This window comes from Buteo buteo, chromosome 11 (assembly GCF_964188355.1).
Source record: "Buteo buteo chromosome 11, bButBut1.hap1.1, whole genome shotgun sequence".
NCBI classification, from domain to species: domain Eukaryota; kingdom Metazoa; phylum Chordata; class Aves; order Accipitriformes; family Accipitridae; genus Buteo; species Buteo buteo.
In genome coordinates, this window is record NC_134181.1 from 37540362 (window position 1) to 37684540 (window position 144179).

The 144179-nt window shown below is 41.8% G+C and overlaps 2 protein-coding genes across 5 annotated transcripts; one reads left to right on the top strand and one right to left on the bottom strand.

The window, feature by feature from the left end:
• The first annotated feature begins 2065 nt into the window (after positions 1-2065).
• Positions 2066-76373, top strand: PPIL2 (peptidylprolyl isomerase like 2). Of its 2 annotated transcripts, none has more exons than XM_075041582.1 (20): positions 2066-2204; positions 2320-2369; positions 2914-2959; positions 3895-3957; positions 4118-4169; positions 18436-18487; positions 20719-20810; positions 22353-22442; positions 31645-31720; positions 33154-33314; positions 34842-34917; positions 36128-36234; positions 48803-48904; positions 50286-50319; positions 59328-59445; positions 62090-62146; positions 72341-72413; positions 72574-72636; positions 73122-73261; positions 74993-76373. In XM_075041582.1, the coding sequence occupies exons 1-20, from the start codon at positions 2173-2175 to the stop codon at positions 75084-75086; spliced, it is 1578 nt and encodes a 525-aa protein (XP_074897683.1). In that variant the 5' UTR covers positions 2066-2172; the 3' UTR covers positions 75087-76373. The 2 variants fall into 2 exon arrangements, with proteins under 2 accessions (XP_074897683.1, XP_074897684.1); XM_075041583.1 differs by having other exon boundaries at positions 48815-48904.
• Positions 76374-99271: 22898 nt separating this feature from the next.
• On the bottom strand, positions 99272-122348 carry YPEL1 (yippee like 1). 3 transcript variants are annotated; one of them, XM_075041584.1, is made up of 5 exons: positions 121988-122348; positions 117603-117885; positions 106187-106230; positions 104698-104806; positions 99272-103737 (listed from the first exon to the last, which is right to left on the bottom strand). In XM_075041584.1, exons 2-5 carry the CDS (start codon positions 117717-117719, stop codon positions 103648-103650), a joined length of 360 nt encoding a protein of 119 aa, XP_074897685.1. In that variant the 5' UTR covers positions 117720-117885; positions 121988-122348; the 3' UTR covers positions 99272-103647. The 3 variants fall into 3 exon arrangements, with proteins under 3 accessions (XP_074897685.1, XP_074897687.1, XP_074897686.1); XM_075041586.1 differs by lacking the exon at positions 121988-122348 and adding an exon at positions 121314-121882; XM_075041585.1 differs by lacking the exon at positions 121988-122348 and adding an exon at positions 120439-120660.
• Positions 122349-144179: the final 21831 nt, after the last annotated feature.

The following is a 144179-nucleotide window of genomic DNA, read 5'->3' on the forward strand; positions in this document are numbered from 1 at the left end:
GTAACAAAATAGTGCTGGTGGCCAGCCAGCAGTTCACTTGTGGAGTGGCTTTGGAATTCCACTGAAACCAAGTCAATCAACTTGTTTTCTTCCCCAAGGTATGCCTGGTGCTGGGAAAGAAAAAAGCATGTGTGTTGTTTCTTTCCAGGACCTAATTCAGGTGTGCCTCAATTTATTGCTTTTGAGATCTTTTTGAGTAAGAAAGTTAGTATTGAAATGAGTAAGTGTATTTACACCCTTGTAAAAGGGCAGTTTCTTCCCTAAACTTCTAGTAGAAACAAGCAATAGCCTTTGCCCTCAGCCAGGACAAGGACTAGCCGTGCTACTGTGGACTTTGGCTGCAGGGGACTGACCGTCTTCAGAGAGGCAGCTCTGCAGTTACATGGTTGTCTGGATCCTAGAGGGAGGGATGTGTTCTTTAAGGCAACAAAACCCCTCATTTGGAGGGTTTTGTTGCCTCCTGTATGCACCTGCCAGACCTCATGGACACCATATTACTTTGTATGGCAATCTCCTGTGCACGCTGGCTGAAGTGTCTTGAAGAGCAATAAAAACAACTGATTCAGCAGCTATTCCTCCGTATGGCATCAGGGAGTTTTCAACAAGCAGTGGGAAATGTAGTGACAGCACAGCTTGATTCTGTGTATACCTGGTGGGGAAAGTGAACGTGTTCCAAGTTCCCTTGACCTCTAGTCCAAACAGTTTAATAGTACTGTGACAACCAGTCATAGTAGTGCTGCAAGTGATTCATATGCTACTGCCCATTAGTCAGTACTCCTGGGAGCAGGCATTATATTCCTCATAGAGTAGAATGCACTCATAGAATGTTTGTTTGGGTTAAAGGTCATCTATTCCAACCCCAGTGAGCAGGGACATCTGCAACTAGAGCAGGTTCTGCTCATTTTGTGCTCATGTATGCAGGCAAGCAACCCACTGAAATCATTAAAACAGGAGATAGACACCATGTTCTGGGGAAAAGGTAGGTCCAGTCCAAAGCCTGGTGCAGTCCATGGGAGTCTGGCTATCAGCTTCCGTGGATTTTGACTCTTGACTGTTCTGTGTAGGCAGCTGCCAGGCTGATGGTTTACTGAGGAAAGAACAAATGACCATGGATGGTTTTGGAGGTCTTTGATAAGTGAAAGCTCTGAGAGAGATGGCTGATTCCTCCTGCTAAAGGCAAGATGTTTGGATTCTGGCCATCCTCTGTTCAGCCTTGTGCTCTTAATACCAGTCTTGTAATGAATGCTGTTTAATATGATTTAAAGGTAATTAGCTAAGGGAAAGTACATTCTTTGTCATTAAATCTCTGAAGAGATGCTGAAATACTTTTTATGAAGAGCTGTCTCCATATTAGACACGATGTAGGTTTTTCTACCCATTTTTTCTTGGGAGGTTCTGTTCACTGCCTGACAGTCCAGGAATAATACGATTTCAAATTCCAGGCAACAAAATATATTTAAATGAATGTGAACATTTCTCTTAAACTGGGTATTTTAGCTTTTTCTGCTTACATTCAGCATTTTCTTTTTTAGGATGAGGGCTATGAAAAACTCTGTTTAAGGCTGTATTATGTTATGAAAGGAAGCTGGCAGCTAAATCAAGGAGGAACGCTTTTAGTGCGGGAGCAGGGGCACGTTGTTTTGAACAACCAAGGAACTTCTATTAATTAATGGTTTGGACGGAGAAATGGGGAAGGCCACAGGGAGGACTCGACGTTCTGGCTAGGTGACCTGGGCAGAAAACACCCGCCAAAACTCCCTCAGGGCTTCCCCGGCGTCCCTGCCCCGGCGCCGGTGAGGGAGGACCCAACCGGAGCTACCGCCAAACCCGAAATAAAACCAGATTTAGCTGGGCGCCAAGTACTGGGGACCAGGCTCGTCCTCAGACAGTGGAAAGGCCACGCGTACGTTTGACCCGTACGCTTCATCCCGCCGGCGGGCAGCGGCTGGGCACCCACCGCCCTCCTCCTCCTCCTCCTCTCAGCGTTTCCCGCCCACCGCAGGCCGGCCCGGCCCCGGAACGCCGCCCGCCGCCCCTGTTTCCGCACCGCGGCCTTTCGCCGCCGCACCCGCACCGGAAGGGAGCAGCGGCCGCAGCCGTCCGGGTGCAAGGCGGCTCGGCGGGGCCCGGGGAGAGTGGCGTCCCTGAGGGCCCGAGGGCTGAGCCGCCGCCATGGGGAAGAGGCAGCACCAGAAGGACAAGATGTGAGCGGGGACGGGGACGGGGAGGGCGGCGCGGGGCCTCGCGGTGGTGCGCGGGGTGTGGGGAGGCCGTGGGTGTGCTGCGGATTGCCTGTGAGTGACCCCGCTGTCTCGGCAGGTACATTACGTGCGCGGAGTACACGCAGTTCTACGGGGGCAAGAAAGCAGGTAAAGGGGGGAAGGGTGTCGTGTCCCCCCCCATTCACTCGGGGAGGGGGGCTGCTGAAGTGACCTCCCCGAGCGGGGCATCCTCTGGGTCCAGCAGGGGAGCTCCTGCCGAGCCCCGGCCTCTGAACCGCTGGGCTGTGGGGCTGGGGATCCCCAAATCCGGGGTGCTGGTCGGCGTGAAAACGGCAGAAATTCGAGGTTTAACGCCCAGGTGAGCTGTCCATGCCTTCAGCAAGTTCTGGGAGGGCAGGGCTTGAAGGTAGTTGCAGCGTTCATCATCCGGTTTAAACTGAGTGCTGTCTGTCTGTTAGAGCTCTGTTTTGATTTTTTTTTCTGATTGTGAAATTTCAGTTGAGGAGTGTACTTGCGCTGTGCAGGAGAGGCCCAGTTTTAGTTACAGCTTTGCAAGGTTTAGCGTATTTATCCTTGTCATCAGTAAATTGCCACCATGTACATAGCAAAATGTAACTTTCAAATGTTTCTTTGTTACTTAGAATACTATGCGTTTATTAAAATTCTGTTGTGGTTTTTGTTCCATAAACAGACCTTCCACGGACTAATTTTAGACGTTTATCATTTGATCACTGCAGGTAAGACAAATTTACATTATTATTATTAAATGTACTCATGTTTTTGTCAGGCTGTTCACGTTGAACCATTACTGAAGCCATGTTTTTCCGAGGCAGTTATTTTCATTGACTTGTGCCTGCTATGATAGTAATGCAGCAAGAAAAAATTCAATAAGAACAGAAACAATATCTATACTTTCCATGATTAGTGTCTGCAGAGATTGGAGCTGATAGCTAAAAGAATAGTGATAAAATAATTCAGAACAATTATCGTGTACATTCCAGTCTTTCAAATCTGTGTAATCGGGGCTTGGATCTACTTTTCCCTGCTCAAAATATCCTTGGTCAATCACTCGTCTTTCTGAGGCAGTGATTAGGTAAATTGAAGGAATATTTATGCTAATTTTCTTGTGTTTAGAGTTTACTGCCTGAAGTGCTGGAGTGAAAGAGGGGAGTTAGTAGAGGTGGGTTAGAAATCCTCTTGTAAATTGAGTAGTTCAAGAAGTTACCATCTACATCTACGAACTATTGCTGCTTGGCTAAAAGCTGGCTGGATTATGGAAGCATCCCTAACAGGGGATGCTGAATGTGATTGCCAGTTAGTCCCTAGCCCATCTCAGTGCAAAGACAGTGAGTGTTCCTGCTTGAACCATCTTCTGTGCTGGTGTGGCCCAACATGGCAATGGGAGCAGGCTGGGGAGTATTACAGCATCCTGTAGCTCTATGGCTGTGAGTGCTGGCGGCTACACATTATTGAACTGCACCGGTTCTTTTCATGGATTTTGTTATTAACCTAATTCATGTAGCATCAGGTAGTGGGTATTGGCAGCCACTCAGTATTTTCATTGGTATAAGCCTTGCTTTAATGTGCAAGTGAATCAGCAAAATGTTATTTACTTCTGTCATCATGATTTCTGGCTGATTTTGCTAAAAAGAATGTGTACTTTTTTTCCTAGTTTGTCTCTGCAGCCATTTGAATACCCAGTTTGCACACCAGATGGGACAGTCTTTGACATACTGTAAGTTACCGTCTGTACTTGCTTTACTTTTGTGTTGCTGAAGTGGTTACAGCAGTGTAATCATCATTTCGTCTTAGCAAGTTGGCAAAAATAATCATGCCCATCAGTAGAGATTTCTGATGGTGCTTGTCGCTTATTACTTGATTCTTTCTCTTCTCAGGAGCATTGTTCCTTGGATAAAGAAATATGGAACCAACCCAATCACAGGAGAAGTAAGTAATGATGGGTGTATTCACATGATGTCTTTGCTTTCCTTATGCTCAGTTTCCTATTTAATGTGTGGGAGAAACAAAAATGCCTTTACAAGAGCAAAAGAAGTAGAATGGGAGTGCTATTTTGAAGTACGATATTTGTGAGATCAGCTTTGCTGAAAATAATGTAGACATTTACTAGAGATCTCTTTTTAGCAAAAAAAAAAAGGGCGGGGGGGCTTCTGGATTTGAGACCTGATATCCCCTCACTGTCATCTTGCTAATGATTTTTGTAGTAGAAAATAATCAGCCTCGGACTGTGTGTGTGGAAGAAAGAGGAGAGCTTTTTTTTTTTTTTTTCCCCCCATTGGATTGTAAATAGTATGGCAGAGGAAACGTGCAGTTCATTTATATAAACTCCCAGGGTATCTTGCCTTTCTTACAGGTATGGCATAATTAAAATCTGCATAGATGGAAACACAAGCTCTTTTGTTACTGCTAGTGATGCCCAGAAAGCCTGATGGAAAAGACTCTGTACTGCTGCCTCATATAAGCAGAATTCTAGTCCGTACAGGGCAAGAGGCTGGCAAGCTCACCTCTGCATCTGTGATTAAACTTGCAGTGATGCTTCCTAACTAAAAAGATATTTGGCTTTATGCAGATTAAAGAGATTAATAGATGATATTATGAATGATAAGCTTAAGCTGCAAAATCTTTTGAGTTATCTTGACAATATATTTCAGAAAGCTGCTGACCTGCCTCTGTCGTGATAGTTCACTGTGAGACTGGGATTTCACACTATGCTCAGTGCCTTGGTGGTTTTTCTCCCCCCTTTTTCTGCATAAATTATAATTACAAAGGGATTGCTTTCTGTAGTAGCATGAAGTTGTAAAGCACCAGATAAATACGAAATACTGGAAATATTTCCTTGCTGGCTTTTTTTTTTTTTTTTGGTGTTTAAAAGAGAGTGCATTGTTTGTGAGGGCATAGAGGAAAATTTTAAACAGAAATTGTTGCTTGAGCTACTGGAACTTGTCTTTTCCTTCAGTAAGTGCAGTTACTTTCCCGAGCATTAGGTGGCAGCCATTGCACAAGATTGTTGTTGGTTTGCAGATGGCGGTGTGGCATGAGATTACCTTTGAAACATCTTGTGTTTGATTAAAGATTTTCCCAGCAGACAGATACGAGGAGAAGCTAAATACAGATGCAGCATTCCAAACTCTAAACATGAACAGGCTGCCTGAGACTCAATATCTTCAGTTATAGCAAACTGCAGGTGTGTTTGTGCGATGGAGAGATGATTGAAGGTCTTTCTTCACACATGAAGAGGCCAATGTATTGTTGAGAAGGAATAGAATTACAGCTATTTCTTTGTTTTCACCGGCCTCTCACTGCCTTGCTGCTCTGTGCATCAGTTGGGAGTTTTGGGGTGTTGCCAGATCAATTTTTTTTTTGCTTGGAGCAGCTCCATGACACATGTTCTCATTTCAGACTGTGAGCCGTGATGTGGTTTAAAATTACTTTGGGTAAATGCTAAGCAAGAGGTGTAATGTGTCCAGTGGTTTTGTGTAATATCGAGAAAGGGAGATTGTGCAGAATATACTTGGTGAACCATAAATGCTCAAATGAAGTCGGACTTTGACATCTGCTAGTTTACCCAGACTTGTGCTTCTGTAGTTGATCTGCAGTGCACCTCCAGCTCTCCTCAACATTTGTGCCCTTTTCCTATGTATCACTCTGTTTGGGGACCCCTTTCTTCTTCCCTTTTATTCAGTGGTGGACTTGTGCTGTACAGCTCTGTCCTCCACAGGACCAAGGTGTTCCAGACCACTTTGAAGAAAAAGGAAGTGCACACAGCCCTGCTGAATCCAGCCCTGCGGAGCTATAAGTTGAAGAGTGGGATCGAAGGAAGTGTTGTAATTTAGCCTTTGTTTCCCAAAGGGCCAGCTCTGGTTTTCTGAAGGGGAGGATGGCTTTGGGCAGGAAGGGGATGGGGGTGCTGGGACAAGGCAGGGTCGGTGGCAGAGGAAGTCAGTGAGTTGAGCTTGTGCATCTCTAGACTGTATTCCCCTCTATTTACCACTGTGTGTGGAACTTCTTTTACTTGTACAGCTTGCTCATTGTGGAAACCAGAAAATATTTTCTGTAATGAGCTGACTTACAGAAACTCCAGACTCTGAGTTTGTTTAAAAAGGAATTGAGCCAGAATAGCTGCAATGCCATGTTTTGTACAGGGACTTAGGAAGTTACTTTGCACAGATTGATGATTCCATCATTGGTGATGAGGCTCTGGAGAATTTTTCCATTTTTTTTGTCCTGAAGTTAAAAATTATGATGAAATCCTTTGTGGCTTGTACTTCTGTTGTTATGGTTTGCTACAGGCCAAACATTTTGGGGAACTCAATAGGCTACTTGGAAACAGCATTGTTAATGGCATGTTCTTGGTACTCACTAATTCTGCCTAGCTGTCTTATTTCTGAAGTGGACCCCTCAATGGAGAATTGGAGAGCCTTGCAATCATTAATATATTTATCTTCACAGTGGTCCTAGGGTGTAGGACTGTGCTAGTCTTTTATTAATTGGATGTTTGTGAACTGATCTACAAGTGACTTCTCTGATTCTTCCAAGTCCTAAACTATTGGACCAGCCTTCCTTTCTAAAGAAATTTTGCAATGCCAAGATCACAGTTATTCTTTGATATGTTTAAAATATTTTACATTTTTTTGCTTTCCTTCCCTATATTTTCTCATGTTTTATGGTTTATTTCTTCTTGCTTTTCCGAACATTCTCCTGAGGTGCAGTGTGGACACCAATATCCGTTCAGGAGAAACAAATCACCATTGGCCTTTGTCTAAAGTTTCCCATGAGCTATTCCAGAAAGTGGATTTAGACTTTTTTTTCCCCCTTTTAAATAATGCATTGCAGTAAAAAGTACTTCTGTTACTACACCCATAGTTTTTGAAGAAACAGTGCATCTTTTGCAGCTGAACTACAGCCTGTCAGATGGGATTGACTCACTTGCTTTTTTTGTCAGCTTTGTCAGGACGCTGCCCTAGCTTATGTCTACACTACAATTGCATAAAATAAAGAGAAAAGTCATAGTTAGCTCATTCTTTTCTACTGAGATCAGCACTTGGCTTCTTGGGCTTGCAGATAGTTGCAAGCTTGCCAGAACGTTTCATGTAGCGGAGATATGACAGCAGTGACCAGCATGCCCACACAAGTCAGCCAGCTGGGCTCAGGAGTACCTTTTTCCAAGAAATGAGATTGGTCAGAGTGTGTCTGGTTTGTTGGAATCTCAAATACGAACAGGTGATAGATCTGCATGAAAGTAGCAGCATGCCTTTTGACAGGAATTTCAAGGAAATTGTTCTTTGTTGCATTGATATGTTATATGTGGGCTGAGCTATTTTTCTCCTTTGCATTGTAATGTTTCTGATATAAATACCTATTTTTCTCAGTCTGGTTCAATAACATTCTAACTGCATGTGGGCAGGCCAGATTACTGTGGTGTACTTCAGCTTCATTCAAGACTGGCTCTCTATCCTTGGGCTAATTTCTCTCTTCCCCTGTCTCAGAAATAGCTATGGTCTTTGTCCCTTGTTCTCCCTTTTCTGTGCGAATTCAGTTCTTTTGGACAGTTGAAAGTCAGTTCATCTCTGGTGTTTGCTTCTAAGGCTTTGATCCAAAGTCAATTTTGTGACTGTTTTAAGTGCATCTGCTTTTAAACTCATACAGAGGGCTCACTTGTGTGAATTGTTTCTGCACTGCTCAGAGCAAACTAAAATCCATGTGTCTGCTGATACTGCATAATGCAGAGAGGCAATCCTCATGTTAAGGGCCACGTGCAGCTGTGTGGTTGTTACCTATGTATGTCTTGAAGGGCAAACAGGATTCAGTCGAGTTAATTTATCTTGGGCTTAATATATGCCTAAGAATCAGGTTAAGAGACCCGAAGATGCTGTGTGGTGAATGTATGAGACTAGGAGTGACATTTCTGGTCCGAATGAGGCAAAGCGCAACTTGTATTGTGCCCTGTCTCATGCAAGGTTAGGATCCAGACCTACAGGCCAGAGAGAGCTTTTTCTTAAGTGTCACAAGATTTTAGCTTCTTACTAGGTTAAATAGGAAAATTTTTACAAATTCTGAGGATTTTTTTTAGGGTTGGGAAAGCCTTTTGCTTGGGCTGTCTCTGAATATAACAGTAAAAAGGAGTCTGGGGCATATAAGGAAGTAGTAGAAAGCAGAGCCACTGACATGGAAAATGAGGACTAACTTTGGAGTCAAAAGGCTGAAAATCTCTGATTTTTCCCAGCAGGACATCTGCTTTCTTAAAAGAGAGAGCTATACCCAAAGTTTTGCTCTGTGTACAAGATAAATATTTGCTATTTTTCTCCCACACTCTTAATCCTGTATTTACCAAACAAAAATGACTTGGGGTGAGATTATGACTAATATGATCAAATAATTGCGGCATTACAGGTGCCTGCCTCATGCAGTAAGCCTGTCTGATCCACTCTTTGAAAGCACTCAGAGATGCACATCTTGTACCTGCAATGCCCTGCAGCAATGACAGAGCCTGTAGCGGACACCTCCTCCCTCCAGCACTGCTCATGTAGGAATGTAAGCAGTGCCCTTTTTTTTTAATCATTTGTTTGAAATAAGGTTGGTAGGATGATGCTTGCCTGAATAATTACAGGCACTTTCAAAACCAGTAACTTCTTACCTTCAAAAGAAGAAATTGCAACCAAGTCTGTTATTTCAAAACTTTGGAAAGTCATTCTCAAATACATTCCTTAAATATGCTTATTAGCTAATTCCTCTCCCAAATGCTGGTGGCTATTGTTACTTCATTTTATTGTGAAAGCATCATTTCTTTTCAATTTGATCAACTAGATTTCAGTCAGTCTCATAGAAATCAGTTGCTGGTCTTGCAGTGAGAGAAGCTTGCTGACCAGGTTAATGGAGAGGCTATGGATAAAATTACTTTTTTACTGCTGAATTTATTAATCCCACTTTAAAGATGAGCAAACAACCTTACAGCACTTTTTTTTTATGCACTAAAAAAGTCTTTGGCTGCCTAAATAAGGGAAATCCTGCCTGAAAAGGATGCAGAAATTAGAGCAAAGGTAAAACTTCCTTAAACTTAAAAGTGTTTTTACTGTGTAAGTATTTTGAAAGCACAGAACAGAAATAGAAAGCACTGATAATTGTTTCTTCGCCTGAGAAGTGAATGTAATGACAAAGAGGGCTTAGGTATTTTTTTCTTCTTTTGCAATATTCTGAATAAACAAACTGCAACATGTCAGGAGTGTGGGAAGTAACAAATACTGTAGAAACAGGTGTTAAAGTACAGGTTAAGTTCCAGCCAAGGCTTTATAGTTCACTACAAATTGCTCTCCACCTCTATCAAATAATCAGCACAGGGCCTGTGTGTTTCAGGAATGGATTCTTGTAAGTGGGTTGCATGAGCTTCACACATTGCTGAGTCAGTGGTGTCAAGATCAAGATCACAAACAAAACTCATCCAGCGCTGAGCTGAGTGGGACAGGTTTGCAGCCTGAATGGAGGAGAGGACAAGTTCAAGTTTCACGTGACCCATATTGCCTAAATCAACAGTGACTATGGCTTTTAACTTGGTTCAGACGGTCTGTGTGGTAATTTGCTGCAGATTACTGCTTTAATTGTGTTATTCCAGGTGTGTTTCTAGATAACGAGCAGCCAATAATGGATGTCATCAGACAAGGATCTGTGGTTTGAAGGTGACCTCTTTCATGCCAGCATAGCAGTCGCTGCAGTTGGAATACATTGTCAGGAAAATGTAATAGCTGTAGATAATGTTCAATGTGATGCATTTTCAGAGTGCTTGTCTAGACCTTTCTGCAACATAGTGGTAATACTACCTTAGGATTTTGAGGTCTTCTAAAGATGGCACACTGCAGCAGGAGTCAGATTTTCCTTGTGACTTTTCATCTTTTTCTCTTGGAAAGTTTTCTTCGTTCTTACTATTTCCAAAGAGATTATGCTTACTCTGAGCATTTTCATTCTTTGTCTAGATACAAATATGAGAGGAAAATGCTGTGCAGCCCTCCATAGGCAGGCCATCTCCACATCCTTTTTCCATATCTTAGAGTGCTGGGACTATCTAATTAAGAGCAAATTAGTTTGACCAATTGAGATATTTTTCATTATGTAGAAAAATTCAGGAGTGAGACATATCCCCTTTCACTGTTTTTTTTCCTCAACATCAGAGCACAGCACCTGAAATCCAAGTAGTCTGCTATGTTTTCTCCTTGGGGCTTTGGAAATGAGTGATCATTTAGGTGGATCAGTAACTTCAGGTCTCATTTGGCTGTAGCATAATTGATGTATAAATGAGAATTCTAATTCCTCTCTAAAGAACGCTTTTCACATGTCAGAAGTCGGCACATCTTCATCTTTGAAATTCAATTTATATTTCTTAATTTGTCTGATGCAACTCAGTCAAGTCTTCAGATATTGCATAGGTTTAAATGCAGATTACCACCTTTTTTTCTCTTTTGTTAAACTTAACCATATTTTTTCCTGTACATTTGAAGTGAAGGAGGGAGGTTTTTTTCTTGTTTATTTGTAAGAAAAGTTTCAGTGGGAGGTGGGAATACAGTTTTGTTCTGGGTGAATAATAGCTTATTACAGAGCAGAGAACAAAGCTTACAGAAATAAAACCAAGGGAAGCTTTGTTGTTGAAAAATGATTCAGACAAATCCAGCTTAGTTGGTTTTTCATGTGTTGCAGAAAGAAGGGTGAAATGATGAGGAACAGAAAACTGGAAGACTCTCTGAGGTCCTCGGCTCTCTCACAGTCTGCTTTGCAAACTGCGTGCTCTGTCTTGAACCAGTGTTTGCTTTCTTCCTGCTGTGACTGCCGAGAGGTTCTTCTGATGGTTTTTCATCTGATAGATATCTTCTGTAAATTTTGGGTTTGACCAGCTTAGTCTCGTTTGTATTTGTGCCAAAACTGTGCTTGTCTCTGTTAGTGTTTACAGCTGTGTATTTGGTACAGAGGAGTTTAATGCTTTCTTGACATTTTCTTGTTGAGACTTGTATTTTCCTGTTAGATGTTCTTCTTGCCTTTAAGTTGTCTATACCCTAAATGGTCACAGTTGTCCTTCTCCGCATCTGTTTAATTTATCTTCTTTGAACAGAGTTAATCTTAATTGTACGCAGTAAATGCTGGGTGAATGCCTGCTACAGTGGTGGGAATATTTTCTAATCTCTTCCTGAAATACTTTTCTAATACTTTGATATATTACACATGATAGTCTAAGACAGAAAACAGTTTCAGTGTATGTGTTGAGACACGAAAGGTGCTTTCAGAATATGATAATTTGTTGCATTTTCTCTTGATAGCTTGGGTTATTTCAGAAGCAGATACTTATTTATAAATAAGTGTTAGCCAGGATGAGCAGTGGTTCTTCCTTTTCTCCTTTTTGTTGTTGTTGTTGCTGTTTTGTTTCCAGTTGAATGTTGCTGCCTATATTTTTGTGGCCTGTAGCAGTCTTTCAGGCACAGGTAGTTACAGCCATCATCATTCAGCATCTCTCTCTAGGTGCATTTTTGTCTGGGGGCAGCAGGCACAAGCTGCTGCTCAAATGCCTAGAATCTACTTTGAACAAGATGAACTCTTCAATATGCAGCAACTGAACCATGTCGTCTTACCTCATTTGCTTCAGAAATTATTAGCTTTTAGTCAACAGTCTAAATGAGTTAATATTTGACTAGTGACCGTAAATTTTCAAGGCCCCTGGATAGAAACATATGAGGACATGATTCCTGCCTAGAGGAATGACCAGAAAGTCATGTGTCATAGCTGGCAATAGTCATAAAACACAGAGGGGTCAAAGGGATGAAGGTCCCGGTGAGGCTGATGACCTGGAAGATGACTCCTTTTTGTTGCATTTTCTGAAACTTTCCCACTCTCCTTTGTTAGTGGCAAACACATGGATAGTTGGTTGTTCCTTTTCCAAAGTTGTATCGGTGTGTTTTACAGTAGTGCACCTAGCACCACCAAGAGATAGCCTTTATCTGTCCTAAAAGGGGGATTTATTTTTCAATTCCCTGTATCTTTGGGCAACAGTGAGGGCAAAGAAGATGAGATTTGCCTAGACTTACGGTTCAAGTGCTTTATCAAAAGGAGATGTTTAAAACCCTCCAGTGTCATGAGTCACTGGCCAAGCTGCTGTGCCTCCTTCACACCTTGCTGATGGGGATTGTGGTGGTGGTGATGGGCAGTGTTTTATCCAGTAAGCCAGCTCTGGACGCAAGCAGATAATGTGTCTAGCATTATTCCTAATGCATTATTTCCCTTACAGCAAAAAAGTATTTACATCGAGGTTTTACAGACTGGACAGATGGTCTCTTTTTTTTCCTTTTCTGTGTTTTGTGGAAGAGTGCACATTGGATGGGGTTTTGTGATTGTGACACTGAAAAACTAGCAGCTATGAAATGCTCTAGCCTTAAATGAGATGCAGCATGAGGTTTCCTACAGATCCTTACTTGCCTGTTTTTCACTAAAATTGGAGACTAGCTTTTTGATGCTTCTGCAAAGCTTTATTTTCCATGAACCATGTTGTATCTGGCTGTGGGTCTCTGGATTGATAGACTTCTGACTGCATTAAGACTACAGGTTTAATCTTGTAGATGAAACTACACATCTTTTTCTCATGGTAATTTCTGTTAACGTGCTCTTTGATAGAGCAACATTACTGCTAGTATCTGTAAGCCATGTGTGTGTTATCAAGCATATCGTTATGATTCTCTGGACAAGGCTTTGGTGACCATATGGTGTCAGTTTAATTAAAATCTAAATATGGAAATACAGTGGTCTGGAAATGCGTAATGAAGGATCTTTTGTGTCCATTTCCATACCAGTTCAGTAGTAGATGAAAGCTGCAGTTGAACAGCAGCTTCATCCAAGAATGTGCATTGAGGGTATCTTTTTAGCATTTGGTAGACCATTGCCCACATGATAAATATCTAGCATTTTTGCTATTGAACTGAACATATAAACAATACCTTGAATCATGAGACTATTCTGGCCTCTTGGCTGCTGACCCCAAATTTTTCATGAAATACGAAACTACATGAAGATGGCTTATCTTGTTAAAACAGAGCTGCTTTTTCCAATCGCGCTCCCATAATGTAGACTTCCTAAGGATTTCCAATGCCTTTTATCATCATTAAATCCATTTACAAGATCTGAAATAAGTAACATTATACATGGAGTTATTCCAATACTATTCATTCAATTCATATTCCCATATTTCTTGAAGGTTTTATAGCAGAGAAAATTGTAAGAGGACTTCTTAAAATATGAAGTTGTATGCAAAGAGCAACAGGTCTCATCTTTAAAGCAACCAAAGAAATTAATACAAAATTCATTTGTTGCTAAGCTAAATTTGGTACTTGGTAGGCAATGTTGTGTTTTAATATTAGTATTTGGTTTGACTTTCTCTTCTATTTGAGGTAGCTCTGTGTTGCTTGTTTTGGTGAGATGAGAACCTACCAAATGGCCATGGCAGCACTGGATGATTTTGTCCTTGTGTTGTCAACCAGTTCAGATGTGACACATGAATATTTCCCCACAATAGCTTCACTGGATTATTGTGCGTTCCTGCCAGAGGCCATTCAGATGTGTGTCCAATCCCCAAGTGTTGAATATTTTAATGCTAACTCAATTACTGTTGATAGAGCGGGAAAGTCTGTATTTACTAAATACAACTCTTGCCGCACATCACCAGCTCTACCCATGTGTGGGTAGAAAATCAAATGAGCCCATTTTGATTGCTTTTCAGGCTGGTGCGTATCCAACAGGGTCAGAGCCTCATTAAAAAGAAGAACATGCAGCCACAGACCAAAGAGATTCAGAAAGTGTAACTAATTGATGCGCGGGGATTGTAGGTCATATCTTCATGAGACACACAGCGATGACAGAGAATGATTTAATTTGAAATAATCGGCATGCTTCATCTGTGAGCTGCCACAGTGCCCCACTAACCTACGCTTCATAATAACCTCTGCTTTGGGTATCAATAAAGGATGCTGCCCTTTGGGATCCCGCAGGAGCGAGTGCTGTCAGCTGACAGATGAGACCGCGCAGGGCGGTGGGGCTTCTTGCTGCTGCAAGAAAGTAGGTCATGGCCAAAAGTAGCCTTGGCTGCCTTTGTGGAAGTGTGCCTGTGAAAGAGGAGTCAGCTGAGAAAAGAGCTTGCATGGGTTTGCATTTGGTTTTTTTAGCCCTTCCTTGCTGTGGAGCAGCTGGCATTACGCGCCGTGAAATGTGTCTGCTTTCCAGTATTCTTGCATTAAATATTTTTAGAAGTGAATATGCAGCTCTTATTTCTGCTTAGGGGAAGTGGCGGATCCTTGTGGCCTTTCATTTTCGTTAAGAATTTAGAATTTTAATTAGATCACCGGAGATTGGCTGAAACTGGATGGTAGGTGTGTGTCAGGGAAACTCAGGTTGGAAATAGTTTTGAACTTGAGCTGTGTATGCAATATTTGAGCTCTCATGCTTTATTAATAATAAGAAATGCATGAAAACAAGTACTTTAACTCATTTTAGGACTCATTCACTCCTGGTGTCTCTTCCTGTGAAGGCTGGCACCTGTTTCTGGCATAATGGTCATTTCCATGGCAACAAACTGTGTGATGGTGCTTGGAAAGCTTTGACTTCTGATGGAGAATAAATAAAAGCAGATTCACCCACATGCAAGATAACCCAGTTTTCATGTGAAATGAAAAACTTGAGAGGGAAAAAAAAAATGATACAGGTTTCCTATGTCATGTCCTTTTGTAGTTTCCTGTGTAACATGTAGGTCTTTCAAAACTGGACCAACTGGAAGTCCTGGTGTGTGGGCTGGACTCCCTCCTCTGTGGCTGCTCCATGTGCAGTTGCCCAATCCTGCAGCCTGGTCTTGGGCACTGAGCTGCCTTTGTAGGCCATGGCAGTCCTTTGTAGCAGATCATCTCCTGGTTTTGCCATTCTGGTGCTCCAAAGATTTCCTTTGACAAAACACTAAATCCTCCTCTTGTCTTGACATGCATTAAGACATGTCAATCAACTTCTCAAAATATTTTTGAGGTGTTGCCCTAATTATATTTCCCCCACATATTTTCTCATATACAACTCTTGGTCCATTTCCATCCCTTTTCATAAATACATTGCACAAACAACATCCTTTATCAGTAGTGGGAAGTTCCCTCGTGATATGGCGTGGGAGTGCTTGGGCATGAAGCTGTTGCCAGCTCAGCTGAAGCGCAGAGCTGCTCCAAAGGGTGTGAGTTGACATGCCAAGGTCACTTCTTCAATGCAAGCTTGATAGGACGCTAGTCTGTGGCAATAGAAATTTATAATGTTCATACAGCACTTCAGGTTACAGTTCTTATCCTGGAAGAAGAATCCAGGCAGTGCATGTATTTCAACTCCTATATGAGAATCACTATTTTTTTATTTACTGTTGACATGCAAGACTGTATAAGTCTGGTCTCAGCGAGGAACAGATGCCAGCATGAACAGCTGATGCACCATGAGTAACTGATGCTGAAAACTACTTTTCCGTATTATAGAACAATGTGACCTGAAATACCATACTATTTCCCTGGGTACAGAGTAGGAGTCCGAGGATTTGGCAGCACTTCTAACAATACATAGAATCACAGAATGGTTTGGGTTGGAAGAGGCCTTAAAGCTCATCTAGTTCCAACTACCCTGCCATGGGCAGGGACACCTTCTGCTAGACCAGGGTGCTCAAAGCCCCATCCAACCTGGCCTTGAACACTGCCAGGGATGGGGCAGCCACAGCTTCTCTGAGCAACCTGTCCAGTGCCTCACCACCCTTACAGTAAAGAACTTCTTCCTAATATCTAATCTAAATCTACCCTCTTTCAGTTTAAAACCATTACCCCTTGCCCTATCCCTACACTCCCTTTTAAAGGGTCCCTCCCCATCTTTCCTGCAGGCCCCCTTTAGGTACTGGAAGACTGCTATAAGGTCTCCCTGGAGCCTTCTCTTCTCCAGGCTCAACAACCCCAACTGTCTCATCTTGTCCTCCTAGGGGATGTGCTCGAACCCCCTGATCATCATACGTTGACAGATGAAACAGTGTAGTGCAGCTTTTGCTACCTTTAAAGTCTGTATAGCAGTTTAGTCTGTCTTTTCCACTGAATTTCTGCAAGGTATAAATCTGAATCTTCAGTCATGCTAAACTGTTTCTTAGGGAACTGTTTCCATTTTTGTTTAAAGATGATCTGCTCATATGTTTAGGGGATAGCTCAAGTCTGCCAGGAAGATAATTTAAAGGCCTTCCTTCAAATTATCAATGTTTCCAGCGGTTGTATTTCTAAAGAAGCTTTTTCTGGAACATAATTTTTGGGCTGTTGCACAACATGTGCACAGATGGATGCTGCTTTGTGTTAATAAGTTGTTTAGGTTGATCAGATCTGTCCAGGATCATATGTTCATTTTGGCAACTCTGCTGTTGCCATACTACTTCTTTGACAATTTTGTAAGAAGATAAATAAATGAATAAAGCTCTGCATTCAGTTAGTCATTTCAGAAGCTGCTGTTGCCTTTGCTGTCTGTCTTTGTGCCCAGCAGTGTGCAGTTGTTGGGGTTTGGGGCTTTTTTTTGATAATCCACTTAAGGAAAAACAGCGGCACTGGTCTTTGATTGTCTAACTAAATATAACCTAACCTGTCCTCTTTTTTGTCTTCTCATCTTATTCCTACTAGCCCTCATTGTTCTTCTTGCTAATAAATTAGAGAGATGGCTACCTTTCCGGCAGCATATGAGCCTGCCAGTTGGCTGAAAAGAATTTGAGATGTGCCGTTCTATAAACGAATGAGTCCAGCTGTCATAATGTGTACTCTCTGAACCAAGAATATGAATTTTGATTAGCCAGAAAAAGCCCACTGACTTAGTTTCACATGATTTTGTTATTGCTCTTTGCCATAATGATTGAACTCACAGCATCGGCACCGCGGCTGGCAGATCTCCACTCGTAGCTGTTTATAAAGAGCTGTCTGGGTTATAAAAACCTCCCTAATCTGCTCAGGTGCATGTTTTGAGAAGAGAACCGATTGTTTCTTTTATAAAGGCCTGTGCTGTGTGTGCTTTTAACGATCAATTTGGCGGTGAAACTGTCTCTGGCAGCTGATAACAATCAAAAGGTTTGCTGGTTTTTTAATGTATCTGAGATTCTGAGTCAGCCTTGAAGCTTACTGGGCTGGACTTTGTCTCCAGCTGGGTGCCCCAGTTGAGCACTACCTGACCGTCCTGGTGGGGTGACCTCGGTCGTGGTATGCCCTGTCATGTCATGCCGGCGATACTGACCCTGTGAAATGACTGGCATATGTGGGCCTGCCCTGTCATGTTACTGAAGGCTCACTGTTATTTTGGGTGTGCTTGCAGCTTTCATGTCTTAGGGAAGGCTGTGGGAAGGGAGCAGCCTGATCGTCCAGAAGTGTTTGCCAGCTCTTCCCGCCCGATGTCAGAAAGCCCCTCCGGAGAGAGGGCAGCAGAAAAATGCCATAGACATTCTTCTGATGAAGGATGGGAGAGCAGGAACTAGCTTAGTTTGCAGTGTCCTCTCTGGAGTCAGAGAACATTACCCCAACCTCGGCTGCTATCTTGGTTCCCTCTTCTGTGGAATTGCTACCTGGGGATTAAGTAGCCGAAGATCCCTCCTAGGACTCCCTTCATCACCCGAAGTGCCTCTCTAGCGAATTTGTGCCTCCATTTCTCTTCATTATTGCTAGTTATCATGTGGACTCTGCTACACGTTTCCTGAAGTAAAAGAAAAATGACGGTTATTTCAGAAAAGGTAGCAAGCTTGATTGCCAAAAAGGTTTGCTGGCTTTATGACTTCCATCAGAGGTCCCTTCTGAATTGTCACTTCTGATCAGCAGCAATGATCTTTGCCTCTTAGCTTTTCATGCAAACTCCCCTTTCAGTTTGTGCTAAGACAATTGTGTGCAACTTCTTGAGCTTATTCACTCTGGTTAGCACTGTACTGTGTCAAACTACAACACTGTAAATAAATCTACCCCAGTTCTCAGCCTCAGTGAGCCTTGTTTTTGTGGGCTGTCTGTGACTTAAGTTCCCAGGCTTCTGATGATTCAGAAAACTTGCAATATATTATTAATAAATTATGTACTATTAAAATCCTAACACTGATGTTACACTTCCCTTTTATTTCCATGGTTAGGTTCTGTTGTGATTAATTTTTTTAATGCTTCATTTTCTTTAGAAACTAGATGCCAAATCACTTATAAAGCTGAATTTTGCTAAAAACAGTGAAGGTAAGTGTGGTAATTCTCTGTGGTTTGTGTTTTGGGTTTTTTTGTGTTGTTGTTGTTTTTTTTTTCCTTAATGAGTGCTTTAATAAATCCTGGTTTGTCTTACTCATGGTAAAGTTACATAGTTTGTGGTCTCTATCATGGTTTTTATTTTTTGAGTAGAGTAACTGCTTCTTGTGAGTGACATGTTTACCTTTAAAGTTCCATTTCTGTTTTTCTTTACACTGGGGAGCTGTAAATTATTCAGCAATTTCACTTTACTATAGCTGCTACTGCAGTAAGGTACTGTTTACTTTAAGGAGAAATTTAAGAAATGGCTAAATTTCTATGATATGTTATCTTTTTCTAACTTGCCTGGGGCAATATTTGCTGTTCACTTGATTTTGAACAACTTTTTGTTTATAAAATGAATTAGACTTTACATGTGGGATTTTATGAATAGCAGAACACAAGACAGCAGCCTCAAGCTTTATTTCTGCAGGGTTAAAGATATAAAATCTGCCATCTAAGAGAGGACGCTAAGAATAAAAGAGAAAAGCGGAGATTAATTCATCTTTTACAAGGCAGATAATGATTTCTTTGAAATGAGAGTGGCAGGGATTAGGTGGGAATAAAATTCTGGAGTGTCTGTCTCCTTACCAAAGTCCATGGACTACAAGGTCTTATCTCTAGCTGATGGATTTCTTCTGCATTTTGTGTTCCATCTGTCTCAAGAGCAGGGTGTTAAAAAATGATCAATAGTCACTGTGGCCAAGGTTTTTGAAAGGTACTGTGATATTGTGCTTTCCTTAAAGAAGTCTAGTTCATAGTGCTGGGTTGGAATGACGGCAGCCACACAGTCTTAGAAGCCTTTTCCTTAAAAAGGTGCATGCTATGTCATTAACTGATCAAAGGAAAATGCAACAAAAGGGGGAAATGTTGCATTTCTGTCTATCAGCAGACTTTTCTTCAAATCTTAACATGTAGAATGGTTGCTACATATGTAGGATCTTCTCAGTTCACACCTGTATGATAAAAAGGTCTTCAGATATTGCAGTTTATTCCATTTAATGATCCCTCCTTAGCTGAATTCCTTCTATCGAGATCAACAAGTGTGCTCACTCAGCAGCTCTGCTTTTGCTAGAACTGAAAACATGGGGATTGGCTCTTTTTTATGCAGCTGGAGTGAGGCCTCACATTTTACCAGCGTGTTTCTGTATCCATTAGTTGGGCCATACCCTGATACCTTTTCGAAAAATCCCTTTCTAAACTTCCTCTTGAATTCCAGTCCCTTGTGGCAATGGCTTTTCTTCAGCTCTAGTGGTATTAACAGAAATAGTCCTCAGCTTTTACTTGCATCCGTGTGCTGGAGGTCAGAGTTCTTCCTCTGGCTTATCAGTTAACAGTAAGTACTCTGTAGGTGCTTGCCCCTCCTGCCTTCGCAGGTGCTGTGAGCAGTCTCTGTTATGGTCTCCCTGCTGGTTTTGATTTTCAGATGGTAATTAGGAAAAAAAGAACCAAATAGGCCCAATCGATTTTAAAAATCTCACTCAAATCTCCAGGTCTAGCAAACTGATCAAGTATTAATAACCTTCTTCTAATTGCTTTCTGCTGAGATCATCCAGACATTTTTCTTTTTCCTCGTACATTGCCTTCCATCAGTTTGCTTGTTGTTGACATGCTTAATATTTATGCTGACCCTCCTGGGAAAATTCACAGCTTGATTAGAGCAGAAGCTGGGTTCCTTATTGAATAACGTGTTCAGATTTAATGGCATTCTGCTTGCCACATTTGAATACAAAATACTCTCCTCTCCTAAAAGCACAACAGCTGCTGTGAACTTTTTTGTAGGACATAAGCTAAACTTTTATTTCTGGGAACAACACTGAAAATAGGGTACTGGGCATATTACAAGGTACAGGCTCATGCTATCAATAGAGCTTTGATTACAACAATAACAATTGTATTGTGGTACTTCATAGATATCAAGCAAGTTGGACAAAGTTCTGTGTCGAGGGATTGAAGGCAGTAGACTTCAAAACTGCATTTTCATTGCTTGCTTTATAATTCTCGTGTTAGTTTTTCTGTTTGGCAATGAGAATCATACTGTAGTTAAAACACCATTAAATACACACTGAAGTTACATTTTGTGTTAAAAATTAATGTAAATATCCTTCACAGAGATAACAGAAATTAACTATTTCAAAACAGTTGCAGGACTTCATGCCAAATTTAAGCTTTTTCCCCTCCATCAGGTAAATACCACTGTCCAGTGCTGTTTACTGTATTCACCAATAACTCCCATATTGTGGCCATCAAGACAACTGGAAATGTGTTTGCCTATGAGGTAGGTTCTCTGTTGCATTTCATTATTAAAATTTTATACTTGATGCATTTCATTCAAGATCACAAAATGCTTTAACAAGATAGGTAAGTTTTATTCTTGTTTTACAGCCAGGGAAATTAAAGTATGAGGAGGAAAGAGTATTTTAACTGAAGCTGGGGAAAGAGCAGAGAGCCTGCCTTAATGGACACTTGAACTGCATTTTTATTTGTGTTTTGCGAACATTTGTGTGAACCCAGGTGGAATTTTAGTTGTGACTTGTTTGCATAATCCTTATTGCAAAAGCAAGGTTTATTTATTTTTCAGTAGCAAATAAATCCTTCAATTAATGGATCCATATCCAGAGTTGTAAAAAGTCTGAACACTGAAACATCTGCTTTTTGAAATCTGTTGATGGGAAATTTCAGTAGGACTTTCAGATACTGAGAGAGGGGTGAGCTGAAACCATTGCAATCAAGGAAAAGGCTGGATTCATCACATTTTTGAAAACTTGCTCTGTTGTAGTTGAACTGTCTTCATTCCAGCTGTGAAAGCAGTCAAGATTAAGTTAAAATAGAAAGTATTTTCTGTTCCTTCTAGAAGCATGATCCTCTGATTGCTGTGGTTAAAAGGCAAGAATGAGTTTAAGAGTAGTCTTTGTTAAATGCTTGTTGATATTGTAAAACTATTGCTCAGTTTACTACAAGTTATAATACTGGGCTTCCTAAACAAGCTGCGCCAAGAGGGTCTGTTTCTCGTGTGGTGTACCAGTTGAAGCAATAGCATTTATTGGTTTTTTTAAGTATGGAATTAATTTATGGACTCTTGGAGGTACTAGAAAAATATTACCACTTTCATCTAAGGAGAATAGAGGCCATTTGGGTGAATAAGACAGATTCAGTTTTTTTTCAGGTAGACCTCCATAGTCATCACTCTGTATGATGTATATGTTCGTAATGACAAAGCATTTATTCCACATTGATTCTCACTATGAAATGACACACTGCTGCTTTGTTGAGCATCATTTAATTTTCTCAGGTGAACAGAAGTGTTGCTGCAGGCTAGGTGCAGCAGTCAGGGTGGACAGAGTGTGAGGGGCTAATGCAACTCTGCCGTGGTATGAGCTGGCCTGGGACACGCATGTCTCTCTGAGGGGTGCTGATAGTGGGGGAGATACCGACCCCTTGTTAAAGCTGCCTGTCTTATACCATCTGTAAATACTTAACTTAGGAAACTGCAAGCAAGTTTTTTTATTTTGACAATATTTTTATGATGAATTTGGATAAAATTATATGCATAACTATGGAATGGAGACTGCAAGGTTTTTTCTTTTTAAAAAAAAGCAAACCACACAAAACTGTCGAGTTTTGTAGGGATGAAAGACAAAAGCTTCTCGTCTGTTAAAGCACACAATGAAAATACTGCAGCTGTGAGTTGAGAATGAAGGCTGAAATTGTTTTCTTTATAATTTGTACTTTAAGGTTTTATTGGTTTCACATATTTACTTGTACTATTTGCACATCAGAATCCAATTTTTAATATCTATGTCTTTTGCCTGGCTGTTAGGCAGTTGAGCAGCTGAACATAAAACCAAAGAGCTACAAGGATCTTTTGACAGATGAGCCCTTCACTCGGCAAGACATTGTGACACTGCAGGTAAACTTTTCTCTCTGTACATGTCTTACTATACAGCTTTTTTGCAGAGGATGAAATGTTGCTATGTACACTGTTATAGCAGGAATTTAGAATAATTGAACAGAGAAACATTGTCTGTATGTGTGTCTTGGAGGTGGGTAGAAAGGGAACTGCTGTATTTTCTTTGTTATCCAGATGAACCACAAAGATTTCATATAACTTAGAGCCTGACAAATCTCTAGAGTGATTATAGTGTGCCTTGTAGATAAGCAGATTGTTCAACTTTGTAAACTGAAGGAGGAAAAAAAAAAAAGTGCCCAGAAAAAGTCAAGGATGCCATGTAAAAATGTGAATTTTTACAAATATATTTGCAGTTGGTCACTATGTCACTGTATCTGACTAAATATAAGACCTTGTGCATAATTTTAAGTTTTAGATGTCAAACTACACATAAGATTTTGGGGTTTTTTTGGTTAATCTTACCTGAAAATTTACAGTGACACGCCTGATTTATTGTGAGACTTAAGAAGTGCATTGGGAAAAGACTGGGTAGAGGAAAGGTAAAGATATGTCCGGAATCGTCTTCAGCTCTAGACAGCCAACAGTACTTGGTCTATGTTATCAAAAGAAACATGTTTTAGAATGTAAAGTATATAAACTTTTAGGAAGTCAACATGTTACATTAAGACTGAAGTTGATTGTCCATCTTAATCTTTTGATGATGCCTAAAAAAGTCAAAGCTTCAGAAAAGCATTTTTTATAGAAAGTTTCTCTAAATGTAGAGTAAAATAAGCAGCAAAACAGAGGATTTTCTTTAAGTGCTTGCTTAGAATGGTTTTATTCTGAATAGATACCAATACTGGCCTTTTACTGATTTTAGCAGAATTAAAACCTAAATTAAAACAGCACTGTAAATTTCACAGTGTAAAAGATAATTATTTACAGATGATGTTTAGTATCAAAAGATCTAAAAATTTTGTTTAAAAGTAGACATTTTAAGCTTGCATGATTTCAAAACAGGGGAAAAAAGATTCAAAGATCATTGTTATTGGAGTCACGAGTTAGTGTGCATCTCATGAACAGTTAATTGCCACTAACCAAGACTAATACAGTCTAATTTGAATAGAAAAATATTTTTCATTTATGTCTAAATTTAAATGAAATACATCCCCTCTTTCCTACTCCCCAGTGCTGAACAGCATGTTTATAAATGTTTTTCCTCTATTCCTTTGGGCTTGTGGCGGTTCAAGCTAATGCAACAAAGTAAAATGTTTTTAATCCAATGGAAGCAAAAAACATAGCTTTTTCAGATTGAAAGCTCCCAACAGAATGTTATTTGAATGTAACTGCATGGTTGCTAATGGATTTGGAACGGTAAAAAAAGACAACATGAGTGACTAAAAATGTTTCTGTGCATCAGTGTGGAAAACCAAATTATTTTGAACAAATAATTGAAATGTACAGTCATTTAAAATTATTTCGATATTTTTTGTAGGTTTGGAATTGAATGTATGTATAAAGAGTGTGTTCCTGTTACATGCCTAGCTTTGATTTTTCATAAAAGCAAATGGATGCTATAGTCCCCTAAATCTAGCAATAGCTAGCAATTTAGATGTTCCCTATGTGGATTTTTATCAATATTTTTCATCTTCATTCTGTTCTTGACATGTTTGGTTTCTTTCTTGCTTGGATGAATATGTCTGGTAACAGAAACTAAGTAGATTATGATAGTTGTCCAGTCACTGGTACAGTCATCCTGCAAGCTACGTGAAGGTCACAGCCTTACATTGCCTGTACCTCTCTCACCTCCGTTTAGGATGATGTTGGTAATGCGTTGAGTAGATTTGTTCCTCTTAAGTAAACAACTCATTATGGATTGGTGTTAACTTCTGTAGTGTACAATCCTGAGGTATACTCTTCTCAAGTAAGTTTAGAAATAGCAAAGGTACTCTCATCTTGGGATTGGACTGGAAGAGATTTTGACCATCTGAATGCTGTTAACCAGCTGAAGTTTGACCCTTCACCCAATTAGCTTTTAAATATTTTTTTTCAAAAAAGGATTTTCAACAAACAGGCTAAAATGGCTTCAGGGTGTTGAATGAGAAGTAAGCCATTTAATATACTGCACAACACCCACTGCAAACTTGCACATATACCTTGATTTCTCCTAATCAAATGGTACCATACCCTGACTTGCTTTCTTGAGGCCAGAATGCAACCTAAAGTGGTATGACCAGCCTGGGTATTAAAATTGCTTATGTATATGTGGTATAGGAATCTGTCGTTATTTTCTCATCGTATTTTCTTCATGTAAATTGTTGAAAGGCAGACCAATGTCTCCTCTGCAAGCTCTCTTGTTGACAACACTGCAGGCAGCATGGTGGCTTCATACTGCCAAGCTCTACCACCTGTGGCTTTGTTTCTTAGCCAGAGTTCATGACTGCAATCTGTTGTGTTTCAATTTGTGGCTCTTGAGCTCTATCCCAAATCCCGCTTCTCTTAAAAACCTTTCAATTCTGTGTTGAAATTTATCACTTTGTTGCTTTCCCATTCCCCCATGTAAATTGAGTACTGTCGTATCTGAGAGAGCTGAAATAGAGTGAGTTGGTAAGACTGATCCTCCTGTTTGGCAAAAACGTAGATATAAAGGAAGTTGCTATAAAAAACATTCTTTGCTTTGCAAATAACAGCTGAATAGGACTGTCTGTAATAGCTGTGTTTATCAATAGGAAATAGCGTTTCCAGAGGCTGACTTTGAATGTCCTAGGAAGCAGATGGGGTACCTGTGTTTGCTAGTGAAATACAACATGATAAATGGAAAATTTGAATAATGTATGTTTACAGATTATTTGTATGATCTCTTTTTTCCTTGTTGATACATAAAGGGCAATCCTACAGCTGCTAGGGATGTTCTACCAGAATAGCTATTGACCTCAAACTTGACCTCTCTCTCCTAATGTATATAATTAAAAACAAAACCAGAAAATTTTGCTCTTTCCAGAAGAGAGAGAATTGCATAAAATTTTTTGTTCTGGTCTTGCTGCTAAACATTATTCAAACAGTAATCATAATCCATCCCTGTTATCTTTTCTGGTGAACACCATCTCAGCTGGTCGCTTTGCTTTTACTGATGGTTAATTGTGTCCTATTAAGTTTACTTGTTAAAAAGGACAAATTATTTTGGATCTGGAACTAAAAAAAGGAAAATCACGACTTTAGTTGTTAATAACACTATCTTAGATCTATGATGTACTTCTCTTTGTAAAGGAATCCACAGTGCTTCCTGCACTTACATATACAGAAATTGCTTTTTTCTCTGTTGAAATGCGAATGTCCTGGGGTAGAGCATGGCAGTTTTTCATCAACATATGGTGATATTATCCAGCCCCTCAGGGCAGGAGGTAAAGAATAATACCATATCCTGGTGTGCAAGATACATTACCAGAACTGGAATGTAGTTATTTAGGCAAAAGATGTCATGGATTCTGGTTTAATATCTTGCTGATAACAACAGAAATACACGTGACATTATTCCATATTAAACTCTTCCTAGACACTAGCAGTCTTAATATGACTGGATTTTTTAGACTGTAGCTCTCTACCCTCAAGTTGAAATTTCGTTTTCTTAGCTGTGAGGTCTTGCCACAAACTCAAGTCAAGCTTTCCATCTGTAGTGCTGGTGTTAACTTTTTTCCAAGTTTCTCTCTCCTTATGGTTTATTATTATTTCAGATAATTTTTCTCTCAGCTGTACTGGTTCGTATCTCTTCTAAATGGAATACTTCTGTTGTATTTTGTCTGTGTTTCCTATAACTCTAAACCCACTTGTATTCTTTTACCTTGAAAGATGATCAGCTCAGCCTAACTTAGCATCCCTTGCAAATGTCATGAATGTGCTACCAGCTGACAGACAGCTAAAGTACTTCAAGATTTATTAGTTACACTTAATGTGTAAGGTATGATGTAAAGCACTTAGAGACCTGTGGGGACAAGGTTATCTGTAATAGGAAGGCTGGTATTGTTGAAGCTTGTTTGCAGTGTTCTTATCCCCCTCTTCTGCTTCCCATTCTGGTACATTGCTGTTCATCATTTCACTTTGCAACTGTTTTAAAGGTAGGATTCAGTATAGCTTTGAAAGAGTTTTGACAAAATAAGATCGCATTAGACTGTGATTCAGAAGTAGGTGATTGTTTCAGTCCTGTGTTTTACAGGTTTTCAGCTAGTTTTCAATCTAAATGTTTAACCTAATTTGAAGTTATCTTCCAAAGTAAATTTTTTTGGTGGTATAATTCAGGGTTAGATCTCAAGGTCTGCTGTCCACCATTTAATCTTTGTGACAAAATCTAATCAACAGTCTGGTAGAAATTATTAATAATTACTGTTACTGTAAATTCTTTGTGTGTTTCAATCATATATTTTGCAAATTATTCTTTGTGTAATGATGTGGAACTTAATAGCAGGCACATAAATAAGTATAATCTGTATTCCCTTGTGTAAGAGTGGGCAGGCTGAAGCACGTGCTTGCCCCAGCTCAAGATGCACAGAGAGAAACAGCGTGAGCTAGTGCTTTGCTGGACACGGTGGTGGGCTCTGAGAGTCCTGTGGACTTCTTCCCATCACAACAAGTGTGAGAGGATCCTGAGGAGAGAAAACTTAAGAATGCTGCAATACCCTACTTTCACATCCCATTTGGTAGGAATTGTTCAGAACAACTTCCCCTTTAGCCCCCTGTCAATTCTTCATCCTCCACTGTGTCTCTGTTCACAAACCAGAAACCACGGCTCTCAAATTTGTGAAGATACAGCAGAAATTATTCCTGCTCTGGAAACTCTTAGAAGCTATAGCTGGGCTGTATGCTGGCAGGGGAGGGGAGTTGGTGAGAAGTGTGGTTTTGCTCAATGGCAGTCCTTTCAGGTAAAGCAGAAGCAGACGTGGTCTGTTCCTCTTCACAGGAAGAATTGCAGTAAACCCCCCCAACCCTGTTGTGCCAGTGGTAATAGGCACAGTCCTCTGATGACACCCTGCTGAGAGCCTTCCCTGATAGATGCACGCTCACAAATGCATCCATTTTGCACCACAGAAATGGAGGGGGGTTCCTGGGAGAAATAGGAAAAAAAAAAAAAAAAATCTGGGTAGAATGCAAACAAGTTTGCTGCCACTGAAGGAAAAAAAAGGCTCATACTGTTATGTGCTTCCTTATGTCAATTTTATTGTTTCTGTATAACCTAATCAGCAATGGATAAGACATGGTTCCCAACAAGCTGTTAAACACCGTTGGCATTTGTGGCAGGAAGCATAACTAATGAGCTAAGTTGGAGGTAGCTGAGCTGCACACTGTTAATTGATATTTCACTCCTCAGCTATTTCTCGTTTGCTCTTTGTGTGACAGGTCAGAGCAGATTTCCTCTTGGTTGTGGATGAGGGCTCTCTGAGAGTGAATCCTGCCCCAGTGCATGTGCAGAGTGGTTGGTAAAGAAGTGACGTGTTGGGACATGGTCAGCGTATGAAAGTAACAGTCCTGAAGATAATTAGGGATGCAGCATGGCCAAGCAAATAGTAAGAGAGGAATCAGGCCTCAAAGAAATCACACGGTCTAAAACTGCACTGGTTTTAACCTGCTTTTTTGGGGGGTTGTGTGTATGGTGCTTAAGATTAACAGAGTTTAAGCTGTTTCCCTAAGTAGGTGAAAGTGGAAAATGATAGGAAAAAAACAAGTGGAATAAAACTTGAGTTTACTTGTTTTCAGAGCTCAACTTTCATGAAAATGTCAAATATGAGATTTTTAATAGTCATGATAGTTAGCAACCCTTTGAAGTCTGTATCTGTGCTAGTAGTTTGCTAAACTAAAGTTTATGGTTTGTAACCTTAATAAGAAAAACCCTGAGACTGCTACACATAGTAATTTGAATACATATTTTTAAACATGCTAAGACAAACAAAAGTAGGCCAATTTACTCTTCATGGTTCATCTTCCTTTCTGGTTTCTGCACACTTACACAGAACTTATTTCTTTAGGCCTTTGGGCTCTAGGCCTTAATCTTAACAGGATTGGGAGCATCCCTGTGAGTCCAGCCTTTCTCTGACCAGGAGAGGCCATTAATTCATTAAAGCTCAAGGCTTTGACCATGTGGGTACGTCTGCCTGCCTGTTCCTGCGGTGTTTTGGTTGGACTGCTCTGAGTTTGTGCCCAGTAACTGTCATGGATGCAATGAGAGGAACTTGGCAGGCTAATTATTAGTGTTTAGACAGTTTTCTTCCTGAAGCGATATGTCTAAAGACCATGTGCACTTCTAAAATTTTCATAGACCTACATTTAAAAAATGTGTATCTTGTGTTGTAGGACTCTGTACCATCAGTAGGGAAATGGTTTGTGTCTTCTGTTGCACAGGTTGGACTGGTCAGATGTGTTTCTGCTCTTGGGGATGGTAGAAGCAAATGGTATCTTGTGTTTAACTTAATATTCATCACAGTACTGTCACACTTGGTATGCACATTTGTCTAATTCTAATCAAACTAATTCTAATCAAACTTCTAGTGTATCATGATGCTGTATTTTAGAGGGAGCAATCAATATGTCAACTACTTGTCCTAGGTGTCCTATGTAAGATGACACTCAAATTTCAACTTAAGGAACCATTTTTGAGGTTTTTTCCCACTGGCAGAGGGAAACTGGTTTTGGAGTAGGCGCGTGGGTTGTCTGCCTTCTCAATGCGTGTTGAGGCTCCTGCTGTGCAGAATCAGGAACACAAGGGACAATATTGTAAATCAAACATGTGTCGAGGTTTCCGTTTAACAAATGGCCCACCTGAATGTGATGAAGGACCTTGTGTGGAGGACCTTTGTCTCAGTTCTGGGGCTTGGGGTTGTCTTGGGTCTCTCAGAAAGCAGATGGATGGCTGTGGTCTGCAAGGAGAGGGAGCTGCCCTGTGGCCCCTGCTGTCCTTCATACCATAATGGATGCGTTGCCTATGGGGAGGTTAGCGGCGATTTGGAGAGCCCTGAGCAATCCCTTGCAGGGAAGGAGACGCTAAACATTTTTGCTGGAGTTAATGGCATTGCTCAACGCCTGCAATTAGGCTGGTTAAGCCAGGTAAACAATTGAATGAACTGTGGCTGTGAAACAGTTTGAACTAATCTGATTCTTGGTACCCTGAGCACAAAACACATGGTTTCATAAGGCACTGGCAGTTGTTATATCCTTTTATTTATTTTCAAACAATCAATAAATCAGTAAATCAAGAAGCTTTATTTAGAGGAATATAGTGAAGGTGTTTTCTGGTTCATCTTTACTGCTGTCTCCTGCCCTCCCTCCTCTCCATGAAAAGTCAGTTTCAGGAGTCAGTCTTGCCCTTCAGCTTTGCCATGAACGGCAGACATGTGGATTGCTATAAATCCATCTGTCTCTATTAATATTAATACACAGATATATATATATATATTTTATTTTTTTTCCTTTCCTGGAAAGGTAAGCAGTCTTACTTCCTTCACCTTTTGAGGTGGTACATTTATGTGCAAGGCAATGATTTCTGTCTGGGAAAGCTACAGCTCACGATTACTGAAGAGTATTTGGAAGGAGACAACCTGTGACTTCTGGAAACACACTGAGCCCTTTCTCCAGACTTTCTCCATGCATCTTGTTGACTGTCAGAGAGCAAGGCTGAAATTATCTCTATTCATACATACATAAATATGTATGCGAGGTAATAAATAATAAATACACCTAAGTGCTGGTGTCAGAGGATACAAAAATGGTTAAAAAACAGGTCCAAATTTCCTATTCCTTAGTAGTTTTATTTAAAGATTATCTGTTTCTAATGCAAGATCTTAAAGATAAAATATCTGGGGTTTTTGGCAGTCCATGTCTTGATGAAGATCTATTGGAAGGGTAGAGTGGGTCAGGAAACAACAGAAAATTATTATATAGTGGTTGGGAAAGAGGACAGCAGAAAGACAGGGGGTCATCTTTAGGGTACAGAATCACACAGCTTGATTTCATAAATGTGTTTTAGTTTTACTACCAGCAGTAAAACTAAAAATGCACTTTCTGGTGGAAGCGTACCATTTCAGGGATGAATAAAGAGCATAATTAGATCATTTAATAAGTGATGGAGCTACTAGCTCTGCTCGTATTAATCATTACTTTTACCAGAGATCGAATTGTTAGAACGTCTTACTAACAGTGGTGGTCCAAGAAGCTTTGTTAAATTAATTTAGGATAATAGTATTCATGTCAGTGTTATGGTTCTTTGCATAATAGGTTGTATTATTTTTATCCTGAACTTGAAACTATTGCATATTATTAAGATATTTTGGTATTTTAGATTTTGAATTGTTTCTGTAAGATAGAATTTCCAGAAATGACTGGGTGTCCTGGGCTGATGTTTTGACCTTTCAGTTCTGCAGAGGAGCTTGAGGAAAAAAACCTTGAAGTCATTGTAAGAAGAGGATTAAGGACTGTTTAATAATGGTATAATGTAACCTAGATCACCAGTAGGCATTCCTTGTCTCACTCTCTCTAACAAAACGTCAAAGTTATGCAGAAAGTTGCCTAGAGATAGTACAAAGACTTACAGTTAATGGACTGTATTTTTGCTGTTTTCCTTGAGTGGTCACTCAATAAAGTTTTCATAATGCCACTTTTTGTTGCTTTTTATTTTATTTTTTTTATTTTTACATGTAATTCTGTAAGCACAGGTTTCACTAGTAAAAAAAAACAATCAAACCAGTTCTGACTGCAAAGACTTACTTGCTCTGAGGTTTATTTGTATTTTGAAATGCATTACAAAAGTTCATAGAGCACGTGCAAATCAGGCACACTGTTATAAATAGGAGATAGCTAATGTGAATTTGCATAGATTTAGACCAAACCACAGAATGAAGCAAAGAATCAGGCAATTGCAGCTTCTCATTGTTTCTTCTCACTGGGAAAGGGTAGACTCAGCTTAGTTCTGTTAGTAACTTCTGTAGGCAAAATATGTGTAATATGTTTGGAACTAAATTCCAGATCCCTAAGGAGCCTACTGTGAACAGGCTCGTTGCTGGTGTCAGTTGGGGTTGATTGCTTTATATTTTTTTTGTCTTTCTGTGATTTGGGGAGTATGGAAGTTATTCTGTCTCTCCCTATTCATTTATTATGGTGGTGTCTGCCCTTCAAACTAGTCTGTAGCATGGAATGGGTGCATACCAAGCTCTCTGATATTTGGTTTTTTAATTATTATTTTCAGGATCCAACAAACCTGGATAAGTTCAATGTCTCAAACTTCTTTCATGTTAAGAACAACATAAAAGTAATTGATCCAGGTAAGGATGAACTGAAGGTAGGCTGAGAAAATACCAACCCAAATATGCAAATTCGAAAGACGTTATGGAATTGACATAGTTTTCTGGATGGACATCCCTCAGTAGCTAGTGGTAACTTTGAAAGCTTCTTGGAAACATGAATAGCTTGTTGAAACTGTCCTTTATACATCAAAAGGTGTTAAAAAATTTTGAAGCAAAGACATGATTCTTTGAGAAATCATTAACTGTCTCTATCAAGTGCTGTGCAAACACAGAAAGCATTCAATATCCTTTAAGAGTAGGTAGATGAGAGAGAAGTGAGAAGAGGAGGAAGAATAATTTGCCAAGAGGTCCCTTAGCCTTGTACCAGAACCAAGACAAGGAAACCTACATCTTCCATACCTGTCTGCTAGGCTCTCTTTCATGTGTATCAACAATGTATTACCCATCCTTCTGTCTGGATAATAATGGACATCTTCCAAGTTAAACATTGGTATAGATTTTTGTAAAATAGTATCAAAATAATTTTAATAATAAAAAATAAAATGTTCTTTTTTTCCTCTGTTCTAGATTTCTAAGAAGTTTACTTCTCAATTCTTTTGTGATTTTTGGATAGCTAAATGCTTAGTAATATCTGCTAATATTAAATTGCTGAAGGAAAAAAATTCTCCTTTGCCCTTGTGGTTTCCATTAGAACTGTTTCTAATGAGGTCTAATTGCTGATTCTAAGCATGGTGTGTTTTTCTGGGTCTTATTATGCTCATCTCATCTCATCTCTTTTTTTTTTTTTTTTTTAAAGATACTAATTCTGCAAGCAAGCATCTCTCTTTTTGTTTACCTGCTAAAAATAAGTGGGTATTATCTCAGAGATGGAATATTTAATATCCAGCAGATAGTAGGCATACCAAGACAGAGAACAAGTGAAACTTTTAAAAATAAAAAATTAAATAAATTTAAAAAATCAATTTCTACAGTCCAGTCCACCAGCCTTGTCCCCCTGGTACCACATTAAAGAACTGATCTTGGGATTTTTGCATCACAGGCCTGGCCATTCAGTGACAAGACAAAGGACAGAAGTTTATGTTGTACCCAACTATATCTTGTCTTTATTATTCTATAAAAATTTTACAAGACTTGCATGAACTTAGATACTTTCTAGTGGTTTCAAAGGAATTTTTGCAGTAGTTGATTTGAAATTGTTTTTTTCTTTTATTATACTTCATTGTATTGGCATTTATTGTGCTATATTTCAAGTTATACTGTCATTAGTGTTATGCATTGCTATTTGTTACTGTTTCTGCAGGAATAAATATAGTTACTAGACCTTTTTATTTAAAAAAAAAGTAGAGATAATATCTAGAATATTTTTGTGTAACTAGATATGTAATAAACTGAAGGAGAACAAAATAGAATTCTTCTTTTAACTCTGAATGATTTAACTTTGTCTTATCTAGATGAAGAAAAAGCAAAATTAGATCCATCTTACTATTTAAAAAATACAAATACAGAGACCCGAGAGACTTTACTTGAGCTTTATAAGGAATTCAAAGGTGATGATATTCTAGCAGCTACTATGAAGGCTCCTGAAAAGAAGAAAGTGGATAAACTGAATGCAGTAAGTTGACTTAATTTGTAGTTTGGCGCTGACTGACTTCTTCAGAAATGGTAATAGATGTTTTTCAGCTTACAGGCCATATTGCAGTATAAACAGACACTACTCCTTCTGGTTTCTGTTAATGGAAATTTGTCATAGATGAGAATATGAGAATCATTGGGATTCCTTAGAAATACGTTGTATGTGTCAGTGAGTTTCTCTTTGTTAAATCATTGTACATGACCAAACATTTTAGAAATGGAGCACAATAAGAAGGAAGAATCTTTATGATGTGGTTATGATGTATATGTTGGCAGAACCTTTTTTCCCAGGTTGTAATCTCTTGCTTTGAATTTGTGTTATCATTGCTTCCTGCAGTTATTGGCAGAGAGAACAGGCCTTAAGGGCTGTGCAAGTGAATCACTTCTGGTGTGGTCAAATATATAAATCATCCACAGCTGCTTCTCCATCTTTTTCCAATAGAATGCAGGATTTTTAGTGGAATATTTTAAAGGATGTTCTTCCAGGTGCATGTTACTGAGTGTTTGTGGCTGTCAAGAGAAACAATTCATCTGCATCTAGACTTCCTACATCAAAGGCTGTTTTTAATGGGCAAGACAGAGTATTCTTCTTTCCTTTAATAATTCTGGGATGTTTGTGTCTTCATGCTTTGATTACAGTTACACGAAAAGGAATAGCAATGCAGCATATGGCTTTTAATGAGAAGGCTTAGTGACAGATTAGGGAGTATATGTGACCATGGGATCACATTTGCCCCTTTTTCAGGGCATCTTAGTGTTATAAGAAAACAAAAGATGTAGGGAGAAAAAAAGAGGTGAGAGACAACGATGAGCTCTACACATGTTGGAGAGTCAGATTGTCAGGTAATGATGTGGATGGGCATAATTATAAACTTGCATAGGATGCAGTGTAACCTTATTGACAAAGCATTGGCCTGACCTGTATTCTTTACTAATTCTTTATTAGATCTTTGTAATTTACTACAAAATCCATGTGTGACATTCACATTTCCTTTCTGCAGGAGAATTGCAAAGCTCAAAATAGACATTGGGAACCATGGGACAGTGCCTCTGCATGCAGAAGGGCTGTGTGTGGGAGGGGGGGGTGGTTTGCTTTCCTCCACCATACCTCTGCGGTTCACTTGATTCTCCTTCCACTTACTCATCAATGTTGGAGAATTTTACAGATGTCTTGCCAGCAGTACTCCTTTCATATCTCCACCTGTGGACATACAAATAAATTCTGATAATGGAATCTTTGCATAATGATGTATTAAACTGTAGTGGAAGCAATAAGCCCCTTCAGCTCAGCACATGGGCAGCCTTAACTAGAGTTTCATCAGAGCAAATATTACGATAACAGATACAGAGTTATCACTGCATCATGCATTTGTTTGTTTCTATAGGAGCTAGAGCAGAAGTCTGCCTTCAGAAGGATGACATTTATGTGTTTCTAGTATACAGTATCTTTAGTAGATAAATTCTAAGATCTAATGTCTTTTTCTCCTGCTTTTTCTTCTGTGAACAGGCTCACTATTCCACTGGAGCAGTAAGTGCTTCCTTTACCTCCACTGCAATGGTGCCTGAAACTACCCACGAAGCAGGTACCAGAACTACCTAGCTACAAGTTATTTACTTTCCAGTTTTAAATGTGTTCCCTAGCACACATACATTTATGAGGACTGAAGGAATGCATTGATAATTGGTCAGTACTGATGCCATGGAAATGTACTCCCTGAGTAGATATATCCTTACTTTCCAGTGAGCTCATTCTGAAAATAATGGAGCAATTATAAATTAGCTTTGGCTTTGAATGGCAGTTACTCATGTTGGACTGAAATGAATGAGGTATTTTCTATGCCTGGGGACCACAAAATGGGATATCCACTTGTGTAAGTTAGGAATTAAGTATAATCTCTCCTCAAATAGCACACAAAATCTTTACCCCCTTCCTGGCCTAACCCAGTATTGGTTAGAATGGCAGCAAATTTTGTGGTGATAACTGTTGATTTACAGCTTTTCAAGGTTACACAAAAATGCACTTTAGTACAATAAAGTTTTTCTTTCATTCTCCAGCCTAAACACAAATGTATAGAATTTATTTAATTTGAATATTGATTACATAGCTGAGCAATTAGTATTCCCAGTTGAAAAGAAAGGTCTTGCTTTTGGCACTAAAATGCAGGAAGTATGTCATACACTTAGGCAAAGGTTGAATACATTGCTAAAACTACTTTTACCAAGTTCAGTTCCTTTACTTAGTGGATTACAGTGATTTGCAGGTGACTCTTTGAGTGTTGAAAATATCTGACTAACTGGACATTTTGACAAAATGGAAGTGCAAACTTCCTAGATTAATCCTTTGGTTTGACTTTCCAGTAATGTTTCCAGTAACAGCTTCATTTGTTTTCAGAACTGGGTAGGTCCTCATATGTCAGCAATTTGTGGTTGACTGATGACAACCTGCTTGGCTTCCAAGTTTGACAAGAAACAATTTGGTTTCAAAGTAACTTTTGTGATTGGTAGACATTACTTGAAAATTATAGTTTGTAATATTGAATGCTTCTGTGAATTAAAAATATAGATGATATTGTTGGGTCTCGAGGAGTTGGTGGTTTTCTATAATGGAAAGTGTTTTGCACAGAGATTAATATGAGGTTATCATAGATAAATTGCAGAGTACAATCCCTGAAGACCTAGTACCCCAGGGGAAGAGGTCAGACAGTAGAATCTAGCAATTCGTTTTCTCATGATTTCTAAAGATCAATGAGTAAGCTTCCAGAGAGCTAATTATTGTCTTTTGCTTTGATACAGCTGCTATTGAAGAAGATGTTGTAAGATACAAATATGTGAAGAAGAAGGGCTATGTGCGACTTCACACTAATAAAGGAGACCTAAACTTGGAGCTGCACTGTGATATGGTACTGTGTGCCCCATAAGATGAACGTCTCTAGATAATGAACAGAATGTGAGCTGGCAATGGAAATGTCCAAAGAAAGGAATAGTGTGTAGTTGTAATAGATATGGACAAATAACTAGCTTTCAGTTGTTTTGGTGTGTTTTCATACATACACAGAACTCCTTTGTAAAATGTATATACATTATTTTATATATTATACTACTATATGTATAAATGTTCTCTGTAAGTAGTCCCATACATTTTAGACTTACAACATGTCAAGGTACATGTTTAGAGCTTCAAAGGGTCAGGATTATAGTGACCCAAGCAATGACAAGGAAGGCAGATAGAAAAAAGAAGAGCACACAGAAGAGAGAATAACCCAAGGTTACACACCAGGTTACTGGCAGAACCAGGAAAAGAACTTCAGTGAAACTGAGAGCAGTCTGTCTGCCTGAGTACATGTAGTTAAGATCCCCAGAAATGGTTAGATTTACTTCTAAATCCTGAGCTTTATGGAACAAACCTAAATGAAAATCTTAGAATATGTTTTTTGCTTCCTGCTGTCTCAGTTTTGAAGGTCCCTGTTTTCAAACATCTTCTCTTTGCCATTAAGACGTAAACATTCATTTAAAAAAAAAAATGGACTAGAGTTTTTTTGCAGTCAATACAGTCTGCTTCTCGTGGAAATCTGCAGCTCTTAAAATAATAAACATGGCAAAACTTATGATAGACAGATGAGTTGTGGCGACAGTGATGTCTCAGACGTCACTGCTTGCTAGTGTGCTTGCTTATTTATGTGTACAACCACATCTATAAAAGGAAAAGAAGTTTTCAATGTAAAAAGCCCCAACCTTCCTTTGTTTACTGAGATTTTTATCTCAGGAGATTATAGGCCTGAAAATAGATGGTTTAGGAAGTTGAAGGATGTGACTAGGAGTTTAAATGGTAAAACTTCTGCTTGTTGTGACTCACAGAATTTAAGGACAGTGGTGCTGGCTAGGAGCTGGGGTGCCTGGTGTGAAATCCAGAGATGCACTGGGACAGTGCATCCTTTTTTGCCTGGGAGAAAGAAAAAGGACAAGCCTGCTAGCTTTCCCTTCTTTTCCTTGCTCTCATGTGAGTAAGGAGCAGGATAACGTGTAAACATCTCAAGCTGATCTATGGAAACAGTATGAGAATCTCCACAGCAGCCTATCATGCTAGTAATTCTGTAGGTCTCTGTCATCCTTACAGGTGTTTTCCATGCTCTTAAATAGTAACACTATGTAATAAGGCAAAAAGCAGAGGATGTTAGTACAGCAATATTTGGGGGAAGCAGCAGAATGAGCAGATTGCATTGAATCATTTGTTTTGCCATATGTTCTCAAACTGGCTCCTGGCTAATGCAGGCTGACAGCAGCTATTCATATCAGTGTGGGTTTTTTGGCCACATGTGTGACCAGTGTCACTCAGTCCTGAGGACCCAGTCTCAATTGCCCATTATAAACTTCCTGTATGATATCCATTGTGTTTCCTTTTTTCCAAATGAATTCCTATTCATCTCCCTTTCACACACACTGCTTCCTCATATACACATTGGAAGTGTGCACTGTTTTACACAAACAGACATGCTTGAACATTGGCCTCTACCCATCTGTTTCTTTCATTTCTTTGTGTCAATTAAATCTGTGTGAATTAAGCAGACCTTTGGCACTGCAGAGGGGAAAAAGGTATATATTTAGAATAAGTAGGAAAAACTTGCTGCTTTAAGGAGATTTTCACAACATCCACTTTAGGTCATCATCCTAGGTCTATTAAATCAGTTCTTCCGGGAGGCACTTGTTTTTCAACCTTTACTATATAAGGAGTTTGTGCTTCTAACTTTGGTTTTCCTGAATCACACTGAGGTTAGGCACGTAAGGTAGCTTAGTGCAGATAGCGCAGACATCTTACAAACATGTAACACATATATAGGTCACAAACATATACACAGATCAGCTACAATGGATCTATTGAGATTGCAAAGACAGACATAGAAAATGGGGAAATGCCAAAATCAAACCTTTCTAAACACATCCAGTTCACCCTGCTTGTGAATATGCATGGTAATATTCTTAATTAATCATATGCTGAGTTTTTTTATCAGCTCTCCTGGCTTATTCAGTGCACAAGCTGAACCAGTTCTGAGAGCTATTTGGAACTATGTAGTGAAATGGTTTATATGCAGGATTTGGTTTTCCTGCAAAAGTGTAGAATGTGGGTAAGGTCTTTGAATGCAGTCAGGGGGAACTGCATTGTATCATAATGCTTGCCCAAATTAATGTTGCACAGACTTTTTGGTGCCTGACTTTTCAGCCTTCATGATTTTTTAACGTAGTTGGCATGGGTAGTACCCCAGCTTTTCAGAAAGAAATGGAGGAAAAAATTCCAGCCCAGAGTAATGTATTAATACACACTGAGATCACCAGCAGATTTGAGACCCCTGGATTTGGCACACAGATCTGTGCTACTTGAGTGAGTGGGAGAGCCAATAACAGTATTAGGTTGTCATTGCTGTTTGAATTCAGATGAACTGTGTGTGATTTGGGGAATTCATACATCTACTCTCTCAAGCAGTACAATTGCAGGAGCAAGTATATGGTTTATAAGCCATATTACAGTGGTGCTTAGCTTTGCTTTTTAAAGAGTGAACACTGCCTGCCTGGTTGTTGTCTTGACCTGACCACAGGCTCCTTTTTTTAATTGCTGACTGATATCCTGTGTTCTAGTTATTATGGAAGCCACCCTAGCAGTGGTTGTATTTGCACAGTACTGCAAATACATGATCGTGATATGCTTTAGGAAGCTTGAGGATGAAGTTGCTATATAAATATCACAAATGAATACCTGTGTCCAGAGGTAGGACTTGCAAAATTCAAATTACATTTTAAAATAGTCTTACAGGTTAGATTTCAATATACACTTTGAGGTGAAGTCTTCTTGCTGAAATAGAGAACAGGAAGTGCCATACTTGGTGTCTTAAAGTTTATGTCAGCTGAGTCTTCGATTGTATTTTCATGCCTATGGGCTGCGTTTAAGCAAAATATTCTTGCAGTTGTGCTCTCAGCAGTCTGCACTGCTTCTGAAGTCTACCCAGTATCTCTTTGTCTTCAGTACGCTGCTTGGGTTCTTACTCTCTCTCCCTTCACAGCTGTTCTGTCTCCTGTTCTTTCTTTCCCCCATTTTTTGTGAGCTATCTGACAGTATGAATTGTTTGGAGTTCAGTCCATATGTACACGTGGAAGCTTTTGTTTAAAAATAAATCTAGGGATCTTCATATACTTGTACTTTAAGATGCCAATCAATAAGATTGATAGTGGTGGGATTCGTCCTAGCACCAAAAACCTAATCAAGAAATGTTTTGTATTGATCCAGGGGAGGAAATCAGTGCTGCAGTGTGATTGAAGTCATCAGTTACTTTGTGACAGGATTTAGAAAGAGAGCATGAAATAGGGCTAGAATCCAGATACTTTCTGTGTTTGAAATTACTTCTTCAGACCATCAGAAAACTTGACTTAGGTTCCAGAAAGGTGATCTGTGGTTTAAGTCATTGACCTGAGAAAAGGCAATAAAAACACTTTGGAAGATAAGCTGGATTTTTTTCCATCTTTTTGAATTTGTGCCTCAAATGAGCAAAGGTACACTACTGTTCTCTCTTTGCATTGTAGTGGTGTGCCTAGTACTCTTTGTTGCCATTTGTTTTTCTCTTAGTCTTCTTATTCAGATACAGTATGTTCCTCCTGATGGGGACTAATCAGATGGCCATTTGTTAGGGCCATTTTCCAGGAAGCCGAGTTCAGCTGGGCATAAGCAACATTTGTTGTATACACTAATTGGAAACAAATTTACAAAAATCGTACTTGCCAGAAGTAATTCTGGCAAGTACAGAAGATTTAACAGCATCCAACAAGTGTTATTCTTTCAGCTCTAGTCTCATGCATTGCCAGACAAATAAATGATGAAGAAATAACTGATGCAAGGCAATGAATGTTGCTGGATTTCTTGTATTTTATTTGCTGTGGTCCTTTTAGCTGTTTGAATCAGGATGCTGCTGGGAACAAACGTCTATATCATCCATGTGTATTCTGCTATATTAGTCACTATAGTGATGCAGTTATATCTTGTAGGTGGTGGAGCAGCCTCCTAAGGCAGGGTGGAGGCTTTACCCTGTGCAAAGTCAAATTGACTTGGATGAGGGAGTAGAAAAGTAGTGTGTTGTAATAGCTAGAGTGGAGAACTAGGAGCTGGTAAACCCTGAATTCTGTGCCTTTGCCACAGACTTGCTGCATGATGTGGCTATGTCATTTGGTTACGGATTTTTTTAAATCAGTGGCATCCCATTTTTTATTTCACAGTGAGCAATAAATATGGGCATAATTTTGAATCCCCGGGCAGTAACATGTATCACAGATGCCTGATTGCTGGAGTGGAGCTACACAAATAACCTGGGCTGCCTGTTGGAATCAGCAGCCCTGCATAAGAATAGACAGAGTAGCAGACTCCTAGTCTCTGCACCTGTGAAAGGGGATAAAAATTCCTGCCTTTCCCTCTAGGTTGCTTTGAGGCTTTCTTGTTCAGGGCTTGTACTTTTTTCTTTTCATTGCCATGGAAATATATATATGTAAAAAAATTTAACACTCCAGAAGACCCTGTCAAAATGATGAACAAGAGATTTGGTGTACTATCTCCCCTCTCTCCTTTTTGAGTTCTTCTCATACAAGTGGTCACTCTGGGATAATGATCTGGTGGTTAAACACAAGCCAACAGCAGTAATTGAATACTAATCCGTAACTGCCACAACAGTTTTTGTAAATTCGCCTGTCTCTCTCAGGCTTAATACTTTTAAGGGCAAGTTGGCATAACAAAGAAGAGCGCGAGATGGATTTCAAAGCTTCATGCAGCACTCCACAAATGCTTTTTGAGGTTTTAGGACCTGGCAAACTCTGCTTAATGATGATGTCTTGGCATAACTATCTGAAGAAGCCATTATTCTACAAACACTGATGTTTTAATCTTTTGAGGCCCTCTGACCTGTTAAATATGCCTGTGATCTATAAATGTGTAATCCAGCCCCTGTTCTTTGAAATCATCTCTCCTTTTGTGTGAGGGACTGCTCTGAAGATCAGAAGCCTGTGAACTTCTTATCCATTTCCAGTGGGAAACAAGCGAGTTGCTGAAAAAAACCTTTGACCTCCTGGCATGACGAGGTTCCTGTCTTCCCAAATATCTTATTTTCTTTCTGATTTAAACATCCATTCTACTCACTTTCTGTCAGCATCATCGTGGCACTGTCTGGCAAATAACTGGCTGATGTTTTACCAGTGTCTGTTCATTCAGTAATATGGTTATAGGGATGAAGTTCAGTGGTCTTGGCATGGTTGTAAATTACTTATTTCTTTTTTTTTTTCATCAAAACAGGTCATTGTAGGAAGAGCTGCAACTTCCAACTTTGAAAGTTCTTGTCAACAGAAACAAAAAACAAACAAAACTGTTCTTTTCCAGTAGGAGAACAGTTGGATAAAAATGTTTGTTAGAGAGAGAGGATGTTGTTATTTTTCCTCAAAGTGCTACAATGGCAGACAGTTCTATTGCTCTTCTGTGTGATTGTGAGTAGAATGGCTCTGCACAGCCATATTGATTAACAGGTTGCTTATAGGTTGTTCTTAAGTGACTAGAAGCTAATATTTTAAATATTTTTAACTTTGGGGGCATAACAGCCATGCTTGAGAAAGGAGAAACATTTTCATGTGAGATATTAGTAGGAAACGCCTTATCTGGCTGCTGCTATCGTGCGCTTGTCCTCAGTGCTGTTTTGCAGCAGTGAAGGGGCAGTGGGAGTCCCCGATGTCCGTCCCTGCCCATGCCTGAATGGGACGTTCAACATGGGGTTGAGGAAGGTGCTCAGCCACCTCCCTGTGAACCTTTGCCTGCACCGTGAGGCTCGCTGCCCTTGGCTGTCTCTGCTTAGTTTCCTGGCAGCCCTTGGTGTTGGGTAATCGGTGGGAAAGCATTTTGCACATTTGGACCTTTCTACCTCCCCAGCCCCCCTGACAAGCTGTATGTGGGGAGGGAATCGATTGTTATTGGATTCTGTTGCTTGTTTTTTGACATTTGACGGTGCAGGCATCCCATACCAGCTGTGTCTGCCACTTAGTGATCCCGAACCCGAGGATGAGGCGGGCGGTTTGGAGTTACACAGCTGCTGCTCTTCATCTTTCTCTGACATGTTTCTTGTTTGTACCTTCGCTCCTCTGATGAGAGCAGGGTGACCTTGGGAGGCTGACAGCTACCAGAGCTTCACTGTCTAGTGTGGAAGTGGTTACAGGTTACATCTTCTGAAAAGGTGGAATTTATGTGCAGTCAGTTGCAGACTGACGAAATGCCAAGGAGCTGCCACGGAACCTGCGATACTCCCAAGTTTTACAGCTGCTGGAGGTTGCTCAAGCAATTAAAATTGCATCCTCGTTTAGACTGTACCTATCAGTGCTATGTGATGCTTGCCAGCCCCATCCTTATCAGCACCCAGCCCTGCATCGCACTGTCTGACAAGCTCTTCAACCATCATGTGACTGACAAATTTAAGCAGGAGGAGAGGATTGTTTTCTTTTCTACCACTGCAATAAATAAAAGTTAGAGGAAAAGTAATGACCGTTGGCTAGGGATGATGACTGTGCCTCTGGAGAGCTGGTAGTTAACATTGACAAATCAGATGAGTGAATTAGATGCCTTGTTTAACTTGAGTTGTGCTCAGCTAAACCAATTGATTGTCCCTGTATTTGCAAAAAAGTGAAAAATAAAACTGGAGTATGTAATTTTTTTATTGGCATCTTGTCTAAGCTGAGCATCTTGCTCAGACTTTGAAAGTTTTCGGTAGCATCATTAATGTCAGTACTGTGGAAGAAATGCCTTTGAAAAGTGAAATTTAGCTATCTGCTGGAATCTTTGCTAAATAGCTAATTAAATTATAGTGGGTTTCTGTGTAATGAGAATGCAATAATTCTGCTCTTTGTTCTAAGCAAACTTTGAGGTTTTGAGGTAGCAAAATAGGCAAATATTTGCTATCACGTCAGCAATCTATTACCTGAGGCATAGTTTGCTTGTTCTGATTCTTTTTTAATATGAGTCTGGCCAGTTGTTTTACCCCACAATGCCCTAATGCTTTCATCTCTCCCAGTGCTCTCTCACTGGAACTGTCCTCTTCTTATCATAGACCACAAATTGACCCAAACACATTTGCTCACCGTATGACCAGATTGAGAATGGTGTCCCTTATATGAACTGTGTCTTTTTTGAACTGGACCACCGTAGGCAGCTGTTGTTTGCCACCATAACCTGTCACCGGCTCACCCCTCTCGCACGTAGGGGAACTGTTAGCAGGAAAGTGGAGCTGGCAGGGGGTGATGTTTAGGTCTATAGTAAATGTTCTCCTGCAGGAAATGTCATGGGCTTCCCACACTGAAATTCTCCCCATGCTTTTGCAATGGACTTTGTGGAGTTTTGGATTTTCTTGGCCCTCTTGCTCTGAAACAAATGGAGTGTGCTCCTAGTCCATTGGTGCAAAGCAGGGTAGCTTAAATTGCCTTCCAGTACAGTATTATGCATTGAAATGCACTGACAACATTTGTATGTCCAGTTTGTTTCCATGATTTAGTGGGAGGAAACAGGCACTTGCACCTGATAGATGGTGATTCCTGAAACTGCTTCATTACAGTTGCCTCTGACTAAGCCCTAAATAAAGCCAAGCTTTTATTAGGGTGAGTTCTTTCCTGTGGGATGGGTAGGCTGTGAGGATTGGCGATTGAAAGGGATAGGGAGAACTGAGTTTAAACCTTACCAAATCAGCTTTTTATGGGCTCATGCATTAGAAGAGTTGCTAGAATCAACAATTACAAGAGTGAAAATGCTCTATGTGAAAAAAAAAAAAAAAAGTGTGTAAATGGACTAATGCAAAACAAAATCCACCTTGCATTTTAAAGGAGATCTATGTTCAAAAAATTGCAGGCTTCGTTTGAAGCTTTAGAAATTTCCATCACTAGTTCATGCCTCTTAGTAGTGGGATTCTGGCATTTGTGTGATAAGATGAAGGCTGTAGAATGCAATTTTAATTCGTGAGGAATGAGCTTTTCATTATTTCAGATTATTTCTGCTTTGAAACATAGGGTTAATGAGCATATATCAAGGCTCTGTAGTTTAGTGAAAGTGCTACAGTTCATCCAATTTAGAGAGACAAAAAGAAATAAAAGGGGAGTGGAATTAGCACAGGGAAATTACACAGATGTGCAAATGACAGCTTCTGAATCCTTAGTGTGAAATTTCTCTTCAAGGTTCATGCAGATCCTCAAGGGATGAAGCATTTTGAAATTATTAGCTCTTCACATAGTAAAGCCTTCTTCCTTGCAGTCATGGCAACGACTCAGAAGCTCTTCTCTTTCCCATCTCCTGTACCTTGGCAACAGGAGCGCTGCAGGTTTTGAATCTACTTCTGGTTGGCTCTTTAGCTGCCCAATACAAATTCTGAGTTAAGGTAAATTTTACAAATGTAATGACCCATTTTAAGTGATGAGAAAGGACAGCTGCAAACTGAGAAATCAGATTGTGACCTGTCTTGGTTAGTCTTACCCCTCAGGTCTCAGGGTGCAGCAAGAGAGATGAATTTTGCCTGGATTGGAGCCACCCTTGCTGGCAAAAAGGAAACTAAAATTGGCTCGGTTAATACTTGAAAGTGGAACCATATTAAATCTGCACTTCTCCTGGAACTTTATAGTCAGGGTTTTTTTCTGTTTTTCTTTGGGTTTCTAAATTGTATATTCTTTTCGTCAGTGTTTCCCCAGTATCCGTGATCTCACAATCAGTCTCTTGTCACTGTTGTGCTTGCATGGTCATTCTTAGTAGCAGTCTGTCTTTAATTCTGAAATTTGTCTGGACCTAGTAACTGGTAGAGTGGTGGTATTTCCATGTAGAGTTACCTACTAAGTGTGTTAGCTACATGGAGACTTAAACTTAATTAGAAAACCATTGAGCTGTTGCCCCATTTAATATACATGTCTGTTAGCCAAGAAAAGCATTTGTGTCATCTTCTGGAATAAGTATTCTTCTGGATTTCTGTCTCAAACCGTTTATTAAAATTTTACCACTTGTCTTTGGTGTGAATTTTCAACAGTTGAAAGACAGTTATCTGGCATCTACAAAATAAATAAGGAGCATAGTTGGAGCAGGAGACTAATTTTTCGTATCAATAAGGGGTTTTTTCTTACTGTCATTTGGAGAGAGAAGTGTCTTTAAGTTGATGGACATCATACAGAGACACTGCATTCACTTACATGATCTCAACTTGACTGAAGTAAAGGAGGATTTCTCAGGGCTGTCCTGCCACACTTTTTGGAGAGAAAAGTCTTCCGCAATTTTTAAATTTGACTTCTTAGGACTGTCACTGCATCCTTCTGAGAAGATACTGCAGTAGATTTAAAACATAACCTTTTTTCTGTCAGTGGCTTTCAGATCAAAAGGTTAACAAATTAAGGTAGCATTTGTCCCTTGTCTTTCATACATATAAGCCTAAGTCATAGTCAGCAGATTAAAATAATTTAAATCATTTCCTGCTTAATGTAAAAGGAATGAAAGTTAGCTGCTGCTGTTGAGGTCAATTTGGGACAAGAACAGCCAGAAGTAAAAGGAGAACCTGGAGCCCATTGTCAATAATGAGGCAACAAGAAACCAGCATTGCCTCCTGCACTTCTGCATTTCCAGGTGCCTTGACCATCCCTTCCTCCTTCAGAAATGGTGTGAGGCAAGCAGTGTGGAGGAAGTTTCTGAAGAAGTAGGTAGTTTTGCATTCCAAGACTGCGAGTCTGACATCTTCTACAAGATCTTACACTCAAATAACAATGTCAGGTTTGTTTATATATATTTCTTATCAGTCTTTGTAGTTGGAACAAAGACTTCAAAGACTGGCCTTGTTTATATGGTCAATGCAGAACGCAACTTCATTACTGAGGATCTACACCTTCCCCATAAACCTCAAGCCTTCTCCTGCTTTGGACAGGACGCTGCATAAAAAAGTCCCTGAAATGTACTTGGCAGTGTGAGATTCGGCAAGAACATTAACTGTTTTGAATAAATCAGATAATCTGAGCCAGGTATTGTAGACCAACTGAAACTGGGATTTATTACTGATTGAATGCAAACCTTTTTATTTGTGTCTACTAAAAAGCACCATAGAAGGTAATGGTAACGTTGCTAAGGAACAGTTTACCTGCCAAATGTATCTGTATGATGCATGAGGTGACCATGGGAACCAATTTGGTGGCAATTATTTAAAGAAAACCTTGCAGTGAAATGATTATTGCATGTGTACTAAATATTTCTGCAGTTGCATTTGAAAAGCTTGTTTCTGGGAAAAGGTATAATAACTAGAAATCCATTCAGAGAGAAGGGTCAGCATAGGTCCTGCATAAAAAATACATTACTAGAGCCAGTTTTTCTGATGTATATTTTATAAATCATGTTTTGAAAATAAATAGGAAATGTGTATTGGGTTATCAACTTTGTGCAAATTTAAAACGGTTTGGTATGTATTCCTAGGGGACTCAGTCTTTTGCCTGATTTCATTTTTCTTAAAAAATTAATTACAGGTTGCTGTATTCCCCCTAGAGAACTTATTAACTATGTCTCTCCAAAGAGTGCTTGGTTCTCATGAGATAAAATGCCTTAGGCTAAAAGCTGCTGATTCCATTTCTGATTCATAAAGAAATTTTTAAACTTATTTTTATCCTCAGTGACAGTTTTCATGAGTTATAACTGTAGCACTGCATTAGGATCAAGGTTGTTATGATATTGTCTTATAAACGAAGCATAGACTGCACAAATGGTTCTTCAGGGGTTGAATTTTACTTGAAAGGTTATGTACAAAGATTATTTTCAAGCATATATGTCCAATTCAAAGAAAAAATTTCAAATGTGCTATAAACACTGAAACTGTAGGAAAACCTCCTATTGCTTGAAACAATTTTTATGGAATATGTTTACTTAGGAGTTGCCCTCTGGATGCTACTGAAATACATGTCCTAGTGGCATTCTACCATAAACTTATTATGGTACCATTATCATTTTAACCCACTAATGAATTATATAAGAAATCTGAGATAATAGCTGATGTAAGATTGCATTAGATTTTGTTCATTTTTCCAGTTATGGCCAAGCTGATAACTGTCATCTATATCTGTGTAGAGTAATTAAGAAGGAATCATTGTGAAGAATTTATAATGCAGGTAGAGTTTGTTTGGATAATTAAGAGACATCTCAGTGTCAATAAAGAGGGGTGAGAGTGATTGTGTTTCAGATGAGAAAATACAGAAAATTGAAGTTCTGTATGGTTCCAGATGAATACTTTTATGGATCTGCTTTTTAAAAGATAGAGATTATTTCATCCTTAAATGATTGTAATTGGGCTTGCCTTATTTTTTTGCTTTTAAGTCACTTCAGGTTGCATGGCTCAGTCTCACCCTGTCTCTCTGCAGCTCTCAGACCAAGAATGATGTAATACCAATGCCAAGTGAATCACTGTCTTTCAGAAAGAGGCTTCAAGTCTTGTGTGTGTTCATTTACAGAGATTGCAATTCATGCTGGGCCTTTACTTGCAAGCACATACAACAATAATGATATTTTCAAGGCCTGTAACAACTGAAAATTATTTAGATGTATTCTTTTGTAAAACTGGAATATATTTATGCACATAATCCACAGCGGGGCTGGAAAACATGTCCAAGTATAGAAAACAGGCTGTTTCTGTACTAGTATTTGTACATCTGAAAGTATTTTAGTATTGCAGAGGAAAGAATCCATACAATTACAGTGGAAGGATAATTAGGTAGACAGTAAAGGTTTTCCGAAGGTACTGTTTGTATGCCATGGCTCATAAATTCAAATAAATATCTTTAATTTGCACTGTAAAAGCAAATGAGAAGTTGGCAATATATTTAGCATCTTTTTTTTTTTTTTTTTTTTTTTTTTTTAGATTTTTGAAAACAAGTTGTCTGGTTTATTTTTCCTATGGTCCAGTGAGTTGTGGGTTCAGTCCCATTTTTAGTTCCAAATGGTGAAGAGGACCAAGTGCTTCTCTCCCAGTTAGCTTCAGTGTGCTCACTTTGAAACAGTGGCGCAGAAAAGTCAGATTCTTTCTTACTCTGGGAAATTAACTTTTTTCAGTGCTGGAAGTCCCCCTTTAGAACAGGAGTATGATACAATGCTGGAACTAAGTTACTTGAAAGTCTCTGACATTACCTACTTTCACCATCATTATGTCCACTGGGAGCTCATATTACCTGAGCTAGTATTCAACACTTCTTTGTGCTAATTGGAAGGTCTGGGTTTAATTTATTTAACACAGTGTGTGTCTCTCCAGTATACTTTAAAAGAGCATATATTACTTCTTTTTTTCTGTAGACATAGACTTACTCCTCTTCAAGTCCTGCATGATTGTTTCTTTGTATGGCATGAATGAAAAGTGATTCTTGTAAACAATGTAATGACCAATTTCATTGTCTAAAGGTATTACTTAATTAAAACTTAAGTTTGTCTTTCAGACACCTCGAACGTGTGAAAACTTTATCAAATTGTGCAAGAAGAACTATTATGATGGAACAATCTTTCACAGATCAATTCGTAATTTTGTGGTAAGTATTGAACAAATCCTGTGTAATGCACAATATGTGATGTCCTCAAAATATTTATTTAGCTTAATTAAGTTTTAGTTTCTTCCATGCATGACAACTTACAATAGATGTATATTAAATATACCATCAGAACTAGGATTGTCCTAACTTATTAAATTTGTACTTACTAGTCTAACAACTGTCTCTGACTAATACTGTCACTTGGAGCATCACTGCAGTAGTAGTGCTTTTGCTGACGTTCCAGACAAAGCCTTTGAGAGTCATTGCCTTGGCAAGGCTCTTGTTATCTTCCCCAAGCTGTGGGTGGATGGTTAATGAACAGAAGGAGAGAGAGGGAAATGCTAATTTGGATAAGTAATACTGTGGCCTGTTGAAATCCCATTCAGATGAAACTTTAGAAAGCAGCTGAATTTCTGTTTCAGGTTGTGGTACTTGGATACTGTCAGATCATCCTTTCCTGAGTGTGCTCCAGGACTAGGTGCCCAGCCTTTCTTTGTGAAGGAGTTAGATCACCTGGTGAACAAGAAAGTTGACTTTGGTAGTCAAAGATCTTTATTTACATAGGTACAGTCCAGGCAGCTTAGGATATTGTAGCTGTCCTGTAGCTTCCTTTCAGACAAAATAACAACCTGATCCTGAAGGTAGAGCACATCTTTCAGGGGACATCATTGAATGTCACATTCCATCCTGTCATCCTAAAAAAAGCTTTTTTTCTTTTGACAGCATTGTATATCTCAGTTCATAGTTAAACTCACAATTAAAATTGTGCTTGTGTGCTATTACTGTGAAACTAGTCATGTCACACTCCCTCTACTGGCATTATAATACATAGAATATTATTTCTGTAGATCCTGCACGTATATACAGTGATTAATTTTGTTGCTGAAAGATTGGTTTCACATGCGGATTTTCCCTACTGTAGATAGTGAGCGGGATACTGGGAAATACAGGTTCAGATACAGAAAATATTCCGTATTACCTCATTTCTTGCCTTCCCATCATGTAGAGGATTGGTAGCAAAATGCCTTTTCAGTTCCAAAAGCAATGCATCATCAGTTAAAAAGCAGGTTGTGACTCAGGACATAACAGAAAGGATGATCTGGTTAACCCATTTGAGACTGTTTATTTTCCCTATTTACCCACAAGAGACCTATTATTTTTATAAAACTGTCATTCTGCTCTTGGATAAGTAATGTAGGAGATGACAGCCAGCTGATAAAAGAAGCTCCAAATAAGTAGTAATGGTTTCCTTGTTGCTAACTTGTCAACATGACATGATACAGAAGGAAGAAAATGGAGCAGAATTGGTTTTTATGGCTTGTATTTAATGTCTTTCACACAGATATATATGTAACCTATTGATTTAATTTTAATTCTGCAGATCCAAGGAGGTGATCCAACTGGAACAGGAACAGGTAAGGCTGAGTTTGAATCAAGTAAACTGTTTTCACTTCATGCGCTGTTGTTACATTTATTTCCAGACACCTTGTAGATTAAAATTCTCTAAATGATGATATGTAGTACACTGTGAGTATTTCTACTTTAAAGCAGAGGTTTTATCGCTATATTTTATGACTATTTTAACTATGCTTAAAATTTCATCCAATATATTCTCAGTCTAAAACTTGGGCACTCTTCCATGCAGAATTCTTGTTGGGTCTTTGCTTCCTTTTTCTTCCAGAAAATAAATAAATGAAAATTGTAATGATTTTACAGCTGGCCTTCCAGGGCAAAGAACAAAGGAAGAAACACATTCATGCAAAGTTGCTTTCAAATTCAGCATTAATGAAATACTTGAGACCTGCCTTGGAATTGGTGAATAGCCAGATACCATCTGTTCTCCCAGCTAGCTGCCTTGTAAAGCCCAAGCTGCTCTTTTTCTAACTTTGAGGGGTCACTGTTACTAAATTCTTCTGCCTGTTCTTTCTCCCTTAGCTGGTTAGTTGGAGATCTGCCTTAACGCTCATATCAGAAATGGTGAGGAGACATAGCAGCTGAAGGGTCCTCAGAGCATTGCCCACCACAGTAGATATGTCATGTGATATCTCTAGATACTGCTGTAAATTTGCTCATTTTCCACCTGCACCCTTTATCTACCCACTTGTAGATGTCACCAGCCTCCACAGCTCCTCACCTGGTCCTGTGGGGTTCTGTGCATTTTTGTTCTAGTACATACATGTGTCGCCTGTATGTGCAAGCACTATAACCTTCTGTGTGTGCTCACAGGTCATCCAAAAAAGATGTCTTTGTAGTTGTTAAATACTTTAGCTCTATTTACTTTGTAAATGATGTTAGTGTGAGTTGCCCAACAGCTTTTCTTCTACTGCCTGCGATAATCAACAGTTGCATACTCTAAGATTTGAGACTAGTTAAAGGTTCTGTGTTTTGATGGCAAAAGCCCATTAACAAGATTTGTCACCATATATGCTTGGACTGTCAAAAGAAATGTGAATTGATTTTGTTATAAGGAAAGTTTCAGTTCAAATCCCAAAAGACATAATTAGGAACATCTTTTAAAATGAGAAATTAAAGAGGTGTCAGGAGACAGGAGAAATTTAATGGGTTGACTCAGACACCTTTCACCCTTGTAGGGTGGAGTTCAGATCCTGCAGTGGAATGAAAATTAACTTCCTGGTGTCATTCTTGTCTCTATTTGTGCAAATGGTAGAAGTATTGTAAGACAGCACAATTAATAGTTGGCAGCAGACTGGCAGTGCATCTGCATTGAAGGTCAAGACTCAGCTCTACTGGCAAAGCAAGTAGGAAGTAAAATGCAAATAAGTCCATAGGAGAAAAACACTCCTATGTATATTCTTTTATTTAACAAAAGGAGTCTAATGACCTCTAGTCTTTTCAGTGTTGTTTTCCTCCTTGTCATTCTTAATTAAATATGAATATATTGCAAGCGAAATGTCTTGCAAACATCTGTCAAGACTATTAAAGTTCTAATAAAAGGGACAGTGTACACTCAAATAGATATGAGTGTTGCAGATTTTGAGAGACTATTTGCAGTTATTGTAGAGTCCAAATGATACAACTATCTTCTTTGCAACTGAATGTTTTTTATTCTTGTGAAGACAGCTGCATTTTAGATATCCTTATTTAATCACTTATTGAATATGATAATATCACAAGAAAATGTTGTAAATGGACAGCCTGGTGGGCTACCAGATTCCTCTTGAACTGTCATGTCTGTGTGTTTAATACTTAGTTAAATGAAGCCACTTAGACTGTTCACAGAGGGCTAGTAGTCAGGATTTGTTCCTGACTACCTGATAGATCCCGGGCACTTGAATGTGAGGCAGAAATTTCACTTGCGTATCTCGAGCCACATGCTGCAAGAAGGTGGCCAGACCTAAGGTGTCTGCCTGGCTTTACATTCTCTCTGCAGCACCGTGGCCAGAGGAAGGTGCAGCTTGATAGCAGTGTAAGAACATGGCAAATGTAGTGATGCTCTCCTAGACTCCTGTGGTGTAAAAATTTTGGTCCATTGGTTTGCACCTTATTAATGTGATCACAAGCATTCATGTTAGGAAAGCTTTCGAGTAAAGCACTGGGATTCAGTACTTTGTACCTTTTTCACCTTGGTTTTGTATGTTATTTGCAGTATAAATTCCCTTTTTTATTTCTTCTGGCAGTTGGAAGGAATTTCAGCATTTCTTTGACTCCTGCTTCTTAGAAAAAAAAGAATATGCATCTTTGAAAGCTAAAAAGTCTGTAAGATTTAATGGTCCTTAGAGGTTTACTGGGGGAGTAAATGACTCGGCTTCTGTAATATCAGAGAAGCATATGAGAGTAGAACAGGGTTTTCTTCCCAGATATTCCAATTAGCAATAGGGAAGACTGTTTGGAAGCTACCTTTTAAACGTCAATATCTTAAACTGCCACAATTTTTTCTGTTAGAGCCTTTTGTAGGAAGACTTCAGAAAAAAAGAACATCCTTTGTTTCCTCTTCCAAATAGAACCTTCTGCTTTAAGTGAAATTTTCTGGCTAAGAGGTTTGGGATAGTTTTTTGCTTGCTTTTTTGTTTGTTTAAAAAAAGAAACTACCACCTTTTCCAAACTGATACATGGAAGGTGCATTAAGCCTGTATATATTTTTGTTTTGCTATATTTATTTAGTTATTCCTGTTGATCAGCTCAGGAACTAGAACAGACTTGTTCAAAAATCTTCCCGACATTTGGTTTCTGTCATCTGAATTCATCCTATGTTCAGCAACAGGTGTCAGGTTTATGGTTGCATCACCCAAATGCTTCGATGATCACCCACTCCATTGCTAACTAAGCCCAGGACTGTTTGGCTTCTGGGTGTATTTGGGCACATTCAGTACAACATGACATAAGGTTACATGTCATACGTACATAGACTGAAACTGTGCTCTCGGCTCACCTAGATAAATGTGCTTGTGTTTTGGAAACATTTCACAGATGTAAAATGCCAATCTGGTTGTCACTGACTGTCCACTTCCATGGCCACTCTGGCTGAACAGTCCTATCTGTAAGCAGCACTGATCCTTATTTCTTTTTCATTTGTTATTCAGCACCCGAATGTGTTCTTTTTGAGTCTCTCGTTAGGCTGTCGTAAAAGTAACTGTAACCCAGCAGACACATGAAGGACAGCTGATTCCTGGTACTCAGCAGTTAACCTTGAGATGGAGGAGGGTGGAAATTAGCATTATGGCATCTAGAAGTTGAGATACCACACTGGGAAAAGAGTGGGGAGTAGAGTTTTACCTTAGCTTAGCTGGCAGACTTGCATTGCCAAAGCAGTTAGATATAGTCCTGTAAGGTTGACACTGATTTAGAGGACCAAACTAATTTTCTACAGCCTTCAACTTAACGTTTCATAAGACTACTGGGAGAAATTTTGTTGTGCTGCAGCAGTTTATTTTTTTTCTAACAAAATAACCACCCATAGAGGCAGTATTCAGAGTAATAAGCCGAGTCATGGTCATTCTTTGTAATGATTAATTATTTGAATATGAATTTTAGATTTGTGATGTATCTTTTCCTGCTGTTCATAACAACTAAGTGGTTGAACGTTGTGAGTAATTCTGTCTAACTTACGCTAGTGCAAGTGGAGCAGCTGCTCTGTATTTTCAGTGTTCCAAATAATAGAAGAAAATTTGCATGTAGGAAAAACAGGTTTAATATCCTAAACCCTTTGTATGAAAAAGAGAAAACTATACACAAAGCATTAAATTTTCAAAGTGGCACAGGCATTTTTCAGCTACTCTTACTTGCAACCTGTTGGAAGGTCTCATGAATCGCCTTGTGTGTGCCTTTGTCCATTTATGAATGTAGGAGGGCGCAAAGTGGCATGTAATAGGTGTAAAAGTCCAAGATAAAATACCACTGGTAGATGGGAATTACATTTTGGATGGCAACAAGCAGAGCAAAGCACTTTTTTTTCCCCTCCTCCAAACTGGCAATAGCAAAGGGACTGTGGACAAACTTGGTCAGTTCTGCAATGTGATTTCCTAACAAGGCAAGTTCCTAAAATGTAACCAGTTTTAGAGGCCCTTTTCTTGCGTGATTCAAGCTCAGCAAAAGGACAAGAGTAAGTCCTTTTTATCTAGCAATATACTCCTTTTAGATTGCAGCTTCTCTGAAAATCCAGCCCTTGGTATGTGGGGTTAAAAGTACCGTGTCCTCTTATCTGAAGGGAGAGAAGCACTTACTGGCTGAGCTAAGGCTTTCATATTTGCAAAATGATTCAAGAATCTCACTTGGAAAGCTCTATAGAAGTGTCAGATGTTATTATGTACCTCGTTGTTCCAAATGACAAGAAGAAAATTACTGAAAGTAAGCCATCATTTTTGTGAATCAGAGCCCTCCCACTTCCTTACCACTGCTTAGCAATTTTTACACCAGAAAAAGGAAGGATTTCTTTAAAATCACAACTGTCATGAATGATGATTCCCAGCCCACACCTGGCTTTTGGAATGCTACATTTCTGAAGCTTTAGGTGCATCTTTCAGCTCTTTGCAAGAAGGTTGTACAACTTCTGTAATTTTACCCAAAAAATTACTTTCTGAAAAAAATGCCTTTAGAAGGAACAAAGACTACCAAAGAGTAACCTGTTCAAGTTCAAAAGACAATCTGAAAATGTGGCTTTTTTCTGTGTAGTTGCTAATGTGTCATTGCTTCAGGTGTCAGTTTAGCTCTATTAACCTTTTCACTATCAGCACAAGATGCAGATATGAGACTGAATAACTAACTGTGCTTCAGTTACAAGCTAAATATATCTTGCCACTCTGCATAGCCATGGAAATGATGAATACGCTCTAATTTTTTCTATGAGCTGTGAGGTCTGTTTGGTTTCATCTCTGTGTGAGAATTGGGTAAACACCTCTTTAATTTAAGAGAATTTTTATCTTTTATTAAAAATGTGGGGAAGTGGCTCCCAGCTGCCTTCAGCTTTGAATCTTGGGTGTCTGGGTAGGCATGTGATTTTTATTTTACAGAATTGTGCAAAAACTCTTTCTGGCTCCTGAAGGCTTTGATGTTGTACAGGTTAAATGCTGTTAGAAGACCAGTGTATTTCCGTGGCCGATCCCAAGTCCATTTCCAGCTTTGTGGAAACAGGAGACCCCCATATGCAGGTTTATAAGTACTGCTCCCTTTTGGACTCCCAGCACCAATCCAGGCAGCGGCAGCACCCGCATGGGGCCATGTCTGCTGCCATGCGAACCCCTCTGATTTTTAGCACAGAATTTTTTTCCAGCACATTTTCTAATAGGATCTCAGAAGCATTTGCAAGTCCAGTGGGCACACAGCTCTACTGTGACAGAAGATAATCTTATCAGGGAGTAAGCTGAGAGGAAGGTGAAGTGACAGGCAGTGCTGCCCGCTGTGAATCTAACACCCAGAGTCAATTCTTGTTTTCCATGGGCTTTGCTTGTAGGCTGGTACATCAGCTTCAGGGTGAGGTTTTTGCATCATCCTGACTCCATATATAGTCAGCGGTGATTTGTGTGCTCTCAGAGGACAATTCGTGGAATATAAGGAGGAGCCTGCTCTCTTTATGGCATATATGGGGAGTGTAACAAGAGAGGGCTAGAGCTAGACAGTGCAACAGTCCCACCTCCTCTGTCTGTCTGCATCCATTCTGCTTTTAGAAAATGAGAAAGGTGGCACAGCCACACCTCCCAACTGTGTCGAGAATAAACAAAGTAAAATCTGCTATGTACTTCCAAATGCCTCCTAATTATTGGCAGTAGGTTTGCAGCCTGTGAGTTATTTTTCCAAGTTTACAATGAGCTCTACCATAGAGAGCAAAATGTAAGGATCTAAAATCCCTGTTCCAGACCCCCCTGGCTGAGCATTGTGCTGTCATGGCAGTAGACTAACAAGGGATCTGTACTTAATCTTCAGAGAGAAGGTGATTCTGGTTTTCAGTAATTAAAAAAATGTATACATTTAACTCGCCATCTTCTGGCTTGCTCTGTCTGGTCCTGCTTCAAGCAGCTACTTGAAGCCTGGAATGATTCCAGGGGTTAGCAGGAGTTTGACAAACAGTATATTCAGTCTATTTTTAATTTAAGGAGAATACATTTGGGTGGTTTTTTTTCTTTTTTTCTAAAAGTATTCTTAAATTAAAAATCAGGGATTTTTTTCTTTAAAAAAAATGACAAACCCCCCCAAACTGTTTTTGTACTGCTGTCTTGCTGCCTTTGCAACGTCTTCACCACCCCTTGCCAGTCCGTGCTGCCAGGCCTCCGCAGACACTTCAGCTATGTCCTTTATAGGACGTCTGGCCTTTCAGGCGAATGTTGCACAGGGCATTCTCTGTTCTTGCTGCAGCTCCCGGGCAGACAGAATTAGCCTTGGAAACAGCTGTATGGCAGACAGAGAGGGAGGCAGGGACTGGATGTCATGCTGTAACTATCTACTATTTCCAGAGAACTGGAATGAACTGAAGTTAGCCTTCGTACATATGAGATTATTCTGACCTGCAGTGTAAGATCTGAAATGAAATCAAACAAAAATAAATATTCCAAAACCTAAAGACAATGGCTCATTGCTCCTGTCTGCAAGCTCTTGGGTCTGGTTGCTTGTGCCAGAAAGAGAGAGTCTTTCTGTCATTCACAGTTTTTCTCTTTCCTTTTGCATTATTTTTCTGACCAGCGAAGGCTTCAGGGTTGATTCCACCCTCCTTCAGCAGCCTGACAATGCTGTAATTCCAGCATCAGCTGAAAGCATGTGAAGGGTCTAACGGTCTCAAGGGTTTGGCCACTTGCTGCTGTGTACTATCTCAATAGGATGTGTTCATGTTTGCATATCATTGAAAATTTCTAGACAGCAAACAGTCCTCGAGGTTAGGACTCATAGCAAGTGCATCTGCTTTACAAATAATTAGGAGTTCCTTCAAGAGGTCCTTTGAAGCAAAATTATGTATTTCTCTAAGGGAAGTCCAAGTGAAGTTTGTTACTCCAGCCATGGCAGAGAACAGAAATGCAGGGCGTGAAGCAACGGCACCGCAGCAGCGTGGTGCTGCCGGCAGGCAGCCCGTCCCCGGTGCTGCCCTACCCGGCCAGATCAAAGTGGAAAGGTGAAAATTGTGAAAGGCAAAGAGAGAAAGAGAAGTAGTGCACAGACCATAGTGCTGTTGATGGGCAGTGGGTCTGCTGGCTTTGCAGGTGTGTTTCTAGTTTCAGGCAGCACCTGTTGGCGTGGAGCCTTGCTATATTCTGAGCGTAACTTGTTTATTTACTAACCTACAAGAACTTTGTTTTTCTGAACAAGGCAGGTAACTAAGGCACTGTACAAGTAACCTGTCTTAGCAAATAGGAACACACAGGGAGATTCATTAGCAAAGAAAATTGCTGGCTTCTGGTAAGACATTTTCTAATAGGTTGAACACTTTGGATTTGGCTAGAATAGCTGGGTTTTGGATCCATATTCAAGACAGTAGAGCTGGCTGCAGCTGTACCATATCCCTTTCACCCACTACTGGAAGAGATTGGCATATGGGATCATAGGATCAAGCTGATGTAATTTAGCTCATCTTAAAATATTCAATAGCCAAAGATTGCTGAAGTAATCACTCCTCTACTGATTACAGAAAATCTCTACAGGGTTTGTCCCCTTTTGCTGCCTCTTGTCAAACTGCAGAGCAGGCAACACTCAACTCTATTAATAGGTCTTTTGAACATGATTAATTGGGTTTTTATGTGGGTCAGTTTCTTCCAAAATTTCTCTCTTAGTTCCACTTGCACTTGCAGCCATCCACCTGTGATGCTTTGTTTTCGTGGTATCATCTGAAAGTCTTTTCTCATTTGATGCACTCTTCTGATTTTCTGCATAAGGTTTTCAGTAGGACATTGTTTTACTCTTCAATTTTATTTGCTGCTTGCCTGTGCAGCTGTATCATTAAATTGCTTTGCTGTATTAGATGTGCAAATAGCTGTTGAGCACTACAGATCCTTTACTGACCTCCTGCTTTGCAAGTGATACAGTTACTCTAGAGGATTCTTGAGGCAGTTCTGCAGATGGCCCAGTCTTGCTGCCTGTTTGGCTAGTCTTGTTTGGTTTATTTTTAATACTATCCTAAGGTGAAATATTTTTTTCATGGTTTGTCAAACAAGATTATGGATTTGACTGTAAAACTATGACTCATCTCAGCCTTCGTTTTTCTTATTAAGAATGATCCTGGAGGAAAAGTGCAAATGAAAATGTCAGATCTGTCATAAATAATGTAAAAATGACAGCCAGGAGGAGAGGTCTCCCAGACCCTCTTTCTATCCACAGAGGCAGAAAAGAAATCAGTTTTGGAGGGCTGGGTCTGCAGCTTGTGCAAAGTTTTATCATCCTTTCGACTTCATTGCATTTAAGTGTTTACGTCATCCAGGTATCTAGTCCAAATACCTAATTTTTGCCTTTTATTTTGCAGGAATGTATGTCATCATTATTCATTGTTTAGCCAGGAATTAAGCATTTGAGCTTATAACTCCTATTCTTGGTTGATTCTATGAACATATTTTATCTCCCTGATACTTTATTTCCAAAAGCAATGCTATATCCAGAGTGCAATTAAACTAGTAATTCTTTGCTCTCTGTTTTGTCAGGAAGCCACTTTTAAAGATTTAATGTCTCAAAAAAGAAAAATTACAGTGGGCCAGCAGTAAAAAATGAAATCCTTGACAGTTCTTCAGCACACAATATATAAGGCTGTTGATAAACAGTCTAGTCTGTTGTAGTTGATAGTGCGGGGGCACAGAATTGTGTTGCCAGTTACAAACATCTGATTTCAAGGGCATGCTCAAATACTAGCCTAGTGACAGGGATGAGGTAAAAATGTGTTATACACATAGTGATCAGAAGTGCCAGAAACCTTGAATTTAACGTCAGTGCCTGTTATAAAATGTAGTGGGAAACAAATGAAAACAAACATTTCTTCTATCATCTTTTCTCTTTTAAGGAGGAGAATCTTACTGGGGAAAACCTTTCAAAGATGAATTCAAGCCCAATTTGTCCCACACGGGACGTGGTGTTCTTAGCATGGCCAATTCGGGACCCAACACAAACAAATCGCAGTTGTAAGTAGTCACTTGCTTTTTGCGTTTTATTGTTTCCCTCTAGACATTGTGTCTTACTCTGTTAAGAAAACAAATGACATTTTACGAGCTACTCTTTAAAGTTCAGTCAAGTGAAATATTCCGTTGAGTGCTGCATATTGAAATCAGGGTAGCTACAGCTGCTGTTACCCAACCTAAGAGCAAAGTGAAGCATGGCAAGAAGACCTGTAGGTTTATTATATCATCATTAATTTGTCTTTTCTGTCTTTATGATTTGAAGTTTTTGTTAATTTTTGTCAGTGTCCCCCTAGTGTTATCCCTGTAAGAGCATTACACCTCTCCACTCTGTTTAAATTTAGTCCCGTATTGAACTTTTTGAAAGGGCTTAATGAAATTAAACATATACTCTCTGGAAATGTTGTTTCTTTTTACTCACCTGATTTTAAATAAAAGAGAACAGCGTTGAAATGTGTAGAACCCAGACATGGCAGAGTGCAGAATCTGGCATTCAGAATGACTTGTTTTTCAATGTACAAAAGCAAAATGAGGACTAACATGAAGAAAAAATGAATGAAGATGCAGGAAGAAAAATGAATGAAATTTAAAGATACTGAAGTTGTAATAACCTTCTTTATGTGTAACATTAATACAGGTATTTGCCTGCAGTCTTTTGAAAATGTTCTATGTCACTTTGAGCCAACTATTTCTTGGTTGCTCTCTACATACTGCAATAGAAAAAAGTTGTACTTTCATTGTGAGCCCCAGGAAAGACTCTGTGTGTGTGTGTGTGTGTGTGTGTGTGTACAGTACTGTGTGTTGGGACTGGGGAGGGAGGGAGGGGGTTCTTGGTGTTGGTCTTCATGATGCTAAGTATTATTATGGCTTGTAAACTATGCAGTAGTGTGGTTAGCTTTAATTAAACTCAAGTGCTTGTCTCGGGGCCTTTAATAGGCTTACTGACATATTTAAGACTAAGCACATGTTGGGCAGTTTGCAGGATCGAGTTGCTGTAGAGCTTATTTTGGATTTGAATGTTATTGCCAGCACTCAGGTGCTAAATTAGTGGAGAGTAGAGGCTTTTTTTTGGAAAAAAAAAAAAAAGGGTTTAGAAACAGACGTTATAGAGGCAGTTCATGAGTGATGTACCATATTGAGTCACATCATCTGCTGCTGTAAATGTGATCATATGTTTCCCTAAAGTTTGCAAATGAAATATGAAATTCCTTTATATGTGAAGTCCTTGAGAGATTCCAGCTGCCCATATTTATAAAGCTTCCTAGGCACTGTTTAGGCACTTCTGGCAACTGTTGTGACCTTAGGAACTGGGCGAATAGCTCTCCCCATAGGTGATAGGCAATGCAGTGCAGAGTGAGCTGGGTCCCCTGTGTAAAGTGATGCTCAAATAATGCTCAGGACGTCTCCTCTGGGATCATCCTAAGTTATGTTAATTCCATTGTCCTTAATTTTATTTTGACTGCAGTGATGGATGAGAAGCTTTGTCCGTATATTTGCTACTGCTCAGATTTTTTTTATTACAATGCTACATAACTGACCACTTGGTAATCTTAAGTATTGGATATCTGGGAATGAAGTGGTGGAAAGTACCCATGCACAAAGCTGAGTTGTAATGTTTGCCCTGTGTAGGAGTTTGCATTCTGCATAGCATCTCAAAACTTTCCTAGGGCAAGCTACGTCTTAATAGATTGTCTGGCAGATTGCAGCCCCTCCTATTTGCAATCATATAATTTCCTGAGGCAGTTGCTTATATGGAAAAGTGCTTTTGGAATGCTTATATATTTTTAGCTGTCTCTAATGTAGCGTAACAGATGGAGACAGGGAGGAGAGCCAGCACTGCATGTCCAGCCAAGATGGTCCATCGTAGTCTGCAGACCACAGTGTGGAAACCTCTGTCTCATATGCTTGTAGTCCAAGTCTTCTAAAGAAACATTAAGCTTTGGAGAAAAGTTTTAGTAGTAAAGGTTGCTTTGGATTTGGTATTTCAGTTCCCACGTTTAAGTTCAAAAAATACAACCCCCAAAATTAAGTCCAGTTAATTACAAATTAAAAATCCAAGTTTCACAGGTTTTAATTACTTTTGACACTTTGAAGTACTCTTCTGCCATGTTTGTATCTGAAGCACAAATTTGCTCTGTCCAGAGGAGAAATGGATCACCAACAGGCCAATTTAATGGAAGAGAAATGCAAAAAGTAAATATCCTAAAAGACAGAAGGTTACATTGGCAGAGACTGTTGTGTTATATAACTGTATATGCTGGATACAAGCTCCCAATCATGCACAAGAAATGTACTTCTCAAGCAGGATGCACGTCTCCCTGTCCTGCATGAGCTTCCCAGAGTCTGCATGGCCAAGGAGGCAGATGCTCAGATTAATTTTGGACTTTGTGCAAGTCACCGTCCTTGGAGTACTGTTTAGGGATGTTAGTAAGGTGTAAAAATGAGAAGGCAAAACTCCAGAAATCCAAGACAAAACAGAGGAGTTAAAGGATGTTTGGCCAGTGGGCCTCCCAGAGAGGAGCCAGAGAGGGAGAGGGGCTTGTCTTCTCTCAGAGAGCTTTTGCATACACTTTCTGTTTTTAAGTATAACTGGCTGTTGTTGAGTGTCAATGAGATAATATGCTAACTGTTATGTCTTTATTCCTTCCAGCTTCATCACATTCCGCTCTTGTGCATATCTGGACAAGAAGCATACAGTTTTTGGAAGGTAAGTGAAGGATATTATGGGCAGCAGTATAGCAGACATGCTCTCCTGTGTGTCTGAAGCCTAAAGAGAAGAATCTAGTGACTGTTGCAGTTGGACTGGAGCAAAATCCTGGCTCACAATCCAGTTCTCCTGGTCATGAGTAGGTGACCAACATCACATCAGTGTCAGTCATCAGGCTCTGCCTTTTTTTCTCCTTCCATCACTGTAAGTTGCCTTACTTCCTTTCTGTGGGTGGCCCTCCAGGGAGTCATGAACAAAGTAATCATCATCCTGTAACCAACCATGTTAATATTTGTGCATGCTAATTTCTGGGACACAAGAGATTACCTCTTCAACACTGTTTTCATCCTCTTACGAGCTGTCAACCTGGAAATTAGTCATGACAGGGCTGCTCTTCATCATGCCATGGAACATAGAGCTTGTGTACAGGTTAGGTCTTTTGGCCCTTTTATTCTTTTTTTATTATGTTCTTCTTTTCTTTTATTCCTGACAGTTATCATCGGTATAAAATCTGTATGTTTGTGTGCGCATGTGTGTGTACATACATACGTGTTTATGTGTGTATATATAAAGATATTACCAATGCCAAGACAGCAAGCAAACTTCTTTATAAAGAAGTCTATTCCAAAAGTCTTTTCCAGTCAAGCCCTCACATGATAAAGATCAAGGTATTTATTACAGAAGATATTACAAAATCTTTATGTTACGGTTTGTTCTTTGCTTTCTCTGCTGCAGGTACATGGTATTTACCAAGTCTTGCATAGCTGTTCTGACAAATGCCTCAGTGCAAATGGCAGGAAGGGCAATTTTACTAGCCTGCTTCATTGGTAGCTCCTGAGGATTTTACAGTCTTTTTTAAATGAAGATCTGTTTTTTATTCTTTTCATAGTTTTTTCTGTTTGAAAGGCAACAATTGAAAATAAATGCATGTGCTGTTTACTTTGATTGGATGTCATACAATTGTGCTGTACAATGAAAGTGATATATTTAATCCATCTTTTCCGCCTGTGAGTTCTTGAGGCAGAAACTGGCTTCATTTTAAACAATTATTTTAGTGCCGTTAGTTCCAGTACTGATTCTGCAATAATTGCACCCTTTGAAATATATTTCTTTTTCCTTTCTCAGGTTTGTCCTAGAAAAATTTAAAAGTTCCCTTGTCATTTGGTGAAAGCAGATAAATAAAGCAAATTCTAATACTGAAAGCTGAGAGCAAGTATATTCTTGGAGGAGTTACATTACCCATATCTTAAGACTATTTCACTTCAGCTGCAATTTGAGTCTTCCTTGCAAAAATCCCATTAAATCCCATACAGTAATACTGTTAACCTGAGCTTGCCACCTCATCAAATAGTATTTGGGTTAGGACAGCTCAGCTGAAAATGTGACTGTTCTTCAGTTCTGGATGCAACCTGGCTGCAGTGAGCATCCTGTATAGTCCTCTAGTGTCTTTACTGTGTTTCCCCAGTGTGTTCCAGTTTTACCATAATTCACCAGGAATTTAGAGAGTAGCTGAGCCTACTGCAGTGGAAGGAGTGTGCTCCGAAAAACCTTCACACCCTGTGTAATATCTCAAGTACCTTATGAGCAAAATAGCTCAAATGATGTTTTACAGTGTACCTTGCCCTTTAGAGAGGAATTATTTCAGTCCAAGTAAATCTGGTTAAGTGTATATAGCAGAGATTTATAGCAGTTTTAGCAAAGACTGTCTTAATTTTTGAATTGTTCCTGCTACTACAGAAATCTGAACTTAGTTGCCAGAGTAAAGAAGTGGTGCTGCTTTCTCAGCACTGCAAATATTCTTAGCTGAAATACAAAGGAAAAACTTTATTAAAAATGTTGGTTTAGAATCATATTTGGCTCACTGCATGAAAACTGTGTGACATCTTCATATGAACACAGAGCAGGTGAATTTTACTCTGGACTCTCTTGCATGTAAATGAAGATTAATTTAAAGAATGTAAAAAATGAAGATGCTGGGATAAATGCCTTCCAGTTACTCTATATTAATCTACAAATTGAATACCTGAATAATTGAATTAACCTACAAGTTTAATATAAAAGGCTGATGTGTGCAGCTCTTAAGATCTATATTCTCTCATCAAAATCCTTCAGCTGGTTTTACCTGCATTTGTTTTTAAAAGCCATAAAAGCCAAAAGATTCCAGACATTGTATCTCTAGTGAAACTCCAGCTTCAGTTTGATATTTTAGATCCTGGGTGTTTCCAGGATTTGGTGACTGTATCTGAACTCAAACTGTATAGCACAATAATATCTGGGAAGCATATCTAGTAATAATATCTAGGTTTAAGAATAGAATGAACTGATTAAATCAGAATTCTTTGTTTCCGTGAATGTTAAACTTGATTGTCTTAATTGGATGCTTACTGGCCTGTTGTGACTTTCATATAGATTTGAGGATTACTTATTTCAGTTAATATAAAAACCTAAATACTCTGATCTCAGCTGTACCCTCAGCTTTCTGTGTGGCTCTGGTTCATGTTAGTGAGTGTCACATATGTATCTTTGAGAGCAGAATTTGACCTGCTTGTAATTCGTATAGAACTTTTCAGCAGGCTTTCTGTACTTGGAGAACGAAAAAGAGTGAGAGCAATCATTCCCCACCCCTTTCTTTATTTTTGGTCCTGTGTGGGATGGAACATTGAAAAGTTCCTTCTCTGGAGCTGCATCTTATTCATGTCCTCACTGGTTTGAAACACAGTTTTTGCATAGTAGCAGCTATTAATGTTTGATGTTTGGCTGCTAAGTATGTTTGGAAAACACACCAGCTGCAGGCAGTGGGACTGTGAAGAACTGGCACGTGTCTGGCTTGGTGCACTGGAATTTTCAAGTCTCAGGAGAAGGCTGCGGCTGGAGGACAGGGAAGGCATCTTGTCATGATTGTGCTGCCCACCATGGCAATAATGAGGATGGATGTTACTGAAAATAAAGGAGATAATTTGGCATGGATGGGGAGCAAAAACAAAGGCAGAGAGTGAGAGAAGGATGCCTTCCCTTGGAGGTGTGTTACAGGCTGCATGGATTTCCTGCTCCAGCAGAGCTGCCTAGATTAAATTAGTAATTACCATTTCTAGTAATTGCCATTTCTCCAGACTTAGAGAATGCTGTAATTAATGTGAAAACTAACTGGTGGCTTTTGTTGGCTTCTAGCTTGCTGGTAAGATGTTTAATTTAGAAAAATAATGTAAACCAACCAACACGCATTTGCTCTGCATGGAGTGGATGAGAAGCATTTACAGGGCACTGCTGCATGGGGAAGGTCCAGTCTGCTGCTGTTGTGGGCTGTGTGCCTGGGGACTCCCTCTTACCCACACTAAAACTGGGAGTTCAACTGTTGTGTGAGCTGCATGAACTACAGGGATGTTACAGCCAAAACACAAGTATAGGTTTACATTCCTATCTGCTGCAGTGTATGAAATTTAGATGCAAGCACATCCCATCCATGTTGTTATTATATTTTCTGTTACTCCAATGGTTCACAGCTCCTGTGGATCAGAGACCTGGTATTTTTGCTTTTTATAAGCAGAAATAGAAACACAATCTCTGTCCCAGAGAGCTGTGTAAATAGAAAAGAGACTGCATATAGATACAGGAAAGTTGCGACAGTGACCCGTTTCAGCCTACCTTTCACCGACAGTTTGCACTTTCTTCAGAACCAAGGAAAAAGAAAGCCCCAGGAAAAAATTAAATGGCTTTGTGGATGTTTTTGGGGAGCCTGTTCTGAAGCTAAAGGGACACGTGAAAAAGTGCATGTTTAAAATGATAGTGGAAGGTGATCAAGCCATGCTGATCAACAGGAGAGAAATTCTGTCTTGGAATTTTGGGTAAGATTTAGGACAAGCAGAGCATGGTGGGTTTGAAAGTGGAGGCAGGTTGCAGGTATGTGATGTGATAAAAACAAGGGCAATAGAGGGAGCAGAGAGAAAACTGTTGTGGTCAGAGTGGCAAAGCTGGAAATGATCTGTGCAGCAGTTCTGTGTGTTTATTAGAGCATCACTTGTATTTGTCAAGAACTGAGAAAAAGATGTGGCAACTGAGACAGGAGATGAGTATATGGAGGACAGTTTTCCCTTTTGTATGTGGCTGTGCGTATCTGCTTATGCAGATAACTTTTAACTGTCTCTCGAGGTTTTTTGCTGCTCATTCTTCAATTCTCTTGTTCCTGGAAATAATGAACAAGGTGTTTTGGGAAACCTCAGAGTTGTTCAAATTGGAGGCACCGGTCAGTAGCTGACATGCACTCAGCTTAGTCTTCTCTTTTCTTCCCTCCTCCCCTTGCCAGATGCTTTTGTGGAAGAAAGTTTTCTTTCCTTGGATAAGTATCACGCTGTATTAAGTATTCCTTAACCTGTTTAATGCTTTCTACTGCAATTCTGTAGAATGGGGCAATGAAGGTAACTCTTGTCCTCTAAAGTAATTAGCTACGTAAAACAACTACCAGGCGTTATTCAGTTACCCAGGTACAGGTAAATAACGCACAGCGTCTGTTTCCACTTGCAGCATTTTCTGTATGATTTGAATCAGTGAACCCCAGTGGCTTCTAAGCTGGGAAACTCATGTTCTTGTTGCTCTTCTGCTTTAGTACATCTGAAGAACAGAATTGTGTGATAGCAGAAATGCTGATTCTGTTGTTGAATCTGTGTAGGGAGCCTGACCTAATTTTGCACTGCAGAATCTGCTCCCCAGACACCAGGATAGGAGTGAAGAGCAAGGTGGGAAAATAAATCAGGCCGCCCTGTGGAAGCCGTGGCTGTGGTATCCTGTAGCACATGAGGACTGGGCTGTCAGAGCTGCACGAGGGCTGCTATCATTTCCAAAACAGTTGTGTGATCTCTGAAGAGGAACCTGTGCCAAAGCAGAGAAGTCCTTACATGCCAGGTTCATCTGTTGAGTCTAGTTTCAAAATGCTTTTTTCCAAGTTGTTTTATTTTTTCAGCACCCTTCATTACTGCGTCTTGCCTGCTAGATTAAGCCCTTATGAGAGACTGAGATATTTCAACTACGTCCTTGTTGCAAGTTCAAATTGCTTGCTCCATTTCAGATGGGGTGTATACATAGAAAACATTTTGTTCTGAGTGTACGTGTTTGTGCATGTATATATTGTTCTCTCTGTGTGTGTATATAAATGTATGTACTCCTTTTTATAAAAATAACCTTGAGGGCAGAATGTGTTTACAAAACAACAAGTTTCTTTCTGGTTTCTGTTTCTAGTTTAAAGCATTTTTTTTAAAAAGTCCAGACATTGTTCTTGTATCATCTACTGACCAGGAAACTTATCGTCTTGGACCACTGCCATCCCCAGCATTACATAAGGCTTAATTCCTCTAATTCTTCTAAACAAAAATATGAGAAATAGGAAGTCCATGTGTGAATATCTGTGAGACTGCTAGGGAGCTGCAGTTTTCTTTGGGAGCAGCACTAGCTAATGTACAACGAGACTTTCATTGACATATCGCAAATGGATAGAGCTTGCTCCAGATATTTCACTTACACTTCATGCAAAGACATTGGCAGTGGAAGCAAGGTTACTAGTTTGCATAAAGGAGCCTTAACAGGAAGTAAGATTTTAAATAACATCTCTAAATTTGAAATGCAAAGATTTCCAGTGCTAACTTAGCTTAGTTTTCAAGAAAACAGAATTGCACGAGTAAGGGCACATTTTTGTTTTCATTACTATGCTAACAGAAAAAAACCTAAATGTACCTACCTTGTCGTCCATGCTTAAATGTAATGCAACATTTATCAAGCTCCTCTAAAAATACAACAAGCTGTCTCAGGAATGCTGAGCTAAATATATAGTTGAGATCATCATTTCTCTGTTCAATGTCTACTGGAAGTACACAGCAAACCCTTGGTTTCACTGGTTGTTCTAATGTAAATGGTGTCTTGAAAGTATCATCCTCTCCACTGTAGGATGTCAGCTGAACATCTGTTTAAAACTCACTTGGTCAATTTAGGACAAAGCATGCGTGGCACCTTATAAAAGGAATAGAGCCAGAAACAGTGGAAAAGGTTAAACTTGTTTCTGCCCTTCTCCCTTCCCTTCCCTGCTGTGCTCCCAACTTAGCACAAGTGAGATTGCATGAGAAAGGCTAACTTGTGTGCTCTGTCACTGTGTAATGTACTTAGCACACGTAAAGAGTATAAAGGGGTATTAGTCTGAACTTCTAGAGTTTGCATTTTGGTTTAATGAAAATGATGTAGAGTTCCTTATGCCGAGACTCATATTTATTCATAGAACAGATTTTATCTCTTTTTGTTCAAAGTTAGTGAATATTAGAATAATATTAGGTAGTAGCGCTTTCTTTAGAGGGGGGGTTTTTAATGCTTTAATGTACTGATCTGATGGTCTTTTCTACACATAACTTGTATGGGCTTTTTTCTTGGCAACATGTCTTTGAGCTTTTCTTCTTACATCCAGAATATGTGTTTTGGGCCAGGCAAAGAATCCCCAGAATTACTCTGGCGTGTTGGTTTCCTCATTCAGTGAGGAGCAATTGCTGTAATGGATGCCAGTGCATGGGCTAAGACACATTGTATCTCATCAAACTGATTTTAGTGCTGCAATGTAACATTGTGAGATTTGATGATAACAGCATGTAATGTTTCGAGAGCCTGCATGTACATCGTTTCTCTACTTAGACAAATCAGAGGGAAGTTTGCAAAATCCTTTATGGTTTGAGACCTTAAGTTGGAATATTCCATTTTTTAGCATCCAGCCATGACTGCCCTGATTAGTGTGTAGTTCAGTTTTTACTGGCTGGGTGATGTTTGCAATCGGATCTTGTCCTTTTTGGATTTTATTTTTCACTGATGAAGCACCAGCCTCAGCTGTGCCTGATCCTTGACAAAGCTTCCAAGTGCTCCCTGAACAAAAGTGACTAGTAAATTATTTCCAGTTCCTCTGGTCAAAGCTCTCTTCTTTGAGCTGCTGGTTTGTATTCAAATTCTTTTTTATTTTTTATTGGTATTATGGCAGTGTCTAAAGACATAAACCTCTATTGAGGGCTTACTGTGCTGACACTGTAATATGCATAGAGATACTCTCTGTGCAAAATGTTAGAGAATGCAGGGGTGTAAAAGAAAGCAATTTTCCATTTTAGAGACAAGAAGCTAAGAAGAAAAGAGAATTACATGCTCTGCAGGCATAACAACTCTATCATCTTCCCCCTTAGCCCTTTATAATCATGTCAAAATAGACTATTTGGGTCATTTACTGATGACCTGTGAATACTGTGTCTATCACAGCCTTTTAAAATGTACAAGTGACAAAGTATTCCCAATGAAGTTTAATTAGCATAGCAACTGAAGATTCGTGAGCATTGCCAAAATGCATTAGGGCTAATATTGTAGGAGGTCTAGCTATGGGCTAAGGGATTACTCAGTTGAGATTGCCAGTGCATAGCTGATCTGGCTATTTCAAATTATCAGAACCTAATTAAATGAAAACATACGAGCAGATAATGAGTGGAGCTGTTGGCTAGAAAATCCTCCAATATTAAATCAGAAGTTTCCTTTAGGGGTAATTAAAATACAGTGAATATATCTTAGGCTGTGTGTTAATCATCAGTATTATAAGTGAATCTGATACTGGCCTGGAGGAGGATTTTAAAATTGAGTTTTTCTTATGAACTTTCCAAAGTTCATGCAGGGTCTTCAAGCCCTCTGCAGCTTTCCCCAGTGTGCTACTTCCAGTTGCAAATGAATGAGGCTGTTCTAGCCTGCGTACATGTTTTTCATTTGTTCTTAAAAGTCACAGCCTGATTACAGAATATCGTCAGGCCCTTGGGCAGTAAAAGGGAGAAGTTTGGAGCAGTGCAGCAGCAATGAAATGTTAGCAAGGATGGCTCTGCTTGGGGCAGGTGCTGAGCAGCACCCTCTCTGACTTGCATCATTTTATTTTCTGTGATGGGGTCTGTCTTTTTGGTCGTGTTTAGTGTCTGTCCCAGCCCGTGGGGTGGCAGTGAGGGGCAGTGGTGCTGCACTAAGCTCAAGGGGTGTCGAATGAGAAGGACCCACTTGCTGCTCAAACCATGGTGGTCAGCCTGTTTCGCTTGGTTAACGTGGCTCTTGGGAGGAGTGCGTGAGGCGTGTAAATAGTGTGGTGCGGAGTGGTAGTGGACAGTGTATTTCTCCGTTGGATCAGCTGAGACCATTGCAGGTTATGGCCAGGGGCCTCTCCTGGTGCTGGCTGGGCAGACTGTCATGCCAGGACTGGAGAGGGCTGCCTGGCTGTGAAACACCTGCAAGAGTGCGATATCCTAGTAGAAGTATATAACGGTGAATGTGAATATGATGTGTGTTTTGGTTGAGGTATTGCTTATTTCTTTGATGTGAAAGCAGAGTTAGGTGATAAAACACTCCACCTATTCCCCAGTTTGATTTTTTTTTTTCCCCACCAGTTTCATTTAATTTGATTTTCCTCCATTTCATCTGTCCAGCCCTTGACAGCCTACTTGTGCTGGTACCAGAGTCCCAGTAATCCCAGCAATCAGGGGGATTCAGAAAGTTGCCACAGTTGCCATTCAAAGCAGTTGCCACCCATGAAGGCTGGAGGATTGCTGGCTCTCAGATTGCCCGGTCCTATGGGCTCCTCAATGGCTGGCTCCTGCCCTTGCTGCTGAGCTCCCAGCCCCAAACTCCTCTGGCTCCAGGAGCAGTGTTTTTGAGAATTATGGCTGCTTCTCATTGTCCCACAGCCATTAATATGGGCTGTATTTTTGGTTCCTGGCCACATGGCTTGGCTCTATTAAAACAGATGTTGTCCATCTACAGCCTGCTTTTCTAAGGGATCTGGATCGCTCGGCATCAACGGCCTGTCTTCATTTTTATTTACTGCTCTTCTAAGTATAGCTGTTTTCAAATTTAATTGGGGATGATGATGTGGATAAAAGTGTTAAATACCTTGGGACCAAGATCTGATCCCAGCGGGATCCTGCTGGAAACTCAGTGGTTCCTATTTAAAATTAGATTTTGACACCTGTCAGCCAATTTTTTATTTAATGTGTGCTGTGTTCACTTAATATCATTCTGGTTTCTCAATCAAAATATCAGCCGCCTTCCAGAAGTCTGTTCCACAGACACTGTTGTCCCTGTTAACCACATCTGTCGTCTCAAAGATAGAAGGCTGTTTGACAGACTCTGTTTTCCACAAAACCTTGTTGATTGCCGTTACTTATTTCCTTTCTTTCTTAATCATGTCCTGTCTCTGCTATTCCATTATTTTGCTGGGATAGATGCCAGGATGACAGTCTTATAATTATCTGGGTCACCCCATTAATCCTTTCTAAATATCCTTTTCTGGAACTTTCCCATTGTTCCACACTTTTTGAAAATGAACATGCAACAGTCCAGAAAGCCTTCAGCCTTTCTTAAACATTTTCAAGCAAGTATTTGGGTATGTTGACTTGAAAAATGAGAGGCCAAGGATCTAACATCCTCGTAAATAAAAACTGCAATGAAAAGTGTCCCAGTGTTATCTTGTGGCTGTGACTTGATGCTCTGCTGCTTTCCCAGAGCCCTCACAAGCTCACGGTTGTGCTGTGCTTTCGGAGCAGTCCTGCACTTTCTGCATTATTGGTGTTATTATGGACAACTCTGTCACTGCTCTCCAGTAGTGCTGTAGTTATGATTCCCTTTCTTCCTAATATTACTTTTTGGTCTGATATACAATTTAGAAAAAAAAAAAGTAAAAAATCAGGATTTAATTAAAACATTTGCTTTCTTGACCAAGTCTGTTAGGTTATTTTTCAAAGCTCATGGGAGTAACAGATGAGCTCCAGATTTATGGATGTAGCATTAGCAAGTGAAGCCATTTTGAAATGGGTTTGTGTCTTCTTGCACAGACGGCTGTCCACAATCGCTCATTCTCCATCTTGCTTATTTGTGTGGCTACTGAGTTTTTGGACAGCTTTGCTTTGCCTCTGAGTGTTTGACTTCTCCAGGTTCTGTTTAATTTTAAATTCAAATCCCAGACTTGAGAAAAAATTCTTACCTTCCACACTGAATGACATTATCTTAGGTATTCCAAATACAGTTGCTGATTCCCCTTCCCCAAACACAATGGTTTAAAAATCTGCTAGAGTAATGGCCATAAATTAGATATATTAGATGTAAGGGTGCAGGAATATTTTGAGTGTGTTGTGACAGCTGGAAATCGTGTCCTTCCTCTTTTAGGGTGGTTGGTGGCTTTGAGACTCTGACTGCTATGGAGAATGTGGAAAGTGACCCAAAAACAGACCGTCCCAAAGTACGTGTGAAGCACCTGGGGCTGTGCAGGAGGGAGCGAGCGCATATGGCCTCACATGGCACTGTGGTTCACCCCACTGACGCTTCTCTGAAAGCCAAACTTGGGGGAGATGGTGCATCTTAATCAGCAGATTGATTTGCTCTTCTTCTTCTGCTCCCAGGAGGAAATACGAATTCAGACAACAACCGTTTTTGTTGATCCATATGAAGAGGCAGATGCCCAGGTGAGCATAGGTGGTTGGTTGGTTGGTTTTTTTTGAAAGGCCAAAGCTCTTCTCTGGAGAACTTTGTAACTTAATGCCTTTTCTGTGAACATGGGCAGCCCCTGGCCCATGTGGTTGCAAGCTAAGATTAAACAGCTACCATTCAGCACTGCCTTGTGTGCCAGGATCATCGCCGCTCTTTCAGCGGAGAGATCTGGTAACTGAGTCTGGCACAGCTCCCAGTCCATCACACTTACAATGGCTTCCTTTCCAAATGCCCACAGTAGTTATGGATAGCTGCAGGTGGGAAGAGAGGAGTTTTGTTATAATGGCTGCAGAAAGCCTGTTTGTAGTGACCCTTGAGGTCTGTCTCCTAAAGCCTGCCCTGTAATCATAGTGGTGCTGATTGCTGTTTTAGAGTGCTTTAAAGCTTCAAACAATTGTATACATTTTCTCCTTACTCTGGACTAGCTCTTGCAACAGATTGCACTCTCTACTTCCCACAGGTTGCTGCAGAAAGAGAGAAGGTCCAGCTAGAAGAAGAAGCAGCCAAAACAAAAGCTGAGGCAGTCCCACCGAAGAAAGAGGTCCAGACTCCTAAAACTTACCGGCAGGGGATTGGAAAATACATTAACATGGCTGCAACGTGAGTTCCCTGCCCATCTGAACTTTGAGTGTTTTAGTTGCCTTTCCTGCTGGACACTGACCCTGTCCAGTGCCGTTGCTCAGGTGTTTGGTTTGTACCAGCAGACTTTGCAAAGACACCTTCATGCAGTCCTAGCAGTCAAGAGTTCCCTCTATTTCTGTAGTTTTTCAAGATTACAAGTTAACTGAGCTTTTCTTTCAGCACCTGAATGTGACCAAGTTGGTCTTTAACAGCGTGTGCTGACTTCAGAACTGTGGATACATTTCCACAACTTAGAAGTCCTTGAGGAACTGTATTGTGTCGCTTCCTACATCATCTTTCATTCTCTTCCTCTTCTGCAGCTATTTCTGAAGGCCACAGTCCCACAGATGTTTCTCTTTTAGCAGCTTCTCCCCTGCACAAAGTAGTTGCCTTAAGCCCTTATCAGTCTGCTGATCTGGTTCCCTGTTCAGCCACATGAACAGTTGTACCAGCACAACTGAAATGGCCGGAAAGGGGAGCAGGTTCCCAGGCTTGCCGTGGGAGCACAGGGTGTCTGGCGAGTAGCTCCAGGGTGCCTGGCTGGTTGTACAGGCTTGTCCTAAAGTATCCTCTCCCAGACACCCTTTGTACACCCATTGGGATTGGCAGCATCGCTTGCTTTCCTAAGGACAGTACAGAATCCCACCTGAGTGGCAGCTTTGCATGAGTTTTGGATAAATTAAAATAGATGCCTTCCACTTGATTTTTTTCAGACTTCTCTAAAAGCATTTGCAAAAATGCTGTTGTCTGTCTGCTGCATAAAGGCGTGTATTTATGCATCCACAGATCTGGACAGCTATTTAATCAGCTTGTATGTGCCTGCGTGACTTACAGGCATTTGCATAACTGTGAGAACAAAACTATGTTAGCCCATGTAGGTCAGTTTGGTGTGTCAGTTAAGTGTTTCAGTTACAAAATATTGCTTGTCCCTTAAAATACTATGTTTAGCTTAAAATTGCTGCCATTCTGCACTGTATTTAGAGAGGAAACCCAGGCAGAGTTTGCAGCTCTGTGGAAAGGGCCAAGTAGTACAGAAAGGACTTTTCTTTCCTAGTCCTTCACTCATTGCAGCCTGCCTTGAAACTGGGAGTTTGGGCTGTAGCAGCCCTTTGGCAGGTTCAGGGCTCTCCCTATCAGCTACTGATATCGGTCAATAAAACCACAGCACGTGAGCTGGCTGAGTAGTGTTTCCATGGGGTTGCAAACTCTGCTCAAGAGAGGCTGTGAATAGCAGCAGCGACTGCAACAGGCTGTGCTCAGGAAACAGGAAAGGATCTGAAAAACTTGCCCAGCTGCTTTACACCTAATTCCCCATAAATCCTTATGCTGCCACAAATACAGGTGAGGAGGCAGGGAGAGAACTTGTGGCTCACATTCTCATCGTGACTGCTAAAAATGTATAGCTGTTAAATCTTCAGCTCTGACCTGGAGAAATTGTTGGGTTTTGAACACGCTCCTGGAAGTGTTCAAAGCCTGACCCAAAGCATCCTCGCAGACTGACACACTCTCCCTCTTTTTGGGTATACCAAAGGCCCCCATCCCCACCCCCCCTGCAGTCCCCATGCTGGCATGGAGCTTGCACTCCTCTCTAATTGATAAGGGATGGGCTGGCTCCGATATAGCTGTTGCTGGGAGACGAAAGGCATCCAGCTGCCCTGGTCCCACCAAACAGTAAATAGTCCCTGAGAGTTGTTTTCATTTCGGCTCCAGGAAGCGCAGCGTGGAAGATGACGGGCCCTCAACCAGCACAGCTGCGAAGAAAGAGAAAAAGAGCACAGGCTTCGGGGACTTCAGCTCCTGGTAGCAGCATGGGGAGCCTAGCACTGGAGCAGCACAGCAAAAAAAGAAAAGGCGGCCTCCCACATGTCCCCGAAGAGCCCGAAAGACAGTCTGTTCTGGGGAGGGAAGGCACCAGCCTGCCCTTCCACTGGGAAAGAAAACTGTTGCTTTGTTAAGGCTGGTTAATGTGGCTTTGTTTTCTAGAGAGCTGTGTTCCCCCCACTGCATCTTCCTCGAAGGCCTTTTTGTTGTTGTTTTGCTAAGCGGGGAGCAGGCAGCCCAGCTCCACTGGGGATTAGCTGGAGCCTTTCTCTGCTTGGCTGGCAGCAGACCAGGCAGAGCCCAGCCTCACAGGACGCTACTTCAGTGAACAGCTACATTGGTGAAAGAGCTCCTTTTACAGGTAATCGTTTCCAGACAAGCCAACTCTGCCAAATGAAGGAATGAATTAATGTGCTGGGGAAGCGCCTGTGCTGCTGTAGCGCTTTCCGGAGGGGAGGAGAGGGCTCCAGCCTGTCCTGCCCTTCCCTTCCAGCTGCCTTTTGCTAGTTCTCAACAAGGACCAATTCTGTCTCTTGCTCATTGCGGGCCTGCCTCCTGGCTGGACTGACTGCTCCAAAATGAGCTCTCTCTGTACCCGTTTAAGTCTCTGACAGCCTGAGAAGCAGCGAATCTAGATAAGGAGGCTGGGGTGGCTGCACCACTTGTTCCTCCCAGTGGCTGGCCTTCCCTGAGCCACTGGGCAGCCAGATGGGCCAGGACACACCAGCTCAAACCTGCCCTTGGGTGCCGGAAACAACAGCCTGGAGCAACTGAGCAGGAATAGAAACAACTTTTTTTTTTTTTTTTTAACCGTCCCTAAAGCCTGCTCTTTGCCGGGGAACACACGCTGTAGACTGCCCTGACATCAGTCCTCCCATCATTAGGTAAAACCATATAATATAGCTGACAGGCGTCTCAGATATTTCCGTTGCATACCTACAAATTATTAGGAAGCTTACTAAAGGCCTTATGAGGTAGAGATATATCAGCCTGTGAAGTTTTAATCCAAAAACTTAAGTGTGTTACCGTCACTTAGATGTAGCAGGCTAGATCCTGAACTTTACTTTTCAGTTCATCTTGGGTGTTTTCAGATGACAGAAATACCCTTCCTACCTCTCTGTGTGGCTGAGGAGATAGTTTTGTAATCAGCTTTGTAACAATACATTTATATTGGTGGTTTCACATTTTAAGAGAAGACTCCATTTATATGAAATTGCTGTAAAAACTTTTGGTAAAATGTTTTGCATTAAATGATTTTATTTTCTTTTGAGTGCTTGCCTTTGACTCTTCAACTGTCATTTCCAAGATCATGGTATTGCAAAGCTGATTGTCATAGAAGGAAATGATTCATTCCTGCTTTTTAAGATGCTCATAAGGAACTCTGGGATCTTTGCGGATATGATTACATCTTTGTTATATCATAGGAAGCTCAAACTAGTTTGAAAGAATAATAGGGGGTCTTTGTTTTGCAGCATTTTGCAGCGTGTAAGTTTGAAAGAACGTGTTTGATTCCTGAAACAGGGGATATGATGGTACTTTCCTCAAGCTGAGTTTCTTGTGTTTATTGAAACCTCTTGCTTCTCCTGGATTGGCCTTTTCCTGATAAATTGTTATTGATCCCTTCTACCTAACTTCAGCACATTTTGAGTCGTCAAGTTCAGTGTTGCTTGAGCTGGAATGGGCAGTTTAATGAAATCCATGAGAGTAAAATGCTTTTTTGTACTTGATTAAAATGGAGATTATTATGAAAGAAAGGAGCTTTTGATTACAAGGAAGGCAACAGAGGTGTGGCAAGGACTCCTGTTTCAGCAAGAGTCCTTGTTACAGATTGATATAAGGGAGTTTCCTTTCGAGGCAGCAGGCTGCAGAGATAACTACGCGCTTTCCCTTTCTACTTGTTTTTTGGCAGAGCTCACTGCAGCCCATGAAGGACCATGAAGGACCACTCCCATGCAAAGTGCAGACAGGTCTGCTGCCCTTCCAAGCACTGCCTTTGCGCTGCTCATTTTGTTACAATTTCCCACCATAACATCAGACACAAAAGAAAGAGCAATTTCCTGGCTTCTAGGAAGGGCTGAGCGTAACCCTTTTAGTTTTGCTCTAAGCAGGGATGAAGCTCTTCAGCCTCCGTTCACCGCTCGACCTGAATTGGGGCTGGTCTGCCAGTGCTCCTTGCTGTTGTTGGTGGGACCCAAGCTGGGAGATGCTGGGTCTGGCTCGTCCCTAGGGTGCTGCAGCGGTGCGTGGAGGTTGAGCGGTTTGGCTGAGGCTGTGTGCTGAGTCAGCAGCTGGGCTGGGGTTTGTACCGAGAGCCTCTGCAGGGCAGTGAGCACGTCGGTGCTCAGGCAGCCAGACCCTGCAGCAAATTTTTGTTCTGAATTCCCACCTCTCTGCTCCCTCCCGCACCTGTACTTTTATATACTTGGTCAATTTTTTTTTTAACTTCAGCTTTTCTTCTGATCAGCAGAATCCACAGGGACAACGTGACAGAAGCTCTTCTCTAAAAGATGAGGGAAATGTTGAGCCATATTGACAGGGGCACAAGGTGGGTGTCCAGAGAGCAAGACAGTGTGGTGTAGCCCTTGTTTTTACAAAAGCTGGCTCTGCAGGGTGACGTGCAAACTTTCCACTACCTGAGTCAGGAAAGCGGAGAAAGGAGGCTTTGCTGAAACCTTTTCTGCCCCTTTCATCACTTGGATCTCCAGCAAGGGTGGTGTGTTAAGAGGAATACCCAAAACAGCTCCTGCCATGTCTGGAGGCATAGGCAGGAATTGTGCAGCCTCACTACAGAAACTCACTCCTGGGAACCACTGTGCTATTTGTAAGCACTTTTCCAGTAAATGTGCTTAGAAAGAAAAAGTAGGATTTTAACCAGAGGCTGAAATAGTTTTTGTCTGGCCTTGGCTAGAATAATACCAGCACTCTCTTATTTTGCATTGCTCCATACCTGGGTCATTTTGCTGAAAGGCAGAGGCACTGGGTGACCAGTAAATTCATCGTTTCCTGAGATCTGGCACTGTAGCAGGGAACACCACCAGCACAAAACACCCTCAAGAAGGTGGTGGCATGTGATGGGGCTGGCAGCCGTGACCATACAGCTGCACAAAGATGTGGGGCTTGTGGGAGACTCGGTTCTTCACCTTTGCTTTTTTTGGCCTGGCCCCTCAAGGACCATTGTATTGTCTGTGTGGGAAACAGCACTAAATGAATGGTTTTCCAGCTAAATAGCTGCAACTCTGTTTCCATATTTACCAAGAGAAAAAGCCCAAAATATTGTTGTTCAGTTTAATTTTGCCTGTTCCCCACTGGCTGGAATTGCTACAGCCCACTCTTCTTGGAAGCGAGAGCTCATACAAGCAATTGCTCTGCTTCAGCATCACGTGGTAGATCATAGAGGTACCCATCTCATGTGGGGCCATGAATTGTGAGTAGTCAAACTGTGTTTCAAGGTCTCCAAGAAAATCCTGCTTCTCCCTCCAGCTCCTTTCAAGAAAGGGACCAGGCAATGACCATTCCCCAGAGCCCAAACCACCCTCAGCCGTGTGGGCAAGGGGCTCACTGGGGTGGAGCAGAGAGGTGCATGCAGAATTCAGGCCAGCATGGCTTGGCTCACTTCCCATCTGTGCTAAATTTACTACTTCTTACTGTGAATTAAAAAGCACACGGAACATACCTCTACCAGGTACTGCTCCAGGATTTGTCTGTCGTGTTCTCTTGACCCTGAATGGTGGGCACGTGGAAGATGTTCGGGCCCTGCACCGGCTGCTGTTGGGATGCCGTTGGTATCAGAAGCAGAGCAGAGCACGGGTAGAGAGGAACGGACAGAGACAACCTGGAGGAGCCTGTGATGGTCCCCATGGAATGGGGATGGGGACAAGAAGGGCTGCCAGCTGTGCCAGGACTCCCCGACAGAGCCTGGCATGTGAGTTGCAGCTACCAGACCCTTGAGGCGGCTGCCATACCTGTGGGGCGAAGGAGCTAAAGCAGAGGAGGTGAGAAGCACCCAGGACTGCCTCCTGGGGCACTCCTCGCCTCACAGGTTTGGGAACCCCATAGGGCACATCACAGAGGTGGCACGTCCCTGTCCCCAGGCAGCCACCCGTGCTGGTGCCTCCACCTTGCACAGGCATCCTTGGGAACCTTGCAGAGGAGGACCAAATACTTGAAGAGATCCATTTTGCCCTCTGGGTCCTTCCTGGCCAATTCCTGGCAGTTTTTTGCAGAGGTTTCTCAACGCTTAGTGCTTCTGTGCGCCCCTGCCACAGGGCTGTGCCTGTCCCTGTGGCCCATGGGGTGGCATGTGTCTGTGTGTTGGCTCCAATACAGAGCTACTGACCCCAGCCTCTGCTGGGGCTGCTGAGCTCCGTTTCTGCATTTTCCACCCGACTTGGCCCCAGAAACCTCAGGGTGAGAGGCCAGGATGAGCACTCGCTTCCTTGCCCAGGCGAGGGGGCATTTGTGCCCCTTTGGTCCCCTTGGCTTTGTCCCAGTCTCCGTGATCTGAGCTTCAACGCAGCTTCAGTTCAAGGGCAGTAGTCGACCCCCCTCACTGGCTGCAAAACTTCCAGCAGAAAACAAAAATCCACTTCTCAGGTCATTGCAGGGTTCCTGCAGGGGCTGCGTGTCCCCCCCGGGGTGAGCTGCTCGCCAGTGGCCGTGGGGCAGCTGCGTCCCTGCTGCCCTGGCACATGGGTCTGCACCAAAGGCCGTCTTGTTGAAACCCAGGGAGCATGCTGAGGCTTTGAGTCCCTTGGCTAGCAGGAAAAGCGTAATTAATAGCAGAAAGAAGCAGCAGCAAAAGCTGCTGTTCATCTGCCCGATTCCCTTTGGAAGAGCCCGTGGTCCCGTAGGACACATGCAGCGGCAATGCCGCGTCCGGCATGGCTGCGTAGTGCGGCTGCCTGGGGGATCTGCTCTGGGTTGATGCAGTTTGTGCCACTGGCCTTGAGGCTTTAAGGGCAGCGAGGTAAAGGTTGTCTTTAGAGAGAGAGAAATAGTTTAGGGCAGCTGCAGGTTTTATGGTTGCGTGTGGATGGGCTTGCAGAGAAGTACGGGGTTTTGGTTCAAAAGCAGCAGTGTGTTGGTTTAACACTGTCTACGCTGGCACATTGGTCTCCACTGCCCAAATCCTAAATGTGGGGTCTCCACACCCCAAATGCGGGTGGCAGATGCCTGTACCACAACCAGGGCTTAAGCAAAAGCAGTGAAGGGCTGAAGTGCTAAATGCAGCCGAGCCAAGGCCAAGCCCTTCGAAGGAAGGGGGAGGCTGAGCACGCTGGAGCCGATGGGTGCCGGAGGGTCAGTGCCGCTGGCTCCACGCTGTTGCACACGCAGCCAGGCGGACACAGCATCGGTGGGGGCACAGGGCTCTCGCAACCCCCCCGCCAGGCACAGGTGACCCCGGCATGGGCAATGTCGGTCCCTTCTGCCGGTGGCGGAGCCGCAGGCATGGCCGTGGCCACGACCACCCTGCAGCTGGTAGGAGCGGCTGGCAGATAAACCTAGCGCTCGGATGCTGGGTTAGAAGTATCAAATATTTCTGGGATCCCCCCCCCCCCCCTCACCAGCGGTGTTTGGAAGGAACAGGATGCCGGAAACCTTGTGCCAGGAAGCAGCTTTTATAAGCAAGGGAGGGGATTGCCAAACACCCCCCTCCAAGTTTCAACACTGTTTGCTTTGGAAAAGGCAAACAAACTAAATCGGACTGCACAGGAAGGAGGCGGGCAGCTGCCTGCCCTGGCCGGCAATGGTTTACACCGCACAGCGCAGCCGGGGATTTCTCGCTTCCTCTCTTTCTTCGGAAAGCGTATTTGGCGTGGCGGAGGATTTAACCCCCCTGTGCTGTGACTGCAGAGAAGGGACTGGAGCCGAGGCTGCGCTCAGAGCTTGGGGAGCACAGCCCCTCCGCTCCGGGACACCCACCTCCATGGCAGCGACATCCAACCCCATCAGCTTCCACCCGGGTGTCCCCATTCCTGCCACCCACAGGGACCGGGATCCCCGCTGCAGTGCAAGGCTGTGACCAGGCTGCAGTACTGGGGGGGGGACAACGGGGCGGCATCACGCCCTCCTGCCCTGCCGTGCAGCCACCCGCTCATCCCGTGCACTGCTTTAGCTCACCCATCTGGCACAAGCCGCCAGCAACGCGTTTGCTTCTCGGGACCTCTAAAAAAGCAAAAGGAGCTCGATGGGTGGATTGGAGAGGAGAGGGGCTCCCAGTGTCATCAGCCCTGCTGGTGTGAAAGCTGCGGCAGCTCAGTCCCTTCCCCACTCCCACAGCCCCCACCTCCCGCACATCCTTTGGGCAGCCCAGGCGGGTTTTGGGAGGCTCCAGCCGTGGCTGCTGGTGCCCAGCGAGCAGCAGTCGTGGCCGTGCAGTCTTGTGGCCGACCGCAGCGTGTGTGTCCCACGCTGGTTGCCTTCATCGGGAAGCAGTGGTAGCTGGTGACCTGCGGTGCTGCGTTGAGCCCGACGGCCACAACACGGCTGTTCGCAGCCGAGAGCGTGTATGAAAGTGGGCATAGGGATTTTTAAACAAAAAGCACGTTGTGACCGCGGGCTGGGGCACCCCGTGGCGCCGGGAGGGATGTTCCCACTGTAGGGACATGTGGCCTTTTGGGACGAATGCTGAGATGGCTCTGAAAAGCAGCTCCTCGGTGCTGCCTGGAGCTGGTGGCAGTGGGACCGTGGGGGGAAAGCCGAGCCCGGGGGGCACGCTGCAGCGAAGCCGCAGTGGGGCTGGGGGGCCTGACACCAGTTTGCTGCAAAGCCTGAACCCCGCTGAGCTCGGTCGTCGTGCACGGCAGCACTGCCACGTTAGCATGGGGCACGGCGGGGGCCGCGGGGGCCGCGCACGGCACCTCGGCAGGGCCGGCACTGACTCACCCTCCGCTGAGCTCAGGCGCTGCAGCCCGGTGACTTCATCCGCTGGAAATAGCAACCGAGGAGGAACCGTCTTTCTGTCACCGCCATCCATACCCATAGAGACACACAGGCGCTCGCTGCTGCCTGCGCTGCTGCCTGCACTGCTGCCTGCAGCCCAGTCCCAGCAGCGGGAGCTGGTTGAGCCCCAAGGCAGGGGCAGCCCTGCGGTCTCTCCCCCAGCCCAGACACATGCTGGAGCTGCTCCGCGCGGGATGGGACAGGATGGGGCCCTGTGGCTGCACGGCGCTGATAGCATTTGACAGCCAAGGTGCTGCCGGGCCCGCGAGGGACAGTACGGAACGCTGCTGCATGAGTCAGTGAAGGGTTTCAAGGCCAGAGAGATCACGGCTTTATCTACTCCACCTGCTTGTACAGCACAGACGGTACAATTTGCACTCAAGCCAGTAATGGCTTCTTGGCTAAAATGTGTTTTCCAGAAAGGCACCGGCCTCTCTGTGAAGCCTACGAGGGAAAATTAATCCCGCAGTTCCCCTGGTAGCAAAGCAAAGGCATCGCGGCAGCCTGCAATGACTGTAGCAGATAACGGGGCCCCTCCGCCTGCTCCCTGCCTGCGCCGGGTTCTTGCTCTTATCACGGATGAGCAGAGCTGTCCTGGGGTTTGTACAGGCACAGCACCGCAGGGGCTGCTCACAGCAATCCCTGAACAGCTCAACTCTGGTTCTGCCACGAAGGCGGGGGGGTTTGAGATCCCACGGGGACACGCTGTGGGTCTCCCCCCTGGTCTTTCCCAAGGGGACGGTGCAGGGACAGGGCTTATGGAGCCGGGGCCAGGGTGGAGGGCTGACGTGGGCACAAGGCAGATGTCCTGCAGGCACCAGTCCCTGCGTCCAGGACAGGGCTGTGCCACGGGACACGCGGGAGGGTGCATACGGGCGTGACGGGTGCCCGTCCGTCTCTTGCTCGGGGAGTGAACAAGAGTTTTGCAAAGTCTCGGGGCTGCTACAATGCCAGTGCCAACTTTGCTCCCACCGGTCACCGTTTAAAGGTCAGTGGGGCTGAGGCAAGTAAGCTCAGTGCTCGCTCTCACTCATCCCTCATGTACTTGTTCATCCAGGTTTGCTTTCGTAAAAAGGAAAGAAAACCAACCACCTCTCCCAGACCCCTCTGCTCCCTCCACTGGGGCTCTTCCCACGTCGCTGGCCCAGGGGGGGTTGCATCTCTGCTGGGTTTTCTTCTATGCACGACTCCAGGCTGGTTGCTTCGCTATTTTCCGGAGATACGGAGGGTGCAGGGGCATCACGCTTTCCTGACCACACAGTGCCCTGGGCTGGCTCTGTAGGAGGTAGCCCGCTGCAGCAGCCCTTCGCTGGCCGCTGCCGGACAGGCTGGCAGGAGCTGCCGCTGCCAGCACGATGCCTTAACCGTGGTGAGACCAAACCTCCCGTGTCCCCAGCACCTGCCTCCACCCCTCCCAGCATTGCTGGGAAGCTTTGGGGATTAAAGCATCCCTCCAGAGAGGCTTGGTCCCTGACAGGGTTGTGAAGGGCAGAGCGGGCACGGAGGGCTCCAGGAAGGGCTGGCATCCATCGATCTGCCCGAGGGCGGAGGAAGCACTGGGGATCGGCGTTGTACCCGTGGGGCTGTGCACGGGGCAGCTTCCCAGGCCCCTCTGTGGTTCCTGACGTCATGGAGAGGCCAAATCTTCCCTTTTTACACAGAAAAAAAGGCTCATCTGCAGTCACAGTGGGCTGCATTTGACAGCTCATAGCTTAATGGCTTTTAAAAAATAGCCACAGCCTGGTTTAAACGCTGGTCGAGGTCTCCTCTACCTTTCCCCCTGGAAAGCCTTCTGAGCTCTCACTTTTCTGATATTAGACACTTTCTCTAATCTTTGGCCTTCATTTATTAATGGCTAATTATATCTATTTGCTTTTGTGCCAACATTGTCCTTTAGCTTGAATAGCTTTTTTCCCTCCCTAATGCTTGCTTCCCGGTGCTATTTATAGGCAGCAATTGTATCCCCCCGCAGCCTCTGTTTTGCTTGGCTACACAAGCTGCGTGCCTTCAGCCTCCTCAAAACGGCCCCGTCGCCCTCCTGCCTCCCTCCGCGTCCCTTCCTCCAGCCGAGGGGGTTCAGACGGGTGCCCACCTGGTACCGATGTCTGGCAGAAACCAGTTGGGTGCCAGCACTGGCCGTGATGCTTTGGGGCAGAAAGCGGGGGGGCAGAGCCACGTGCCACCGGAGAGCCCCGTGGGGTTATTATGTTTTTTAGGCAGTCCGATGGGGTTATTTTTTAGGCAAAGGCAGGGATGGCTCCGGGCTCCCGTTTGCCTTCCCTATCCCTCCTAGCCCATTTCTTTGGAGCACCTGGCAACACCTGGCAGCGTGGCCCACCAAGGCAGCGCACGGAGTTGCGTGATTTCTATCGGCGCTTTCATCCCGGGATGAAACGGATGATAGAAAACATTTGTTTTTATGATAAAAGCAACTGACCCTGGAGGAATCTGCCTCCCCAGGGCGGCCTGCAGCAAATCATGGAGATAAGGCACCGACATGCAGCAAACGCCAAGTGCTTCCAAGCTTCTGAGCGGCTGCAGAGCAAATCCCTTCCCACGTGGAAGGAAACCCGCTCTGGGTTTCCACAGCTGCTCCCAAGCCCGGACAACGCAGCTGGTGATGATTTTAGTCAATTTTGTTGGGGCCAGGAAGGTCTGCAGAGGAGGACACTATTTATTTATTTTTTAATGAACGGCCAGATTTTTTTGTTACAGACATCTTTGCCACAGATCTCACTTGAGCTTTTAATAGATGGGCTCCTCACCAGCGGCAATTGCAAATTGATTGCAGCAGAAATGGCAAGTGAAGACAAATATAGTGCAGGCTGCCTGCAGGGAGAGCGCACGGAGGAAACTTCGGATGCTATTTTTGGTGCTTTGTCTCCACTGCTTACAGTATTTCTAATCGTTGTTTCTCCTTAAAAAACATGCTTAGGGTTGGGATTTTTTTTTTCTTTTTTTTTTTGGTTAGAAAAAATTCCTTTCTCCAGAGAAAGGGTCAGATGCCGTGTCCGTGCCTAGCTCCGCAGAGCTGGTGGGTACCGCAGCCCTGGTCGGCTGGTGGTGGGAAGGCAAAGGCACGCTGGTGATGCTGCCTCCATCCCCTCCGCTGGGACCAGAACCGGGCCCATCTCTCCCAGGCACTGCGCAGGGGCCAACACGGAGCCAAACCCTGATTTCACCCCAATCCATGGGAACGTCGTGGGGAGTACGGGAAAGTTCAGCACGCTTGCTAATAAAAGAAGGAAACTCTCCCACGCTGCCGAGCCATCGCTGCACCATGGGGGGTCGGCAGCGGATGCCCCAGCCCTGCGGCGAGCTCCTCCGCTCGTCACCAGTGCACTGAGTTTTGCATGGTCCCAGCCAGCACCAGGAGCCGCAGCGGCCGGACGGTCCTGGACCGCAGTGGGATCCAGCTGGGTGCTGTGGGCAAAGAACTCACCCTGCAGGGGAGCAGCTCTGGGCTGCAAAATTATAAAATCCAGGCACGACCGAGAGCATGTACACCGGAGCCCGACTGCAGGGAGATGGGGAGGAGAGCACTGGAAATCACTCGGATTATTTGGCAGAGTAGAAAAACACTCCGAGTTATCGCTGTGCTTGGGGAGCCACGGCTAGATGACACCGGAGTGATGTTAAAGGCTTTATGGCACTGATGCCCTAAACTTCTCGGCCCCGGGGGACGATCGGGGACATGGTGGCAGATTGAGGCACGTCCCCAGGACGATCAGCCCCCGGCGCAGAGGCGTCTTGCTGACACGTGTGTCCGTGGGTGTGAGAGACAAGGCTGCAGTTATAAATAAAGGAGCAGAAACGCTAATAAAAGTGACAAGCAAGATCAGGGAAAATCTGGGTTTAACCACAGAATGGCAAAATAAAAGCAGCTCACAGCGGGGCTGGCCGTGACCGCAGGAGCCTTGGTCCTGCACTTTCTGTGTCCGCCTGGAAACCTGGGATGTCTGCAGCAGCAGCTCGGAGGGGTCTGTCACCTTCTCTGAGGATCTGGCGGTGCTAGGACTGTGGGGTAGCGTTTGTGTTTGCCTCATTAGGGGGCTTATTGGTATGAGAAGCCTCAAATGCTCTTCTGCCGTCTTTTTACACATCCATGTTTGTGCAGACCCCATTTTGCCTTGATTTGATCAAGCCGCAATCTGGTGTTCACAAAAAAAAATTCCCTCTGTTTCCTATGTTTGCTTCTAAATAACATAAAAGGCCCTGCTCTGCCAGCATGCTGGATCGTGCTGGAGTTAAAATAAAGGTAACAAAAATGGGAAGAAGAAATTGTTCATCACTGGATCATTGAGCCCTTTAGCAGAGAGGACCTGTGGCCCTTTCATACCTGGCCAGGTTGATATTGCATGTCCAGCACAGCGCAAGGCTCACACCCAACAGCTCAGGGTTGCCCACCCCAAACCGGGGTGGGCTGCAGCTGCTGGGCACCCCCTGGAAAGAGAAAAAAAAAATTAAAAAAAAAAATTAAAACCCCCTTTTATAAGGTTTTTAAGGCAGACACTAATGTCTACTTCCGATAACTCTGATATAACCCACATCCCCGGCCCCAGCATGGGCAGCGCTCCCTGTCCTGTCCCGCCGGGCATCTCCAGAAGAAGGGGCTGGGTGCCACACCAGGCACATGCCCTCTGCTTGGTGTTTCCCAACTGGGAAGGTTTTCAGCTGGCCTTGCCACGGCTGGTATGTGCAGATGTACCGGGGAGGAGCGCTTGGGAGCAGTCCAAGGTAAATGCATTTATTCGGTGCAACACGCGTCTGCCCGGCACCGGCATTGGCACCGCACCGCTACGGGACGAGGCTGCAGGCGATCCCATCGCTTACTAGTCAAACCCCCTTTTCTGGGGCCGCAAAGGCGGCGGGGGCAGCACGCGTCAGCTCAGCACCCCCCCCCCCCCTCCCCAGGAGGTTATTTCGCAAGAGAAGTCAGCTTGTGGAGGAGGTTTTTATGGCTGGGGATCAAAGTCCTTGGCGCTCGCCCAGTTTCCCAGTATTTAGCTGTTGCACAGCCCAGGGTTTGCAGCTGGGTTTGTGGGCCGGCGTCACGGCGGGGAGGGAGGGGGCCCAGGGCTTGTGGGGGGAGGAAGGTTTAGCCCGGTGGCCTCTCCCACAGCCGCTCTCACCGCCGGACACCCTGGGTGGCACTGAAATGGGGGTCAGGCCCTGCGGGGGAAAGGGGCTGGTGGTCAAGGGGACTCCCAAGCTTCAATGTGGTCAAAGGGAAGCTGCTTTTCTTTGCCCAGAGACGGACGCATCGTGTCCGGGTCCTGCAGGCATCCCAGCTAGCAGCAGTGTGGCTGGGTGCCGTCCCTTCCCTGCCCCGATTTGGGCAGCACCAGCCTCACCCCGGGCAATAATCCTGCTTTCTCCATCCTGCTCCATCACCACCAGTCCTAGGCTGTCTCTCGGTCCCCAGCATTCCCAGGTCCTCAGCTGAATAAGCTCATTTTTCGCTGTGCTTTATGGCTACGGACCTTGCGGAGATCTGCAAGGAGGCAGGCAGAGACACAAGGAAGACGTTAACCAACTTTTACAGCTTTGCTTATTTAAGAGCGTATATTTACATCGTGAATAACCTGGAGGGTCGCATTTTAAGACACTGATGGATTCCCCCCCACCCCGCCCATAAGGCAAAGAGCGTGCTTATCCGCGCCAGGTCTGCGGGGATGCTGGGCGGCACTGGCCGCGGGGTGGGGACCGGCCAGGCAGAGCTCGGCTCCCTCGCCAGACCCGCACCCAGTGCAAACAAGGAAACCGGTTAACACAAATCAACTCCACCTCGCCAGGGTTGAGTCAAACTTTCCCGGCTCCTCCTCTGCCCATCACGGCGGGGATTTTCCCAGGTCTGGTCTTGCAGGGGTGCAGTAGGTGCTGCCCCACCAACACCCTCATCCTGTGGGACCAGAAAGGCTGGGAACCATCATCTTATTTATTTCCAGAATAAATGTGGTCCCGGAAAATTCCCATTCTGAAGCACTGGCCTATAAACCCTATCTTGTCTGTGTTGTTTTTGCCTTTCATCTGGCCATATTTCCATAAACAGCTATTTTGGGGTGGGGGAGGCAGCTGTCACCTCCCAATGACTGCAAAAGGCAGCAAAGGGCCGGGTGTCACCCACCGTCCCCATCACCATCTGGGGCCGAGGGACCATGGCTCGTTCACACCATTGCTAATCCCTGGCTGTGTTGCTGCTGGACACTTTGTCAGCAGACATCGGGCTGGCAAGAAACCAGGCTGGCACTTGCCCCAAAAAAAGGGTAGAAAACTGACAGTTATGGGGCCAGGAGCTGTTCCTGCTGTATTGTTATTGGCAACCTCTGTCATAAGAAAAAAAAAACAAAATTAAGAATAGATGTAAAGAGCAACATGTTTTTTTCCTCCGCCCAGCTGAGCTGTCATGAATAAATCACTGGGGTTTTTTTTGCAAACACTCGGTGAGGCTGGGGAAATCTGCTGGGAGCCGGAGTGCTCAGGTCAGGGCTGTCCTGCCAAGAGACGATTACAGCCTGTCCTGGGGACGGAGGAGCAGGGATCGGAGCCAAGAGCGACTTCGGGAGGTGTCTAAAGTCCAGGAGTAAGATTACAGGCTGCAGGGTCAGCAAAACCCTCTCACGCTCCGGGCAGCACCTGAAACCTTTCCGGAAAGGAAAGCACCCGGCTCAGCACCGCTGCGCCCAGCAAAGGGCTTTCCTGGCAGGGGGGCAGAGAGGCTCCGGCAGCCCCTGCGAGGAGGCGGCAGATGCTCGGGGAAGAATTAATCAGTCGGTAACGCGGCATTTCTACTCGGCGCTGAAATGAAGGGTGTTGGCTCCTGGCCATCGCCTGTCCCCTGTGGCAGGGTGCTCCCCAGACCCGTGCCTGGGCTGTGTCCCACAGCCGTGGGGATGGGGTGCTCCGATGTGGACCCACACACACACACACACACACACACTCCCAGCCTCCTGCCTGGAGATGCGCAGAGGCGAGACAAACATCTTCGCAGTCTGTGACCTCCCCATAAAAGCACAGACGGCAATTTGTGGTGTGCCCATCTTACTAAAAAAAAAAAAAGGATCGGAAGAGTAGGTTAAACGGCCAGTTCAGCAAAGTGCCTGGGGTGTACTGCAGCAGTTAATCTATAACAAAACAAGTTACACATTGCTAGAATTTGGCCTGATTTTTTTTTAGCACTGTGTATGTGTTTTTTTCCAAGGGTGAGGGCTTGCAAGCGGCCCCGCTCACAGCGGCAGGGCTGCTCGCTCTGTCGAGGAATCGGCGCCAGCCTGAGCTTCATTCAGCACGGGGCCGGCTCTGTTGCCACCGCACCCCTGCCACGCTTTCATCTTCCATTAAAATCAACGCAACGAGGCCGCGGGGAGCAACAGCGAAGCCAAACCAGATGCCACTCAGAGCTCGTACCAAGGAGACGTCGTCCGGGGCCACGCAGCGGCGGTGGCAGGGTGCTGAGCGGTGGGGAGCAGAGGGGATGGTCCTCAGGTCCGCATCCCTGCCCGTCGGGTGGCTTCAGCATCCATCCCATAACCTGCCTGCGTACAGGCAGGTCCCTGCCCAGCACCCCGCACTCCAACGGGGCTGCAGTAAATCCAGGCACAGACATTTTCAGGCAGGTTTTAGGCAGCATTGGAGCCAGGCGGTGCTGGCTGCGAGGAGATTTCCCTGGGAGTTCAGCACCCACCTCCACATTTTGGTCCAGTGTCTCAGGGGATGAAACGTTTGTGCAGCTCGGCTTCATGTAAAAACGGGAAAAAGAGGGGAAATTGAGGAAAAATGGGAAAGAGGGGTAACCAGCAGCTCTGCTGATACTGCTGCTGGCTGCTGGTGCCCGGGAAACCCAGCTGGGCCAGCCCAGGGGCACATTTCACCAACCCTTGAGGTGAAGGCTGGAGACGCTTGCACAGCCTGGCTGCTGCCCTCGTCTCTTGTACATAATTCAAATTAGGGACCTACTGCACGGCTCAGAGGAGGTAAGCTTGGCTTTCAGAGCAGACATGCACAGAAACCAGAGAAGTTTCCGTGAAGCCCTTCGCACTGACAGCGTTGGGTAAAGCTCCAGCTCTTGTTACAAGTCTTGGGATTTTTGAGTGGCAAAACCGCAGCGTGTTAATGCTCGCTAACAGGCGCCAGACCAACAACTCGTACCGTCAAAGGGCTCGGATGTTGCACCTTGAAACGGGCCAGGCTCCCTCCCAGGCAGACACAGGCATCAGCGCTGCTCCTTCCCCCAGGAAGGGGTCGTGTCCCAACCAGCAAAGTCAGGCCATGGTATTACTGGACACCAGCATCTCACAAAGCCAATAACTGCTCCCGGGTGTCAAGCTTTGTCTGATTGTGGCACAGCAGAAAGGGAGAAAGAGCCAAGGAGACAAAAGAGGAAAATAAAAAAGAGAGAAGAGAGGGAAAAAAAAAGGCAAAGGGAAAAGAGAAGCCAAGAGACGGAAAGAAAAGCAATGGCAAGGCGCAGCGTCGCTGCGAGGTCAGGGGTGCAGTCAGGGCTGGAGAAGGGCTCTGGGGGCTCCCACCTCCAAGGACAGCTGGGCACGCTGCCCGCAGCCCGTTGCTTGCAGCTGCATCTCAGGTTATGTTCGTTACACTGAAATAGTTTTTCTTTCAATGCCACCAGCCTGAGCATCTAACGGCCCCAGCACAGTGCCTGGCGGCTTGTTTCCCTGGGTCGGGGCTGGTTTCCAGCAGGAGCTCCCAACGCCTTCCCCTGCCGCCCCGGGCTGCCCGGCAGCCTGCCCCACACCAGGGCTGGCAGCGGAGGAGCCGTGCCCAGGCACTGCAGGACGCAGGCAGCGTGTCCTCCTGGGCTCCAGTGGCCAAACACAGCTCAAACGCCCCATTTGCCCGCTTGTGCATGCAGGCTGTGTCCCCCTGCGCCGTTTCGAAAGGCTGCTTTGCCTCTATAGCTCAAATGGAAAAAAAAGCAAAGATTAAAAAACATCCCCCCCGCCCTCCGGCACAGCTGTAAACACTTCGTCATGCAAATCTCCGTGTAATGGTCACTGCTGTGTTGATTTAACAAGCCCTGTGGACTGGGTTTCTGCTTGCCAAGCCAGCCACTGGATTTCTAGGAAACCAAGGGATGAGGCAGGTAGTTTTGCTCCAAGTTTGTGTCCCGATGTGATCAGACACCGCGCAGTGGACAAGGACCACGACCGTCAGCCACCCTGCGCTGTGCTGGGCGAGGAGCAAAAGCCCTTGATCGAGCGAAGCTGCTGCTGCCAAGGTGAGAAACGAGCAAGACATCCACACCCAGAGCCCTGAGTGGCAAAATGAGTCACTGCCCTGTGCTGGCAGCATCCAGCACCGGGGACACGCCAGCCCTGCACCCCTGTGGGGTGTTCTCAGGATGGGGACGGGCAGCTGAGCAAGGTGGGGGCTCTCGTTTTGGCTACGCCATGCAGGGCTCCAGCCGGCAGGACCCACGGTGTGGGGCAAGAGCATGATGCCAACCCCACACCCAGCCTGCTCAGGGCCCCGTGTTAACCTTCAGATAACTTTTTTTTTTTTTTTTCCCCTGGACAGGCACGGACAGGGCACAGGTTGATGTTGGGAGATGGGGCACGGAGCCATCTAGATGCGGAAAGCATGGGAAAGCAGCAGGGGCTCTGGGCTTCGTGGGACATGGGAGAGTTCCCAGGCACTGGCTAAATGATGTTAATAAGGTCAGGGGGATGGGGGAAAAAAAGGAATGGCAAAATGAGGCTAAAATGTATGGACAAATGTCAACAGCGCAAGGTGAAAGCAAAACCCAGGGGAAGGCCAGCTGATCTGGGCGCAGTTGGGTGCTGGCGGAGGGCTGATGGGGCGCAGAGGCTGCTGCGGTGTTCGCTGACAGGCCGTCAGCTGCAGGACGGGGCTGCTCGGGACCCGGGAGCTCGGAGGAAACCGCTGCCACCAAAGCGGTGTCCCCCCCCACGCACGCACATGCGCACGTAGGCCCAGGCGGATAAACAGCAAGCTCAGTAAAACCCAGAGTTCAAGACCTTGGAGCCTCTCGGGAGGAACATGCTAAATAAAGAAACGAAACATGCTGTGTTTATCGTCTTCCCCATGAATGCGTGTTGCAGCCGGGCTGCTGCAGCATGCGTGGCTGCGGTCCAGGACGGTGAGGGGAGAGGAGGCTGGGAGGCGGCGGGGGCTTTTCCCGGAGAGGCGCATGGTTGTGCACATCCCAACGATGTTAACCGTGCTTGGTTATCTGGAGGTCTCACACGTCTCAATTCATTTCCGAAGTTTTATTAAACTCTTTGCCGGCTGGGTTTGGTGTTAGGGAGGTATCTCGGTGCAGCACACTGCTGCTCACCGCCATGGTCTCAGTGCACGGTGCCTTTAAACCTTCCTGTTGGTTCCTGTATACCCAAGACTTGCGGTGGTTCTACTTAAAATGGCTTTGCGGAGTGGGATGTGTGAGTGGGATGACAAGCCCTGGGGAGCAGAAAACACTGCCCACCCGCCCGATCTCCCCATCCTGCTGCACCCTCTCCCAGCTGGGCAGGGACACCAGGCTGCGCGGCACAGCCGTACGGACCAGGACCCACCGAGGCAAATCCCCAGATGGGGCTCGGCCATGGCATCCCCGCCATGAGCAGCCAAGACACAGCTGAGCCCCGGGACAGCCCCCGGTCACAGCGTGCCCACCGTCCCAGCAGCATCCGCCAGCTGAGCCCCTTTGGAAGCCTCCATCTCCTCAACCAGAGCCTCAAAGTTTAAATATCCTGGGATGCAGGGAGCCTCTTAAAGCTCCTCTAGCAGGAGGCGATTTAACAGCCCATTGCCTCACTAATACCACCTGCTTGTGTACAGCCGTGCACGAGGATTTTGACTCGCTCTGTGAGTGATGAGTTTACATTTATATACTGGCCTTTGCTGGAGGGATCCCCATTAATACTGCAAATACTTGTGTGCAAGCTATCCACATCAGTCACATCACCCCACCTCCGCGACTCATCAGGTCCTCTGAGACAGTCAGAACCACCCAGGGAAAGATGGGCAAGAGGCAAATACAATTACCCCAGCTGGAATTTAGCCAAGATACAGGGGCAAAACCTCCACCCTGGTGAAGCTGCCTAGAAAGCTTTGACTGTCGCATGTGTTTAGGCCATTTCTATCTAATTCAAAAGCGATCGGACAGGACCAGCTATTGTGTTTGTCTCCAGAAAAGCAGAGATTGCTTTCAGTCCTCAGAAAATAACCAGATTAGGAGATGGTGTCATGTTGTATTTCTACACAGATAAGTCTTCGGTAACATCCAGCACCCACAGGTAAGGTGCAGCCAGGCCATGGCATCAACCACTCACTCAGATCTGTCTCACAAAATATTTGCAGCTATTTCTGCCCAGGCAAGGGTTGCCATCAGTCCCCTGACCCAGTAAATGCTGTAACTGAGAGGGGTTTCTAATAAAGGCCTGGGAATCGCAGCACGTTACAGTATGGACAGCTTTGCTGGATTAGAAACCTGATTAATGGCCTTGGGGGAGATTAGAAATTGCTATTTTGAGAGGGGGTTTTCATAGCAGGCTCCCTGTAATCGCCAGCCCAAGCAGGACGGTGTTATCCTGCGCTGGCTGTTTTCTGGGCAAGCAGACACTTCTGGGAGCCTGGGGAGGCCAGGCAAGGGAGTAACATTTCTCTCTGCTAATAGATGTGTTTATGTTTTCTGCAGTGCTCGTTGCTGGCTGACCACAGCAATTACACGGGGGAGTCATATTTACATGTTTTAACTCTGAAACACTGAGCAAACAACAAAAGATAATCATTAACTTCGGGAGCTGTTAACCTTCAGCATGAGTTTTGGCCGGTGAAGGAGAGGTCTGCCAGAGCAAAGTCTCTGTTTTAGTAAACATTGAAAGAATGACGTGAGAAACCCTTTGTTTTTGTATATTATGGGTAGGTGATTAAAGGGCATTAATTTGCGTCTCCAGCCTTTATGCTGCGAGAAACTTTTCATCATAGAATAGAGGAGGAAAGGGGAAAAAAATTGCTGCTAAGGCAAAATCCATTGACTTCGTCAGCCTGAGGGAGCAGGAGGAGCAGAGGCGATAAAGCACAGCATCGCTGGATGGCTGTGGGGCTGCAGTTCATCCATGCTCATTTTCTGTTGGCCTCAAACCTGCTGTGGGATTTCAATCGGTAAAGCAGTGATAGGTTAGTAGCAAAGAGCAGCATCTTGTCCTCTGCCCCCGCGGTTTGAGGCTGCACATCCTGCCGGGGACGCGGTAGGTCCCTCTGATTCGGGAGTGAATCAACCACCATGAAATTTCAGTCTCGTGCCTGACCACAAATTGTTAATGCTGCTCCTGGGGTAATGCGTTCCAGAGGGGAAAGAAGAGCAACAAAAAGCAAAGTGCTGCGGACTTTGAAATGTTACGGGTATCATAAAAAAAAAGTGGGCAACTGAGGAAGAAAGGGGATAAAAGAGGAAGAAAGGCAGGGAAGATAATTTAAGTAGACAAGCAGAAGCAGATTTACAGTCTTACCAGTTACACTAGGTAACGAAGTGGAGCATGCCATCCAGTGCAATAGTGCTTATTTGACCATCAGTGGGAAACAGACGATTAATTCAGGCCTATAAGGAGATTATGGCCAGCAAGAGCCTCTCGCCCCACAGAACAGCTGTTTGTTAGGAGAGCTGTGGGTTTCCAGGTGAGCCCGGCCTCGCGCCCAGCCCAGGTGATGTTTAGCCAGTGAGCAGGGTGTTGGGCAGGGCACACAAAAAGCACTTTCATTTGCCATTTAACACAAGGCACGGAGATGGATGGCTTTTGGGGGACCCGAATAGTCACAAAATTTCATCTTTTCCCATTGATTTGCACTTGTACTTTTTCTGCAGGGCAGGCTGTAAGAGATTTCTCTTTTACAGACTCAGCTTTTTCCCCAGGAGGCAGGGCCACCCTCCCAGCACTGCAGAGATCCGTACCAACCCCTCCTGTCCCAGTGCCCTACATACCTTTCCAACCCTGGCTATATGGCACTTCGCACGTGCCTCTCGAAATGGTTTCACAGTGTACAGCAGCTCCGGATCAATGGATCGAAGGGTCACTGTGATAATACCCACTGGTTTCCCCTGCACAAGGCAAAGGATCTAGTTGTATTTGTTTAGGAAAGCCCCCAGCCCTCAAAAGCACGTGTTTCGCATCTGCAACCCCGCTCCCAGATGTAGCAATGTTCCTGGGCCCAATTGCAAAACAAGCTCCTCTCCCTCTTGGCAGCCCTGCTCCCTGTCACAAGATCCCTGACTTCTAGAGGGCTTTTAAAGAAAGTTTTGGAAAAAAGTTTGTTTGCACAGACAATGCACAGAGCTCCTGGAGTTGGGGTTTGGTTTTGTTTTTTTTTTCACTTTTAGTGTTGCACCTGTGTGAGAGTGGCTTTATATGATTCAGTATTAAAACATTTTAAATAACCTTTCCTGCAGAATAAAGCTTATTTGATTTTGCTTTTAAATGGACAAATAACTTGAATCACGATTCAGACACAGCTGACTATTAATGCCACTCAACTCAAAGCTCAAAAAAATTAAAACTTCTGCCACATTCAGTAACATGCCTTCCCTGCTCTCATACCAACAATGTGAGCCTTCAGCCTGAACATCCAGGGACTGAAGGTGCCTGTGCAGGTGACCTCTTGCTTCTAAGGACAAAGAAACTTGAAGAAATCCAATGTGTGATCAGAAATGGATGTAGCCAAACTCAAAGATGTTATTGGTTGTAATCTTGTATGACCTAATAATCTGCCTTATGCAATAAAGTACAAGGCTACCAGCTTTGACATACATATTGAACAGACATGCGCAGAATAGAAAGGTTAGTAAAATCAGTAGCAATCAGGCTGCTGTTTAATTCATTGAAGTTTTAACTCTACAACACTTGTAAGAGCAAGAAATCTTTTTTCAGACACCCATGGACCATTGCTTCACTGTCATCAGCTCCAGGTCTCAAACTGGAGGCTTTTGCTCATAAATGATTTTGTAAAATTAACTTAACTTTCATCAGGTGTAAAATAAAGCAGGTGATCATTGCTAATCATGTCATAAAGGTGTTCTGAAGATTAAATAACATTCACAACCCTTCTTGCAGGTAAAGGGTGAGCTGTGATGTTCCGAGCTGTGATGTTCCATGCTGTGATGGAATTTGCATACATGTATGTATTTTAATGTCAGGATGCAAACTCCATTTTGAATAAAGGGCTAGTTTGGTCCTACCATTGCCTTTGCTTGAGCTAGAAACCTCTGAAGGCTACTTGGGCAAGAAGGGAAGTTAAGCTACGCTATTTACTACTGCAATACAAAAATCAGACCATGCAAAACCTGCCCATTATTTCGTTATGTACTGAAAAACCTATACTATCTGCTTTCTAGAGTGATCTTTACTAAGTAAAATCTTTGTGCAATCAGGTTTTTACATAATGCAAGTATAGATTAAACTGCTACCAGGATCATAGAGCACCTCAGATCCTCAGCTCTGCAGTTAGCGACCTCGGTTGGAACCTTATTCAGCAACGCTATAGAAATGAATGAGCCAAACCCTCAGATTAGCTCAGCCTTTACTAGAGGAGAACCAGTTAATGCTCATCAATTACATGGCTCAGCAGAGCTGCTTCACAGCCAAGGAATTACTTTGTCCAGCCTCGGTTAATCCACAGCGGCTTTGCTTGTCAGAGGCGTGAGTGGCGGCAGCAGCGCAGGTGATCTGCTCCGCTCCACCCGATGGACCCATCCAGGGAAGAGCCAAGGGGAGGGTGCAGAGGAAGAGGAAAAAATGGAAAGAAAACCTCACGTGGGCAGAGCAACCTAACTGGAGCCCGTTTCAGAGGTTAAACTGAGCTTTCGTCACTACTGTTGCCCTGGTTAGGCTAACTGGATTTTGTAAATACAGACCTACTGCTGTCGCACTACAGCGTAACCTTACAGCTACGGTGTTTCATGTGGGGTGGAAGAACCCTCAACCGAGACCACCATCTAGTTATTTAACAGGGGGAAAAGACATCTAATGAAAGGTTCCCAACTTTTAGATGGGGCATCTGCCCACCTCTGCCTATCTGGGAGTCAGAGATCCTCCAGGTATTTTCCAGCTGGTAAGACACAACACTGGAGTTCACATTTCCAGAATTATTCTGGTAATCCGACTGCTGACAGTTGGTGTTTTTACAGTCCCTTTGCTACACCAAAATTTAACAGGAAGTTACTATGAACATCTTGATTATGAAAGATACTTCTGTGTTATTTTAATCGTCATTACTTTGATTAAATCCATGTCAAAAATCAGGTTTTTATTCAATGAATATCATACATCTCTCATAAAATGCCATTTTTGTCCTTAAAATTTTTTCAGATCTGGAAAGATCCCTTTTTCATGCCCTAAGACAGTAAAGCCAAGAAAAGGTTAAAAAGGAAAAAAAAGGAGTCTATCTGAGATGACAGCTTATAAGTGCATGATTAAAACAAAGTGTAGCAGGCTATCTTCCATTTTTGTCAAGATGGAAGTATCATATTTGATCTCATATGTAGAACATTCCCATCCCTTTGTGAGATGAAATGATGGAATATTGAAGAAACACCGAGTAACATTCTCAGCCTCAGGCAGTCTAAAGGGGTCATATTTGATGCACTGTTGCCAATGTTCAATAAGTGAACATTCAACTAAACCAAATAAAAACCAAACTCCACCCCAAATCCTGCATGAGTCCTTGCTACCAATTTCCTAATTCAAAGTGTTCAAATGCAAACAACTGATGTTTTGTATCTGAATTCTACGTGCCCTACTGGTTTATCATGCTAAAAATAACTCAATGATCACAATGACATAATTTAGCCTACCTTGGAGTTAGGAGAATTTCCAGGAAAATTTCATTAACACTTTAATCCTACCTAGCACACACCTACATCTTGTACTAGCAAGCAAGTCTGATGTGAAGGACTTCCTTGAAAATTATTTTATATGGTTTAATGTGATTAAGGATAATCCTATACCTGTTATTATACAGAAGAGTACACTAAATCACTGCAATAGTCCCTCGCTACAATCTTAAGAAATTTTAAAGGGTATTTTTACTATCAGTAGAGAGCGCTTTGGGGGATTTGTTTAAACTGAGGTATTGGTTGAAATCTTTCAAATTAATATGAAGTCTTTTGAATATGAAGCCTTCCATAATGAAGTCCCAGTTTACCTTTGCTCTTGTAATCACAACCATTAAGATCAATATGACCATTTTCAGCTTAATCTTCAGGAGAAAACATCACTTTGCTTGGCCTACCGATTTACTAAACCATCAATGAGCGCCATAGGCTGGATTTTCAAACTGAGAAGGACCTGGGGGTTACAGTGGATGCCAGGTTGAACATGAGGCAAGCATTTCCTTACGGTAAAGGAGCAAACTACATACTGGAGTACAGTAGGAAAGTAGCCAGCCTATCATGGAAATCATCTCCCTCCTACTTAATCATCCCTTCTTATCCATTTTCTGCTGGAGAACCTGAGAGCCACTGTCATGCCTGCTGCTACATACAGCTGGTGATGTACTGACATAATCTTTAGGGAAAAGTTTCTGTTTGAATGTTGGTGGGAGCCCCTCAGTTACACATGCAGCACCCTGTGCCTCCTGCAAATACACAGGTGGAATAAATGGGTCAATATGAAGCCCACTATGACCTGGGCTCTTGGATGGAGAAGACCCATCTTCATCACAGCCTTGTTACTGACTCGCACTGGGGACTTTAACTCCACTAACACGTGAGAACACCCTTAATTTGATTAAGAGGAACTACAGAAGTTCCTCCCAACTAAACCAGAAACAACAGATTGAGTGCCTGTGCTCAGCGTGCTCCTCTGGTCTACAGACAACCAAGGTAACGCAACCGAAAGCATACCCAGACTTCCCACAATTTCTCTGAAAGTTAGTTTTGGGGTGTGCACAGACTGACTCTCTTTTTGAAAGCACTTTGCAGAGGTTCCACGATTGGCTCAAAATGGACAAAAGCTCTAAAAGTAGCAACACAACTTTCTGTATTTTGGAAAGATTAGTGAAAGGAAAAAATGTTTAGTGGCAGTCTTAAAGCCACTTAAAGTCTTAAAGATAAAAATCAGATTCAACCCACATTTAGAAGTTTTTAAGAGCAGCTAGGAGCACTGTCTTTTCTCTTGAGCTTTATCAGAGAATAAAGCATAAGAATTTATTTAGGAAGAAAAGCTAGCACAAAACCAACAAGTAACTCAACAAAACAATCGAAAGCTTTTATTGTGATACCTCAAGTAGATACAATATAGTGAAACAACAAATGATGTACAGTATTGCTAGGACAAAACAGCAACACAGCCATGTCACCTGTAAAAGAAAGCATTGTAAAGAGTTTAAGAAACTATGAGGCACAACTCAACTGCCATTTATGACTCATGCTTTAGGCCTTAAACCATTTGTAACAGTCCTTTTAAAAGAAACCTCTGAAGATGTCTGTTCCTTTTCCAGTAAGCTTTTATACTGCTGGTTGGCTTAACATGAGTCTCAATGAAGTACAATAAAGTGTCCAAAAAGTTTAACAATAATTTGACAGCTTCTTCCACTCATCACCATTATCAAAGAACGGAGATGTTCGAAATTTGGTCTGAGAGACTGTAGGTCACTACTGTTGCAATCTGACTGCTGAGATGAGCATGCAGAAAAAGCTCTACAAGCGTTACTCAGAGGGAAGCGTAAGTCCACCAAAAATGGCACACAGCGTTCATGAACTCTTGCACTAACTTGATACACCAATAAGAAATACAGATGACCATTTGGTTATGGGCACAGTGATGACTATTTGTCAGAATCTCTGAGGCCAGATTTTAATTCTCATAAACGGTACTCCCCCTCCTCTCCCATGGAGTGTGAAAGACTGCAAGCATGCAGGTCATACCACTCAGAATGGCCATTATAACTAGGCCTTGCTAGTGGGAAATTAAGATGGAATTATAAACAACTTCATTAATACAGTTTGTCATCGTATAGCTTACAAAGAATGAGGGGAAATTCATATTCTGGCCCTTTTTACTGGCAGATAAAATTGAGATTACTAGACTGCTAAAAAGCATACAGCAAGAGTGGTTAGGTTGATGTGTCAGCAATCCCTCCCCCAAATTCTGCAGCTTATTTCACAGCAAGTTTGCAACTTAACAGAGTTTTTATAGATGGCAGCATTGCCTTTTATTAATCAAAAAGGTACTTAAGAGTGACCAGCCAAAGAATAAAACTCTTGTGTTTGGAGGCAGACTCAGTCCTGGAACACCATTGTTACAGCCATTATTTTGGACCTAAACAGAGAATGTGTGGTCAGATTACTGAAGTCACATCAAATTATGATTAATTATTTTAGGACAGGCATGGCTTTAGAGGTTCAGAGGAAAAAACTTTCAATACATGTATGTTTTTGCTAGCAAATTCCTATGCATCCCAATGAACATTTCTTCTAAGCCAGCTCATAGTCAGTTCATTTGGTCCAAGAAAGAGCCAGCAAGAAACAAAGGTTCACAAAAGCTTTTTGTTGCAGTTTATAAAAAACAAAATACAAAATAAATGTTAAGACCAACAATAAAAATAACCAGTACAAGTAACAAAAGTGCTCAAGTTGGAGGGGAAGTAAACTTGCCCAGAGCAAACACATACAAACTTTAAATATAATCTTTAATATATTACAAAAATTGGTTAGAGGGAAAATGCTTTAGTAAATTTTTTTTCAAGTAAGTTTATTTTTCTTTCAAATGACTGCTGGAGGGTTCAGTGACCAGACTGACCTCTTCACATCAGCCAGCAGCCATTGCTATCTGGATTCTACTTTCACCAAAACCAATAACAAGAACTCTCTACATCTTTACAAGTGGAGAAAATAATCATTGATGCTGCCAAGCAACACAGGAAGAAAATTCATGTATTCCCTCAATAGAATGAGCCTCAAGAATTGTTACATGGCAGCATGAAATAGCAATTCTGTACTAGTTCTACTCTTTACTCCTAAGCGTCCACTCTTAAAAGACCAAAAAGAATATTGCTTTGTTTGGTTCTCTTAAAAGCCATAAACATCACATATAGATCATTAACTCTTTATGCCAGTAGTCTGAAGCTCTAGGTGCTAAGCACTTGATGAAGTCCCAACCTTTGGCATCAAAGTTAATTAAGGTTTTGGTGAAAATGTCCAGTTTGAAATACAAATAATGCACTGAAGAAAGAGGTTGAATTTAAGCAAGAATCAGACTGTGTTACAGGCAGCATTAACTTACTAACAAGAGATAGCCAAACCCCCAATTTTAGAGAAAAATCTTTAATATTTTACATATTTCCTTTAATTTCAACTCTCTACTGAAAAGCAGCCATTACTTTTGTCTTCAGTCCAGTGTACTGCTTCAACAAGCCCGTAGCCAGGAAATAAGAAAAGCCCAAAGATACACAAACTTCACATAAGCCTGTTCACAAGTATCAACATTGCAACTGGACTTCGAAGCCAACACAAACTTTTTGCTGATAGAAGTTTTAGTGCCTTCTTTGTTGGCAATATACATTACAATGGAGGAAAACAAAATCCCAAGAATTCCAGGTCAAAAAAGATCAAGAGACAGGCAACACCAAAGCCCATCTTGCATCAATGACATTGTTAAAAGGAGACTTTGAAGCCTGATGATGTGAACATGAAGTAGTAACAAGTAAGCCACAAAATCCAGGTTGAACACAACTGTACTACCTCAGGTCTCTGGACTGAAACCCAAGAGCTTTAACTACTTCTCTAATTCTTACATTTTTAATTCATAGGTGTAGATCACTACAACATCTTGAATGCAGTTTAGCCAGCCTGCATCAGAGAATGCATACACATGGGTGAACTCTCTTCTCTCTCTTCCTCTCCACAAAGACACCGGAAAGCTGGTTTTAAAGGATTTGTATTGCCCCTACCCATTGGCATAGTTTTTCGTGTATGACAACATTTCTAAAGTGCAGCAGAGTTCAGAAAGCCTATCAGATTCCCAAAAACGTTACAGCAGCAACAGCACCTATGACTAATTTTGCAGGTGCCATATTAGAATTGTTATTGAGAGAAAATGATTTTGTATTGCAAGGCTTCCATATTGTTCAGTTATAGTACTTACGTAGTGTTAAAGGTTTTTTTCCAAACATTTTGTCCTCAAGCATTAAAAGGATTAAAATACAAAAAGTCTTCAGAGACTGTTTAATTTGCAAATAAAGTTAGCAAATTTACGTAGAGCATTTCTTTCACAGTTGCTCAGAATTTGCATGCACAGATACCAACAGCTAATATTGTGCATACACTTTCCAGAAGTTTCTCTCATTGACTCATTCCATTTCAGAAACAGCATGAGAACAAAAGAGAAGGCGAGTTTCATATAAATTTTTATTATAAAAAAGGTACTTGGGGATGATTTAGCCAGCAAACCAAGAAACCCTTTCCCCACCCCCAAGTTTTAAAAACTATCTTGTTATTTTATGAAAAACCGAGTCAAACTTCCCTTCCCTCTTATTACCCCTCCTTTTTCTACAGGTACTATATTAATTTTCATGTCATAGGCTCTGGCCATTTCTCACAAAAATAAATATTTTTGTTCAAATGTAGCAGAAGCAGAATACTTCAACAAGTTTCCTTGATATCAACCTCTTTGTCCAGTGCATTAGGACTATACAGTTACATGGAACCAGCCATAAAACTTTACCGATGCACAAGTCCCTGTTACTGGCAAAGGTACAGTACCAAAACTTTTTTTTTTTAATACACTGACTAATTTTTTTTTCCAAAATAGAAGATGCATATATTTTTCTGCCTTTTTAATCTTGCAAGCTATAGTTTTATAGTTTTTATTTCTTATCCAGCAAACTCCTTAGGGAATATGTTGGTCTTAAATGAACATATTCTATAGCATTACTGATTTAAAATCCTTCTAAGGTATTTCATTAAGATACCAAACCTCTAGCATAACATTTCCTAACAACTTGAGGCCTGCTAACTTCAGTCAGTGCAATTGAAATATTTTTTTAAAGTGAGCACTGTACCTTTAACCGATTCACCTACAAGATGTACATAGGTTGTGGTACACTCAAATTTAAAAAAAGAAATTAATAACTACAATACTGCATCCTCTTCACTGCCAAACACATCAGAAATTGCTACATATAAAAAAGCACCCCATCCCATACATTCTTTTGGACTGCTCAGATATAGAACTTCTACAGGACTGGAGTGTAGGTGTTTAGGCAAGAAGCATGCACAGCAGAAGGTAGCATTAAAGGCATAGGTCAGAGATAGATGCTAACCAGTAAAATCCGTTTTCAATTAGTGAACTGTTTCTCTAGTTTGAGAGAGTTTAGAAAAAGGTCATCCAAAATGTTCCAAAACAACTGTTCACACAATAATACACGTACAAAAAGAGGGAACTTACACAAGGAGAAAAGGCAAACATGGCCTGAAATAGCCACTTACACTACACTACTCATTTGTGAGGTTTCAGAGTTCAGTGATATTCTCAGGGCCACTCTAGCCAAGCTCTTCCTTTACTTTGCGTTAGTCTTTGTAAAGCATGTTCCACAGAATATTGTCCAAACAGAAGGAAAAAGGTTATGATTCACTCCCAGCCATTGTCTTTTATCATGTGGGCAAGTTCAATGATAAATTTTCCTTCTTTGTATTTCTGACTGCTCTCAAAAGCATGTTCCTGGAAAGAAGAAAAATCAAGACACTGAATTAAGCTGGGGAAATTAAGTCTTTTAAACATCAAACTTGCATTAGAAATACAAACCAGGAGACATTCCAGTTAACATCCCATATCTGTTACACCAAATCAAGGGTGGGAGGGAGGAAAGAGAGGATAAAGAGGGTTGAGAAGGAAATAGGAGTAAACTTCTCACTGGCAGATCCACTGCAGAATAGATCTTGTTCTCTCACTGCTTAGGGAATTGTAACAGGGTTTTTTTAAGTGAAGGTTAGGAAACAGCATTATTGCGTTCAGTTTCCTCATTTGCAGAAGAAATGTGAAGAGAGAATGGGAGCCTTTTCAAAAGCTTTCCTCTATATTCATCATCAGAGGGAATGCATTAGGACAACTTCTTTCTAGAAGATCTGAAGCTATACTGAATCAATGAAAATCCTACATGCAACACCCAAAATCTAACATTTTCAAAACATCAAACTTGCAACACAGCTGCAAGTGTTACAGTTAACAGTGCAAGTGCACAGATAACTTTGCAAACAACAGAATCAAGTTCACATTAGTTGTAAACAGTATAAACATGCTCAGTACCATTTATCATAATTCATATTTCTGCTATATGAACCAACTTTTGCAACACAAGAAATTAAAGACCCACTTTGACAATTTCTTCCATCCAGTTTAGTGTATGTCATTGGTAATCTTGCAAAAAGATATTACAGAAGTATTAGATAACTGTAATAGCACCTATAGCTCATGCTTGTTTTGCAGTCCAGAATAAAGTTCTTATCTACTACAGCATTCCAGCGGACGTAAGGAAGCAAAACTGTATTTAAGTCTGATATACACAAAAGCCCTAGAGCTAACTCACCTAAACTATCAGTATAGGTGCTACTCAATGGCCTAACTCAAGTATCTGTCCTTCAACTTATAAACATTTATTGAAAACTTAAGTATATCGCTTACATATTTCCATCCAAGAGTGGTCTTACAGTTTTCACAATAGATATCTGCTACAGCATGTAAACCTGTCAGAAGAACTCTTTCCTCTGCTGGACCACAGCCCACATTTACCCTGGGGGGAAAAAAAAGGAGAAATTACATTTCTTACCTTTTACCCACCTTTTCTCCAGAAGACAAAAAATAGCTTAAAAAAAGTGCCTAACTTATTCAATGCTGTAAAAGTAACTTCCTCTGTTACACTGAGCTGACGGACAGGAAGAAAGAAGGGTTTTGGTTTTTGTTTTTTTCAAGTGGCTAGTCTAAACAGCAAACTGTGGGTGATGCCCACTTACTCCCATCAACAAAGACAGGCTAAATAGTTAAACTTGCAGAGAACAGAACACTAAGCAGTACCTGGATGCCTCTGCAGTTTGGGGCTTTTCTTCAAAACCAATTTGAGACCTCTATAATGGAAGTCTGTACCAGTAAATGAGCACCAACAGCTGAATTTAGAACCAACTCCAAAATAGCAGCAAGGAAAAAGCCTCATAAATATTTCTTTGCTACAGATCAGCAGACTAAGCCATGATGAATAAACAGAGATATCTAAACAAAACATCCCATGAAATATTGCATCAAGCTAGTTTTTTCATGAGTAAGAGTCTATGCAGAAAACATGAGGCAAGACTAAACCAAGTTTTTAGACAGTGTTATACAAGAACAAAATTTTGCCATTTTTGCTGCTGTGTTACCGGATTCTTACTACTACAGTTATACTAGAAGTCCCAAGTCACCACTAAATGACTACATATAAAAAGAATTTCAAGGATCTGCAATCAAATCCTTCGCAGTTATAGTTCCATTATCTTGGTCTAAAATAGACTAAGACACTTAACTGCATTCTTTTCCCAAAATGCTGCAACACAAAAAACTGCTGAAAAATAAATACATCCATTAGCAAATTCAAAGAGCCTGATATCATGGGTAGGACGTGCCTAAGATTGCAAATATTAGGCTTGATAAAATCACCTTTTGCCTCTAGCACATTTGCAATATTCAAGGTCATTTAAGATGTACCAAGTTTACTGAAACATTAACCTGTAAATGTATCTAACTATCACACTGGAAAATTCTTCTTTTTACTACAGCAGAGTTGTCTAGCGTGACTTTACAGTCACACAAGATATTTCGACTTCTGGAATATCTCAGAACAGCAACTCTTACTCAAGACAGTTACCATTCCATACACAAATGGAATTTCACATTAACACCCGCCCCTAAACTTTGATCTATTAGCAGAATTACTTAAAATATAAGATAGACTAATATGTGCAAAGGGATACTTGTGGATCACCTCAGTAGTCTTTAGTAACTATTGCTGGTCAGTAAAGCCAATGTTAAAAAGAAAAGGGCAAAGTGCAGCTACGTTAATTCCTACTGTTTTCCACTTACGAAGCATACCAAAAAAATTATACTCTGTAGGTAGTGTGCATAACCATAACAACATACTTACACAGAATTAAAGAGGTAGGCTCGTCCCTGGCTTCCCTGGAAGGACTGCATTAAAAAAAAAATTGCACTTGTTAAAAAAAACACAAAAAACCCCACCAAACAAAAAAATAGTTCCAAAAGTGTGCATTTGTAAGCGTATAAACATAATACAGATATAAACTGTTTCAGATTAATTACTTTATACCAATTCTTTACAGGAGAACCTGGTCAAAGTTTTCACCCTTATTAGATTTTTAGCAACTATTTTAAGTTGTTAAGTATTGCTGTTCAAAATAAGTCATCCGTAATGCAAATAAAACATATTTTTTTCCTACCCCTCTGCAAGATATCAACGCTTATTTTCCTAGACATCATGCTAATTAAAATAACTTGCTTTTAACTCAAAGGGAATTATTTCCATCTCCTCTGTCCTTTCCCGGTGCACCCAAAAGTTGATTTATTTCAACTTCATTGCATCATTTGGTGAAAGACCAGTGAAATTCTGGACCAAGCATAAAACCAGTATACTGTATTCAGGAAATGCATCTGATCAGTTTATAAGCTCAGCTTTATTTTAGTAAAACAACTGTTATCGTCAAATGCCCAAGCACAACCATATGCTTTCCCATCTCACATTCCTGATAGACTATAGACAAAAGATGACTGTTAGATTCAGCCAAGAAAGTCTAAATTAATGTTTTAGTTCAGAGCAGTAGCACAGTTAAGTAGTAAAACCCCTAATCAACCACACTTACTGGGGGGTGGTTTGGCTTGCAGAGCAGTTTCAGTGTCTGTGAAATACATCTTTATTCCTTCTGTACTGAATTAAGCCAGAAGCTCTTCTACTGTGCACTCTACAAACGCTAATGAAGATATAAAGGCCTGCACCTATGACCAGACAGCCTTGAGCTACAAACATCCTGGCAAAACTTAACTTGTGAGCAGACTAGATTCAGCCATAGGTAAAACATTCCAAATGTATGTAAGACACATCACTGCTTTCATCTCTTGATTTGTTCCTTCTCTGTTGAACTACTTGACAATTTAGACATAGCCATTATTTCCCATTCAAGCAGGATCATACTGAAATGTTTTAATTTTTTCTCTTCCACACTGAATTCCATTTTAAAACATCCCAAAACTGTCTTAATTTCTTTTTTTCCAGAATTTCTCTTCCCTGATCTACTTTCAAAGAAAGTTAACAATTTTATCCAAGCGGCAGAGAAAGTACCATTGTTTTTAGGAATCCTTGCAGTTCTAATATTGAAGATCAAAGACCAACTTTTCTGAAACCTACATTAGATCAACATGGAAGGTTTTTGGAAGGAAAATCTCACCTTGAGTATTATTTAATTGTTTTAGTAACATAAGGCATGGAACCATAGGTAGAAGGACCCTTCTGCAATGGATTCTTCTTCTGACATGTATTCAGCTATATAATTAGAAGTCACTTAACACCAAAATAGATATTTTGCCAGTCAAATGATTAGCAACACAACACCAATAACAGTTGTAGTTTAGCTACTTACTCAGAACAGTTTGCAAAAAAAGATGTAAAAGGAAAATGTATAAAAATGAACACTTTGATCAACATGAACCAGATTATATACTACAATGAAGAATGTTAAAAGAAATCCATGACTCTGGACTACCGTAAGTAGCAATGGTGGCAGCGTAGTTACATACAGCCCTTAGCTACTCATAAAACCTCACCTTAAGATGAGAAGTTCTACTTAACAGTTTATAATGTTAATATTTTAGTATTATTTTAACAACCACTTAAAAGAATTATTAAATGGAGATTTTTATCGACAGATTATATTTCTTCATCTATAGCAAAGATAAAAGAAAAGGTACTCTCTGCATTAGCCAGAACTGCAAGTCTTATTTTTCACAAGGCAAGGAAAAAAAGATAGACTATGCAGTACAGTGAAAGCTAAAACTTCAGGTAGGACTGACCCTGAAAGGAGAGACTCAGTTGAGTAGAGTCCAGAGTCCAAACAGCTCTGCCAGAAAGTAATCCTTACACCTACCTTCAAAACAAACAAAAAAACCCCACCACCACTAGTTCAGTTCTCCCAAGGTACTTAAACACGCATCACAAAACTGGCAGAATGGTACAGAAGCTACAGTCTTTAGTTTCTATAGACTGAACAGTGCTCTCTAAATTAAAGCCAGTGTCTCACAATCAATAACCAAGCAGAGAATGCTTACTGCAGATGAAAACAAAAACTATTCATGTATATGCTCTCAAAAACTGCCCATTAACAAATGAGTAACTAGCCTGAGTCAACTACACATGAATTTAGTGACAACTACAGTTGTGCAACCCCAACATTTAAGAAAAAGCAAAGGAAACACTTTAAAGGTCCTCTTATTCATTAGAAGTAAACTTAAACTAGCACTTCCTTGTTCCATGTACCCGAAATGAAGAGAGAGAACTTTCAAAGCCATGATAACCATTCTTTTTGGTTAAGCTACTGTAAAAATTCTTAAATAAGTTGCAGCCATTTTTCCCTGCTTTAGAAACTGTTGTGAATTAGAATTCACAAATCCTTTTTCAAACTCCACCAAGAAATACTCTCTCCTATTAAATTAATCATGTGCTAGTTTCTCTATTTACATGTAATTACACATGCCAATTGCATACAAACTGATGGGGGGGAGGGTGTCAGGTCCTACACAGTCACTTGTTTAAACAACTTACATGCCAGCTCCCCAGCTAGCTGGGAAAGACAACGACTCCAGAACAAATCAACAGTCAGAAGACCTTTTGAACTATGTTATGCAATTATTTCTGCCAAGTTTATGTTTAGTCTTGACTTAATATCACCTCATAAAAGCTCTTCTTTGACCCTGCATTTCTCAAAATTAAGCAGAGGGCAGTAACAGGATGCCAGGAATAGCAGAAAAAGCAGCTCTTCCCCTCTCTTGTTCCATAGGCTGAAAAAAAATTCTAGCTAAATGTAATACACAGGTTGGAAAGTACTGCTTTAGTTGTTCTTTTTTCCCCAATCTATTTTTAAAGATTACTTTTCTTTTCTTGCATCCTTTGCTTTGTTGCCCTCAATAGGCTGTACTCTCCTAGGTTTTTTTTCCCCTTCAGAAACGGCCATCTTCATTACCTTCTAATTTTCAGGATTATCAGGATAGAGTGAAGGGAGAAGCAACACAAAACAGAACCTTTTCCTGGGACAGTGGTTTTAGAAAGAAAATCTGTTCACAAACATCCCACTGTGAAAAGCCCCTCCATTCCCACCTTCTTTAGCTTCCTGTTAGCAGAGTTTGGCCAATTCATTTCATACAATCTTTCTAAGCTACATACATGTTTAGAGGCTAAATATTATCTTTACATGCCATAGAACAATCACTTCTTTGCCCAGCTGTGAAGGGCAAGTTCCTCCACGTTTACATCACTCACAGATAACTTGACAGCAACCTGTAGGAACTTGTGTTCTCGCCTTCTCAAATACAGAACCTGGGTCTAGGCAACTCAGACTTTCCTTTAAATTCAGTGTCCAAACACAACATCAACATGTCATTGAGCATTTAATGGTCTGCAATCCACCTATGTGGAACTCTTATACACTGACTGAAGCGAAAGCACTGTAAAGATATCAATTTTTAAATTCCCATACCTTTTAATTTTTCTTATGAATTTCTTAACTTGTCAGAGCTTGGCAGTCATTGTTTCTTATTCATATGAATAGCTAAGGAGATTTTTTTTTTCTCCAAAAAAACCTGTATTCAGACAACACAAAAAGGTATACATCTGTCCCATATGCATTGTCTTGATCACATAATATTGATATAAGAAAGATTTACTATCAGAGCTCTACTTCCTGATGCATCCTATTACTAGAAATGAAAAGAAGACAACTCATTTTGGCACTTGAGCTGCTCACTAAGCTTGTAACTTAGCTATAAACAGTATTTTGCATAACCAGAAAAAAATTAATACTGAACAAACATTTGTTTTTACCAGCACTAAGTTTCTCACACTCTGCACTGTATGATTCAGTTATACTGATACGAATTTTAAGAGACTGACAGGTTAAACGCCTTGTGTGTCAACTCCTCAAAGGAAATGAAAGAGGAGAGAGTATTTTAAATGGCAATGCCAAGGACTAACAGGCATAACTGTTCAAACCAGTCTCCAGACAAACTGCTCTTCTACAAAATAAACATCACCTATGCAAATGCAAACTTTTACTTTGCAAGATTTCTTTAGCACTTCCAAGATTGCTACCACTGTACATAAATCATAAATAAAACAGAACATTCTATTAAAACTGAGTCTTAAATATGTGCCTCACCCAGTAGAGAGGAATCGGAAGATGGCGGCAAGTGTGATCAACTTATCAGTAATGACTCACATCAACCACTATATTTCCTTAGAACCTGGGCAACTTATCAGTTCAACTAATATTTGCAGCTAAAATAAACTTGAATTCTGCTTTTCATAGTACTCAATAACATTGCATTGATTTATGAGCTAACTTTTTCCCTAAAAAATCCACATCTTTGACTAGCTGTCCATTCCTACAGGAAGATCTAAAATATCTGTAACTTTTTCCTGTTCAAGCACAGTTCAAAGTATCTCAAATGTCTGATAGCATAAGCAAAACTCTACAATGGAGCTTAGGAACTATACTAAGGTCGACTGCAAGAATAGTTTGGTATTATGATCTTTTCAAGCCATCTGACGGATCTCTGTCATCAATACATTTGGTAGTAAAGAAACTTCATAGATGTTTCACTTACACTCTAGTACATACCTGAAGAATTTGATATGATCTATACTTCTAAGCTAAACCCGTCATTCCCTCTAACACCAGGATTAGCTATTTCACCCAGGAGAAAAGGAAGTATCAGTTAAGCAGAACATGTATTTACTGCCCTAAGGCATACCTAAGGGCATGGGTGGGGGAAGGGAAGCTACTAAAAAGCTTATGTAATTAATTATTCCCCACAGATGGAATTAAGATTGCATGGCTAGAGATCATGCTCCACAGAAAACATCCAGAGAAACTGCCATCTTAGCATGTATTAAAGGTATGGCAGGCATTATTATCAGCAAGTCAGAACAGCATTAACAGCATCTTCCTTAAGCACAGCTTGCAAGCTACTCATAACATGGAAAAAAAAAATTAAAGAATGGAAATGAAAGAAGTCCATAGGGGGTTTTTTGCTTCACTTTGAGTTCCCTTTCATTTGCTAGAGTTCACTTTACAAGCTAAGATAGGTCAACCTGAATTAGTATTCTGAACAAATATGCAATTCAAAGAAATATTACTGCATGATTCATAAGACAGTATTCTTAGGGGCAGTATTCTTAAGGTAAACCAGAAACACATACAAGTCCTCTGATGTCTGAAATTATCCTCTCAGTAAGATGCATCAGAGACTAAGGATATCCTGTCACTTCAAGATTTACAAAAATAAATTCAGAAAATTGAATTCAACTTAAGCTACAGACAAAGAAATGTATCAGGGAAAAAAAAGATTTGTTCCATCTGATATTACTCTCAGATCCAACTCTTCAATACTGCAGACAAGTAGAGATAATGCTGCTCAGCTGCTTAACTACACAAGTTCTAGATGAATCCATGGTAAGTATTAAAAATTTTTTTTGAAAGTACATTTTCATTCAATTATTTACTGATTTTAATGAAGCAAGTTATAAAGTTCAATATGCAGAGAATAACCTTAAAAAAATTCTATCCCCAAAACAGCATGCCTGAAGATTTGGCAAATGTTATCTCCTGAAGTGAAGACTTTGTCAAGCTGGACAAGTTATCTTGAGCTATACAGCATCTTGAACGTATTTCAGAAATAATTATGCCAAAACACCCATAGAGTAGAACACTTCCCTTGCACACTTTCCAGTTCCTTTAAGCCTTCAAATCTATTCTTGGATGTTTTCCAAAGATTGCTTCTCTTCCAAAAACTAGATTATTCCCCCAAGAGGAAAAAAACAGAACTGAAAAAGCTAGAAGCCTCTTAGAGAAAAAAAATTATCACCAGAACATTTAAGAAATTCAGCCTGTTCTCCAACTTTTTCAGCAGGGAACAAAAAAGGCCTTCAAAGCATGCAACAGGCCCAACTATCTTTCCAAGTACTTCTTCTATCATAAGCAAAGGGGGATTACCAAATTGAATCAAGCTAAGAACAGCACATTTATTTAATGACAATAAACCCTTAAAAAAATTCCTCTTGAAATCATCAGTTAGAAGAGGGCAAAACCACAGATTGCCAAGCAAAGCTAAAAACGTTCTGGCATCTATTGAAGCAGAAGACTTTTCCTTCTCATCAATAACATAACACAGCAGGCATACTGAATGCCTTGGAGAACTAAATTTAACTACCAAGATTGTTCTTTTACCCACAAGGTGCAAGGATTTCCCAGTGAAGTCAATGACAGTTAGTTATATATATACCTTTATGCATAACTTGCTCTTGAAAATATTGACACATCTAGTCTTGTCTGTGACTTCATATGACTTTTTCCCCCTCTGGTCAGATATGCTTTGCAATGAATGAGACAGAAGTGACAGTATTTATACAGGCATCTATACAAAGTAATCCAAATTTTCTTCCATCCCCAGCATTAAGGCACATTGCAAGACAATTCAACAGTCTTTCAACCAGTTGAGTAACAAAGCATTATCCTTTGTAATATATCCACTAGGTTCCAAGATTTCTATTACGTATTTATATTTCTTTGTAATTTCTTGGACCATGCCTGAATTTCTGAACAATTACTGGAACTTAGTGGGTACAAGCCATTCTCAAGTGCTCTGGAACTTGGGTTCTTCAAGCAACATTTGCCTCCTATAAAATCAACTACTGCTAATAATCACTGCACATTCTCTACCATTTCCAAATAAAACAGAAGAAGGCTCTTTGAGTTAAGCCTTTCACAAAACTTACTGCAGAATTGCTTTAAGAGCGGCATACATATAACATTAAGTACAGGCCACACAAGTGGCAACCTCCCCTGGACTTCAAAGGGTCTTGTAGAAGTTTTCCCTCAAAACTTAATTATGTCAATTTTTTAAATTGTTGTGATTTTTAAAATTATTATTATTATTAACAACATATATTATTTGGTTGCTTTTTATGTGCCATTTGAACATTTTAAATCCAACAAGCACCTCCTATGGCATCAATATTTTGCCTTGCTCTTTATTAAGGCCTTTCGTTGCTTGCTGATAGAGGTTACTTCTGATCTGTGCCTGTAGTCAGTAGTGGGATATGATTCTAAAAATATCCATTTGCTTCTTTAAACAAATAAAAAAGCTGCAGGTTCTTCCCCTGTCCTCTGAACATCCGCCAGTGTAGTGAAGACCTTTATACTCCTCCTAATAGCACTTTTTTAAAAAAAATGTTAAACATTCACTTCAAAGTCTTCACCAAAAGAAATAGAATCCAGTACTTAGACTTGTTAACAATGCAAATCAGTAGTGTCCAAGACATGCCTAACACCACTTCAAAGTTACACTTATTTCAATTTCTACAGTTTGTTAGTTCTCTTATTATGTACCCTTCAAATCAGAGTTTCCCCCAAGATGGCCAAGTTCTAAATTATGGCAACTGTTCGTACACATGTTCAGCTGTACAGACTAGTGTTTGTCAACATCTCTACTGCTGATGACCTCCTAGTCTGGGACTCCTATTCTCAACCAGCTTTCTTCCTACTGCTCCCCTTTCTCCAAGTTCCTCCATAGATGCAGAAAACACAAGGTTATAGAGTGACAATACCTAGAAATGTATGCTCTAATCACTAACATCCAAGCCGATTTCAACACAAGGCAACACATGGAGTCCTTTCATAGCTGCAGAGACAACTAAAACTACAGCTAACAATGAATTCACTTGTGCAGGTAGCACATTTTTATACTGTCTTATCAGTCTGCATTCTTATTTCAAAGTCATTGCCAAGACTCCTGGTTGCCATTTTATCACCAGCAAGGGCACAAGAAAAAGAGCTTCATGATTAATTCTAAGGCAAGAAAGCGATCCTTCTGCTCAAACAGAACAGAAATAAAATGAAAAGGTGATTCGTGTACACTGCCATCCTTGTCAGACAATTGGCATCAACAGTTCTCAAAAGCAGAACTGTGAATCTATATTGAAGTCTGGTATTCCGAGGACCAGAATCAAAGGGATGATTGGCAGAAATACACAGCGCTCTTTGCTTTTCCATGACAGACCAACATTTAAGAGAAACACCACTCATTTCATAGCATAGCTTATCTTTTCATCTTAAAGCTGGAAACATTATAGTGTCAAGTATAACAAATGCTTATACCTCAAAGCACATCAAAAAGCTAGTTGTAGCTGCTTTAAATTAAGAGTGCACCATGTATTTTGGCTCTCTTTCCCTGACCACATGTAAGAAAGCAACAATCACCACGCACCCAGGAAATGCAGGGTGGGGGACACGATACCCAAATGAAGCACTTACAGCTAGGTATCAAACACTGTTTGCCTTTATCTGCTGACAAGTATTTGTGGCACTTGGGTTCTAGAGTGAGGCTGTATAGCAAGCATTTGGAAAAAAAGCAAGACAATGTGTAACCAAAAATTGTACTTCCTAAGTGTTACCCAAAGCTTTACCTTCTCACTAGACCCTCAAAGTAAGGCACAGGGAGGGAAAAAAAAGCCAACAAAAACCAAAAACCAAAACCCAACAAAAATCAGGTTGAGCAGTCCAATTCTCTGCTCCATCAATAGATCAAAACCAGCACAGGAACTGCACTGTTCTTGGTTAGATTGTATAGAATCAACTTGCTACACTTCAGGTTATTTTAAGTATTTTTGCTGCAGCTGGGTAGTTACAGTAACTAGGGTTCTAGATACTGTTAGTCTAAATAAAAAAATACCTCTCTCATTGTACATAATGTGCATCAATGAAAGGACTTCGAGAAATTCAGAAAAGAGATCCATATAAAAAACAGTACTGAGGTACACTCATCTGTTAGTCCTTTTACAGTTCCAAGTTATGTCTACACATGTTGTCTAGGATATTTCTTCAGTTTTTCTTTCACAGGTTAACCTGTGTTTTCATTGAAAACAAATCAAATCTTATTTCCTCCCACCACTCCCCCTGCCACCCCCCAGGTCAGCACTACTTATTTTTAATGATCCAAGTGTTATCTCACTATTGCTTTGCAGTTGTTTCCATCAGAAGATCTTCTCCAATGTTGGAATATATACAAGTTAAGCTTAAAGGAGGGTGGGTTTTTTGAAGCTATGTTCCAAATACAAGTACAATAGATGAGAAACATTCTTTTTATTTTACAAACATACAAATGGATACACCTCACATTTAAATGTATTTCTTATTATCACACAGATTTAGACAATAAAATATGTCAAGAAATCTTAAGTTGACAGAATACGCATCAGCTGTCAAATAAGCATACGGTCAACCTGCAAGTACAGAAACTTTTGTAAGATGTCTTCATGGAAAACTATGGAAGCCAGAAATAAAGCAGAATCCATATCTAACACCCTTCCCAACACCATTAGAAACAACTTGGAAGTATTTGCATTTACTATATAGATTTTTTTTTTAGTTCTCCACATTCTTTGAATTGAAAATTTGAATTTTTTAACGTTTGAAATTATTTATGAAGCTGTAATATGAACACATTAATTGCTTAATAACATATTCAAAATATTCTGCTGACCAAAACTCCCAAGACCTTGGAGAACAACTGGCTCAGATAGTAACTGTGGCAGTTTAGTCAACATGCAAAAAAACCTCAAACAAAAAAAAAAAACCACCAAAAAACCCTAAGTCAACTAAAAGAAGAGCTTCTTACTAAGTAATGTGTGCTTGAATTGCATTTTCTCAATGAATTTATACATCTCAAGAGACACAGCTAGCAAAGTTTCATTCTTCCTGTAGGCAGCTACAACCTGAAGTTCAGGAAAGATTAACCACTCCCACTAGCTTTTGGCCCAGGACATGCAGTGAATAATGAAGCTATGATTGCTTGTCATTTAGAATCCAGTGTTGCCAAAAAGACCCCTTATACTCAAATTCTGAAATCAGCATGGAAACAAATGAAATTCAGATGCATTCACATTACTATTTTAATATTTCTCTTGGTTTTGCAGACCTTAAAATGAAATAAGATCAATCACTATAACAAAAGTGAGGAACTTTTTTCAGGTTAATAGAAGTATTTTCTTCACATCATTTTATATATGTTGCTAGCTCACTGTTTCAGATTTGACGTGTCACATTTGCAGTTCCATGCCTCAATACATGTACCAAGGTGAGGGAAAGAATCGTTTTGGGGAAGAGACTGCAGGCAGAGCAGAAGTAAGCAAGCAATAAGCAACACTGCCAAGAACTGTCATCAACTTTACTATTTGAATCAAAAAGTTGTCTTGAGATCTAAGCAAAGATCAAAAAGATTAGTAACACAAGAAAAACTGTGTAGGGAAAACCCATTATTTCCTGATAACCCTCTAAGGGATAAGCAAGGACGTGTACTTTCTCCTCACCCAAAGAAAATCTCCATTCAGAAGTAGAAGCATTCTCAACCCCCCCATCTCTTCAGCACTCAAGAGCAGCATCACACCATAGTGCTGCTGAACACACAAACAGGCAGGAGCAACAGATAAAGTTAGTTATAAAGGGTTTGCCACTAAAAATTTTATTTGACAAAACAGTTATATAGAAAGCAGTTTGTATTAAGAGGTTTGAAAAGCAACTGAAGTGTTTTCTCCAGGACACAATTAAGAGCAAATTCATCAGGAGCTTATTTGAAGCAAAGAATGAACCAGTCTGTCAAGTAATCATCCCAAACTTCACGTTTTCCTACATATTCCATACATCACAAATCTTCAAGCAACAGATAAGAAGGACAAGCCTAGCCTGTTTCAAGGATCCACACATCCTCTATGTTTAGACAGTCCAACTATTTTGAACATCTCTGGCTAACCATATTCCTTAGGAACTGGTATACAGCAGAAGTAAACATCTTTACAGATTCCATAATAGAAGTGGAACATTCTGGAAACACCCAGTTTTGTGACCATCAAATAGAGTCAAAAATAATCTTTATCTGGAATAACCATAAACAGAATCATTTCCCTACCCAGAGATCCATGTTTTCTTCTGACAGTTTTCCTTAGCAGACTTTTCAGGTATGACAGTTCACAAGTAGTACCTACCTGACAGTAGACAGAGGTTGTTAATATGGGGAATATAGTAGATCAGCCTTTATGTCACATTCAGAAGTTTCCAGAATATATCCAGTCCTCAGTACACAACATATATGACCCAAGAGTGAACCCAGGGAAGATACTTTGAAGTATGCATCAATTTGCATCCCTTATCTACTGGAAGCAGTGATACAGTAATAACCATTTTGGTTAAGAAATAATTCATGAGGTCTCTAAACAAACCACTTGCCTTGGAGATCAATTCATCATGATTGGCTAGATGGGCTCTGCAGTGGATACAGCTGTAGGTTCGATGACAGTTTGGCAGGTAAGCCTGGAACGTTTTTGATTTTGTCATTTTTACCATCTCTGCTGGTGGCTCCTCACTCAGCTCAGGGCTGGCACTTGAAGAACTACAACTTTGCTGAACTCGCTGACAAAAGAAACACTGGAATATGCAAGCAAAAGCCGTTGTTGTTCTGGAGTGTGTGTGGCACTTTCCACACAAGTGACAGAAGAGAAACAGTCACAACCTGTAAGTGAAAAGAGCAGAACAATTAGCAGCTTACAACAAGGCCAGAATAAACTTGTTATTCAACAATTTTAGACATAAAGCAAAGCATTATTTAGAGCAAATGCCTGGCTGCACTACAGGCCCCTTTCTTCTATGAAGCTGTGCAATTCAAGTTCCATTCAACACAGCAACAAGCAGTTCTATTCCACTAGTGGCTTCTATTCTATCACACTTCTAATGAAGGAGATTCAAACGGTTCTCCACAAAACACAAGCACCTTCTACAATATACCAGGTACACTCTTTAAGACATCCATGCAGCAAATAACAGTAAAAAGGCATGGGATTAGAGAAGGCGAGTTGTCTTTGAAGTTCCCATGGTCAGTTCCAATATAGCAAGTGACAAGGTGTCTTGGAAAACACTTGCCTTGTCCAACAATAAACATACAACAGCTATTTGCACTTCAGCTTTCAGCAAAAATCTTGCTGTATCACATCTGGCTGTAAGTCAAATACCAAGTAAGATGCTGCCACCCTGTTCAGGGATCTGTGCCTCCTCTTTCAAGCTCAGCAGAATTATGCCTTTAGGCAAGGGCCTTTTTGACTAGTATCCTGATCAAAGCTAATTAGATACTTCCCCACTCTACCAGAATAGCCTTAATGGATTCTACCAAAAAATCAGATTCAGATAATAAAAGCTAAATTCTACACAGAGAATACCCAATTGCATTCTTCATCCTCAGAGTGCCTTTAAGAGACATTATATGCACAGAGAAGGCCAGACCATCCTGCTATGCTGGAAAGCAAGCCTTTTTTAGAGTTTTCCCAAAAACTACAGATTCTAAATATTCCTAATAACATCTTCTGATCTCTCAAAGGCCATCAGTCACCACACTATATGCATCAAGCTAATGAGTAATCCAAACACGAACACTACACAGTCACTTATGTCATTAGCTATCAGATGACTGACAGAGTAGGTCAATAGCACAAACACAGAAATGGGAGCCAATATAAAGAATTTACAGTATCTTGATCCAGCTATTAAAACGAGCATGCAAAACACTTATCACAGTTGTAACTACACAACTACACAGCTACCCTACACACAGTTTAACCACTCTTCTAGCAGTAGGATACTAGTAATACAAATAGAACAGATAATGAAAGCCACATACATTAAAGATTGTTTATAGGAAGCAGTCACTGTGCTTCAATAGGTCTTGAGAGAGTAATCTGTACAGCAGGCCTAGCACAAGAGACAACCACAGCAAAATTTAAAGGGTTTTGGTTTTTGTTTTTTTTTTTTTTAATCTTCAGCTAATGATAGCAGTAGAAGAACGGACTCAAGAACTACTGAAGGACTTGCTACAAGAAAATTTCTTACACAAAGAATTGCAAAGGCAGAGATAAGCCACAAACAAGACATGTAGCAAAATATATGCAATCCAAAAAATAAAGCAACAATGGGAACAAGTTGCCATCCAAAGCACATATCTACACATCAGAATGACTGGACTTTTGTTAGTCACTAAAAACAGATTCGATAAGGGATACATTAATACATTTGAAATATTAACCCAGTTAGCATGAAGAGCAGAACTTATAATACACTCATCTAAACAAATATTATATACCTGTTGTCCCAAGATAACTTAATTATAACTGAAAAGGGAAGAATGATTACAGTGCTTGGAGAAAACAGCTTGCTAGATATTAAGCCACATTTATTAGAGGTAAAAAATTATAGGAAAAAGATGACACAAGAAATACAATCCTGGAAATTAAATGTGAGGTTCCCTTTAAATTCCCTGCTTGAACTCTTAATGTTAGAAAGATACAGATCCTATTTAGGTTCACAGAAAGGGCGGGGGGGGGGAAAACGGGGTTTCAGAATGAAAGGCACCACAAGCAAAGATGTTTTGACTTGACTTTAGACACTTTCGAACAGTAATTGACACATCAGTTCAATGCTTGCAGAAGTTCAGCAAGTTGAACACAAGGGGAAAATATTTTTCTTCATGCCATTCCTAGAAGGTCCTTTAATTCACACTTCTAAAGGCAATCTGGACTCTTTCAGACTCAATATACTGAGTCCTTCAACTACAGAAATCAAAGAGCTCTTTTGACAAAACTGTATTTGATATTGCTCTCTTCAAAAAGAAAGCAATCCTAAGTGTTTGATATACATCGTAAGAACCACAGAACTCGTTGTTTTGTGACGTTAAGGCAAGATTCAAAACAAACCATTTCGTCATTGCTTGAATAATGGTGAATAAATCCAGTCTCACTCCACTGTGATAGTTATGAGCAGTAGCAGGTTCCACAGCTGCTGTTCAGTATTCTGTGGAGACCAGTGTAAAAACCTGAGGCAACTATTATCGTTCTTACTCTTAGACAACAGCACAGTCCGTGCTTTGGTCACGCACATGACAGCTAGGTTTCCTCGAGATCTACCCAATTCAAAAGAAATGGCAAAAATTACGTGCAGAAGCGGTCGTACAGGTTGCTGTCTCTCCCTTTCCAAATGGCTGCCCAAACCCCTCTTTCGGCTGACTCGTCTTCGCACCTACCCGTCTAGAACCAAGAGGAACCTCTCTGGAAGCCCCCACTGTATTCGCCACCGGCAGCAGGAACCAGAACCGACAGATCTCTTCGCCTTCCTCGCAGGGGCTGCAGCGGCCGAGGGGGCTGCCCCGGGCACGGTCACGAAGCAGCCTGCCCTCGGGGACGCCCCCTCACCCCGAGGGGGACGCGCATCCCGACGGACGCCCCAAAAGCCGAAGGCCGGGGCTGGGGGGGGGTGGGGGGGGGAACATAGATGAATGATTAACAGCCCCGTCCCGCCACCCCGCACCTGTGACGTCACCGGGGAGGGGCGCCGGGCGGCCAATGGGCCGAGGCGGCGGCCCCGCCCCCCCGGCTCCCGGATGTGTAAACAAACACCCCGAGAAGCGTGGCGGGGGGGTGGGGGTGAGGGGGGGTCGGTACGCGGGCCTGCGGGATGCGCTCCGCTGAATGAGCTGCCTGCCGGGCACCGGCAAGGAACAACGGGGGGGGGAAAGAAACAAAAAAAAAAAAAAAAGGGAAAAAAAAAGGCAAACATCTTCCTCAGCTGCTCGGGGGTGTTGGCACCGCTGGTCGGAACCACGCACGAGCGTTCAGGGAAATAAAATGTGTAAGAAATTAGCCTTTCCGTCATTCTTTCTGGGCTCAACAACAACAAAAAAAAGCAGTGACACAAAATAAGCTTCCGAGTCTCTGACTGGCTGCACAAAGCCGGACAAAGCCTTACGCGCGCACTCTTGGTAAGCTGCGATTTGATTACTCCAGCAGGGGAAAAACCTCTCAAAGTTAAAAGATTCGAGACACAGCAGCCGCATTTTCACTTCAGATACCGAGAAATAACGGGGGAAAAAAAAAAAAAAAGATTCGAGGAGAAAGTTACCGGCAGAGACAGAGCTCGGTTTCCCCGCCGGGAGGGAGCAGCTGCTCCGTGCACGTTGAAGCCTCCTCCTCCTCCTCTCTCACCGAGAGAGCACAAAGCCGCCGCGGCGGGTGACGCCGTTCCCTTTTCTCTCCCCCTCGCAGCGATCCCCGCAGGACAACGGCTCGTTTCCCCCAGACGGCCGGCACCCTGCCGGGCTACAGCCGTGCGCGGTCCCCCCCCCCCCCAACACGGATCAGCTCTCTTCCAGCCCGCCGGGTCCGTCCCCGGCGGACCCCGGCCCAGGGACGCGCCTCACGGCTCCTGGGGCCCTCGCAGGGCGGGAGCGAGCGAGGGGGGGGAACCCACCGGACCCCAGCTCGCCGAGCTCAGCCTCGTCGTCCGTCCGTCCCCCCCCCAATTATGTAAACCATCACCACCCGCCCTGTAACGAGGAGGCTACAAGGCAGCCAGCGCTGCCGTCATTTCCAGGCGCTATAAATAGCGCCCGAGCCCTCCTCCCGCCAGCAAAGTTGCCTCGGCGGCCCCCCAACCCCCCCGGCCGGAGGTGCAAGACGGGTCTCCTTTCGCAGCCGCCTGTCCGTCCGTCCACCCTCCCCCCTCAAAAAAAAAAAAAAAAAAAAAATCCCTGCGAAAGGGAGAGGGGCCGGCTTCTCGCACGCTCCGGTACTCACCGCTGCGCCGTGCCGGCTCCGCTCCCCAGCCCGGACCCCGAGCAGCAGCGAGCCCCCGGGACACCTTTCCCCCCGGGTGGGGGTGGAGGGGGGCAAGGGCAGGAGGGGAGGCGGCACCCCCGGTCCTCACACGGCGCCCAGCGAGGGCTCAGCGCCGGGCCCTCACCGAAAAACAAAGGGGGGGGGGTGGCTCCCCTCGCCTCGAAGCTATCTTCTCGGCGGCGGCGGCCAGGGGTCATAAGCGGGGGCTGGGCACGCGTCTCCCGCGCTGAGGGCCGAGGGGCGGCCGAGGCATCCTGCCGCCGCCGCGCTGCAGCTCCCGCCCGCCGCCGCCTTTGTTTTGTGTTTTCTTCCCTCTCCCCGCCCGCCCCCCCTCCCTCCTCCCCGGGCGCCGGGGCTGCTGCGGCCGTTAAACCCGCTCCCACCGCCGGCCGGTAGCCAATCACCGGCGCGCGCGCGCGCGCGCCCTCGCGCCCGCCCCGCCCCCTACGGGCGGGAAGAAAAGGAGCGGCGGAGCGGGGCGGCGCGCGCGAGCTTTGGGGCGCGCGGCGCTCCGCCCCCCCCCCCTCTTCCCTTTCCCCTCCCCTCTTCCCCCGGCTTCCTAAGGGAAGGTGGGCGGGGCGAGCGCGCCGGCTTGGCTCCGCCCCCTCCTCCTTTCGCTCTGCCCCCTATGCTCACGGAGGGGCAGGCAGGTGGGGGGTGCCGGGCGCGTGCAGCGAGCGCCCCCCCCTCTCCCAACCGCCTCGGGCGCGCGGCGGTGCGAGGCGGGAAGCGGCGCCCGCGCGCGCGGAGGGTTTGTGGCCCGCCCGGCCCCTGCTGAGGGACGGCGGGGCCTACCTCTGTGGTGGCGAGGAGCCGAGGAGAAAAACTGCACGGGGTGGGGGGGAGATAAAACGGAACACGAGGTAAATTCCCAGCCGAAGCAGCCTGCTCGGTTATGGTTTTATCCCGGGGTATTTTCTGAGAGGTTTTCGTACGAAGGCACTGTAATAAGCAATGTAGGATTGCTCAGACTTTTTTTCCTCACCAGAGCGTATTTGTCTTCCACGTTTCTGCTGAAAGTAGGTAAAACTCTGGAAGATGACACGGGTCTGCTGTTAAAAGTTCAGGGCTGTAGAAAAGCCATTAAGAAAAAAAGCCCGGTTGGAGATTGGAAGGTAAGTAGGATAGGTCAGAGCACTTGTTTCCGGAAAGGGAGTTTTGTGAAGAGCTCATTGCTTAAAAAGATAAAAATACACAGGTTTTAAGGTACAAAAGAACAATTTTGAAGATGAAGGAAACCAAAATACAACTCCCATAAAAGTAGTTTCCAAAGCATCCGAGGTCTGTTGGCAATGACCACGTTTTCCTTAAAAAAGTAAAAACTAGCTCCTCGTTTATTTAGGCTGGACTCTTCTATTTCTACAGGCAAAGAGTATAGAGATACAAACTGACAAAGCCTGTAGCAAAGCTGTCATTTGCACTTTGTACCCCAAGGCAGGGCTCTTTTGTCATGCTACACAAATGCAGCATCAATAAAATTTTCTTTGCCTCCTTTTCTTGTCAGTACTGACATCTTTCTTTTTCAAATCTTTATCAAGTGAGGGTTTTTTACCCAAGGGGCCTTGGTACTTTGCAGAATATTAGAGACATAATCCATTACAATTCAGCTAGTGGCTGTAATCAATAAACCATGTGCTAGTTGATTTTGTTCTGCCTATCCATTTTTTAATATAATTCATATGTTTATACATTTATTGTCATATGCATCTTCCTTCTTAATGGCAAATTAATGGCCATTCTTGAAGAATAGTACAAAAAAGTCACGCTTGCACAATAAAGAAGAAATATGTTTTGGCAAAACAGCAGGAAACAAACATTCGTGCGAGTATTTCCATTAGGGCTTTTATTGCAATTTTCCCATCATGTCTCTAGCTCCAGTGCTGGTAGTTGTAGTCTTGTAAAAAAGGAGAAAGGTGATAATCCTTTTGACTGGCTTAGCTACACTTCAGAGTGCAACAAATCGAGCTTCCTAAACCAGTTCCCTCAGATGAGTTAGATGAGGTGTATGATAAAGACATACAACAAGATAATTGGAATGGAGAAAGAGGCAGGGATGTAGCATAGTTTAGCAGAGAAATTACATTAAATCTGATACAGTGCAGGGAGTATGTAAATCTTGAGATGCTTCTTGAAAAACAGCTCCAGCCTGTTAAAAATATCCCATAAAGGGCTTTTACAAATTTTTAATAAGCTGGTTCTTTTACTTCATTTTGAGGGGTCCATTACCACTCTCCCTTAACAAGATAGACTTCTTAGTCTGTTCTTCTTTATCTAGTCAAAAGATATCTGACTAGGGACAGCTGTTGTCATCTGGTATGGCTGATCCTATACCCTATTTACGCAGCTGCCATACAGTTACCTATAAAAAATACTCCTGTACGTATGCTTTAGAAGTAATTGCTTCCACCTTTTAATAACGGTTAATACTTACACAGGTTCTAAGTCCTATACCACAGTATGTTTACCATAGTTCCAACTTTTATCCTCTTTTTGAGGACTAGGACCAAGGAATATTAAGCAACGAGCAGAAAGTCACAATAAAAACAACACTGATCTTTGCAGGTAGTCCTCCCAACCCACGTAGTGAGGTGTCAGTCCATGTAAGTCATGACTGACACCTCATGACTGACTGAAACCAGTGAGGTGTCAATCATGACATACATGGAATGACACCTCACTGGCTCACTGAAACCGGTGGCAAAGCTCCCACCATAATACACAACCCCTGAACCTCAAAGGCAATGATACCACACGTGCACAGTCTTCTTCAGGGATCATAGCTGCACAGGGTCCTGATGTTGAAATGTGGCAAATGCTGCAATACCTCTTGCACTCTCTGAAGTCTTGCTGATGCTCTGATTCAGTACCGACTCGAAGAAGGGCAAACTTGGAATCACTAGTGCTGCTGTATATGCTGTTCTACAGATACAAATGCAACATCGCATTTCTCTCTTCTATTTACCTTGAGAGACATGCTGTGATGTTGGTTTAGGTGTTAGGAACTGACCAGGTTACATGGAAACAGGAATTAAACTCTACATGAGGAATAAAAAAATAACCAGCAGTCCAATCCTGAATATAGAAGTGACTCTCCTTTTCAGACATGACAAGATGGACAAGGGGGAGAAAGAAGTGTCTGTCATTCAGCAAGGACAGCAAAGGATTCCGAAAGCTGAACAATGTTTCCATTGTTTTAACACAAGCTCTGCTTCTCCACTGAAAGATCCGAACGACAAGGACACTGAGGGTTTCTTTCTCTTTGCTGTTTGTTTCCCTAGTAACAAATACACAAGCTGCACTGTTAGAATACCATCCTTTTCTCTTTTTTTTTTTTTAAGATAAAGACATGTCAAGGATGTATTCAGTGCTTTCAGTAGCAGGTTAAGGTTGCTTGTATGAATGAATCTCTGATACAGCATGATGTACTTGAAAGTACTGCCTGTAGTCCGCTGAGACAGTGAAATAAAACAAAAAGCATGGAAGAAATTAAATGCTCGCATCTCAATTTCTATACTGTTTAGATTGTGAACTCTTAGGGCGAAATCTGCCTTTCACAGTGGGGCTCTGATCTTGATTAGCAAAGCAGATGGCATACTACTACTACTACTAAATCCTGTGTAGTGTCCTAATTATATCACAATCATATTGTCATCAATAATATAATGCGCACCATTTTAATGGACTGATTTTGACACTGACAACTCTTGCCTATGTTTTTGCTGCGAGCTCTGCATAATGAGACTTCTTTTTAAATATAATTCTGTAATAGGAGGGCAGGGTGTTGCTGTTTCTCGTTAGGATTCTAATCAAGGTTATGGTCTGTAGTTCTGGAATTCACTGAGTTACAGGAATTGGAGAGATGGCATGCAGTCATTGTCCATGTGGCTTAGCATATTAGAAATAGAACTGGGAGGTGAATTGTATCCAAAAATATTAAAAGCCCTTCTGAGAACAGGTCAGGCATCTAAAGGCATCTAAACTGAGAAAGAATGTCAGGATTGTTCCTTCCTTTGCTTCTTCAGGGTATATTAAGCCTCAAAATTTGGAGACTTTAACAAAATTTAAAAAAAAATTGATTGGTCTTAGAATTGTCAAGCTCCATGTTCTCTGTTTTAGCTGAAAGAAGACTACTGAAAGAAGGAAAAAACATTTTTTGAAACAAAAATAACTTCTTTCCTATATGTTTGCCATAAATGTGAGCTTAGTAATTAAAAAAAAAGTTTGCTCTTCTCTTCCCAGTTACTCATGTTTATCACATTGTGTTCTCTGAAGTTCTCCAAGGAAAAGAAATATGCTATTTCTTGGGACATGGCAGCAGCTGGCCTAAAGAGTATAATATAGAAATAACTGACAAAATTAATATCAAACTCCTGATTATATAATATAAAAATATAACATTATGCATTAATTGCAAAACTGCTTGTTGCTACGTCATAAATTATACTGGTATTTGTCACAGCATATTTTAGTTACTTGTCTGGAACTGTGTGTGTAGGGAGGTATTTCAGGTGAACAAATAAATTAGTATCTGTTAATTTGGGATGATTTTTGAAACCAGTAGAAGTATTAAATTGTATTACATACGCCAATGTAAAACCTGGAAACCCAGAAAAGATGCAGTGAAGCTATTGCTTCAGTGGATCACGAAATACCAAGTGATATGATCAGCTGTCCTGAAATACTTTGATGTCTCAAGCTATCCTCAAGTGGGGAACAGGCAGAGGAATTTGTTTGGGGGCTATGCATCAAACAAATTTGTATCATGATTTTTATAGGAGGTAGACATCTTCTCATATACATCTAAATGGATGTGGGGTGGAAAAAAGTCTGTATCGCCCAACTCTAGATATCTGATTCAGGAGTATGTATATTCTCTCTAATCAGAGCACTGAAATATACACAACTAGAGGGTGATTTGTCATCTGCAAAATCTGAATTGCTCTTTTTATCCCCACCATCACTGTGGAAGATCTACTTTTATCTCTTGTGTGACTTTTGAAATAGCAAAACCAGATGTTAACTAAACTTTTCTAATATTCAGCCTGACAGATATACAAGTGTCCTACCTAAAGCAGAGAAGTTCACCAGGGAATTAGCCAGCATACAAGCACTTCAAACTTCAGCATGCCTTAGTAGCTAGGGTAAATTTTTTTTTTTTTTCCAGAATTGGGTTTTATAAAACTTAAGTATCTACTTTCGCTAGAAAAAATAGACTTTTCACTGCAGGATAACTGTAGTAGGAGCTTATAAGCATTCAGGCTTTGTTATATACTGCTTCTGGTCTTTAAACAAAAATATAAGGACAACAAAAGGAATCCTCTTGATAAAAGCACAGTAATGAAAATGGTGATCATAAGAACAAGTGACAGTCATATTTATTACTGAAAATTGTTTCTTGTACTAGCCAAGCTGTGGAGAGAAAAAGATACTGGATCCATGGAGTTCTGACTGTCTTCAAAAGCAGAGGCAGCTGAAGGGACTGCGAGCAGCTACTTGCCTAGTTTGGTAAGTGGGGAAGCCCTGCAACTGGTTGTTTCTGCTTTTCCTGCTAGCTGTTGTTGGATTTGCAGAAAGTCTTTCAAGAGACTCAAGAGCAGAACAGACAATTGTAGTGTGTGAATACACATGTATATCTCTCTATATAAAATTAACAACAGTGTTTTTCTAATGGAGAATTTATAACTGTTCCATTTATGTATATATCTGGCACAGTCAATCAATTACAGCCTCTGGAACTGTAGGATTCACAGATCAGGAGCCACAGGTGAGATACAAGTAGAAATTAAGTCCTAAAATTGGGGACACAAGTGTTTCAACTTATTCTAATATGCTTTAGACTACTACAAAAGAAGATTCAGGACCAAAAAGCAGTACCAAAAATATACATTAGAAGGTCTTTCTATGTTATTTAAAACTGTAGATTTAGGCAGTGGTGTGAGTTGTACATTATATCTCTCAGTCCTAACTCTCAAATTCCAAATCCTACTGTCTACGGGCAAACTACCTCAGGTTTCTCTTAATGGGAAATAAGCATAAGGATTTTATCTATTGAATACAGACTCGTTTTGATAGTTAATGTTGTGAAAGCACACTAGAGATGGAAAACAGGATGAAAATGGCAGGCAGTCTTAACATTAGTCTGTAACCTGTTTTAGAATTCAGTATTTGGATTTAATTTCTGATAATGGAACTGCATGGGTATAAATTACTAGACTGGGCAAAAATCTGTCAGTGAACTAGAGCCTAAACAGGTAGTTCTATAACTTCTCCCTCATCTCTGAAAGAGTAGTAGTTATTTTAAACTATCGCAAGCTCCTTTCGGAGGGGGGTGTCTAGATCATATCCAAAGACTGAAAAGACACAACTATTTTGAATCCCTGATAGTGGCTGGGTAATTCCGAATGCAGAGAGGGCTAGGTTGTGCCTCCAGCAAGATACATAGAGACTGTAGACAAGAATCAGACTGCACTTTACCATGAGACTGGAAATGGTATCATCAGTTTTGCAGCTATTCCCTCCTGGTAAGTAAATTACACAGTACGGTGGAACATTTGAATCTCAATTTAGCATGCAAGCTGGAGTGGCAACACAATAAACCAGCACAACAACACATACAAACTAATTGCACTTTATGAGGACCACAGCATTTTAAAGGCACAAAAGCAGATGCTTGCATGTATTGTCTGTATTTAGCAGTAAAGAAAGCAGAATACACATTTCTCTAAGGCAAAAGGAAAAGGTAGTAGAATAAAAAGAAGTACATAAGCTGTTCAATGTACACATACATATTATAAAATCCACCTTTATATAGGATTGTCATCTGCTTCATGCAGCTACAGACTCCTTGGCTAATGTTGGCCAGCTATTACTTATCAGAGAAGTTAAAGCAGTGTTTTGTGAGCCATAGAAAAGCAGAGATTAATTTTCTGTTGATACATGTTTTGTGTAAACACACTCTGCATACACTTGCCTATATATGCAAAACAATTGGCTAAAAGCAGGGATTCAAGCTTTTGCTGGTTTAGGTTTCTTTGGGGTTTTTTTTGTGTTTTTTTTTTTCCTTCCTCGAAGAGGTGTGTTTCTCATCTTAAAACCTAGACTTACATATCCATCCTCATTTTATATCCTGTCCAGATTAGGGCATCCAGCACAAACGTATTCTATCATTTCACAGATAAATAGGGCCAAGGAGATTACTGTAATCGTGTGGTACAACTCGCTGTAAGATAGAAGCCATGTGACTGGTGATTTTACTTGTCATTTAAATCAGAACATCCCTTAGGAAAACATCCTAGAACATCCTGTCTCTACAAATTGTTAATTCCTTGTTCCAGCCATTAATTACTCTCATTGACAAATATATACATCTTATTTCTCACTTGAATGTATTTAGTTTTATCTTTCAGCTGTTTTTTCCTTCATCTGTAAGACTGAGGAGACAGTAAGACTCACTATAGATATAAGACCAAGTCATCCTTTTGAGTAATAGCATTTTATAAAGCACATTTTTCAATTTCTAAGTTGTTTCTATACCTCTTCTCAGATCCTTCTCCAAGTTATCAAATGATTTCTTGAACTGTGGATTCCAGCAGTGATTTTTGTTGCTGTCAAGCACAGGACCATTCTTCTCCTATTTAGACAGTCTGATGATCACATCTATCTGTTTGGTTAATTGCCAGGCATTCAACTGATTCTTCATTAAGATTCCCAAAGGCACTTCAGAATTGCTGTTCCCACTTCAAGAACATGAATATCTGCCTATTCCCACCTTTCTTTCTAGGCAAGGAGACCTGCAAAGTTTAAAGCCCAGAGAAGCCTTATAGAGAGGGAAACAAAATCTTGATGAGTCTATTACCTTCCCTGAATTACAAATAGCATTTCAGATACATCAGAGACACCGAGTTGAATTTTTTTTTTTAAGTTGTAACACCACTTTCAATAACTTACTAGAAACATATAGTAAAGTTTCTCTAACAGCTTAAATGCAAATTAGATTTGAAAATCACTGATGTTTAAGAGAATGTAAGCAAAATGGACTTCTGGGAAGAAATTACATAGTAATTGGTCTAGTAAAAATGTTAGGCCACCCCACAGACCCCATCTTACAGATGTTTTTAGACAATGATAGCTTATACAATGCTAAGAAAATATATTTCTGTTACTGGAAATATTAATCAATCAGCCTCACAGCAACTATTTTAATGAATTTAGTTGTTTGAATAAACAATATATGAAAGATAAAGTGAGTGCTACAGATGTTTAACTGTCGGGAAAAAGTGTCGAGAAATCTTCAGGATTCTTGAACCCGCGTGCAGAGGAAGAAATGCAACAGACTCAATATGAGTGATAAAGCATACTTCACTTTACTTGCACGGATAGCTCATATTTATACAGTTTACGATAATCATGCCTACTAGTCCTAATATTATTGGTACATTGCTAATGTTTATTCATTACTAAAACACACCTACTTGTGGTTTGCAGCTATGTAGGTTCCGCAATTTTCTCATGGGAACTTTCTCAAAGTTGTCTATGAAACCTTGCCAAGGTCACAGTGGATGCAGTTACTTATCTCATTCTTCAGCATCCAGGTGTTGCTTGTCAGGCCAGGCTCTTCTTATCTTCCTTTTTCCCAGCACACAAGGACACAGTATTTTGTAAATTTATACTTTGTTCCCACATAGCGGCTGGATTGCTCACATACCTTTGCCCAGCCAAGAAATCCCCAACATTTAACTTCTGTCTTTTCTACAAGCAGTACAATTGCGCAGATCATATATTATACAAACATATCCTTTCTGAAGTTGAAAGAAGTGGGGATGTGACTGGCCTGTTCATAAATGCACTGACACTCTAATGAAGACTTCTGCTACTGAGAATCTTATTATAAGGGGAAAGCAAACAAAAAAGTTAGCTAGTTGATTGTAAAAACGTTTTCAGCTTGTTAGTTTTTTCTCCTGAATTGGTCCAGACATACTGTAAAAGTTAAAAGCTTGGCTACATTCAGGAGGCATCTCTTGTCAAGAATGACCAGCAGGTTGCCTGAATTTTTTTCAGAGGTGAATCAGAACATAGGTTTCCTCAGTAAAGCTATACTCTAGGAAAAAAAAAAATAGATACCCATTTTGATTAGGAGGATTAACTTCCCCTGGTAACCAGCCCATTGTTTACAGGGCAAAATGCAACAGGGTAGGGCAAAACTTCAAGACATCACACTGCTCTCTAGAATTATATGAAGACAGATATTATTGGAGAGCTTATTCTTTCTTGCAATGTTGAGGTCACTATACAAAGTAAAAAGTAATGTTGGCCATGGAGATTTTCTATCAGAGAAGGACAAAAATAAAAGCTTTTTTTTGTAATTAGTATGAGTCTAGTGTAACTTTGACACTGAATGAGAAGGAGACTGAAAAGGAGAGCAGTAGTAACATGAAGAAAATACAGATGCTCTGTAACTGTCAGAACACAGTTATTGTACACTATAACTTGACACTGCAGGCAAGCCTGACTGAAGAATTTCTTTTTAATAACTTATCTAATGACTAAAAAGATTGCTGGAAGAAGAATGTACAGAGCAGCCCCTGTGTTCCTGTCCTGCTCACTGGGATTTTTACCGTATTAAATTCACCGTGGTAGCTGCTAGAGCTGCCTCTGCTGTTTTATTACTTATATTGATACACCTGATTGTGTAAGATTAACCCAAGGGCCTTATTTGCCAGCCTTTCATTTTTCCCTCCTCTTAATCTTTCCTTCTTTCTTTTCCTCAAGTCACTTAATTCCTTAAACCCCAGAGAATGCAACTGAGTCTAAAGACTAGTTTTGTTTAGAGTCAAGAAAGAAGCATCACTGATTTTTATTTTTCATGATCAGATTAGCTGTAAGAGTTTCATTTGTGGGTTGGAATGATTTATATACGAATTCTGTACCCTAACTACTAGATATTTCTGGGGTTTGTTTTCTCCAATGCTATCTCAGTAACTAAAGTGAGAAGCAAACAATCCTCTTAAAGCTGCTGAAGGATTTAGAGACAAAATAGCATGTAACATTTTCTTCATCTGGGAAGATGTGCCTGGTACTGTACTGGCTCCATCTTGTGGCTGAAACTCTACTGATTTTTTTATAAAACAGGTTGAATCTTATTACCATCATCCTTATATAAATATTGATAAATAAAGGTGTGAACTTCCTTTATAACTTTTAGAACAAATGGGTCGAATGTTTCTGGTAATAGGGAAATAGGCAGACTGGTTAAAGACAAGATTAGCTCAAGCAAGTATTGCCTGTTTCCCTGTGTAACACTATCAATCATAGCATTTGATTACATCCTCCTCGTTACTGTTAGAGAAGCCTCAGCCAGGCATAGTGAGAACAAGTGTCTATCAGCACTTTTTAACTCCAGCCTGCAATCATGTTGCTGTTCACTATTAACTTGGTGTGGCCAGTGAAGTAACTTGCCACTTACCTTCAAGAACTGCCTAGAATTTCTACCAAAACATAAGCACAGATGAATGTTGCTTATTTTAGCAGCATTTTTTTATTCTCTAAAACAAATATCTTTCAGCTGGTTGTCATTAAATAAAATGCTTGCATTTGAATGGAAGAAAAAAGCAGATACCTTTCAATTAACATCTTCCTGCCTTCCCTGAACTAGAAGTATATTCAGTAACTGCCCCAATTTGACTGCTTGACCACCCAAACCATAAACTCAGCATAGGAAAGGACAAAACACACAGCAGAAATTACAGGTGGCCACCAACACCTGGACTCACTGACCACATAGCTCAGCAAGTGCCTTGTTCATATCCCAGTTATGTAAGTTCATATGTTGGTGTATAGCACAACTATATATTTTCTTCAGACTGCAAAAAAAGTAAGTAGTTCACTTTTAGCACCCTTGGTCTTGGCAGCAGGAAGGCAGTGAGCTGACAGGGTGTGCTGGATTTTCTGTTCTGTTGTATATCAGCTTGTATATTACTGGATAGAGCTTCTAACAGCCACATTAGAAATTGCATTCATCTATCTAAAAATATTGTCAGAGATGCAAGATTGCAGAGATCAAGAGAATACAAATTATGTTTCCAGAAACTGGTAGAGTTGGTTACTGAGTACACGACAGGATGTGGCTAGCTGCACATGTATTTTGGCAGTCTTAGCATGAAAGACATATCCCTTGATCCATATGACGTGGAAACAAAGAAAGTGCCTGTTTCCAAGGAGTTGCAGGCCCCAGCAGAATATGCCTGGCAAGAACAGTCTCTCTTGCTGTGTCATACAGAGCATCCATGATATCCAACAGTGAGGGACTGTTGTGGTTTAACCCCAGCTGGCAACTAAGCACCACACAGCCGCTCCCTCCCTCCCTCTCCCCTCCAGGGGGATGGGGGAGAGAATTGGGAAAAAACCAAAACTCGTGGGTTGAGATAAAGACAGTTTAATGGGACAGAAAAGGAATATGATGATGATGATGATGATAATAATAATAAAATAATGATGATAATAATAAAGGAATTAGAATATACAAAACAAGTGCTGCACAATGCAATTGCTCACCACTCGCCAAATGATGCCCAGCCAGTTCCCAAGCAGTGGCCCCCAGCCAGCCTTCCCCCCAGTTTATATACTGGCCATGATGTCATATGGTACGGAATATTCCTTTGGCCAGTTGGGGTCAGGTGTCCTGGCTGTGTCCCCTCCCAACTTCTTGTGTCCCTCCAGCCTTCTCACTGGCAGGGCATGAGAAGCTGAAAAGTCCTTGGCTTAGCATAAACACTACTTAGCAACAACTGAAAACATCAGTGTGTTATCAGCATTATTCTCATACTAAATCCAAAACACAGCACTATACCAGCTACTAGGAAGAAAATTAACTCTATCCCAGCCGAAACCAGGACAGTAACAAGCCTTACCTTGTAACATAAGTGCCCAGCTGGAGGACATTCCATATCCAGAATTCCATTTTATATCCCCTGCAGATGTGCTCAGAAATCCGACAATAAGTGCAAGTTTGCAAGACTGACATATAGTGAGTTAACAGTATCAAAAGTCTTAGTCTTTCGGCTGTCCATCATATGTGTTTCATTGCTCATAGCTGCACTACGGTTTTATATGAAGAATTCCTTGCTAGATTTTGTACCAAGAAAAGATATTTGCATTAAATGTGTCACTTGGTCAGAAGGCACTATGCACAGAGTACATACACACTGTGCTATGTACTGTGCCGTACAGCTCCTGAATATTTATTCTCTTCTGCTCTAGTACTTACATGTTTGTCAAAATGTTTTCTGAGCCTGGCACAGTCACCAGCATACCTTGTAGCCCAGTGAGGCAGCACAGGGAAGAGGACAGGAGAGGAATGGGGTGGCCAGGCTGTTGCAACCACAGCATGGTTAGCATTTTAAATGACTGGAACAAGGGTGGGAGGAAGCTATAAAAGACTATCTTACATCTACTCAAGACAGCAGCATCCAGCACTAAGCATAAAATTTACCAGGCGTATGTCATAGTATGCATAACAATTACTTAAAATAAAGACAGAGGTAATGCTGCTGCTTCACGTTTTGCAGTGCACCAGGGTAGAAGGTTGACTGGTAATACAGGGATGAAATGCAAATATTGCAGTGCCATCTCAATCAGTATCTAAGTTTTGGAGAAGACTGCACTCAGGTGTATCTTATCCACACTGCCTATGGGTCACAGACTTAAGCATCTTTTTCTGCATCAGTGTATTTAAAAAAAGTTGCGTCAATGTTGGCGTACCGTGCAAAATAACTGTCAAAGGTGCACTTGCCCTTTGCTTTTTTGAAACCCATTTTGCATGCTGAGTTTTATTTTTGTATTCCCTGGTATCATTGTCAAGACCCTGTTCAACCATCCTTTTTTGCAAGAGCTTCAAAAATACCCACATTCCAGTGCCCCATTTCTGGAGTATCTCAAACATTTAGGCTCATAAAAAAAAAATGCCACCTGAGACCTCTGCATGGCTCAGGAAGGCACAGGACAGGACCAAACCAGCTGCTCTGGCAGGACCACACAAGCACAAGTCAACGTAACTCACATTTAATCAGAAAAGTGGTATCTGCTCTTTTGTCAGCTCAAAGAATTAGAGAGCAGGTAAGAGTACCTATGTGAGCAGGGTGCAAAGCAATGCACGGAAAGCATTGCAAAGCCTTCAGAACAACTGTTGTAACCAGCAAGATCCCCCGAGCGTTAGTATCCAGAAACTTCCTGCAAGACACTTTGCTGCCACTACAAACAAGATTCTGCAATCCCTTGGATATTATCACAAGAGAGAAATAGAGTCACATATAGGCAGGGGTTTTAAAACACAGCAACAGTTTAGTAAAGTTAATTTTTCATGTTATCAAGCTACAATACTGTGTTCTCTCAGTCCTTTATCCTGAATTCTGTTTTGATACTTATGTCAGTATGTATGAAGAGGGTGGATAGGTATGGAGACATGAAGAACAGATTGTACAAAGTTTGACAATCATCACTAGCATAATAATCATCATTAATATTTACATTAAAGAAGCACCTGATGCTTCATCTTGCTTCTCTGCTTCATTCCCTAACATGGTGGTGTGCTTTATTCATAGGTGGTTGGAATTGCTTGGACTCACACCAGAAACTGGGGAAAAAAGGGAAGAATAATCAAATCAGCCCACATGCAACTAAATTTTCTTTTAATCCTCATTTGTACTGCCTTGACCAGTCGTACTGCACACCCACTGTGAGCCTCAGCTTGCTCAAAAAAAAAAACAAAACCAAAAACCACACACACAAAAAAACCAAACCAAACCAAAACAAAAGAACCCCCAAACCTACCATGTAACAACATAAATCATTCACTAATAGTTTTAGAGGTATGTTTCTGCTCTGAAATGTCACTAGGTTAACCTTTGATAAACATTGGAGCTATAATTCTAGAGGATTTATATGATATTTTTCAGAACACTCTAGGTAGTATTATTATAAATTTTGCTCTTTAATGATCATGTTTAACTATCGTTCAGCAAGGTTTTTATTTATCTAAGCGATATTCATGGCAACTATCCACCAGCAGATGGCACGACTACAACCATAACCATTCCAACAGTTCTACAATTAGAACAGGCAGGAGAGTTTAAAGCACATAGGTCTAAGCTACAGTTATGCTTTTCCATTTCCTTTAACAGCTTTTATTTGGATTTTCATGGAGGCAAGCTCTCTAGTGGGAGGCTGAATAAGAAGTATTATTACATCTTTTCCAGGACCAATTTTGCCTCTGTTCTTTTTCCTCTCTGGAGACTATATAGCCCTGTTGCTGAAAAATTTGATCTGTGGACAAAATTAATAGCGAATGTTACTCAAAATGGCTTTTGATTTCTAGAATATAGGTTGTCTTTATGTGTAAAATCCAGTGCTTGAAATGTGCAAACAGGTAGCACAAAAAGAATGAATGCTTAGCCCGAGAGCAGGAACAGCACAAACTATGGTGCTGGCCAGGAAGGGCAGCCTGTACAGCAAGGAGGTGTTCACTGTTTGCATCTCTGTGGTAGCTAAATGCTCTGTACAAAAGCGAATTACATTCTTTGCAATATCTTCCAGTCAAAACAGAAAAAAGGATGTTGTGAAGGGTAGCACCCTGTATGGTGAAAATAAAAGTGCAAAGGTAAATTCCATGCCTAAATGTCTGACTTTGTCACTGTATTTCTTAAAACCTGCAAAAATTAGCAGTGTAAGGTATAATCAAGTAAGAACTAAAGATCTACATTCTCCTTCTCTTCCTTGAGTAGGTGTTCTTCAGCCCCATGCAGTCCAGAGGTAGTCCAGGTCACCACATCTTCATTGCTGTCAGCAGGGGTTGGACCAGGTAACCTTCAGAGGTTCCTTCCAACCTGAGTTTTTCTATGGTTTACTTTCATTAGCTTGGCATACATTTGACAAAAGCTAGAATATAATTGCAAAGAATTTCAGAAAGTTCTCATGGTGGGCTGCCTGTTCTCCAGCTAAGGCTGGGCATTAATCTGACCTTAGGACAACATCTAAGTTTGAAAGAACTAAAGAAAAAAACAAAACAACAAGAAAATAACTGATTACAGGAGACAACAAATGGAAAAGGGGAAAATCATTGAAGAGGTAGAGCACCTCTGACTGTGCCCATTACTTCCTGAAGGAGACAGGGCACTGGGTTAATACAGCTTTTGGGCTGGTGTAATAAAACCAACACGGCATCGGAAAAACCACACAGTAGCATTGTGACTTCTGCTAACTACCAAGCCCTGGAAGCTGACAGCCCATGGTTTAGTCACCAGTAGGATATAGGAATTGTGTTTATAGGAGAGCATGAGCTGGGTTTACATTATCCATTTTCCTCAAGCTTTTTAGGTATTAGCTAGCTTTTCACTGCCTAAGTTGGTGCAAAGGGTATCCCTGAACAGACCATACAGAGAGTTTGCAATATTTACTAGTTTACCTGAAGATTATTTTATTCTAAAGACATTCCAGGGCATGGAAGGGTGCAATCCAAAAGAAAAGCAAATAAAGTTTCCCCCTGCTCCAAATTCAAGTACAGTTAGCAGACAATAGCAAGGCGGGATCCCTGAAATGCAGCTACACTTCTTTTCACAGTGAAAATTACTAGGTGTTCAAGTGATTCATGTATCCAAGTAAACCCAAAATATACACACGCAGAATTTCAATAATTTAACACAAAAATGTCATCATGAATCCATTCTCAGTGCAAGTGAATGCCAAGGCAATACTTGAATATCCTGAATAAGCACCTTAAGAGCTGAAATGGACTCTCCTGGTTAATTAATTGCTATCTTTGTTTGAGGAGGTGTGTGACAATTTGTGGATAGAAATGTTTATACAAGAAATTCCATAGGCTTCATTGTTGCTGCCCACCTCTCTACCCACAAAAAATGCCTGGTTTATAATCACCACCTTCAGACAATCTCTGTTGCAAGCATGAATTTCATTCATTCAAGCACGTTGCTTCTGAGACATTTTTGTTTCCTAGTATCTGTTTTTTGGTTTGGCTTTTTTTTGTTGTTGTTGTCAGAGGTTCCGTTCAATAGCTATCACGGACATGACATTTTATTCTGAAAAGGGTTGTATTTGTTTGGAGTATGTTTATTCTTTGAACTGTTTAGTTTAATATGCTTGCTGTAAATAAACTCAATTACCCCTTACGGTAAAAGCCCACAAGCTCCTGCTTTGAGAAACTGTTTCCAGATAAATGTTGCCATGTGGTATTTGCCTCTTAATTCACTTAACTACCTTTAAAAGAATCAGGGTCCCAAAGACTGTATGTAACAGTTGCAGGGAAGGAGATTTAAAGGGAAGAATAAGGTGAATTACAGGAGCAATTGAAAGCTGAGAAGCAGAAATATCCAGTCATTGTAAGTCATGAGCAACACTGAAAGGTCATTTCTTTCTTCCCGAACTTTAAAGGATTGATCTGAATGGAACACAATTTTCTTAATTACTTAATAAAGTATGAAGGGAAGTTATAGTCAAAAATACATGCGTTAATACAGCCACTTTCAACAGACTAACTATGACTGGCAGTAACTGAAGTAGAGTGATGGAGTCTGGCCCAAGTGTTGGTTGTCCACATCTTAAAAGCGGAGAACAAATTATTTGTTCTTTGCTTATTTATTTAGCACTATTTAAACTCTGAACATAGCTAACATTATTAGACAGCACCACATAGCATTTTTTGGCTCACCAGTGGCTTTTAAAAGAGCTACAACTTCTTATTTGCTTTTCCCCTCCTGGGCAGTTTCAGGAGAACTCCAAACTACATGTTGTGCAAGTGCTGCATGCCTGTCACTAGACCTCGGTAGCCTGTCCCTTCAAATAACTGTACTTGCACTACAGATCATTAGGACAATTATTTGTAAAAATGAGCACACAAAATGTTTGCTAAACCTGAGCAGTTTTCTAAAAACAATTTCTTCCAAATTAGCATGCTCTTGATAACTGTCACCACAAGACACAAGGAAAGCAAAAAATCTGATTTATCTGTCAACTCCATTGTACAAAACCAAGTAAGCATAGGCAGAGGTGCTTGCCAAGGTTTCCATTACTAGGCTCACAAGGAAGTCTCATTTGCCTAGCAAAACACTCAACTCTCTAATAACTACCAAGAGTTCCCCCCCCACACACACAGAAGAAACAAACAAACAAAAAAACAAAAAACAAACAAAAAACTGATTTCAGAATTAAAGTTAGAGTGAATTATGCTTCCAGATGAACTTGAAGAGTGGAAGAGGGATGAAAATCTAATCAGTCACAGACAAGGTATTGACAAGCAACATCATTTAGTCTGCACCAACAGGGAAAAACAGGGTATGAAGCCAGAGGGCCAGGGAAGAGAGAACTGCAGAGAATGATTCCATAGAGGTATCCCAACAGGAGGAACAGCGTTAAGGACTACGTATTTCGAACAGCTTCTCCTGCTTCCCCGTCCCACCCACCCCTGCTCAGGCACGCTTTTCAAAAAGAGCCTGTTGCCATGGTATGGAGTAGAATGTGGTTTTTACCTGCATACACAAAAGACAGCTGAATGGAGCCTCAGGTAGCTGGGAACGACAAATTGCTTACCACTCCAGCACTGCAGAAAACTCAGCTGTTTGAATATTTTCTTCAAGTGTTCCATAGGACTAAAACATTCATCCCCCAGAGAAAAGGCATGAAAACCCTTAAGCAATTAAATTTTATCTACTGCTACACCAACCAATGACAGGCTGTCCACAACACACGCATACATGAAGGCAAATTGTTCTGAAGAGCTTAACATCTGACTGCTAATTAGATCTCCTCCGGACTGTTTTCTAGAAGAGAAAGGGAGTATTGTTCATAAACACGTCCCCACCAGCTCCTGGCAGTGCCTGCCATACCTTTTCTCCTGCCTGCACACCCCTGGAGCCAGCCACACAGCGTTTGTTACTCCATTTCTGACAGCATGCCAGCCATGAAGGGAACGCAGCAGAGCAGTGTATCTGTTTTTTTAACTAAAACATAGCACTCTGTGTTTTCTACACAGGTCAGACCTCTTCCACTTTTTTCCGCCACCGTCTCAACTGGATAGGAAACAGACAGTCCTTTGCTAGAGCTGATAGGCTCCAAGGACAAAAACGCCACCACAGCAGCAGTTTCCTATCAGCTTCCAACTGTAAATAATCTTGCGTTCTCTACTTGCTATACAAATTGTTAGAGATATTTACATAAAAATGTATTATTGCTCCACTGACAATCAGTTTGATGTAAATGTTGATTTGCTGTCATCTAGCAAATTATGTTGCAAAGTTACTGCCTAGAAAGAATTGCTGTCAATGCTATAGTTGTCTGGAACTTGTTACTAAGACCAGGTTGCTGTGGAGGCTAGTCACCGAAAGGTTTTTTGTAAAAGGCACAGATGCTGGCTTTATAATCACTAAGTGCAATGTATAGGTCCTTCAGGAAAGTGCAGTTAAGATTTACAGCTAAGGTAATGTCACACATTTACAGAGCAGCACCACAAATAACTTCACCATGTGTTTACAGTAATTTTATTTACAAGTTACCACAAGACACCTGTAGTACTACAGTTTTTATAACACCATTAGCAGTAAAGTAAGTCACATCTAAGAAGAGTAGGAGGCAGCAGAGAAAAATGTGCACAGAGAACGCAGAAAAGCTATTCAGTTATAACTGAAAGTAGGTATTTTTCTACAGACTTTGAAAGTGAGGAGGAATATACACATTGAAGAAAAGCAAGTTCTTCAGCCCTGTTATTTCTACAGCATTAAATTTTTTTTACAGTGACATTTTAGTATGATGAATACTACACACTAGCAGTCAAATGCAAGTGGTGGGGAGATAACTGTCTCAGTATCTTGCCCTTTTGAGCACCCAGAAAGGAAAAACAAAGCTTCCCTCTTTGAAGGGAAAGTTATCCAGGGCTGGTTTACTTGCAGAGCCAGTAGCGCAGAATTGCTACTGGGGGGGCAGGAGGGACAGAACTTAAGACTAGAGAGTTCCCATGCATTGCATATTGCCTGCGCGGTCTTATCTGGTCTCGAGTTAAGTAGTTGGTGAGCAAAACCAGTTGCAGCATTCCACAAGTCTTTTTACAGTGCCGTGATCTAATAAGGCTGAGCATAGCTTAGCAGAATCCCAAAATGAATCCCAAAATCAAGCAGAGAAAAAAAAGCCCTTCCGCTCTCTTATAATCCTTGGCTCTAACGATGCTGGTGTTGAGCCTGGGCCTTTCTCAAGAGGAAAAATGTGGAGGAGCAATTCCGGAGAAACACTCTACATCTAGATGTATTCTGATGATAAGACTCAGAAGAAAATAAGCTTAATGCAGCATCAGATGCAACCCTTTTCTGCTTCAAAGTACAGCGGCAGCTTCCAGAAAGCAAACAAGTATTATTTGGGACCCTTTTATTCCCTCCAGACATCTTTAATAGCCTGGAGCAACTGTCAATGTGCACGATCCATGTTAGTGGCTGGAAAAACAATGAAAATAAAAGCTGCACAGTAATAATTATTTCCACTACTAACTACACACAGGATATATTGCTTTTGGTACAATGCCATTTATTGTCACAAGAAGAAAACCAGTGATTAAGTTGAGCACACATGAATTATGCAGACCTTTGCCATGCTGGAACAACAGCATATTATACTTAGAGAAATGTCACCAAGTCAGCTGTAAAAACAGCTTAATACAGTTCTCCCAAAATACCAAACATACTCTCAAGAACAAGCTTATAAATTAAGTTTAGCTACAAAAGAATGCTTAAGAAATGGCCATGCTTTTTTACCTTAGTCCCTACACTTTTTTCTGGAGTGCTGCGCTTATGCTGCATGTGAGAGCGAACACAGAATTAGAACATGTAGCTATAGTGACATCAACAATATTCATTATAAGTATTTTTGAGTGTGTAAGCTGGCGTGCAAAAGTTTGTGTTCCTTCCACATCTGTGGCATACCTATTCAAAAAGCCTGCAAAAGTATATACATGTACAAAAAACTAACAAAAAGCTTTTTAAAACCACAGAATGCATTAAACAGTCTAAAGTTTGAACTCTCGAGTTTATGATGTCTCAACTACAAGTTAGAATATTTGTGAGTTTTAACACTTCCAGGAATATAGAAAGTTGTTTTTTTTTTGTCAAAATTTCCTTTTAAGTACTAGCTATTGAAATTAAAGGTGAACTAGGAGAAAGGCTTGACTAAAAAACCTTCCGGCTCACTTGTGATATAATCAGTACAGCAAGTCTCAAGCCAAAATTCTAAATATTCAGCATTTCTGCATTTGCAGTTTTAAGGCAGAAAACCATCTTCAGAACAAGCCATTTAGTCTTGCATCTAACAAAAAAACAAACAAACAAACAAAAAATACCACACCAAAAAACCCTACAAGGTGCATCTCAAATCTTTTAGTAATAGCAAATTTAAAAAATTCCTATGGTGTTCTCTTACAGCTTTGGGTTTTATTATTTTTTTGCTAGAAAAGCCTGAAATTTGAAATCATTTTCAGATATGCTGAAGCATGCATCATGGTTAGCGAGACTAAAATTGTTATTTCTGGGTTGTGTATTCAAGGTCAGCATTAAAATGATATGGTGGAATTAACAGATCATGACACCGCGCAACGCCTTAGTTGGTGCCATCCCGGGCACTGCAAGGACTGACTGCAGGAGAGGAGCTGCTCTGCGCTACGCAAGTTTTCTCCCCAAAGCCAGCCGCTGTAACCAGCAGCCCAGGAGTCAGCTGCCTGTAACCAGGGCCCAGCTTTGTGACAGCTGTGTCCTCAGCTCAGCTTTACAGAAGAAAAAAATAATTAAAAAAAGCAAACAAAAGTTGAGCTGTGAGACTGTAGGTAATCTACAGCCATGCAAGAAAAAGAAAAGCAAGAACAAAGCAATGAAGTCATCAAGTCAGTCATAGCAGACAAAGGACTTTGGAGAAAAATACCAACATGGAAAGTGTAAAACCCTGAGGAAGAGACATGTCGCTGGAAGACAGTAACTCAGCAAGATCAAAGCTCAGCCCAGTCCAAGCAGCAATGGAAAGAGACACGGAGAAGTAGTATTTTAGTCGACAGCTAATACAGTTGAGCATCACACAAATTCACAGAAAGACTCACAAGTGAAAGTATTTTTTAACTCCATATTTTTAGATGAGAAAATGCTACAAACCCAACATGCTGTCAAGGTATTTCTTGCTCTTTTCTGGGAAATCAGAAATAGAATACTTCAGGGTTCCTTTTTTCAGCCTTCATGTACAAATATAAGCTACTTCTGTACCAAGTAAAATGAAAAGCTAGAAGGGGATCACACATTTATCTACCATACTAATTAGGAAAGGGAAGGAACTTGAGCAAAATGGGCTCACTGTGTGTGTGTGTATTGAGAAGATGTTGAGAGGCAATTTTAGAGAAGTAGCAGGAAGCTTTCTGTATTCAAAAGGTGTCTTTAGAGTCAAAAAGAGGAAAGTTTGAACCAGACACTGTTGGACTTCAGGCAGAAGTGCCCAACAGCAACAAAGAAACCCAGTAGAACTGGGTTTCATGCCACATCTTAGCCAAACACCTTGTTCCTTTCTGTTCTTTATGTCTGTTTTCATACTGCCTTCCCAGAAATCCACACACAGTTACCAGATCCCCTGCTGTGCTTCCAACAGGAAGAGTCTCAGGAGACCTTCCGACTTTCTTGCTGACCTCTTCACTGGATTTACATCAGTTTAACTAAGGGGATCAATAATCTATTATCACCAGAAATCTCACGAATCCTATAGCAGAAAGATTTCTGGAACAAATGGACTTGTTTAGACTCAGTTTGCTAATAGGAAGACAAAGAGTAAGAGAAAGTAAATTGTCAGTAGCAAGACATACTGAAAAAACAGGCAGGTTCTGGAACACACCTGAAGGAAAGTCATCAGCGTGAGTAATTTATAAAGGGGAAAGATAGAGGGGTTACAGAACAATTCTCATTTCTAACTTCCAAGATTAACCTTCACATGAACACTGCATAAGTGGGGCCACATTTCTGACATGGGATGTGAACACTGGCCACCTCTGGCACCTGGCAGAGCACCAGGACATTGTTTTGCAGACTCACCAGAGCCACCTTCAGAACTGGAGTTCAAGCTCTAGAACTCTCCTGAAGCT

What these genes read in the sequence shown, in the direction of transcription:
- PPIL2 (XM_075041582.1), top strand. Translation starts at nt 2,173, where the DNA reads ATGGGGAAGAGGCAGCACCAGAAGGACAAGAT. An exon ending in TGAAACTACCCACGAAGCAG is followed by an intron (nt 34,918 to 36,127) that starts GTACCAGAACTA and finishes GCTTTGATACAG; the next exon opens with CTGCTATTGAAGAAGATGTT. An exon ending in CAAAAACAGACCGTCCCAAA is followed by an intron (nt 72,414 to 72,573) that starts GTACGTGTGAAG and finishes TTCTGCTCCCAG; the next exon opens with GAGGAAATACGAATTCAGAC.
- YPEL1 (XM_075041584.1), bottom strand. Translation starts at nt 117,719, where the DNA reads ATGGTAAAAATGACAAAATCAAAAACGTTCCAGGCTTACCTGCCAAAC. An exon ending in ATGATGAATTGATCTCCAAG is followed by an intron (nt 106,231 to 117,602) that starts GCAAGTGGTTTG and finishes TTTTTAATGCAG; the next exon opens with TCCTTCCAGGGAAGCCAGGG. An exon ending in CCACTCTTGGATGGAAATAT is followed by an intron (nt 103,738 to 104,697) that starts GTAAGCGATATA and finishes TCTTCTTTCCAG; the next exon opens with GAACATGCTTTTGAGAGCAG.